This window comes from Oncorhynchus clarkii, chromosome 33 (genome assembly GCF_045791955.1).
Source record: "Oncorhynchus clarkii lewisi isolate Uvic-CL-2024 chromosome 33, UVic_Ocla_1.0, whole genome shotgun sequence".
NCBI classification, from domain to species: domain Eukaryota; kingdom Metazoa; phylum Chordata; class Actinopteri; order Salmoniformes; family Salmonidae; genus Oncorhynchus; species Oncorhynchus clarkii.
The window spans coordinates 33,175,386-33,319,564 of record NC_092179.1 but is presented as its reverse complement, the minus strand read 5'-3'; the positions used below and the strand labels follow the sequence as shown (position 1 = coordinate 33,319,564).

The following is a 144,179-nucleotide window of genomic DNA, read 5'->3' as shown; positions in this document are numbered from 1 at the left end:
CAGCCCTAGTGAGACAGTCCATCAGGTCCCATCAGGGACACAGCCCTAGTGAGACAGTCCATCTGGGACACAGCCCTAGTGAGACAGTCCATCAGGTCCCATCAGGGACACAGCTCTAGTGAGACAGTCCATCAGGTCCCATTAGGGACACAGCCCTAGTGAGACAGTCCATCAGGGACACAGCCCTAGTGAGACAGTCCATCAGGTCCCATCAGGGACACAGCCCTAGTGAGACAGTCCATCAGGTCCCATCAGGGACACAGCTCTAGTGAGACAGTCCATCAGGTCCCATCAGGGACACCGCTCTAGTGAGACAGTCCATCAGGTCCCATCAGGGACACAGCTCTAGTGAGACAGTCCATCAGGTCCCATCAGGGACACAGCTCTAGTGAGACAGTCCATCAGGTCCCATCAGGGACACAGCCCTAGTGAGACAGTCCATCTGGGACACAGCCCTAGTGAGACAGTCCATCAGGTCCCATCAGGGACACAGCTCTAGTGAGACAGTCCATCAGGTCCCATTAGGGACACAGCCCTAGTGAGACAGTCCATCAGGGACACAGCCCTAGTGAGACAGTCCATCAGGTCCCATCAGGGACACAGCCCTAGTGAGACAGTCCATCAGGTCCCATCAGGGACACAGCTCTAGTGAGACAGTCCATCAGGTCCCATCAGGGACACCGCTCTAGTGAGACAGTCCATCAGGTCCCATCAGGGACACAGCTCTAGTGAGACAGTCCATCAGGTCCCATCAGGGACACAGCTCTAGTGAGACAGTCCATCAGGTCCCATCAGGGACACAGCCCTAGTGAGACAGTCCATCAGGGACACAGCCCTAGTTACAGTCCATCGGGGACACAGCCCTAGTGAGACAGTCCATCAGGTCCCATCAGGGACACAGCCCTAGTGAGACAGTCCATCAGGGACACAGCCCTAGTGAGACAGTCCATCAGGGACACAGCTCTAGTGAGACAGTCCATCAGGTCCCATCAGGGACACAGCTCTAGTGAGACAGTCCATCAGGTCCCATCAGGGACACAGCTCTAGTGAGACAGTCCATCAGGTCCCATCAGGGACACAGCCCTAGTGAGACAGTCCATCAGGGACACAGCCCTAGTTACAGTCCATCTGGGACACAGCCCTAGTGAGACAGTCCATCAGGTCCCATCAGGGACACAGCCCTAGTGAGACAGTCCATCAGGTCCCATCAGGGACACAGCCCTAGTGAGACAGTCCATCAGGGACACAGCCCTAGTGAGACAGTTCATTAAGTGCCATAGATGTTCATTCTGTCAGAATCAAACAGACAGAACCAAACACAAAGACATGTCCAGACCCATCCTAATATGTGTTGGCATCCTCCCTCTAGTCTAGAGAGACCTGGGAAAGCCCCTGTGGAGACAGAAGGGAAAGCCCCTGTGGAGACAGAAGGGTTAGCACGCTAGCTTAGACTGATATGGCTGAGCAGACAACCATAACCCTCTGTGACATGAACAGTTGGTGAAATGTCTCAAAATGGCGAGTTAGTGAGACAACAGACAGTGAACAACAGTACTATATTAGACTTCCTGTTAGGCCAACATGTCAACAACTAAAACAACACTACACTTCTGCTCTCGCATCCACGCAGGTGAGAGACTGCCAAGATGCTTGGTGGAGAGACTGCCAAGATGCTTGGTGGAGAGACTGCCAAGATGTCCCCCGCAGTTACAGTCCCCCCCCAGTTACAGTCCCCACCCTCCCCTCAGTAACAGTGCCCCCCGCACTCGTTACCGTTCCCCCCACCCCTCAGTTACGTTCCAACCATTCCCCCACCCCCCAGTTACAGTCCCCCCCTCCCTCAGTGCTGCCCATAGATACAGTTGAAGTCGGAAGTTTACATACACTTAGTTTGGAGTCATTAAAACTCGTTTTTCAACCACTCCACATATTTCTTGTTAACAAACTATAGTTTTGGCAAGTGGGTTAGGACATCTACTTTGTGCATGACACAAGTCATTTTTCCAACAATTGTTTAAAGACAGATTATTTCACTTATAATTCACTGTATCACAATTCCAGTGGGTCAGAAGTTTACACACACTAAGTTGACTGTGCCTTTAAACAGCTTGGAAAATTCTCTGACCAGCCCTGTACCTTGTCTGCCACGGTAGATGTTAGTGTGTTAGCCCTGTACCTTGTCTGCCACGGTAGATGTTAGTGTGTTAGCCCTGTACCTTGTGTCTGCCACGGTAGATGTTAGTGTGTTAGCCCTGTACCTTGTGTCTGCCACGGTAGATGTTAGCCCTGTACCTTGTGTCTGCCACGGTAGATGTTTGTTTGTTAGCCCTGTACCTTGTGTCTGCCACGGTAGATGTTAGCCCTGTACCTTGTGTCTGCCACGGTAGATGTTAGTGTTAGCCCTGTACCTTGTGTCTGCCACGGTAGATGTTAGCCCTGTACCTTGTGTCTGCCACGGTAGATGTTAGCCCTGTACCTTGTGTCTGCCACGGTAGATGTTAGTGTGTTAGCCCTGTACCTTGTCTGCCATGGTAGATGTTAGTGTGTTAGCCCTGTACCTTGTGTCTGCCACGGTAGATGTTAGCCCTGTACCTTGTGTCTGCCACGGTAGATGTTAGTGTTAGCCCTGTACCTTGTCTGCCACAGTAGATGTTAGTGTTAGCCCTGTACCTTGTCTGCCACGGTAGATGTTAGTGTGTTAGCCCTGTACCTTGTGTCTGCCACGGTAGATGTTAGCCCTGTACCTTGTGTCTGCCACGGTAGATGTTAGCCCTGTACCTTGTGTCTGCCACGGTAGATGTTAGTGTGTTAGCCCTGTACCTTGTCTGCCATGGTAGATGTTAGTGTGTTAGCCCTGTACCTTGTGTCTGCCACGGTAGATGTTAGCCCTGTACCTTGTGTCTGCCACGGTAGATGTTAGTGTTAGCCCTGTACCTTGTCTGCCACAGTAGATGTTAGTGTTAGCCCTGTACCTTGTCTGCCACGGTAGATGTTAGTGTGTTAGCCCTGTACCTTGTGTCTGCCACGGTAGATGTTAGCCCTGTACCTTGTGTCTGCCACGGTAGATGTTAGTGTTAGCCCTGTACCTTGTCTGCCATGGTAGATGTTAGTGTTAGCCCTGTACCTTGTGTCTGCCATGGTAGATGTTAGCCCTGTACCTTGTGTCTGCCACGGTAGATGTTAGCCCTGTACCTTGTGTCTGCCACGGTAGATGTTAGCCCTGTACCTTGTGTCTGCCACGGTAGATGTTAGCCCTGTACCTTGTGTCTGCCACGGTAGATGTTAGCCCTGTACCTTGTGTCTGCCACGGTAGATGTTAGCCCTGTACCTTGTGTCTGCCACGGTAGATGTTAGCCCTGTACCTTGTGTCTGCCACGGTAGATGTTAGCCCTGTACCTTGTGTCTGCCATGGTAGATGTTAGCCCTGTATCTTGTGTCTGCCACGGTAGATGTTAGCCCTGTACCTTGTGTCTGCCATGGTAGATGTTAGCCCTGTACCTTGTGTCTGCCACGGTAGATGTTAGTGTTAGCCCTGTACCTTGTGTCTGCCACGGTAGATGTTAGCCCTGTACCTTGTGTCTGCCACGGTAGATGTTAGCCCTGTACCTTGTGTCTGCCACGGTAGATGTTAGCCCTGTAACTTGTGTCTGCCATGGTAGATGTTAGCCCTGTACCTTGTGTCTGCCACGGTAGATGTTAGCCCTGTACCTTGTGTCTGCCACGGTAGATGTTAGCCCTGTACCTTGTGTCTGCCACGGTAGATGTTAGCCCTGTACCTTGTGTCTGCCACGGTAGATGTTAGCCCTGTACCTTGTGTCTGCCACGGTAGATGTTAGTGTTAGCACTGTACCTTGTCTGCCACAGTAGATGTTAGTGTTAGCCCTGTACCTTGTCTGCCACGGTAGATGTTAGTGTGTAAGCCCTGTACCTTGTGTCTGCCATGGTAGATGTTAGCCCTGTACCTTGTGTCTGCCACGGTAGATGTTAGCCCTGTACCTTGTGTCTGCCACGGTAGATGTTAGCCCTGTACCTTGTGTCTGCCATGGTAGATGTTAGTGTTAGCCCTGTACCTTGTGTCTGCCATGGTAGATGTTAGTGTTAGCCCTGTACCTTGTGTCTGCCATGGTAGATGTTAGTGTTAGCCCTGTACCTTGTCTGCCACGGTAGATGTTAGCCCTGTACCTTGTGTCTGCCACGGTAGATGTTAGCCCTGTACCTTGTGTCTGCCATGGTAGATGTTAGCCCTGTACCTTGTGTCTGCCACGGTAGATGTTAGCCCTGTACCTTGTGTCTGCCACGGTAGATGTTAGCCCTGTACCTTGTGTCTGCCACGGTAGATGTTAGTGTTAGCCCTGTACCTTGTGTCTGCCACGGTAGATGTTAGCCCTGTACCTTGTGTCTGCCACAGTAGATGTTAGCCCTGTACCTTGTGTCTGCCACGGTAGATGTTAGTGTTAGCCCTGTACCTTGTGTCTGCCACGGTAGATGTTAGTGTTAGCCCTGTACCTTGTGTCTGCCACAGTAGATGTTAGCCCTGTACCTTGTGTCTGCCACGGTAGATGTTAGCCCTGTACCTTGTGTCTGCCACGGTAGATGTTAGTGTTAGCCCTGTACCTTGTGTCTGCCACAGTAGATGTTAGTGTTAGCCCTGTACCTTGTCTGCCACGGTAGATGTTAGCCCTGTACCTTGTGTCTGCCACGGTAGATGTTAGCCCTGTACCTTGTGTCTGCCACGGTAGATGTTAGCCCTGTACCTTGTGTCTGCGACGGTAGATGTTAGCCCTGTACCTTGTGTCTGCCACGGTAGATGTTAGCCCTGTACCTTGTGTCGGCCACGGTAGATGTTAGTGTTAGCCCTGTACCTTGTGTCTGCCACGGTAGATGTTAGTGTGTTAGCCCTGTACCTTGTGTCTGCCATGGTAGATGTTAGCCCTGTACCTTGTGTCTGCCACGGTAGATGTTAGCCCTGTACCATGTGTCTGCCACGGTAGATGTTAGTGTGTTAGCCCTGTACCTTGTCTGCCATGGTAGATGTTAGTGTGTTAGCCCTGTACCTTGTGTCTGCCACGGTAGATGTTAGCCCTGTACCTTGTGTCTGCCACGGTAGATGTTAGTGTTAGCCCTGTACCTTGTCTGCCACGGTAGATGTTAGTGTTAGCCCTGTACCTTGTCTGCCACGGTAGATGTTAGTGTGTTAGCCCTGTACCTTGTGTCTGCCACGGTAGATGTTAGCCCTGTACCTTGTGTCTGCCACGGTAGATGTTAGTGTTAGCCCTGTACCTTGTCTGCCATGGTAGATGTTAGTGTTAGCCCTGTACCTTGTGTCTGCCATGGTAGATGTTAGCCCTGTACCTTGTGTCTGCCACGGTAGATGTTAGTGTTAGCCCTGTACCTTGTGTCTGCCACGGTAGATGTTAGCCCTGTACCTTGTGTCTGCCACGGTAGATGTTAGCCCTGTACCTTGTGTCTGCCACGGTAGATGTTAGCCCTGTACCTTGTGTCTGCCACGGTAGATGTTAGCCCTGTACCTTGTGTCTGCCACGGTAGATGTTAGCCCTTTACCTTGTGTCTGCCACGGTAGATGTTAGCCCTTTACCTTGTGTCTGCCACGGTAGATGTTAGCCCTGTACCTTGTGTCTGCCACGGTAGATGTTAGCCCTGTACCTTGTGTCTGCCACGGTAGATGTTAGCCCTGTACCTTGTGTCTGCCATGGTAGATGTTAGCCCTGTATCTTGTGTCTGCCACGGTAGATGTTAGCCCTGTACCTTGTGTCTGCCACGGTAGATGTTAGCCCTGTACCTTGTGTCTGCCACGGTAGATGTTAGCCCTGTAACTTGTGTCTGCCATGGTAGATGTTAGCCCTGTACCTTGTGTCTGCCACGGTAGATGTTAGCCCTGTACCTTGTGTCTGCCACGGTAGATGTTAGCCCTGTACCTTGTGTCTGCCACGGTAGATGTTAGCCCTGTACCTTGTGTCTGCCACGATAGATGTTAGCCCTGTACCTTGTGTCTGCCACGGTAGATGTTAGTGTTAGCCCTGTACCTTGTCTGCCACAGTAGATGTTAGTGTTAGCCCTGTACCTTGTCTGCCACGGTAGATGTTAGTGTGTTAGCCCTGTACCTTGTGTCTGCCATGGTAGATGTTAGCCCTGTACCTTGTGTCTGCCACGGTAGATGTTAGCCCTGTACCTTGTGTCTGCCACGGTAGATGTTAGCCCTGTACCTTGTGTCTGCCATGGTAGATGTTAGTGTTAGCCCTGTACCTTGTGTCTTCCATGGTAGATGTTAGTGTTAGCCCTGTACCTTGTGTCTGCCATGGTAGATGTTAGTGTTAGCCCTGTACCTTGTCTGCCACGGTAGATGTTAGCCCTGTACCTTGTGTCTGCACGGTAGATGTTAGCCCTGTACCTTGTGTCTGCACGGTAGATGTTAGCCCTGTACCTTGTGTCTGCCACGGTAGATGTTAGCCCTGTACCTTGTGTCTGCCACGGTAGATGTTAGTGTTAGCCCTGTACCTTGTGTCTGCCACGGTAGATGTTAGCCCTGTACCTTGTGTCTGCCACGGTAGATGTTAGTGTTAGCCCTGTACCTTGTGTCTGCCACGGTAGATGTTAGTGTTAGCCCTGTACCTTGTGTCTGCCACGGTAGATGTTAGCCCTGTACCTTGTGTCTGCCACGGTAGATGTTAGCCCTGTACCTTGTGTCTGCCACGGTAGATGTTAGTGTTAGCCCTGTACCTTGTGTCTGCCATGGTAGATGTTAGCCCTGTACCTTGTGTCTGCCACGGTAGATGTTAGTGTTAGCCCTGTACCTTGTGTCTGCCACGGTAGATGTTAGCCCTGTACCTTGTGTCTGCCACGGTAGATGTTAGCCCTGTACCTTGTGTCTGCCACGGTAGATGTTAGCCCTGTACCTTGTGTCTGCCACGGTAGATGTTAGCCCTGTACCTTGTGTCTGCCACGGTAGATGTTAGCCCTGTACCTTGTGTCGGCCACGGTAGATGTTAGTGTTAGCCCTGTACCTTGTGTCTGCCACGGTAGATGTTAGTGTTAGCCCTGTACCTTGTGTCTGCCACAGTAGATGTTAGCCCTGTACCTTGTGTCTGCCACGGTAGATGTTAGCCCTGTACCTTGTGTCTGCCACGGTAGATGTTAGCCCTGTACCTTGTGTCTGCCACGGTAGATGTTAGCCCTGTACCTTGTGTCTGCCACGGTAGATGTTAGCCCTGTACCTTGTGTCTGCCACGGTAGATGTTAGCCCTGTACCTTGTGTCTGCCACGGTAGATGTTAGCCCTGTACCTTGTGTTTGCCACGGTAGATGTTAGCCCTGTACCTTGTGTCTGCCACGGTAGATGTTAGTGTTAGCCCTGTACCTTGTGTCTGCCACAGTAGATGTTAGCCCTGTACCTTGTGTCTGCCATGGTAGAAGTTAGCCCTGTACCTTGTGTCTGCCACGGTAGATGTTAGCCCTGTACCTTGTGTCTGCCACGGTAGATGTTAGCCCTGTACCTTGTGTCTGCCACGGTAGATGTTAGCCCTGTACCTTGTGTCTGCCACGGTAGATGTTAGCCCTGTACCTTGTGTCTGCCACGGTAGATGTTAGCCCTGTACCTTGTGTCTGCCACGGTAGATGTTAGCCCTGTACCCTGTGTCTGCCACGGTAGATGTTTGTGTTAGCCCTGTACCTTGTGTCTGCCACGGTAGATGTTAGTGTTAGCCCTGTACCTTGTGTCTGCCACAGTAGATGTTAGCCCTGTACCTTGTGTCTGCCACAGTAGATGTTAGCCCTGTACCTTGTGTCTGCCACGGTAGATGTTAGTGTTAGCCCTGTACCTTGTGTCTGCCACGGTAGACGTTAGCCCTGTACCTTGTGTCTGCCACGGTAGATGTTAGCCCTGTACCTTGTGTCTGCCACGGTAGATGTTAGCCCTGTACCTTGTGTCTGCCACAGTAGATGTTAGTGTTAGCCCTGTACCTTGTGTCTGCCACGGTAGATGTTAGCCCTGTACCTTGTGTCTGCCACGGTAGATGTTAGCCCTGTACCTTGTGTCTGCCACGGTAGATGTTAGTGTTAGCCCTGTACCTTGTGTCTGCCACGGTAGATGTTAGTGTTAGCCCTGTACCTTGTGTCTGCCACGGTAGATGTTAGCCCTGTACCTTGTGTCTGCCACGGTAGATGTTAGCCCTGTACCTTGTGTCTGCCACGGTAGATGTTAGCCCTGTACCTTGTGTCTGCCACGGTAGATGTTAGTGTTAGCCCTGTACCTTGTGTCTGCCACGGTAGATGTTAGTGTTAGCCCTGTACCTTGTGTCTGCCACAGTAGATGTTAGCCCTGTACCTTGTGTCTGCCACAGTAGATGTTAGCCCTGTACCTTGTGTCTGCCACGGTAGATGTTAGTGTTAGCCCTGTACCTTGTGTCTGCCACGGTAGACGTTAGCCCTGTACCTTGTGTCTGCCACGGTAGATGTTAGCCCTGTACCTTGTGTCTGCCACGGTAGATGTTAGCCCTGTACCTTGTGTCTGCCACAGTAGATGTTAGTGTTAGCCCTGTACCTTGTGTCTGCCACGGTAGATGTTAGTGTTAGCCCTGTACCTTGTGTCTGCCACGGTAGATGTTAGTGTTAGCCCTGTACCTTGTGTCTGCCACAGTAGATGTAAGCCCTGTACCTTGTGTCTGCCACGGTAGATGTTAGTGTTAGCCCTGTACCTTGTGTCTGCCACGGTAGATGTTAGTGTTAGCCCTGTACCTTGTGTCTGCCACGGTAGATGTTAGCCCTGTACCTTGTGTCTGCCACGGTAGATGTTAGTGTTAGCCCTGTACCTTGTGTCTGCCACGGTAGATGTTAGTGTTAGCCCTGTACCTTGTGTCTGCCACGGTAGATGTTAGCCCTGTACCTTGTGTCTGCCACGGTAGATGTTAGTGTTAGCCCTGTACCTTGTGTCTGCCACGGTAGATGTTAGCCCTGTACCTTGTGTCTGCCACGGTAGATGTTAGCCCTGTACCTTGTGTCTGCCACGGTAGATGTTAGCCCTGTACCTTGTGTCTGCCACGGTAGATGTTAGCCCTGTACCTTGTGTCTGCCACGGTAGATGTTAGCCCTGTACCTTGTGTCTGCCACGGTAGATGTTAGTGTTAGCCCTGTACCTTGTGTCTGCCACGGTAGATGTTAGCCCTGTACCTTGTGTCTGCCACGGTAGATGTTAGCCCTGTACCTTGTGTCTGCCATGGTAGATGTTAGTGTGTTAGCCCTGTACCTTGTGTCTGCCACAGTAGATGTTAGCCCTGTACCTTGTGTCTGCCACAGTAGATGTTAGCCCTGTACCTTGTGTCTGCCACGGTAGATGTTAGTGTTAGCCCTGTAACTTGTGTCTGCCACGGTAGATGTTAGTGTTAGCCCTGTACCTTGTGTCTGCCACGGTAGATGTTAGTGTTAGCCCTGTACCTTGTGTCTGCCACGGTAGATGTTAGTGTTAGCCCTGTACCTTGTGTCTGCCACGGTAGATGTTAGCCCTGTACCTTGTGTCTGCCACGGTAGATGTTAGTGTTAGCCCTGTACCTTGTGTCTGCCACGGTAGATGTTAGTGTTAGCCCTGTACCTTGTGTCTGCCACGGTAGATGTTAGCCCTGTAACTTGTGTCTGCCACGGTAGATGTTAGCGTGTTAGCCCTGTACCTTGTGTCTGCCACGGTAGACGTTAGCTGTAGCTCCCTGGCCCAGCAGGTCTGAGATGAGCCACAGGTAGTTGGCTGTGCTCTGCATGATGATGGCTTCAGGTTCACCTGTAGTGGAGAACAAACCAACCAACACATTCAGACAGCACACTAAGGGGAATGACATATTGAACAACTAGCTCTGGTCCAGGGTGTTAGTGAGGCTTCTTCCTGAAGGCTCAACGTTAGCAAGCTGCACTAACGCCAAGGACCAGAGCTAACAGTGGTCCTGGGTCACTCATACAGTAGATAAAGAGAGCAACATTCGGTTATAGCTGAAACAGTAACTGTCAATTAGTATCATGACTGTTGTAGCTATGGTCATATTAACACGCATTCTGTGTACTTCAAATATCAATAATTTCTGGTAAATATTGAATAGATATTTCACTAGCTAGGTTTCCAATCCAAATTGTTGGCAGATTTTAAAGTGCTGAAATTCTGAATTCTGCATAAAGAAAATACAGTGCCTTGCGAAAGTATTCGGCCCCCTTGAACTTTGCGACCTTTTGCCACATTTCAGGCTTCAAACATAAAGATATAAAACTGTATTTTTTTGTGAAGAATCAACAACAAGTGGGACACAATCATGAAGTGGAACGACATTTATTGGATATTTCAAACTTTTTTAACAAATCATAAACTGAAAAATTGGGCGTGCAAAATTATTCAGTCCGTTTACTTTCAGTGCAGCAAACTCTCTCCAGAAGTTCAGTGAGGTTCTCTGAATGATCCAATGTTGACCTAAATGACTAATGATGATAAATACAATCCACCTGTGTGTAATCAAGTCTCCGTATAAATGCACCTGCACTGTGATAGTCTCAGAGGTCCGTTAAAAGCGCAGAGAGCATCATGAAGAACAAGGAACACACCAGGCAGGTCCGAGATACTGTTGTGAAGAAGTTTAAAGCCGGATTTGGATACAAAAAGATTTCCCAAGCTTTAAACATCCCAAGGAGCACTGTGCAAGCGATAATATTGAAATGGAAGGAGTATCAGACCACTGCAAATCTACCAAGACCTGGCCGTCCCTCTAAACTTTCAGCTCATACAAGGAGAAGACGGATCAGAGATGCAGCCAAGAGGCCCATGATCACTCTGGATGAACTGCAGAGATCTGTGTATGTGCACTAGGGCCAGAGGTCCCAGATATGTGCACTAGGGCCAGAGGTCCCAGATATGTGCATTTTCCCACCAAACTGTCGTGTTGCTGATAAATAAATCAACTGTAGTTGCAGGTTCAGGAACGGCTAAAGAGCATTTACCTGGAGTTCACTCTGCAAACCGCACTACTGGCTGATTTTAAAAGTCATGGTCAATCAATCAATAATACTCTTAGCAACAAACAACAACAAAAACTTTAATTTATCATCTGTAGAAGTTTACTGCAGTTAGGGGAGGGGTGGGTAGGGTTTGGTGTTCTAGGCCAAAACTTCCTGTTTCCATCACAGCTGTCGTGCTAAAAATACCGACTTTTACTGGCATAAAAACTGTCGATGCGTTTAGTAAAATCCACTTCCTGACTCAGCAGTGTCACAGCCAATAGGAGGCCTCGCTGATCCACTGAGAAGTTAGAGAAAAATCAAACCCACCGCATTAAATCTAGACTAGAGGGATAATCCATTATACTGTATTAGCTGGATCTCAAGCAGTGTAAATGTGTGTGAAACTGACGTACCGGCGCCGATCACTTTATTACACCGTGACGCCATGGGAAACCCCCCTCCGGCCCAACGCGTTCACAATGACGACAAAATATAGACAGCTCTCTATCCATGACAATGTCCTAGCTACATGTCAAAGTCTAACGTTTTAGTAATGGTCAGAAACGTCATTTGACTATGACAAAATGCTGTAGTAACATATCTAGGTAGCTAAAGTTGTGTGACCTAACTACGCATCAGGATATTCACCCAAGCAATGGCTCATGTTACCTTTTAATAATGTCTTCTTAACTAGCTAACTGCACCAAATAACGCCGAACGAGGAGGAACATGTATTTAGATAAACGTTTTATTCTTGTCTAGTCAGTCGGTCTGATTCACAGTGAAAAACAACAACAAAGATGACAGTTCCCACCTCCACAAAACGATATACACCGACATTACACAAGTACAACTGGGAAGGTCGACACCGGGGAAGGACGACACCGTGTGCAGTTAAAAAACGTTGTAGTCATACAATATAACTTTATATTTTTACATTTTGTCAGGTAAAAATCACAAGTATAATTAGGTTGTGTTTATTTCCTTACCTCCGGAAAAACCAGAATCCTTTCACTTCTGGATCACGTGATGAGAATAACCCAATCAGAAAGCAGTATGGAAAAGGGGGTGTGGTTCCTCTTTACCGTACTTCCTGGAAAAAAAGAGACTATAAATATATAGAAAGCTATAAGAAAGCTACCGAGTGTCGTTTTGATTTCAGGTGCATCGGCCCAGTTGTCTTTTCATAGAGCCTGGATGGGGAAAACGAAAGCACCGACACCGAGTTTATAAAAACACAGAGGCGCAACATCTTAAGACTTCCGGGAACGCTTTCGAAGCAGATCAGAACGGAGTTTGAGAAGTGAGCAATTATTCTTTAGATGTACGTTTTCTCGAAATCTAAAGGCACAACCAGCCAATGTCTTTAGTAGTTGAACATTTTACTACTCCAACCTCGTGAAAATAAACGGATACCTTTTTAAAATGCTCGTCAAAAACAACTTTAAATCGAAGGAGCGCCTTATTAGAGATGACGGTTGGCACATGCGCAGTTCGGCGCGAGTTGAGTTAGCCCCGAAAACGTATTAATGCGCATGAGTTTAGCTATCCGACGTCGCCTACAAGCGTGAGCTGGGATTTCTATCTTCATACTGTACTGTCTTTGGCAACAGTCACGCTCAATAATCATATGGATTTATCCTATATTAGTTCATGGTTGTGGTGAATTAGAGCGGGACAGCACGGTACCTGTTAAAGATAACCCCCCCCCAGGGAAATGTTCGTTGCTGCTCTGTGCATACATAACGCACTGGAAGATAGACAAAAGGACATATACAGACAATACAGTAGAAAAGTGCAATTCATGAGCATTCAATGATTCATCTGCACATAAAATTCTAATAGTCACATGTGCCGAATACAGTGAAATGCTTACTTACAATGCAGTTAAAAAAATATGAAATAAGAAATAAAAGTAACAACTAGTTAAAGAGCAGCAGTAAAATATCAATAGCGAAAGGTGGCGCAGTGGTCTAAGGATTCTGGGTTCGAGTCCAGGCTCTGTCTCAGTGGTCTAAGGCTGTGCCACCAGAGATTCTGGGTTTGAGTCCAGGCTCTGTCTCAGTGGTCTAAGGCTGTGCCACCAGAGATTCTGGGTTTGAGTCCAGGCTCTGTCTCAGTGGTCCAAGGCTGTGCCACCAGAGATTCTGGGTTTGAGTCCAGGCTCTGTCTCAGTGGTCTAAGGCTGTGCCACCAGAGATTCTGGGTTTCAGTCCAGGCTCTGTCTCAGTGGTCTAAGGCTGTGCCACCAGAGATTCTGGGTTCGAGTCCAGGCTCTGTCGCAGCCGGCCGCGACCGGGAGGCCCATGGGGCAACGCACAATTGGCCCAGCGTCGTCCGGCTGAGCCTCTCCATGTAAGGACCCTATCACAAACATAACAGGGCTGAGCCCCTCCATGGAAGGACCCTATCACAAACATAACAGGGCTGAGCCCCTCCATGGAAGGACCCTATCACAAACATAACAGGGCCTCCATGGAAGGACCCTATCACTAACATAACAGGGCTGAGCCCCTCCATGGAAGGACCCTATCACTAACATAACAGGGCTGAGCCCCTCCATGGAAGGACCCTATCACTAACATAACAGGGCTGAGCCCCTCAATGGAAGGACCCTATCACTAACATAACAGGGCCTCCATGGAAGGACCTTATCACTAACATAACAGGGCTGAGCCCCTCCATGGAAGGACCCTATCACTAACATAACAGGGCCGAGCCCCTCCATGGAAGGACCCTATCACTAACATAACAGGACTGAGCCCCTCCATGGAAGGACCCTATCACTAACATAACAGGGCTGAGCCCCTCCATGGAAGGACCCCATCACTAACATAACAGGGCTGAGCCCCTCCATGGAAGGACCCTATCACTAACATAACAGGGCTGAGCCCCTCCATGGAAGGACCCTATCACTAACATAACAGGGCTGAGCCCCTCCATGGAAGGACCCTATCACTAACATAACAGGGCTGAGCCCCTCCATGGAAGGACCCTATCACTAACATAACAGGGCTGAGCCCCTCCATGGAAGGACCCTATCACTAACATAACAGGGCTAAGCCCCTCCATGGAAGGACCCTATCACTAACATAACAGGGCTGAGCCCCTCCATGGAAGGACCCTATCACTAACATAACAGGGCTGAGCCCCTCCATGGAAGGACCTTATCACTAACATAACAGGGCTGAGCCCCTCCATGGAAGGACCCTATCACTAACATAACAGGGCTGAGCCCCTCCATGGAAGGACCCTATCACTAACATAACAGGGCCGAGCCCCTCCATGGAAGGACCCTATCACTAACATAACAGGACTGAGCCCCTCCATGGAAGGACCCTATCACTAACATAACAGGGCTGAGCCCCTCCATGGAAGGACCCTATCACTAACATAACAGGGCTGAGCCCCTCCATGGAAGGACCCTATCACTAACATAACAGGGCTGAGCCCCTCCATGGAAGGACCCTATCACTAACATAACAGGGCTGAGCCCCTCCATGGAAGGACCCTATCACTAACATAACAGGACTGAGCCCCTCCATGGAAGGACCCTATCACTAACATAACAGGACTGAGCCCCTCCATGGAAGGACCTTATCACTAACAGGGCTGAGCCCCTCCATGGAAGGACCCTATCACTAACATAACAGGGCTGAGCCCCTCCATGGGAAAGAGATCACCCTCTCATATTACAGAGTTCTGCCTTTATAGGATTCTGTCTTTGCATAACGTATAGAGTCCCCTCCCTCTATATGAAAATAGCTTCCCTTGACCTGTCCATTATTTTCTTCTCATCTCAGAGCTCGTTCACATCCACTAACGTTCATATCTGCTTTTGGTTGGGTTGTAACGATGGTAGAACCCTTTTCACATCCTAAACATAATTGCATGCTTATGTTTCACGTGTTAGTCATCAGTTATCTTGCTTCCATCTTTCTTCCTGTATCCTGCTAACCATAGTACGTCCAGCTGTCATAGATGTACGTATGGTCTTGGTTAATGTGCTCTTTCAAAAATAGAGCATAGTCTGGGTGTCAAAAGACCTGGGTGTCATCTTCTCTTCATGTCCTTGCTACTTCAGCCTGGCAACTAGACCTTTTTAATGCTCAGCTCTCCTTAATGGTTCGCTCCAACAACCCTCACCACCTGGGGACGGCCCGTCAGGAAGTCCAGGATCCAGTTGCAGAGGGAGGCGTTTAATCCCAGGGTCCTTAGCTTATTGATGAGCTTTGAGGGCACTATGGTGTCGAATGCTGAGCTGTAGTCAATGAATAGCATAGGTGGTCTTTGGCACAGGCACTATGGTGGTCTGCTTAATACACGTTGGTATTACAGACTCGGACAGGGAGAGGTTGAAAATGTCAGTGAAGACACTTGCCAGTTGGTCAGCGCATGTTCGCAGTACACGTCCTGGTAATCCGTCTGGCCCTGCGCCCTTTTGAATGTTGACCTGTTTAAAGGTTGTGATCACACAGTCGTCCGGAACAGCTGGTGCTCTCATACATGTTTCAGTGTTATTTACCTCGAAGCGAGCATAGAAGTAGTTTAGCTCGTCTGGTAGGCTTGTGTCACTGGGCAGCTCTCGGCTGTACTTCCCATTGTAGTCTATAATGGTTTGCAAGCCCTGCCACATCCGATTAGCATCGGAGCTGGTGTAGGACGATTTGATCTTGACACTTTGCCTGTTTGATAGTTCGTCGGAGGGCATTGCGGATTATCTTATAAGCTTCCGGGTGAGAGTCCTTCTCCTTGAAATCGGCAGCTCTAGCCTTTAGCTCAGTGCGGATGTTGCCTGTAACCAATATCTTCTGGTTGGGGTATGTACCTATGGTCACTGTGGGGACGACATAATCAATGCACTTATTGATGAAGCCAATGATGTACTCCTCAATGCCATCGGAGGAATCCCTGAACATATTCCAGTCTGTGCTAGCAAAACAGTCCTGTAGTTTAGTATCTGCTTCACTTTCTTATTGACCGAGTCACTGGTGCTTCCTGCTTTAGTTTTTGCTTGTAAGCAGGAATCAGGAGGATATAATTATGGTCAGATTTATCAAATGGAGGGCGAGGGAGAGCTTTGTACGCGTCTCTGTGTCTGGAGTAAAGGTGGTCTAGAGTTTTTCCCCTTCTGGTTGCACATTTTACATGCTGATACAAATTTGGTAAAACGGATTTAAGTTTCCCTGCATTAAAGTCCCCGGCCACTAGGAGCGCCGCCTCTGGATGAGCGTCTTCCTGTTTTCTTATGGTGGAATACAGCTCATTGAGTGTGCCAGCATCGGTCTGTGGTGGTGTGTCAACAGCTATGAAAAATAGTGTGGTCTACAGCTTTTCATGAGATACTCTACCTCGGGCAAGCAAAACCTCGAGACTTCCTGAGATATCGTGCACCAGCTGTTGTTTACATATATGCATAGTCCGCCCCCCCCTCGTCTTACCAGACGCCGCTGTTCTTAAATCAGCAGGATATCAACTACAATGTTAGCTGGAGGCCAGAACACTGGTCCTCCTGGTAGTTTAACTACAATGTTAGCTGGAGGCCAGAACACTGGTCCTTCTGGTAGTTTAACTACAGTGTTAGCTGAAGGCCAGAACACTGGTCCTCCTGGTGCCCACTGGTACTCCTGGTAGTTTAACTACAATGTTAGCTGGAGGCCAGAACACTGGTCCTCCTGGTAGTTTAACTACAATGTTAGCTGGAGGCCAGAACACTGGTCCTCCTGGTAGTTTAACTACAGTGTTAGCTGGAGGCCAGAACACTGGTCCTCCTGGTAGTTTAACTACAGTGTTAGCTGGAGGTCAGAACACTGGTCCTCCTGGTAGTTTAACTACAATGTTAGCTGTAGTCCAGAACACTGGTCCTCCTGGTAGTTTAACTACAGTGTTAGCTGGAGGTCAGAACACTGGTCCTCCTGGTAGTTTAACTACAGTGTTAGCTGGAGGTCAGAACACTGGTCCTCCTGGTAGTTTAACTACAATGTTAGCTGTAGTCCAGAACACTGGTCCTCCTGGTAGTTTAACTACAGTGTTAGCTGAAGGCCAGAACACTGGTCCTCCTGGTAGTTTAACTACAGTGTTAGCTGTAGTCCAGAACACTGGTCCTCCTGGTAGTTTAACTACAATGTTAGCTGGAGGTCAGAACACTGGTCCTCCTGGTAGTTTAACCACAGTGTTAGCTGAAGGCCAGAACACTGGTCCTCCTGGTAGTTTAACTACAGTGTTAGCTGAAGGCCAGAACACTGGTCCTCCTGGTAGTTTAACTACAGTGTTAGCTGAAGGCCAGAACACTGGTCCTCCTGGTAGTTTAACTACAGTGTTAGCTGTAGTCCAGAACACTGGTCCTCCTGGTAGTTTAACTACAATGTTAGCTGGAGGTCAGAACACTGGTCCTCCTGGTAGTTTAACTACAGTGTTAGCTGAAGGCCAGAACACTGGTCCTCCTGGTAGTTTAACTACAGTGTTAGCTGAAGGCCAGAACACTGGTCCTCCTGGTAGTTTAACTACAGTGTTAGCTGAAGGCCAGAACACTGGTCCTCCTGGTAGTTTAACTACAGTGTTAGCTGTAGTCCAGAACACTGGTCCTCCTGGTAGTTTAACTACAGTGTTAGCTGAAGGCCAGAACACTGGTCCTCCTGGTAGTTTAACTACAGTGTTAGCTGGAGGTCAGAACACTGGTCCTCCTGGTAGTTTAACTACAATGTTAGCTGGAGGTCAGAACACTGGTCCTCCTGGTAGTTTAACTACAGTGTTAGCTGAAGGCCAGAACACTGGTCCTCCTGGTAGTTTAACTACAGTGTTAGCTGTAGTCCAGAACACTGGTGGTTTTAAACATTGAGGAGCCTTACTGCCATTGGGACAAAGGATCATTTGGCCCCATTTCTTTTGTTCCCTGATACCCTGTAGCTCAAACTCCTGGTTAAAGAGGATGTCTGGGGTCCATCAGCTCATGTGGGCTTTTGTTAAGCCTCTTATATCATCAAAAACATCCAGCCCTGTCTGCTTGGCCCCGAGCACCTTACTATGCTGAACACATTTCTCTGGAAAACATTAGCATTTAGTGGGAGGGTTAGAGGCTACACCAACCTGTAGGTTATTTTGTGGGAGGCTTCACCAACCTGTAGGTTATATAGTGGGAGGGTTAGAGGCTTCACCAACCTGTAGGTTATATAGTGGGAGGGTTAGAGGCTACACCAACCTGTAGGTTATATAGTGGGAGGGTTAGAGGCTTCACCAACCTGTAGGTTATATAGTGGGAGGGTTAGAGGCTTCACCAACCTGTAGGTTATATAGTGGGTGGGTTAGAGGCTACACCAACCTGTAGGTTATATAGTGGGAGGGTTAGATGCTTCACCAACCTGTAGGTTATATAGTGGGAGGGTTAGAGGCTACACCAACCTGTAGGTTATATAGTGGGAGGGTTAGAGGCTACACCAACCTGTAGGTTATATAGTGGGAGGGTTAGAGGCTTCACCAACCTGTAGGTTATATAGTGGGAGGGTTAGAGGCTTCACCAACTTGTAGGATATATAGTGGGAGGGTTAGAGGCTACACCAACCTGTAGGTTATATAGTGGGAGGCTTCACCAACCTGTAGGTTATATAGTGGGAGGGTTAGAGGCTACACAAACCTGTAGGTTATATAGTGGGAGGGTTAGAGGCTTCACCAACCTGTAGGTTATATAGTGGGAGGGTTAGAGGCTACACCAACCTGTAGGTTATATAGTGGGAGGGTTAGAGGCTTCACCAACCTGTAGGTTATATAGTGGGAGGGTTAGAGGCTACACCAACCTGTAGGTTATATAGTGGGAGGGTTAGAGGCTTCACCAACCTGTAGGTTATATAGTGGGAGGGTTAGAGGCTTCACCAACCTGTAGGTTATATAGTGGGGGGGTTAGAGGCTACACAAACCTGTAGGTTATATAGTGGGAGGGTTAGAGGCTTCACCAACCTGTAGGTTATATAGTGGGAGGGTTAGAGGCTACACCAACCTGTAGGTTATATAGTGGGAGGGTTAGAGGCTTCATCAACCTGTAGGTTATATAGTGGGAGGGTTAGAGGCTTCACCAACCTGTAGGTTATATAGTGGGAGGGTTAGAGGCTTCACCAACCTGTAGGTTATATAGTGGAAGGGTTAGAGGCTTCACCAACCTGTAGGTTATATAGTGGGGGGGTTAGAGGCTACACCAACCTGTAGGTTATATAGTGGGAGGGTTAGAGGCTTCACCAACCTGTAGGCTATATAGTGGGAGGGTTAGAGGCTACACCAACCTGTAGGTTATATAGTGGGAGGGTTAGAGGCTTCATCAACCTGTAGGTTATATAGTGGGAGGGTTAGAGGCTTCACCAACCTGTAGGTTATATAGTGGGAGGGTTAGAGGCTTCACCAACCTGTAGGTTATATAGTGGGAGGGTTAGAGGCTTCACCAACCTGTAGGTTATATAGTGGAAGGGTTAGAGGCTACACCAACCTGTAGGTTATATAGTGGGAGGCTACACCAACCTGTAGGTTATATAGTGGGAGGGTTAGAGGCTACACCAACCTGTAGGTTATATAGTGGGAGGGTTAGAGGCTACACCAACCTGTAGGTTATATAGTGGGAGGGTTAGAGGCTACACCAACCTGTAGGTTATATAGTGGGAGGGTTAGAGGCTACACCAACCTGTAGGTTATATAGTGGAAGGCTTCACCAACCTGTAGGTTATTTAGTGGGAGGGTTAGAGGCTACAACAACCTGTAGGTTATATAGTGGGAGGGTGTGGTGTTGCCAAGGCAACACAAGGTCTTTAGTTCCCAGTCCCAACCTGTAGGTTATATAGTGGGAGGGTGTGGTGTTACCAAGGCAACACAATGTCTTTAGTTCCCAGTCCCAACCTGTAGGTTATATAGTGGGAGGGTGTGGTGTTGCCAAGGCAACACAATGTATTTAGTTCCCAGTCCCAACCTGTAGGTTATATAGTGGGAGGGTGTGGTGTTGCCAAGGCAACACAATGTCTTTAGTTCCCAGTCCCAACCTGTAGGTTATATAGTGGGAGGGTGTGGTGTTGCCAAGGCAACACAAGGTCTTTAGTTCCCAGTCCCAATCTACGGCTGCAGCCTCTAAAATGACAAGTTCAATCAAAGCTGTTGTGTGGCAGAACGAGGCCTTGCGCAGTTAGGCTGTGTGCACACAACAAATCTGGTCTGATTGTGTTCATGTTGGATTATCAGCTGTTCACCTGAGATTATCAGCGGTTTACCTGAGATTATCAGATGTTCACCTGAGATTATCAGATGTTCACCTGAGATTATCAGCGGTTTACCTGAGATTATCAGATGTTCACCTGAGATTATCAGATGTTCACCTGAGATTATCAGCGGTTTACCTGAGATTATCAGATGTTTACCTGAGATTATCAGATGTTTACCTGAGATTATCAGCGGTTTACCTGAGATTATCAGCTGTTTACTGTTAGAGAAACCAGTAACATCTCCTCTGAAGTAGGATCCATTTGATCAGTGGGTTATCCTCGGATTTAACCCTGAACTAGAGTGGGTTCAAAACTGGAGCCATTCCATAGTGGCACTGTACATGTGACAGTTATGACTGCAAATGCTTCAGCAATAATACAATACATTGTCTTTACCTTTCATCCAGTAGAGAGGGGGGAGAGAGAAAGAGGGAGGTAAAGAGAGGAGGTAGAGAGAGGGAGAGAGAAGGAGTTGAGAGGAAAGGAGGTAGAGAGAGAGAGGGAAGGAGGTAGAGAGAGAGAGAGGGAAGGAGGTAGAGAGAGAGAGGGAAGGAGTTAGAGAGAGCGGTAGAGAGAGAGGTAGAGAGAGGGAGAGAGAAGGAAGGAGGTAGAGAGAGAGGGAAGGAGTTAGAGAGAGAGCAATAGAGAGAGAGGTAGAGAGAGGGAGAGAGAAGGAGTTGAGAGGGAAGGAGGTAGAGAGAGAGAGAGCGGTAGAGAGAGAGGGGAAGGAGTTAGAGAGAGAGCGGTAGAGAGAGAGAGCGGTAGAGAGAGAGAGCGGTAGAGAGAGAGCGGTAGAGAGAGAGCGGTAGAGAGAGAGCGGTAGAGAGAGAGCGAGGTAGAGAGAGAGCGAGGTAGCGAGGTAGAGAGAGAGAGAGGTAGAGAGGTAGAGAGAGCGGGAGGTAGAGAGAGAGAGAGGTAGAGAGAGAGAGAGGTAGAGAGAGGGAGGTAGAGAGAGGGAGGTAGATAGAGGGAGGTAGATAGAGGGAGGTAGATAGAGGGAGGTAGAGAGAGAGCGAGGTAGAGAGAGAGGGAGGTAGAGAGAGAGCGGTAAAGAGAGTGGTAGAGAGAGAGTGGTAGAGAGAGAGCGGTAGAGAGAGCGGTAGAGAGAGAGCGGTAGAGAGAGAGCGGTAGAGAGAGAGCGGTAGAGAGAGAGAGAGAGAGGGCGGTAGAGAGGTAGAGAGAGAGAGAGAGAGAGAGAGGGTGGTAGAGAGGTAGAGAGAGAGAGAGGGCGGTAGAGAGAGAGAGAGAGGGCGGTAGAGAGGTAGAGAGAGAGAGAGAGAGAGAGAGAGAGGGCGGTAGAGAGAGAGAGAGAGAGAGAGGGCGGTAGAGAGGTAGAGAGAGAGAGAGAGAGGGCGGTATAGAGAGGTAGAGAGAGAGAGAGAGAGAGAGAGAGGGCGGTAGAGAGGTAGAGAGAGAGAGAGAGAGGGCGGTAGAGAGAGAGAGAGAGAGAGAGAGAGAGGGCGGTAGAGAGAGAGAGAGGGCGGTAGAGAGGTAGAGAGAGAGAGAGAGAGAGAGGGCGGTAGAGAGAGAGAGAGAGAGAGAGAGGGCGGTAGAGAGGTAGAGAGAGAGAGAGAGAGAGAGAGGCGGTAGAGAGGTAGAGAGAGAGAGAGAGGGCGGTAGAGAGGTAGAGAGAGAGAGAGGGTGGTAGAGAGGTAGAGAGAGAGAGAGAGAGAGGGCGGTAGAGAGAGAGAGAGAGAGAGAGAGAGAGCGGTAGAGAGGTAGAGAGAGAGAGAGAGAGAGAGAGAGAGAGGGCGGTAGAGAGGTAGAGAGAGAGAGAGAGAGAGAGGGCGGTAGAGAGGTAGAGAGAGAGAGAGAGGGCGGTAGAGAGGTAGAGAGAGAGAGAGAGAGGGCGGTAGAGAGGTAGAGAGAGAGAGAGAGAGAGAGAGGGCGGTAGAGAGAGCGAGAGAGAGAGAGGGCGGTAGAGAGGTAGAGAGAGAGAGAGAGAGAGAGAGAGGGCGGTAGAGAGAGAGAGAGGGCGGTAGAGAGGTAGAGAGAGAGAGAGAGAGAGAGGGCGGTAGAGAGGTAGAGAGAGAGAGAGGGCGGTAGAGAGGTAGAGAGAGAGAGAGAGAGAGAGAGGGGCGGTAGAGAGGTAGAGAGAGAGAGAGAGAGGGCGGTAGAGAGGTAGAGAGAGAGAGAGAGAGAGAGAGGGCGGTAGAGAGGTAGAGAGAGAGAGAGAGAGGGCGGTAGAGAGGTAGAGAGAGAGAGAGAGAGGGCGGTAGAGAGGTAGAGAGAGAGAGAGAGAGGGCGGTAGAGAGGTAGAGAGAGAGAGAGAGAGAGGGCGGTAGAGAGGTAGAGAGAGAGAGAGAGAGAGAGGGCGGTAGAGAGGTAGAGAGAGAGAGAGAGAGGGCGGTAGAGAGGTAGAGAGAGAATGGCCAAAGATTAGAGGGAATGGTTGAGTGGACAGATGGACAGAACAAAATGTGAATGGACAACGTTCAAGATGAAAGTTCATTCATTTTATTTAAAAAACAAAACAAAACTCCACATTTAATTTTGTTCCAACAGCTTCTTGTAGTATTGAATGGGCTGTACACATCCATTACACCCTGGTTTACATGGAAAGCAAATCAACGGAGAAGAAGTAGAGTTGAGTGGAAATGAAAATAATCATTCTGACTAACCAAATGTTGGTTGAGCTGTATACGTCCTTGCAAAGCACCATGGGCATCAAAATGGATGAATGATAAAATGTTCAAACTGCCAATAAACCTCTGCTGTGTTCCTCATCTTTATGCTCCAGAAACATGGAGACAAAAAGGGCCCCAAATGGCACCCTATAGGGCCCCAAATGGCACCCTATTCCCTGTATCCTGCACTCCTTTAGGGCCCTGGTCAAATGTAGTGGGCTATATAGGGAATAGGGTGCTATAGGGCCCTGGTCAAATGTAGTGGACTATATAAGGAATAGGGCCCTGGGAATAGGGAGCTATAGGGCCCTGGTCAACAGTAGTGCTCTATATGGGGAATAGGGCCCTGGGAATAGGGTGCTATAGGGCCCTGGTCAACAGTAGTGCTCTATATGGGGAATAGGGTGCCATTTGGGACAGCATCGATAACAACAAGCATCTAACGTCAGAACAGCAACTTGTTTTAACCTTCTAACCAACACAAGTGTTAAATCAAGCTACTCCACTTCCCTTCTCTCACCAACAGTCGTCCACTCAACAGACATTTTGGAAAAGCAGCTACCATCAGAGACTGATGCTGGTAGACCAGAAGACCTCTGTTATCAATGTAAAGTCCCAGGACAGGCCGAACCAGACATCTCTACCATCAGAGACCGATGCTGGTAGACCAGAAGACCTCTGTTATCAATGTAAAGTCCCAGGACAGGCCGACCCAGACATCTCTACCATCAGAGACCGATGCTGGTAGACCAGAAGACCTCTGTTATCAATGTAAAGTCCCAGGACAGGCCGACCCAGACATCTCTACCATCAGAGACCGATGCTGGTAGACCAGAAGACCTCTTATCAATGTAAAGTCCCAGGACAGGCCGACCCAGACATCTCTACCATCAGAGACCGATGCTGGTAGACCAGAGACCAGAAGACCTCTGTTATCAATGTAAAGTCCCAGGACAGGCCGACCCAGACATCTCTACCATCAGAGACCGATGCTGGTAGACCAGAAGACCTCTGTTATCAATGTAAAGTCCCAGGACAGGCCGACCCAGACATCTCTACTATCAGAGACCGATGCTGGTAGACCAGAAGACCTCTGTTATCAATGTAAAGTCCCAGGACAGGCCGACCCAGACATCTCTACTATCAGAGACCGATGCTGGTAGACCAGAAGATCTCTGTTATCAATGTAAAGTCCCAGGACAGGCCGACCCAGACATCTCTACCATCAGAGACCGATGCTGGTAGACCAGAAGACCTCTGTTATCAATGTAAAGTCCCAGGACAGGCCGACCCAGACATCTCTACCATCAGAGACCGATGCTGGTAGACCAGAAGACCTCTGTTATCAATGTAAAGTCCCAGGACAGGCCGACCCAGACATCTCTACTATCAGAGACCGATGCTGGTAGACCAGAAGACCTCTGTTATCAATGTAAAGTCCCAGGACAGGCCGACCCAGACATCTCTACTATCAGAGACCGATGCTGGTAGACCAGAAGACCTCTGTTATCAATGTAAAGTCCCAGGACAGGCCGACCCAGACATCTCTACCATCAGAGACCGATGCTGGTAGACCAGAAGACCTCTGTTATCAATGTAAAGTCCCAGGACAGGCCGACCCAGACATCTCTACTATCAGAGACCGATGCTGGTAGACCAGAAGACCTCTGTTATCAATGTAAAGTCCCAGGACAGGCCTCTGACATCATATCCTCCCTCTCTACAACCACCATGTGTACATCATGAACCTCTCAGAACTGCAGCACCAACCTTACTCACTACGTCGCTCGTTCAAACGTCCAGACCACACAAACACATTCCTCCTCCTATCCATCTGAGCAGTGAAGTACGATCAGAACTGTAAAGTGCACTTAGAGAATGACCACATTTCCAACAATGCTGGTTGTATCTAAAAACAGACAGGGGACAGACAGGAGACTCTCAGCTAGAGACAGACCGGGGCAGGGGACAGACAGAAGACTGTCTCAGCTAGAGACAGACAGGAACAGGGGCTCAGCAAGGATTGGACTTAGTGTGTCTGGGTCTGGACAGAAGACGGCCATTTTGATCAAGATACATAGCTGTAACAGTAGTAGCAGAGAAGAACGAGAGAACCAGGACCCAGCAATGTCCTTCCAGTCTATATTGAAAGTTGGCCTGCCCATTGGACAACAGAAAGACAAAGATGGACGTTTTGAGGTATGTGTGAATGTTCTGAAGACGGACGTTTTGAGGTATGTGTGAATGTTCTGAGAGGATGACAGCTTTATCTCGTCCTCAGTTTCAGTCTGAAATGTCCCACAGCCCTGATTGGATAAACAGGGAGAGAAAAAACCAACCCAGTTTAAACAAGGATCCCTTTTCCCCCAACAGTCTTTCAGTTTGAGACGGGACAGAGACAGACAGGACAGAGACAGACAGGACAGAGACAGACAGGACAGAGACAGACAGGACAGAGACAGACAGGACAGGACAGAGACAGAGACGGGACAGAGACGGGACAGGACATTACGAAAGGATTGTTGATATTGTCTATGATTGTCGCCATGCGTTTGGACTGTCCGACACATCGTAGAAAAATAAAATGAGGCATATATTGAAAGACGGAATGACAAAGTACTGCAAGAATTCAATGAATAGATAGATATACAATGTTTTTCTTTATAGCTTATAAATACGGTAATATACACTATGTGGTACAAAAATATTAAAACACTTTGCAAAAAAAACAACTAAATGATTCGAAGAACTGATCAGGTACAATAACTAGTCCTCTGTGGAGAAGTTTCCCTCGGGGGGGGGGAGATGGAGGAGAAGTTTCCCTCGGGGGGGAGATGGAGGAGAAGTTTCCCTCGGGGGGGAGATGGAGGAGAAGTTTCCCTCGGGGGGGAGATGGAGGAGAAGTTTCCCTCGGGGGGGAGATGGAGGAGAAGTTTCCCTCGGGGGGGAGATGGAGGAGAAGTTTCCCTCGGGGGGGAGATGGAGGAGAAGTTTCCCTCGGGGGGGAGGGGGGGGATGGAGAAGTTTCCCTCGGGGGGGGGGATGGAGGAGAAGTTTCCCTCGGGGGGGAGATGGAGGAGAAGTTTCCCTCGGGGGGGAGATGGAGGAGAAGTTTCCCTCGGGGGGGGGGAGATGGAGGAGAAGTTTCCCTCGGGGGGGGGGAGATGGAGGAGAAGTTTCCCTCGGGGGGGAGATGGAGGAGAAGTTTCCCTCGGGGGGGGGGGGGGGGGGTGGAGGAGAAGTTTCCCTCGGGGGGAGATGGAGGAGAAGTTTCCCTCGGGGGGAGATGGAGGAGAAGTTTCCCTCGGGGGGGAGATGGAGGAGAAGTTTCCCTCGGGGGGGAGATGGAGGAGAAGTTTCCCTCGGGGGGGGGAGATGGAGGAGAAGTTTCCCTCGGGGGGGGGAGATGGAGGAGAAGTTTCCCTCGGGGGGAGATGGAGGAGAAGTTTCCCTCGGGGGGAGATGGAGGAGAAGTTTCCCTCGGGGGGGTTGAGATGGAGGAGAAGTTTCCCTCGGGGGGGTTGAGATGGAGGAGAAGTTTCCCTCGGGGGGGAGATGGAGGAGAAGTTTCCCTCGGGGGGGAGATGGAGAAGTTTCCCTCTGGGGGGGGATGGAGGAGAAGTTTCCCTCGGGGGGGAGATGGAGGAGAAGTTTCCCTCGGGGGGGAGATGGAGGAGAAGTTTCCCTCGGGGGGGGAGATGGAGGAGAAGTTTCCCTCAGGGGGGAGATGGAGGAGAAGTTTCCCTCGGGGGGAGATGGAGAAGTTTCCCTTGGGTGGAAGATAGAGGCAGAGAGAATACAGGTGAAACAGAGGTAGACCTCAGAAGGTAGGCTACAGCGTAAGATAGATGACCCCCCCTCAGTAACAGATGTGTTCTGGGTCTGTCCCATCCAGACAGGATACATGACCCCCCCCCCCCCCCCCCCCCCTCAGTACCAGATGTGTTCTGGGTCTGTCCCATCCAGACAGGATACATGACCCCCCCTCCTTCAGTAACAGATGTGTTCTGGGTCTGTCACATCCAGACAGGATACATGACCCCCCCCCCCCCAGATGTGTTCTCAGTAACAGATGTGTTCTGGGTCTGTCCCATCCAGACAGGATACATGACCCCTCCCCCCTCAGTAACAGATGTGTTCTGGGTCTGTCTCATCCAGACAGGATAGATGACCCCCCCTCAGTAACAGATGTGTTCTGGGTCTGTCCCCTCCCCCCTCAGTAACAGATGTGTTCTGGGTCTGTCTCATCCAGACAGGATAGATGACCCCCCCTCAGTAACAGATGTGTTCTGGGTCTCTTATCCAGACAGGATACATGACCCCCCCCCCCCCTCCCCTCAGTACCAGATGTGTTCTGGGTCTGTCCCATCCAGACAGGATAGATAACCCCCTCAGTACCAGATGTGTTCTGGGTCTGTCCCATCCAGACAGGATAGATAACCCCCTCAGTACCAGATGTGTTCTGGGTCTGTCCCCTCCCCCCTCAGTAACAGATGTGTTCTGGATCTGTCTCATCCAGACAGGATAGATGACCCCCCCTCAGTAACAGATGTGTTCTGGGTCTCTTATCCAGACAGGATACATGACCCCCCCCCCCCCCCCCCCCCTTCTCCCCTCAGTACCAGATGTGTTCTGGGTCTGTCCCATCCAGACAGGATAGATAACCCCCTCAGTACCAGATGTGTTCTGGGTCTGTCCCATCCAGACAGGATAGATAACCCCCTCAGTACCAGATGTGTTCTGGGTAAAGATAATCTTCAGTTGCAGTCTGGCATTTAAAACAAAAACATACAGAAAAATATAAAATAACCTCAAATGACAGAACATAGATTTTGGTTGAATATTGTGCAGTAATAACCTCATCAGATGTGAGAATCTGTTTCCCCATCACACAACAGACCTTCTGACCTTCTGTGAACCCTGACCTCCACCTCTGTACCCCACCCCTTCCTGGACCTATGGGTCGGGTCAGGAGTGTTGTGGTAGTGACGAGGGGCCCCGGGTCGGGTCAGGAGTGTTGTGGTAGTGACGAGGGGCCCTGGGTCGGGTCAGGAGTGTTGTGGTAGTGACGAGGGGCCCTGGGTCGGGTCAGGAGTGTTGTGGTAGTGACGAGGGGCCCTGGGTCGGGTCAGGAGTGTTGTGGTAGTGACGAGGGGCCCTGGGTCGGGTCAGAGGTTCTTTATGTACCCTGTTAGATGAATAAGGAGCTTGTATAATATGTAGTACCTAGTTGAAGCAATACAAGCGGACAGGAAGTCCTGGGAAACCAGGAAACCATTAGAAAGGAGCTCAAATCAAAATTTCTGTTACTATGGAAACCAGCTGACTGGTTACTATGGGGATCACTGATCCACTACAAAATGGCTGCCCAGGCTGCAGAGTGCCGTGGTGCAGTAGCTGTCTGTCACCTCCAGGGAGCGTCATCCTGCCTCACCACTCCCTCCATCCATTGTTCCGGGCGTTGTCACGGTGTTATTTGGCGTCAGATAGTTCCATCTACGTGTTTTAAATGTTCTTCCAGCCTCGTAAAAACAAACTGTTTGTATCTTCTGGATTTAAGGCAACTTATCATGTTTGTGATGGTTTTAATAAAACGTTTTCTTAAAAAATTAAAAATAAATGTACAAATGTTTGAATACAAACCTCTACGGCGTATCCAGTAAACGCTGTATAGAAAATATATAGATATGCTTTTTTCTATTTTTAAAATGTACAAATGTTCCCGGAGCTCTTTCTTCCACCCCGAGCTTCCCGTTTCTCTGTTCATATGTTCTGTACATCCCTCAGCAGCCTCCTCTCCTCCCCCTCTTTTTAGAAACACAATATCAACAGTTGTTATGTACAGCGAGGGGTTTCAGGAGGAGTCTGTGCAGGGTGATGGGGGCGGGGGGTAGAGGTGGTGAGAGTAGGAGCGCTCCGTATAGGGGGAGGGGGGGCAGCTCTCACAGTTCTCCTCCGCTGACAGGTACTGGCTGCGGGGGGTGGGGGGTGGGGGGAAGGGTTCCGAGTCGTAGTTCAGGTCGCTGGTGTAACCTTTGGCGACGCCGGAGTTGGAGGTGGGCGGGGCGCGGCGTCCGGGGGTGTAGTCGCTGTCGCAGACGTCCGTGGAGCAGGGGGTTGTGGGAGGGGCGAAGTGACTGTAGGTGTAGGGACGGTAACTGGGGACAGGAAGGAGAGCAGATACATTAATTAGCCTGACAGAAGAAGAGATCAGTCTCCAGACACAAGTTACCAACCTGTTGGACAGTTACATGACTGACTGTTTGAAGAAGAGATCAGTCTCCAGACACAAGTTAATATTACCATAATATCACTATTATAATATTAACATAATATTAACATAATATCACTACTATAATATTAACATTATATCACTATTATAATATTAACATAATGTCATTACTATAATATTAACATTATATCACTATTATAATATTAACATAATATCACTACTATAATATTAACATTATATCACTATTATAATATTAACATAATGTCATTACTATAATATTAACATTATATTACTACTATAATATTAACATAATATCATTACTATAATATTAACATTATATCACTATTATAATATCATTACTATAATATTAACATAATATCATTACTATAATATTAACATTATATCACTATTATAATATTAAAATAATGTCATTACTATAATATTAACATTATATTACTACTATAATATTAACATAATATCATTACTATAATATTAACATAATATCATTACTATAATATTAACATTATATCACTATTATAATATTAACATAATGTCATTACTATAATATTAACATTATATTACTACTATAATATTAACATAATATCATTACTATAATATTAACATAATATCATTACTATAATATTAACATAATATCACTACTATAATATCATTACTATAATATTAACATAATATCATTACTATAATATTAACATAATATCACTACTATAATATTAACATAATGTCATTACTATAATATTAACATTATATCATTACTATAATATTAACATAATATCACTACTATAATATCATTACTATAATATTAACATAATATCATTACTATAATATTAACATAATATCACTACTATAATATTAACATTATATCACTATTATAATATTAACATAATGTCATTACTATAATATTAACATTATATCATTACTATAATATTAACATAATATCACTACTATAATATCATTACTATAATATTAACATAATATCATTACTATAATATTAACATAATATCACTACTATAATATTAACATTATATCACTATTATAATATTAACATAATATCATTACTATAATATTAACATTATATCACTACTATAATATTAACATAATATCACTACTATAATATTAACATTATATTACTACTATAATATTAACATTATATCATTACTATACTATTAAACATTATATCACTACTATAATATTAACATTATATTACTACTATAATATTAACATTATATTACTACTATAATATTAAACATTATATCATTACTATAATATTAACATAATATCATTACTATAATATCATTACTATAATATTAACATAATATCACTATTATAATATTAACATAATATCACTATTATAATATTAACATAATATCACTACTATAATATTAACATTATATCACTATTATAATATTAACATTATATCACTATTATAATATTAACATTATATCACTATTATAATATTAACATTATATCACTATTATAATATTAACATAATATCACTATTATAATATTAACATAATATCACTACTATAATATTAACATAATATCACTATTATAATATTAACATAATATTACTACTATAATATTAACATAATATCACTACTATAATATTAACATAATATCACTATTATAATATTAACATAATATTACTACTATAATATTAACATTATATCATTACTATAATATTAACATTATATCACTACTATAATATTAACATAATATCACTACTATAATATTAACATAATATTACTACTATAATATTAAACATTATATTACTACTATAATATCATTACTATAATATTAACATTATATTACTACTATAATATTAACATAATATTACTACTATAATATTAACATTATATTACTACCATAACATTATATTACTACCATAACATTATATTACTACCATAACATTATATTACTATAATATTAACATTATATTACTACCATAATATTAAACATTATATTACTACCATAATATTAAACATTATATTACTACTATAATATTAACATTATATTACTATTATAATATTAACATTATATTACTACCATAACATTATATTACTACCATAACATTATATTACTACCATAACATTATATTACTATAATATTAACATTATATTACTACTATAATATTAACATTATATTACTACCATAACATTATATTACTACTATAATATTAACATTATATTACTACCATAACATTATATTACTATAATATTAACATTATATTACTACCATAATATTAAACATTATATTACTACCATAATATTAAACATTATATTACTACTATAATATTAACATTATATTACTACTTTAATATTAACATTATATTACTACCATAACATTATATTACTACCATAACATTATATTACTACCATAACATTATATTACTACTATAATATTAAACATTATATTACTACTATAATATTAACATTATATTACTGCTATAATATTAACATTATAGTACTACCATAACATTATATTACTACCATAACATTATATTACTACTATAATATTAACATTATATTACTACTATAATATTAACATTATATTACTACCATAACATTATATTACTACCATAACATTATATTACTACCATAACATTATATTACTACTATAATATTAAACATTATATTACTACTATAATATTAACATTATATTACTACCATAACATTATATTACTACCATAACATTATATTACTACCATAACATTATATTACTACCATAATATTAAACATTATATTACTACTATAATATTATATTACTACCATAACATTATATTACTACCATAATATTAAACATTATATTACTACTATAATATTAACATTATATTACTACTATAATATTAACATTATATTACTACTATAATATTAGCATAATATCACTATAATATTAGCATAATATCACTAATATTAGCATAATATCACTATAATATTAGCATAATTTTACAATAATATTAACATAATATTACCATTATATTACTACTATAATATTACCATTATATCACTATTATAATACTACCATTATATTACTACTATAATATTAACATAATATCATTACTATAATATTAACATAATATTACTACTATAATATAACATTATATTACTACTATAATATTAACATAATATTACTACTATAATATAACATTATATCACCACTATAATATTACCATTATATTACCACTATAATATTAACATTATATTACTATAATGAGAGACAACCGTGGCAGGGAGAGACAACCGTGGCGGGGAGAGACAACCGTGGCGGGGAGAGACAACCGTGGCGGGGAGAGACAACCGTGGCGGGGAGAGACAACCGTGGCGGGGAGAGACAACCGTGGCGGGGAGAGACAACCGTGGCGGGGAGAGACAACCGTGGCGGGGAGAGACAACCGTGGCGGGGAGAGACAACCGTGGCGGGGAGAGACAACCGTGGCGGGGAGAGACAACCGTGGCGGGGAGAGACAACCGTGGCGGGGAGAGACAACCGTGGCGGGGAGAGACAACCGTGGCGGGGAGAGACAACCGTGGCGGGGAGAGACAACCGTGGCGGGGAGAGACAACCGTGGCGGGGAGAGACAACCGTGGCGGGGAGAGACAACCGTGGCGGGGAGAGACAACCGTGGCAGGGAGAGACAACCGTGGCAGGGAGAGACAACCGTGGCAGGGAGAGACAACCGTGGCGAGGAGCAGAGGGTTACCTGTATGAACGGTGCGTTGACGGGCTGTTGGAGGAGTAGCCAAACTCCATGGTGTACTGAGACCTGACGGTCGCAGGAGATGGAGGAGGGTTCAGGATCTGGAGAGGAGACAGAGGAGAGAAAGAAGAGAAGAGGAGACGGAGGAGAGGAGAGGAGAGAAGGAGAGAAAAGAGGAGAGGAGAGAAGAGGAAAGAGGAGAGAAAGAAGAGAAGAGGAGACGGAGGAGAGGGAGGAGAGAAGAGGAGAGGAGAGGAGAGAAAGGAGAGAGAGGGAGGAGAGAGAGGGAGGAGAGAGGAGATGGAGGGAGGAGAGAGAGGGGAGAAGAGGAGAGGAAGGAGAGAAGAGGAGAGAGAGAGGGAGAAGAGAGGGAGGAGAAAGAGAGGGAGAAGAGAGGGAGGAGATGGAGGGAGGAGAGAGGGAGGAGATGGAGAGAGGAGAGAGGAGAGAGGAGAGAGAGAAGAGGAGAGAAGAGAGAAGAGGAGAGAAGAGAGAAGAGGAGAGAAGAGAGAAGAGGAGAGAAGAGGAGAGAAGAGGAGAGAAGAGGAGAGAAGAGAAGAGGAGAGAGGGAGGAGAGAGGGAGGAGAGAGGGAGGAGAGGGAGGAGAGAGGGAGGAGAGAGGGAGGAGAGAGGGAGGAGAGATGGAGGAGAGATGGAGGAGAGAAGATGAGAAGGAGGAGAGAAGAGGAGAAGGAGGAGAGAAGAGGAGAAGGAGGAGAGAAGAGGAGAAAGAGGGACATGGAGATAGAAGTTCAAAATCAAATCGTTATTCATCACATGCGCCAAATAGAACAGGTGTAACATTTACAGTGAGATGTTGACTTATGAACTATTTCCCACAACGCAGTTAAAATGTTACTAAATAAATAAAGGAAATAGAGTCAATGAGCAGGGGTACCAGTACCAGGTCAACGTGCAGGGGTACCAGTACCGAGTCAACGGGCAGGGGTACCAGTACAGAGTCAACGGGCAGGGGTACCAGTACAGAGTCAACGCGTAGGGGTACCAGTACAGAGTCAACGTGTAGGGGTACCAGGTAGTTGAGGTAATATGTACATGTAGGTAGATGTAAAGTGACTAGACAATCAGGATAGATAATGAACAGTAACAGCAGTGCGTTGTGCTGAACGCTCCCCTAATGAGGTAACATAACTGAACTAGTCGTGCTGAACGCGCCCCTAATGAGGTAACATAACTGAACTAGTCGTGCTGAATGCGCCCCTAATGAGGTAACATAACTGAACTAGTCGTGCTGAATGCGCCCCTAATGAGGTAACATAACTGAACTAGTCGTGCTGAACGCACCCCTAATGAGGTAACATAACTGAACTAGTTGTGCTGAACGCGCCCCTAATGAGGTAACATAACTGAACCTGTCGTGCTGAACGCGCCCCTAATGAGGTAACATAACTGAACTAGTCGTGCTGAACGCTCCCCTAATGAGGTAACATAACTGAACTAGTCGTGCTGAATGCGCCCCTAATGAGGTAACATAACTGAACTAGTCGTGCTGAACGCACCCCTAATGAGGTAACATAACGGAACTAGTTGTGCTGAACGCGCACCTAATGAGGTAACATAACTGAACTAGTTGTGCTGAACGCGCCCCTAATAAGGTAACATAACTGAACTAGTCGTGCTGAACGCGCCCCTAATGAGGTAACATAACTGAACTAGTCGTGCTGAACGCGCCCCTAATGAGGTAACATAACTGAACTAGTCGTGCTGACCGCGCCCCTAATGAGGTAACATAACTGAACTAGTCGTGCTGACCGCACCCCTAATGAGGTAACATAACTGAACTAGTCGTGCTGAACCCACCCCTAATGAGGTAACATAACTGAACTAGTTGTGCTGAACGCGCCCCTAATGAGGTAACATAACTGAACTAGTTGTGCTGAACCCGACCCTAATGAGGTAACATAACTGAACTAGTTGTGCTGACCGCGCCCCTAATGAGGTAACATAACTGAACTAGTCGTGCTGAACGCGCCCCTAATGAGGTAACATTGCTGAACGCGCCCCTAATGAGGTAACATAACTGAACTAGTTGTGCTAACCGCGCCCCTAATGAGGTAACATAACTGAACTAGTCGTGCTGAACGCGCCCCTAATGAGGTAACATAACTGAACTAGTCGTGCTGACCGCGCCCCTAATGAGGTAACATAACTGAACTAGTCGTGCTGACCGCGCCCCTAATGAGGTAACATAACTGAACTAGTCGTGCTGAACCCGCCCTAATGAGGTAACATAACTGAACTAGTTGTGCTGAACGCGCCCCTAATGAGGTAACATACCTGAACTAGTCGTGCTGAACGCGCCCCTAATGAGGTAACATAACTGAACTAGTCGTGCTGAACGCGCCCCTAATGAGGTAACATAACTGAACTAGGTTGAGCCTAAACAAATGGTTAACGGTCCGGTTCGCCAGGAGTCTAGTTTCAGAACTGCCCTTATTATGAGTCATATCTTTTGAACGGTACGGGCCAGAACCTGGCTATGAAACGCAGTAGGCTAAGTGGGAGGGTTGAGGGGCCCTGTGGGAGGATTGAGTGGGAGGGTTGAGGGGACCTGGCTATGAAACACAGTAGGCTAGGTGGGAGGGTTGAGGGGACCTGGCTATGAAACGCAGTAGGCTAAGTGGGAGGTTTGAGGGAACCCTGGCTATGAAATGCAGTAGGCTAGGTGGGAGGGTTGAGGGGCCTGGCTATGAAACGCAGTAGGCTAGGTGGGAGGGTTGAGGGGACCTGGCTATGAAATGCAGTAGGCTAGGTGGGAGGGCTGAGGGGACCTGGCTATGAAACGCAGTAGGCTAGGTGGCAGGGCTGAGGGGACCTGGCTATGAAACGCAGTAGGCTAGGTGGGAGGTTTGAGGGGACCTGGCTATGAAATGCAGTAGGCAAGGTGGGAGGGTTGAGGGGAAGTGGCTATGAAACGCAGTAGGCTAGGTGGCAGAGCTGAGGGGACCTGGCTATGAAACGCAGTAGGCTAGGTGGCAAGGCTGAGGGGACCTGGCTATGAAACGCAGTAGGCTAGGTGGGAGGGTTGAGGGGACCTGGCTATGAAACGCAGTAGGCTAGGTGGGAGGGTTGAGTGAGACTACAAATTGAAAGACGGCCTACTTTTCCAGACTCAAGGGACAGAAGAACATACCTGGACTGTTTAACTATTCAACTCAATACTGCTATAGTTTCTCATTAGAACATACCTGTTATTCAACCCAATGCTGATATAGTTTCTCATTAAAACATACCTGTTATTCAACTCAATGCTGATATAGTTTCTCATTAGAACATACCTGTTATTCAACCCAATGCTGATATAGTTTCTCATTAGAACATACCTGTTATTCAACTCAATGCTGATATAGTTTCTCATTAGAACATACCTGTTATTCAACTCAATGCTGATATAGTTTCTCATTAAAACATACCTGTTGTTTAACTATTCAACCCAATGCTGCTATAGTTTCTCATTTGGTAATGCAGGTTGTGTTGGTTAACCAGGAAAAGGGAAGCTAACTAGATTACTGGTGGGGACTGGTTCGGGGAAGCAGGGGAGGCGCCTGGCGATATGCATTTAGTCAGTCCATCTTTTCCTGGTCCACTCAGTCAGTTATAGTCTTGTCAATTGCCACAGAAAAATACAAATTTGACGGGAATTTGAGTCACTACTCTTTTGTTGACGAAATTAACACTGGTTTAAAGTGTGAGTCTGTATTTTTTAATTTAACCTTTATTTATCTAGGCAAGTCCGTTAAGAACAAATTATTATTTACAATGACGGCCAAGCCCAGACGGCGATGTGGGCCAATTGTGCCCCGTCCTATGGGACTCCCAATCACGGCCGGTTGTGAAACAGCCAGGATTCAAACCAGGGTCTGTAGTAACGCTGTAAGGTGTGTGTGTCTGTAAGAGGTGTGTGTGTGTGTGTCGTACCGGGGGGAAGTACGTGCCCTTGGTGGAGGAGGAGCTTGAGGAGGAGGCTCCAGTTACGTGGGCGCGGTCGTAAGGGGGGCCACTGGACCCGCCCATGATGCTCAACGAACCAATCACAGACTTCCCCCTGGACATACCTGAAGACAAGACAAAGTAGCAGGAGTCAACAAGACAAAGTAGCAGGAGTCAACAAGACAAAGTAGCAGGAGTCAACAAGACAAAGTAGCAGGAGTCAACAAGACAAAGTAGCAGGAGTCAACAAGACAAAGTAGCAGGAGTCAACAAGACAAAGTAGCAGGAGTCAACAACACAAAGTAGCAGGAGTCAATAACAACAAAGTAGCAGGAGTCAATAACAACAAAGTAGCAGGAGTCAATAACAACAAAGTAGCAGGAGTCAACAAGACAAAGTAGAAGGAGTCAATAACAACAAAGTAGCAGGAGTCAACAACACAAAGTAGCAGGAGTCAACAAGACAAAGTAGAAGGAGTCAATAACAACAAAGTAGCAGGAGTCAACAAGACAAAGTAGCAGGAGTCAATAACAACAAAGTAGCAGGAGTCAACAACACAAAGTATCAGGAGTCAACAAGACAAAGTAGAAGGAGTCAATAACACAAAGTAGCAGGAGTCAACAAGACAAAGTAGAAGGAGTCAATAACACAAAGTAGCAGGAGTCAATAACAAGACAATCAAGTATTTCTCATATAACACTAACAGTAAACAGGTTTGGACTGACGTCATGAGGTTTGGACTGGGGGTTATGAGGTTTGGACTGACGTCATGAGGTTTGGACTGGGGGTTATGAGGTTTGGACTGACGTCATGAGGTTTGGACTGACGTCATGAGGTTTGGACTGGGGTCATGAGGTTTGGACTGGGGGTTATGAGGTTTGGACTGGGGGTTATGAGGTTTGGACTGACGTCATGAGGTTTGGACTGACGTTGTGAGGTTTGGACTGGGGGTTATGAGGTTTGGACTGGGGGTTATGAGGTTTGGACTGGGGGTTATGAGGTTTGGACTGACGTCATGAGGTTTGGACTGACGTCATGAGGTTTGGACTGGGGGTTATGAGGTTTGGACTGGGGGTTATGAGGTTTGGACTGGGGGTTATGAGGTTTGGACTGGGGTGTCTCATCAAATTGTATTGGTCACATGCAGATTGTAGCTATAGATGGTGATATCTCTCTAGGAGCTGATCCATCTGTCTGTGTGGTGTGGCGAGCGGTCCTACCTGGCAGAGACCCGGACAGAGAGGCAGGGTGAGGTACATAACCCAGAGAAACAGAAGGGCCGTGGACCACCAAGTCATTGGTTACCGTCTCCCTGTCATCCTTCATCTGGGGACAGAGCACGCGCTGGCACACCAAGTAGATGGCGCCCACCACAAACAGCGCCATGACAACCCCCACAATGGAGCCGATGGTGTTGGTGGGCTGGGAGGACGGCTCTTCAGTCGGGTCTGGGGGGGGGGCAGAGGAGGTGCTTACTAGAAGGACATTATTCCATGTTTAGTTGAGAGATCCAGCAGGTGAAATACTACCTTTTAGGCAGGTAGTTGGAACACATTCTTCACCCCATCATGTAGACACACTATAGATAAACTGGTCTAGGATCAGATCTGTCATGTAGACACACTATAGATAAACTGGTCTAGGATCAGATCTGTCATGAGGACACACTATAGATAAACTGGTCTAGGATCAGATCTGTCATAAGGACACACTATAGAAAAACCTCCCTCTTCCTCATGAGAGAAACTGTCCTAGGATCAGATCTGTCATGTAGACACACTATAGAAAAACCTCCCTCTTCCTCATGAGAGAAACTGTCCTAGGATCAGATCTGTCATGTAGACGCACTATAGAAAACACTCCCTCGTGAGATAAACTGTCCTAGGATCAGATCTATAATTGAATAGACTTACAGCAGCCCATCTCGTCCGAGTTGTCAGAGCAGTCTGTTGAGTGGTCACACTTCTGATGTTTCCCCACACACTGACCGCTAGAACAGCTGAAGTGGTCCGGAGAGCAACGCACTAGAGAGGGTTAAACCACGCTAAATTAAACCAGGTTTAAACCAGGTTCAACCAGGTTCAGCAGTAATCTACATTAGACTGGAGAGGGTTAAACCACGGTAAATTAAACCAGGTTTAAACCAGGTTAAACCAGGTTCAGCAGTAATCTACATTAGACTGGAGAGGGTTAAACCACGGTAAATTAAACCAGGTTTAAACCAGGTTAAACCAGGTTCAGCAGTAATCTACATTAGACTGGAGAGGGTTAAACCACGGTAAATTAAACCAGGTTAAACCAGGTTCAGCAGTAATCTACATTAGACTGGAGAGGGTTAAACCACGGTAACAACAAATTAAACCACGGTAACAACAAATTAAACCAGGTTAAACCAGGTTCAGCAGTAATCTACATTAGACTGGAGAGGGTTAAACCACGGTAACAACAAATTAAACCACGGTAACAACAAATTAAACCAGGTTAAACCAGGTTCAGCAGTAATCTACATTAGACTGGAGAGGGTTAAACCACGGTAACAACAAATTAAACCACGGTAACAACAAATTAAACCAGGTTAAACCAGGTTCAGCAGTAATCTACATTAGACTGGAGAGGAGAGGGTTAAACCCGGTTCAATAACACACACGTGTGTGAGATGTGTCTCTCCCTCTCTGTGTGTGTTCCTGTCTTACCTTCACATTTGTTCTCGTCTGAACGATCCTGACAGTTGACCTCTCCGTTGCAGCGGAGGCTGAGGTCAACACACTGTCTGGAGTCACACTGAAACTCTGAATCTGAACAGACAGGACAGTCTCCCTCGTCGCTGCTGTCATCACACTCTGGGTAGCCGTCACACCGCCACGCGTGGGGAATACAGTCCACCTCCCCGGATACACAGGAGAACTGTTCTGGAGAACAGGTGGGGGGTTCTGGGGGAGGAGAGGAGAGACAGGTTACAACTGTTCTGGGGGAGGAGAGGAGAGACAGGTTACAACTGTTCTGGGGGAGGAGAGGAGAGACAGGTTACAACTGTTCTGGGGGAGGAGAGGAGAGACAGGTTACAACTGTTCTGGGGGAGGAGAGGAGAGACAGGTTACAACTGTTCTGGGGGAGGAGAGGAGAGACAGGTTACAACTGTTCTGGGGGAGGAGAGACAGGTTACAACTGTTCTGGGGGAGGAGAGACAGGTTACAACTGTTCTGGGGGAGGAGAGGAGAGACAGGTTACAACTGTTCTGGGGGAGGAGAGACAGGTTACAACTGTTCTGGGGGAGGAGAGGAGAGACAGGTTACAACTGTTCTGGGGGAGGAGAGGAGAGACAGGTTACAACTGTTCTGGGGGAGGAGAGGAGAGACAGGTTACAACTGTTCTGGGGGAGGAGAGACAGGTTACAACTGTTCTGGGGGAGGAGAGACAGGTTACAACTGTTCTGGGGGAGGAGAGACAGGTTACAACTGTTCTGGGGGAGGAGAGACAGGTTACAACTGTTCTGGGGGAGGAGAGACAGGTTACAACTGTTCTGGGGGAGGAGAGACAGGTTACAACTGTTCTGGGGGAGGAGAGACAGGTTACAACTGTTCTGGGGGAGGAGAGACAGTCTAATGTGAACACAGTTGTAACCTAACACACAATGCTCTACGTGTTACGGTAGGGATATCATTTCATGTCAGTCCATCTTCATAGTTCACTATCAAGTGTAAAGCTGTGACCAGCAGCACAGGGTCAGAGGTCAGGGGTTCTACCTCCACAGGAGAGTTCATTCTGCAGCAGGACCAGATGAACAGGACAGGAGCAGCGTGTGGTTCCGTCTCCCTTGACGATACAGATGTGAGAACAGCCTCCGTTGTCCCAGGTACAAGGGTGCTTACCTGAAGGAGAGGAGTGAGGTCAGAGTTCAGGAACAACATGGAGAAAGTTGATCTCTGAGACCAGAGGTGTCAACAGTCCTATACTAGTACTGGGCCTGTTTCCACAAACCATCTTAAGTCTAAGTTCATCATTCGAACGTTAGGATCACCGTTAAATCTCAACTGAATTATTGTTGCACTTCACAACGCTTGTGGTCTAACGCCTGCCTCGGTCAGACCACTCGTAGGTCTAATCTAACGCCTGCCTCGGTCAGACCACTCGCAGGTCTAATCTAACGCCTGCCTCGGTCAGACCACTCGCAGGTCTAATCTAACGCCTGCCTCGGTCAGACCACTCGCAGGTCTAATCTAACGCCTGCCTCGGTCAGACCACTCGCAGGTCTAATCTAACGCCTGCCTCGGTCAGACCACTCGCAAATCTAATCTAACGCCTGCCTCGGTCAGACCACTCGCAGGTCTAACGCCTGTCTCGGTCAAACCACTCGCAGGTCTAACGCCTGTCTCGGTCAAACCACTCGCAGGTCTAACGCCTGCCTCGGTCAGACCACTCGCAGGTCTAACGCCTGCCTCGGTCAGACCACTCGCAGGTCTAACGCCTGCCTCGGTCAGACCACTCGCAGGTCTAACGCCTGCCTCGGTCAGACCACTCGCAGGTCTAACGCCTGCCTCGGTCAGACCACTCGCAGGTCTAACGCCTGCCTCGGTCAGACCACTCGCAGGTCTAACGCCTGCCTCGGTCAGACCACTCGCAGGTCTAACGCCTGCCTCGGTCAGACCACTCGCAGGTCTAACGCCTGCCTCGGTCAGACCACTCGCAGGTCTAACGCCTGCCTCGGTCAGACCACTCGCAGGTCTAACGCCTGCCTCGGTCAGACCACTCGCAGGTCTAACGCCTGCCTCGGTCAGACCACTCGCAGGTCTAACGCCTGCCTCGGTCAGACCACTCGCAGGTCTAACGCCTGCCTCGGTCAGACCACTCGCAGGTCTAACGCCTGCCTCGGTCAGACCACTCGCAGGTCTAACGCCTGCCTCGGTCAGACCACTCGCAGGTCTAACGCCTGCCTCGGTCAGACCACTCGCAGGTCTAACGCCTGCCTCGGTCAGACCACTCGCAGGTCTAACGCCTGCCTCGGTCAGACCACTCGCAGGTCTAACGCCTGCCTCGGTCAGACCACTCGCAGGTCTAACATCTGCCTCAGTCAGACCACTCGCAGGTCTAACACCTGCCTCAGTCAGACCACTCGTAGAACAGCTAAGAGCATTGTTAGATGCTTTCCCTCTCCTGCATCACTTTAAACACAGAAGATCTCTGCTGAACATAGAACCACACGGTTTATCCGTCTCTCTGTGACCGCCGATAACTTCAGAACAAACGAAGTTGACAAGGTTTCTGCCATTAATGCAAACAAGCGAAGTATAAAAAGATGCTTCAAATTCAAATCGAGAGGACTGTATAAAATAAAACAGTAGGCTATAGGCCTATTTAAATCACATTTAAATTAATATTTAAATCATATTTAAATGAATGTCATGTTCAATTCAGTTCTATTTTTCTACTTGTCGGCTGCTGTCTGTGATTGGTCAATATATTTCATGATGTGTAGCCTAACGTGATGAATGATGTGCCAAATCAGTGATTTAATGCATTATTAGAGGGTAAGAATTAGAATAATCCGCCTCAATGTGTGAAGCCATAGATGGTAATATCTCTGATCCATCATCAGTATTGTAGCCATAGATGGTAATATCTCTGATCCATCATCAGTATTGAAGCCATAGATGGTAATATCTCGGATCCATCAGTATTGTAGCCATAGATGGTAATATCTCTGATCCATCAGTATTGTAGCCATAGATGGTAATATATCTGATCCATCATCAGTATTGTAGCCATAGATGGTAATATCTCTGATCCATCATCAGTATTGTAGCCATAGATGGTAATATCTCTGATCCATCATCAGTATTGTAGCCATAGATGGTAATATCTCTGATCCATCAGTATTGTAGCCATAGATGGTAATATATCTGATCCATCATCAGTATTTTAGCCATAGATGGTAATATATCTGATCCATCATCAGTATTGTAGCCATAGATGGTAATATCTCTGATCCATCAGTATTGTAGCCATAGATGGTAATATCTCTGATCCATCATCAGTATTGTAGCCATAGATAGTAATATCTCTGATCCATCATCAGTATTGTAGCCAGATGGTAATATCTCTGATCCAATCAGTATTGTAGCCATAGATGGTAATATCTCGGATCCATCAGTATTGTAGCCATAGATGGTCATATCTCTGATCCATCATCAGTATTTTAGCCATAGATGGTAATATATCTGATCCATCAGTATTGTAGCCATAGATGGTAATATCTCTGATCCATCAGTATTGAAGCCATAGATGGTAATATCTCTGATCCATCAGTATTGAAGCCATAGATGGTAATATCTCTAGGAGCTGATCCATCAGTATTGAAGCCATAGATGGTAATATCTCTGATCCATCAGTATTGAAGCCATAGATGGTAATATCTCTAGGAGCTGATCCATCAGTATTGAAGCCATAGATGGTAATATCTCTAGGAGCTGATCCATCAGTATTGAAGCCATAGATGGTAATATCTCTAGGAGCTGATCCATCAGTATTGAAGCCATAGATGGTAATATCTCTAGGAGCTGATCCATCATCAGTATTGTGGAATAATGATAATGTAGAACGCTGATCTGAGAGCGACACTCCCTTTCGTTTGACCCCAACAGTATTGACATTTCCTCCAACGACAGCACTTTCTGCGTGGCGTTTTGGGAAACGCATGTTACATCGTCGGGCGTTGTAAAGAAAGATTACATTTGGTCATTTTGCAAACGCTCTGATCCAAAACGACGTACACTAATGAGTGCATATATTTTCATACTTTTTAATGGTACCGATTCCCCTGGTGGGAACGGAGCTCCCAACCTATGGCTTCGCCAGCACCATGCTATACCAACAGGCACGTGATGCATCGTTAAAACACTCCTTAGTTTCATGGCCACGGGGAAACCAGGACTTCTATGAGCAGGTCTTAATGGACCACAGAATGACAGTGGAACAATACCCTTCTATATCACCTCATTTATATTTGGACAATTCAAACAAGGTTATTATTCTAGGTCAAGGTACTGTACTCATGTCTAGCTGCTGAGTAGAGGGGTCAGAGGTCAGAATACTATCTGTACTTATGTCTAGCTGCTGAGTAGAGAGGTCAGGGGTTAGAGGTCAGAATACAATCTGTACTTTCATGTCTAGCTGCTGAGTAGAGGGGTCAAAGGTCAGAATACTTACTGTACTCATGTCTAGCTGCTAAGTAGAGGGGTCAGGGGTCAGAATACTATCTGTACTCTCATGTCTAGCTGCTGAGTAGAGGGTCAGGGGTTAGAGGTCAGAATACTATCTGTACTCTCATGTCTAGCTGCTAAGTAGAGGGGTCAGGGGTCAGAATACTATCTGTACTCTCATGTCTAGCTGCTGAGTAGAGGGGTCAGGGGTTAGAGGTCAGAATACTATCTGTACTCTCATGTCTAGCTGCTGAGTAGAGGGGTCAGGGGTTAGAGGTCAGAATACGATCTGTACTCTCATGTCTAGCTGCTGAGTAGAGGGGTCAGAGGTCAGAATACTTACTGTACTCGCTCATGTCGAGGTCGTAGACAGCGTGAATGTCGCTGAGAGAGGCAATGCGAGCCTGGATCTTGGTCCTTCCCTCCCTGGTCGTCTTGTCGATGCGTTCGATCATCTGCTGCTGACGGTCGATCCAGTACAGGTGGTTACCAAACACCGTCAGACCAACCGGCTGGAGGATGTTGGAGTCCTCAATCACAATCCGATTGGCTCCTGGAGGAGGGGGGAGAGGCAAAACAAGGAAGAAGGTAAAAGGGTCAGGAAGTGAAGGAACGGAGCAGTGATTGGCTATGACCTCGGCCAGGCAGATCGGTGATTGGCTATGACCTCGGCCAGGCAGATCGGTGATTGGCTATGACCTCGGCCAGGCAGATCAGTGATTGGCTATGACCTCGGCCAGGCAGATCAGTGATTGGCTATGACCTCGGCCAGGCAGATCAGTGATTGGCTATGACCTCGGCCAGGCAGATCAGTGATTGGCTATGACCTCGGCCAGGCAGATCAGTGATTGGCTATGACCTCGGCCAGGCAGATCAGTGATTGGCTATGACCTCGGCCAGGCAGATCAGTGATTGGCTATGACCTCGGCCAGGCAGATCAGTGATTGGCTATGACCTCGGCCAGGCAGATCAGTGATTGGCTGACATGAGGTTGGTAGGCACCTGATAGGTCACTGCTCTCGATGCGTCGGAGGTCTGAGTCGACCCAGAACAGCTTGCCGACCTCATTGTCTATGGCCAGGGCAACAGGCTTCCCCAGGCCACTGAAGAACAACACCTCTCTCTCTGTCCCGTCGAGCGCTGCTCGTTCTATCTTAGGACTGCGCTCCTGCAGGTTGGTAAAGTACATGTACCTGGAGAGAGAGGGAGACTATATTAACAGACATTACGGCTGTGGACACCTGGAGAGGTACATCACAGTATGTCTTATGGTGCACCTACCCAACATTTTCCCAGGAACAGTCCTAACCCACATTTTCCCAGGAACAGTCCTAACCCACATTTTCCCAGGAACAGTCCTACCCCACATTTTCCCAGGAACGGTCCTACCCCACATTTTCCCAGGAACGGTCCTACCCCACATTTTCCCAGGAACAGTCCTTCCCCACATTTTCCAGGATGTCGTTATCAACACGAGGTGAAGGGTACAGTAAATGTAAAATGGCCATCAAATCAACAGTGTGATGTTCGGATTCAGTCTCGTGAACTGTCGTGTCCTCGTCTTTGGTCTAATCATTTGTGCCATATTCTCCAAACTGTTTCATTTCTACCAAACGGTTATTATACTTTTCACATTTCTTCTGGATGAATCATTTAGCCCCGTCGTACAGGCCAAGTAAAACACGACAAGGGCCCCCTCTGGGACAGGAGTCTGTCTGTGACCCCACAAAACAGAGGAAGAGAGACATCACAGAGCGTTTCCTCAACTACTAACCCTCGCTCTGGGTTGACCACGATGGCTCTGGGTCTGTCGTGTTCTCCTCTCAGCACCACTCCCACCCGGCTGCCGTCTGTCCTCGTCACGTTAATGACATTAGTGACCTCGCTGGTCCAGTAGATGAAGCGGCTGTAGATGTCGATGCTCAGGTCAAACGGCTGGAGGCCCAGGTTAGGACCGCCCACTTGGCTCCACACCACCGTCATACTCTGATAGGATAGGAGGAACAGACCGTCAGTCAAATCATACTCTGATAGGAGGAACAGACCGTCAGTCAAATCATACTCTGATAGGAGGAACAGGCAGTCAGTCAAATCATACTATGATAGGATAGGAGGAACAGACCGTCAGTCAAATCATACTATGATAGGATAGGAGGAACAGGCCGTCAGTCAAATCATACTCTGATAGGAGGAACAGACCGTCAGTCAAATCATACTATGATAGGATAGGAGGAACAGACCGTCAGTCAAATCATACTCTGATAGGAGGAACAGACCGTCAGTCAAATCATACTCTGATAGGAGGAACAGGCAGTCAGTCAAATCATACTATGATAGGATAGGAGGAACAGGCCGTCAGTCAAATCATACTATGATAGGATAGGAGGAACAGGCCGTCAGTCAAATCATACTCTGATAGGATAGGAGGAACAGGCCGTCAGTCAAATCATACTATGATAGGATAGGAGGAACAGGCCGTCAGTCAAATCATACTCTGATAGGATAGGAGGAACAGGCCGTCAGTCAAATCATACTCTGATAGGATAGGAGGAACAGGCCGTCAGTCAAATCATACTATGATAGGATAGGAGGAACAGGCCGTCAGTCAAATCATACTCTGATAGGATAGGAGGAACAGGCCGTCAGTCAAATCATACTCTGATAGGATAGGAGGAACAGGCCGTCAGTCAAATCATACTCTGATAGGATAGGAGGAACAGGCCGTCAGTCAAATCATACTATGATAGGATAGGAGGAACAGGCCGTCAGTCAAATCATACTCTGATAGGATAGGAGGAACAGGCCGTCAGTCAAATCATACTATGATAGGATAGGAGGAACAGGCCGTCAGTCAAATCATACTCTGATAGGATAGGAGGAACAGGCCGTAGGTCAAATCATACTATGATAGGATAGGAGGAACAGGCCGTCAGTCAAATCATACTATGATAGGATAGGAGGAACAGGCCGTCAGTCAAATCATACTCTGATAGGATAGGAGGAACAGGCAGTCAGTAAAATCATACTCTGATAGGATAGGAGGAACAGGCAGTCAGTAAAATCATACTCTGATCGGATAGGAGGAACAGGCCGTCAGTCAAATCATACTCTGATAGGATAGGAGGAACAGGCAGTCAGTAAAATCATACTCTGATAGGAGGAACAGGCAGTCAGTCAAATCATACTCTGATAGGATAGGAGGAACAGGCCGTCAGTCAAATCATACTCTGATAGGATAGGAGGAACAGGCCGTCAGTCAAATCATACTCTGATAGGAGGAACAGGCAGTCAGTCAAATCATACTATGATAGGATAGGAGGAACAGGCCGTCAGTCAAATCATACTCTGATAGGAGGAACAGGCCGTCAGTCAAATCATACTCTGATAGGATAGGAGGAACAGGCCGTCAGTCAAATCATACTCTGATAGGATAGGAGGAACAGGCCGTCAGTCAAATCATACTCTGATAGGATAGGAGGAACAGGCCGTCAGTCAAATCATACTCTGATAGGATAGGAGGAACAGGCCGTCAGTCAAATCATACTATGATAGGATAGGAGGAACAGGCCGTCAGTCAAATCATCCTCTGATAGGATAGGAGGAACAGGCCGTCAGTCAAATCATACTCTGATAGGATAGGAGGAACAGGCCGTCAGTCAAATCATACTCTGATAGGATAGGAGGAACAGGCCGTCAGTCAGATGATGTTGACCTGGTAAACCCGTAACACACCGTAACACAGTGATCTACGCCCCGATGTGGTTTATGGAGGCAGGGTCTGGATCAGTGGACCTACCATGTTCCCGTTCTCCTGCGCTCTGCGGATTGCGTTCTGTTTGGAGTCGATCCAGTACAGCTGTTTATCCAGGGGGTCGTAGTCTATAGCCCTGACATTCCTCAGACTGTGGATGGGAAGGATGATGTCAGGAGACTGATGCTCATCCATCACCATCCGGTTAATGGCTGACTTCTGACTGAACAAGAGGAACGACGTAGGGGCTGGAGGAGGAGAGGGGGAAGAGACCATTTACAACAATTACTTTGGATGAGAAATGAATGGAGAGAGAGAGAGACAGAGGAACGACGTAGGGGCTGGAGGAGGAGAGGGGGAAGAGACCATTACAACAATTACTTTGGATGAGAAATTAATGGAGAGAGAGAGAGACAGAGGAACGACGTAGGGGCTGGAGGAGGAGAGGGGGTAGAGACCATTACAACAATTACTTTGGATGAGAAATGAATGGAGAGAGAGAGAGACAGAGGAACGACGTAGGGGCTGGAGGAGGAGAGGGGGAAGAGACCATTACAACAATTACTTTGGATGAGAAATGAATGGAGAGAGAGACAGAGAGAGGAGAGATATGAAGAGGGAAAGAGACCGAGACAGACAGAGAGAGAATCAAGCATGTGATGTCTGAATAATGATCACAGTGGGTGGCCCAGTGGGTTCTCTATCCCCTGGTCAGCATAGCTGTGGGGGCATCTCTCCCCTGGTCAGCATAGCTGTGGGGGCATCTCTCCCCTGGTCAGCATAGCTGTGGGGGCATCTACAGTATATGACCAGCTGTATGTCAACACCCCTTCAAATTAGTGGATTCGGCTGTTTCAGCCACAGCTTTGCTGACAGGTGTATAAAATTGAGCATACAGCCATACAATCTCCATAGACAAACATTGTCAGTAGAATGACCCCTACTGAAGAGCTCAATGACTTTCATAGGATGTCATCTTTCCAACAAGTCAGTTTGTCAAATATCTGCTCTGCTAGAGCTGCCCCTGGTCAACTGTCAACTGCTGTTATTGTGAAGTGGAAAACGTCTAGGAGCAACAACGGCTCAGCCGGGAAGTGGTAGACCACACAAGCTCACAGAAACCGCTGAGTGCAGCAAGTAAAAACACTCCGTTCTCGGTTGCAACGCTCACCACCGAGTTCCAAACTGCCCCTGTTGCAACGCTCACCACCGAGTTCCAAACTGCCTCGGTTGCAACGCTCAACACCGAGTTCCAAACTGCCTCGGTTGCAACGCTCACCACCGAGTTCCAAACTGCCTCTGGAAGAAACATCAGCACAAAAACTGTTCATCGGGAGCTTCATGAAATGGGTTTCCGTGGCCGAGCAGCCCCACACAAGCCTTCAGATCAACATGGACAATGCCAAGCGTCGGCTGAAGTGGTGTAAAGCTCTGGGCAGTGGAAACACTTTGTCTGGAGTGATGAATCACGCTTCACCATCTGACAGTCTGACGGACTAATCTGGGTTAGGAGGATGCCAGGGGAACACTACCTGCCCCAATTCATAGTGCCAACTGTAAAGTTTGGTGGAGGAGGAATAATGGCCTGTGGCTGTTTTTCTTGGCTATGCTGTGGGAGCTACAGCCCAGTTACAGACCTAGTACCGTGTGTGTGTGTGTGTGTGTGTGTGTGTGTGTGTGTGTGTGTGTGTGTGTGTGTGTGTGTGTGTGTGTGCGTCTCTCACCACTGCAGGTCTTGTTGTCATTGTTGAGGGAGAAGTGGGCGGGGCATCCGCAGACGAAGCTGCTGATTGGTACAGCCAGACAGAGGTGTGAGCATTGCCCATTGGTGGAGGCGCAGGCGTTCCATCCCCCCTGGCGTGACGAGTGGAAGACCAAGATGTCCATCACGTAGTCCAGGTGACCCTGGATGACCGTACGGTTCTGGCCCGATGTCTTATTGGCCCGTTCGATGCTGCGCTGAGACCAGTCCGTCCAATAGATGTAGTCCTGGTACTGGGTCAGACCGAAGGGGTGGGGGAGGTCGTCGGCTATAACCTCACGCTCCAGACCTGGGGGAGCAGAGGAGGAAGAGTTAGACCTGGAGGAGACAGGAGGAGAGGAGAGAGAGGGAACAGTTAGACCTGGAGGAGACAGGAGGAGGAGAGGAGAGAGAGGGAAGAGTTAGACCTGGAGGAGACAGGAGGAGAGGAGAGAGAGGGAATAGTTAGATCTGGAGGAGACAGGAGGAGGAGAGGAGAGGGAACAGTTAGACCCGGGGGAGACAGGAGGAGGAGAGGAGAGAGAGGGAACAGTTAGACCTGGAGGAGACAGGAGGAGGAGAGGAGAGAGAGGGAAGCGTTAGACCTGGAGGAGACAGGAGGAGAGGAGAGAGAGGGAACAGTTAGACCTGGAGGAGACAGGAGGAGGAGAGGAGAGAGAGGGAAGCGTTAGACCTGGAGGAGACAGGAGGAGGAGAGGAGAGAGAGGGAATAGTTAGACCTGGAGGAGACAGGAGGAGGAGAGGAGAGAGAGGGAACAGTTAGACCTGGAGGAGACAGGAGGAGGAGAGGAGAGAGAGGGAAGCGTTAGACCTGGAGGAGACAGGAGGAGAGGAGAGAGAGGGAAGAGTTAGACCTGGAGGAGACAGGAGGAGAGGAGAGAGAGGGAATAGTTAGACCTGGAGGAGACAGGAGGAGAGGAGAGAGAGGGAATAGTTAGACCTGGAGGAGACAGGAGGAGGAGAGGAGAGAGAGGGAACAGTTAGACCTGGAGGAGACAGGAGGAGGAGAGGAGAGAGAGGGAATAGTTAGACCTGGAGGAGACAGGAGGAGAGGAGAGAGAGGGAATAGTTAGACCTGGAGGAGACAGGAGGAGAGGAGAGAGAGGGAATAGTTAGACCTGGAGGAGACAGGAGGAGGAGAGAGGAGGGAACAGTTAGACCTGGAGGAGACAGGAGGAGGAGAGGAGAGAGAGGGAACAGTTAGACCTGGAGGAGACAGGAGGAGGAGAGGAGAGAGAGGGAACAGTTAGACCTGTGTCTGTCTGTCTGTCTGTCTGTCTGTCTGTGATAACTCACCCAGCATGTTGGAGGACTCTATGAGTGTCGTGTCCAGGTCAGTCCAGTACAGTCGCCTCTCGGCATAGTCGATGGTCAGCCCGTTGGCTCGGCCCACATTGGGCACCAGAGTGATCCGACCCGTCCCGTCCATCGCTGAGCGGTCAATCTTGGGCTTCCCACCCCACTCTGTCCAGTACATAAACCTAGAAAAATACATTACTGTTAGATACATTAGAACAGAGAGCTAAAACCCAGATTAGACTGAATCTCAGACAGAACACCGTTATCCAGTCAGAGGGCTAAAACCCAGATTAGACTGAATCTCAGACAGAACACCGTTATCCAGAGGGCTAAAACCCAGATTAGACTGAATCTCAGACAGAACACCGTTATCCAGAGGGCTAAAACCCAGATTAGACTGAATCTCATACAGAACACCGTTATCCAGTCAGAGAGCTAAAACCCAGATTAGACTGATTCTCAGACAGAACACCGTTATCCAGTCAGAGGGCTAAAACCCAGATTAGACTGATTCTCAGACAGAACACCGTTATCCAGTCAGAGGGCTAAAACCCAGATTAGACTGAATCTCAGACAGAACACCGTTATCCAGTCAGAGGGCTAAAACCCAGATTAGACTGAATCTCAGACAGAACACCGTTATCCAGTCAGAGGGCTAAAACCCAGATTAGACTGAATCTCAGACAGAACACCGTTATCCAGTCAGAGGGCTAAAACCCAGATTAGACTGAATCTCATACAGAACACCGTTATCCAGTCAGAGAGCTAAAACCCAGATTAGACTGAATCTCAGACAGAACACTGTTATCCAGTCAGAGGGCTAAAACCCAGATTAGACTGAATCTCAGACAGAACACCGTTATCCAGTCAGAGAGCTAAAACCCAGATTAGACTGAATCTCAGACAGAACACCGTTATCCAGTCAGAGAGCTAAAACCCAGATTAGACTGAATCTCAGACAGAACACCGTTATCCAGTCAGAGAGCTAAAACCCAGATTAGACTGAATCTCAGACAGAACACCGTTATCCAGTCAGAGGGCTAAAACCCAGATTAGACTGAATCTCAGACAGAACACCGTTATCCAGTCAGAGAGCTAAAACCCAGATTAGACTGAATCTCAGACAGAACACCGTTATCCAGTCAGAGGGCTAAAACCCAGATTAGACTGAATCTCAGACAGAACACCGTTATCCAGTCAGAGAGCTAAAACCCAGATTAGACTGAATCTCAGACAGAACACCGTTATCCAGTCAGAGGGCTAAAACCCAGATTAGACTGAATCTCAGACAGAACACCGTTATCCAGTCAGAGAGCTAAAACCCAGATTAGACTGAATCTCAGACAGAACACCGTTATCCAGTCAGAGAGCTAAAACCCAGATTAGACTGAATCTCAGACAGAACACCGTTATCCAGTCAGAGAGCTAAAACCCAGATTAGACTGAATCTCATACAGAACACCGTTATCCAGTCAGAGAGCTAAAACCCAGATTAGACTGAATCTCAGACAGAACACCATTATCCAGTCAGAGAGCTAAAACCCAGATTAGACTGAATCTCAGACAGAACACCGTTATCCAGTCAGAGGGCTAAAACCCAGATTAGACTGAATCTCAGACAGAACACCGTTATCCAGTCAGAGGGCTAAAACCCAGATTAGACTGAATCTCAGACAGAACACTGTTATCCAGTCAGAGAGCTAAAACCCAGATTAGACTGAATCTCATACAGAACACCGTTATCCAGTCAGAGGGCTAAAACCCAGATTAGACTGATTCTCAGACAGAACACCGTTATCCAGTCAGAGAGCTAAAACCCAGATTAGACTGATTCTCAGACAGAACACCATTATCCAGTCAGAGGGCTAAAACCCAGATTAGACTGAATCTCAGACAGAACACCGTTATCCAGTCAGAGAGCTAAAACCCAGATTAGACTGAATCTCAGACAGAACACCGTTATCCAGCTCTACTGCCCCGGTTGGAAGCCTCAATCGAGTGGGCATCCTATGCCAACTTGGTCCCCCTTGGCATAGGATTCTTCCCGTGAATCTTTAGCGCGTTACCTAGCAACTATATAGGTCGCATTTTCTTCACTCTAAAACGTGGTCAGATTAAGTAAACATTCATCAAGAAATCTGTTTTTAACGTTTTGCAGAGGTCTTAGTCCTTTCATTATGTACACAGAAACGTGTCCATCACTAGCTAGCTGTTAGCCTGACCCAGTTCTGTCCCAGTCATTACACTAGCTAGCTGTTAGCCTGACCCAGTCATTACATTAGCTAGCTGTTAGCCTGACCCAGTCATTACATTAGCTAGCTGTTAACCTGAACCAGTCATTACACTAGCTAGCTGTTAGCCTGACCCAGTCATTATATTAGCTAGCTGTTAGCCTGACCCAGTCATTACATTAGCTAGCTGTTAGCCTGAACCAGTCATTACATTAGCTAGCTGTTAGCCTGAACCAGTCATTACAATAGCTTGCTAGCTAGCTGTTAGCCTGAACCAGTCATTACATTAACTAGCTGTTAGCCTGAACCAGTCATTACATTAGCTTGCTAGCTAGCTGTAAGCCTGAACCAGTCATTACATTAGCTAGCTGTTAGCCTGAACCAGTCATTACATTAACTAGCTGTTAGCCTGAACCAGTCATTACAATAGCTTGCTAGCTAGCTGTTAGCCTGAACCAGTCATTACATTAGCTAGCTGTTAGCCTGAACCAGTCATTACAATAGCTTGCTAGCTAGCTGTTAGCCTGAACCAGTCATTACATTAGCTAGCTGTTAGCCTGAACCAGTCATTACATTAGCTTGCTAGCTAGCTGTAAGCCTGAACCAGTCATTACATTAGCTAGCTGTTAGCCTGAACCAGTCATTACATTAACTAGCTGTTAGCCTGAACCAGTCATTACAATAGCTTGCTAGCTAGCTGTTAGCCTGAACCAGTCATTACATTAGCTAGCTGTTAGCCTGAACCAGTCATTACAATAGCTTGCTAGCTAGCTGTTAGCCTGAACCAGTCATTACATTAGCTAGCTGTTAGCCTGAACCAGTCATTACATTAGCTTGCTAGCTAGCTGTAAGCCTGAACCAGTCTTCATATTCCCATTACATTAGCTTGCTAGCTAGCTGTCAGTCTGAAGCAGGGCGAGTCAGCGCCTACCCCTCAGCAGGGCGAGTCAGCGCCTACCCCTCAGCAGGGCGAGTCAGCGCCTACCCCTCAGCAGGGCGAGTCAGCGCCTACCCCTCAGCAGGGCGAGTCAGCGCCTACCCCTCAGCAGGGCGAGTCAGCGCCTACCCCTCAGCAGGGCGAGTCAACGCCTACCCCTCAGCAGGGCGAGTCAGCGCCTACCCCTCAGCAGGGCGAGTCAGCGCCTACCCCTCAGCAGGGCGAGTCAGCACCTACCCCTCAGCAGGGCGAGTCAGCACCTACCCCTCAGCAGGGCGAGTCAGCACCTACCCCTCAGCAGGGTGAGTCAGCACCTACCCCTCAGCAGGGTGAGTCAGCGCCTACCCCTCAGCAGGGTGAGTCAGCGCCTACCCCTCAGCAGGGCGAGTCACTACTTACCCCTCAGCAGGGTGAGTCAGTACCTACCCCTCAGCAGGGTGAGTCAGTACCTACCCCTCAGCAGGGTGAGTCAGTACCTACCCCTCAGCAGGGTGAGTCAGTACCTACCCCTCAGCAGGGTGAGTCAGTACCTACCCCTCAGCAGGGTGAGTCAGTACCTACCCCTCAGCAGGGTGAGTCAGTACCTACCCCTCAGCAGGGTGAGTCAGTACCTACCCCTCAGCAGGGTGAGTCAGTACCTACCCCTCAGCAGGGTGAGTCAGTACCTACCCCTCAGCAGGGTGAGTCAGTACCTACCCCTCAGCAGGGTCCAGTGCCAGGGCTCGAGGGCTGTCCAGATCCTTCCAGACTAGGACCTGTCTGTGCTGTCCATCCAGCTTGGCCACCTCGATACGATTGGTCCCCGTGTCGGCCCAGTACAGATTCTTCCCCAACCAGTCCACCGCCATGCCTTCTGGGTAGTCCAGGCCAAACTCCACCACGTGTTCTAGAGCGCTGCCGTTCATAAACGCACGACTGATTGTCTGGAGAGGGAGAGGAGAGCGAGGGAGGGCGAGGGAGAGCGAGGGAGAGCGAGGGAGAGCGAGGGAGAGCAGAGAGGGAGAGGAGAGAGGGAGAGGAGAGAGGGAGAGGAGAGAGGGAGAGGAGAGAGGGAGAGGAGAGGAGAGAGGGAGAGCAGAGAGGGAGAGCAGAGAGGGAGAGCAGAGAGGGAGAGAGGGAGAGGAGAGGAGAGGAGAGAGGAGATAGGGAGAGGAGAGAGGGAGAGGGGAGAGGAGAGAGAAAGGGGTTACTATTGGGCTGAAGGTAATCTGGGCTTTATCAGCCTGCTTCGTCAAACTGATGGCTCCGAGCCAGAGAGAGACACCTCCCTCCTTACCTTCAATGTGATATCTGTCCAGTAGATACGGTTGTCGGTGATGTCGAAGTCCAGTGCAGACGCCTCTTTAACCCCGGTCAGCGGGATGGCCACGTTGTTGTTGTTTGTTTCCAAGGAGATGCGTCTGATGTCTGTGTGTCGGGAGAAGAGGAGGAAGGCTTCTGGTACGATGCAGGTGGACAGGTCAGCTATCAGCTCTAGACCAATGGGACAGGCACACTGGACGCCCACCGGCTTATACAGGCATAGGTGGCTACACCCACCATTAGCCTCCGCACACAGGTTGGTACCTGGGAGAGGAGGCAGTAGGAAGAGAGAGAGGAGAAGAGGGGGAGGCAGTAGGAGGAGAAGAGGGGGTGAGAGTAGGAGGAGAGTAGGAGGAGAGGGGGAGAGAGGAGGAGGAGAGGGGGAGAGAGGAGAAGAGGGGGAGGCAGTAGAAGGAGAGGGGAGGATAAAAAGTTTATTCTCTGTCTGTGTTAATCACCATCTCAGGGGCAGAAGAGATGAGCAGGAGAATCCGACAGTCTGAATGTACCGTCTGAAGCTTTAGCTGAGGTGAACTGATGAAATATCCCTGTTTAGTTAAGTCTACCACCGACAGTCTGAAACATTAGCTGAGGTGAACTGATGAAATATCCCTGTTTAGTTAAGTCTACCACCGACAGTCTGAAACATTAGCTGAGGTGAACTGATGAAATATCCCTGTTTAGTTAAGTCTACCACCGACAGTCTGAAACATTAGCTGAGGTGAACTGATGAAATATCCCTGTTTAGTTAAGTCTACCACCGACAGTCTGAAACATTAGCTGAAGTGAACTGATGAAATATCCCTGTTTAGTTAAGTCTACCACCGACAGTCTGAAACATTAGCTGAGGTGAACTGATGAAATATCCCTGTTTAGTTAAGTCTACCACCGACAGTCTGAAACATTAGCTGAGGTGAACTGATGAAATATCCCTGTTTAGTTAAGTCTACCACCGACAGTCTGAAACATTAGCTGAGGTGAACTGATGAAATATCCCTGTTTAGTTAAGTCTACCACCGACAGTCTGAAACATTAGCTGAAGTGAACTGATGAAATATCCCTGTTTAGTTAAGTCTACCACCGACAGTCTGAAACATTAGCTGAGGTGAACTGATGAAATATCCCTGTTTAGTTAAGTCTACCACCGACAGTCTGAAACATTAGCTGAGGTGAACTGATGAAATATCCCTGTTTAGTTAAGTCTACCACCGACAGTCTGAAACATTAGCTGAGGTGAACTGATGAAATATCCCTGTTTAGTTAAGTCTACCACCGACAGTCTGAAACATTAGCTGAGGTGAACTGATGAAATATCCCTGTTTAGTTAAGTCTACCACCGACAGTCTGAAACATTAGCTGAGGTGAACTGATGAAATATCCCTGTTTAGTTAAGTCTACCACCTACAGTCTACCGCCGACCAAAACTAACTGCAAAATGCAGCCATCAAGTTTGTAGAGTCACAAGCTGGATGGAATCAGTCTGCTATGAATATGGGACCAGAAACCTGACGTTTAACTACTAATAAACACTATGGATGAATCTGTCTTAATACCTATGACGTCTTCACATGTGTGTGGACATAGTGCCTTCATTTCCAAACAATAAAAAGGTATGAAACAGAATGCTGAAGCACAGAGACTGAAACTGTGGCTTCCCTGTCCAAATACACAGAGTGGAGAACAGAGACTGAAACTGTGGCTTCCCTGTCCAAATACACAGAGTGGAGAACAGAGACTGAAACTGTGGCTTCCCTGCCCAAATACACAGAGTGGAGAACAGAGCCTGAAACTGTGGCTTCCCTGTCCAAATACACAGAGTGGAGAACAGAGACTGAAACTGTGGCTTTCCTGTCCAAATACACAGAGTGGAGAACAGAGACTAAAACTGTGGCTTCCCTGTCCAAATACACAGAGTGGAGAACAGAGACTAAAACTGTGGCTTCCCTGTCCAGATACACAGAGTGGAGAACAGAGACTGAAACTGTGGCTTCCCTGTCCAAATACACAGAGTGGAGAACAGAGACTGAAACTGTGGCTTCCCTGTCCAAATACACAGAGTGGAGTTTAGGTAGCACTGAGCACCGTGATGTCAGGGGGTCAGGCTGTGTTACCTACCGAAGGTCTGGTGTACATATGTAGCTTTGAGCCCAGTGAGGTCAGGGGTCAGGGGTCAGGTTCAGGCGGTGTTACCTACCGAAGGTCTGGTAAACATATGTAGCTTTGAGCCCAGTGAGGTCAGGGGTCAGGTTCAGGCTGTGTAACCTACCGAAGGTCTGGTTTACATATGTAGCTTTGAGCCCCGTGGGGTCAGGGGTCAGGTTCAGGCTGTGTTACCTACCGAAGGTCTGGTGTACATATGTAGCTTTGAGCCCCGTGAGGTCAGAGGTCAGGTTCAGGCTGTGCTACCTACCGAAGGTCTGGTGTACATATGTAGCTTTGAGCCCCATCAGGTCAGGGGTCAGGGGTCAGGTTGTGCTACCTACCGAAGGTCTGGTGTACATATGTAGCTTTGAGCCCCATCAGGTCAGGGGTCAGGTTCAGGCTGTGTTACCTACCGAAGGTCTGGTGTACATATGTAGCTTTGAGCCCGGTGATGTCAGGGTTCAGGCTGTGCTACCTACCGAAGGTCTGGTGTACATATGTAGCTTTGAGCCCCGTGAGGTCAGGGTTCAGGCTGTGCTACCTACCGAAGGTCTGGTGTACATATGTAGCTTTGAGCCCCATCAGGTCAGGGGTCAGGGGTCAGGTTGTGCTACCTACCGAAGGTCTGGTGTACATATGTAGCTTTGAGCCCCATCAGGTCAGGGGTCAGGGGTCAGGTTCAGGCTGTGTTACCTACCGAAGGTCTGGTGTACATATGTAGCTTTGAGCCCGGTGATGTCAGGGTTCAGGCTGTGCTACCTACCGAAGGTCTGGTGTACATATGTAGCTTTGAGCCCGGTGATGTCAGGGTTCAGGCTGTGCTACCTACCGAAGGTCTGGTGTACATATGTAGCTTTGAGCCCCATCAGGTCTGGTAGCTGGTCTATGATGAACTCTCTCTCCGTGGTGTGTTTGTGAACCCTCTCAATGCTGCGTCTCTGCCAGTCTGTCCAGTACACATAGTCCCCCAGCAGAGTGAAGCCAAAGATGTGAGGTAGCTTATCTTCTACCAGGATCCTCCTGCCTGAACCGTCCATACACATCACCTGGGGGAGAGGAGACAGAGAATCAGAGGATAAACCAGTGAACAGCTTGAAGACCAAACCAATAAGTTCAGGTAGGAGCTCAGAGACCCGCCCGGGCCTCCCTCCTACTGAAGTGACCCCCCGGGCCTCCCTCCTACTGAAGTGACCCCCGGGGCCTCCCTCCTACTGAAGTGACCCCCGGGGCCTCCCTCCTACTGAAGTGACCCGCCCGGGCCTCCCTCCTACTGAAGTGACCCCACCGGGCCTCCCTCCTACTGAAGTGACCCCACCGGGCCTCCCTCCTACTGAAGTGACCCGCCCGGGCCTCCCTCCTACTGAAGAGACCCCCCCCAACAACAGAAGAAAATTGAAAATTCACTATTCTCTACACAACGCCTGTTCCAGTAGCATGACTCAAGCAGACAGACTGACAGAGCATTTCTCTGTTCGACAAGGGCCCATCAGCAGGCATCCTGACAGAGCATTTCTCTGTTTGACAAGGGACCATCAGCAGGCATCCTGACGGTTCCACCAACAGGACCGTGAATTCAGCTTACTGTCCAGTCACCAGATCTCAATCTAACTGAGCATCTGTGGGATGAGATGGAACGAGCTCGTCGGAATAGAGATCCACTTCCAATTTCACACAACGGTGGGAAGCATTGGAGTTCAACATGGGCCAGCGTCCCTATGGAACCCTTTCTCATTGAGGCTGTGGAGGATCAGATGTTAGGAAGGTGTTCCTGATGTGTTGTACACTCCGTTTCCTTTCTCAGTGAGGTGGCCTAATGATTTAGAATGGGAATCATATTGGTCCCCACAAGGATAGTAAAACAAACGTGTGTGTCCACAGTGGGGTGTGTTTCACATTCTGGGGCTATTCTAAAAGAGGGGAACCCGCAGCTGGCGTGGGAGGCAGCAAATCGGAAGCAGATGTGGCTCTGGCCCGCAAAAACCTTGTTCTAGATCAAAACCTCGTTCTGGAGCAGACCCGGAACCCAGGCTGCCACCACCAACCAACCCAGCAGACCCAGAACCCAGGCTACCACCACCACCAACCAACCCAGCAGACCCAGAACCCAGGCTACCACCACCACCAACCAACCCAGCACACCCAGAACCCAGGCTACCACCACCAACCAACCCAGCAGACCCAGAACCCAGGCTACCACCACCAACCAACCCAGCAGACCCAGAACCCAGGCTACCACCACCAACCAACCCAGCAGACCCAGAACCCAGGCTACCACCACCAACCAACCCAGCAGACCCAGAACCCAGGCTACCACCACCAACCAACCCAGCAGACCCATAACCCAGGCTACCACCACCACCAACCAACCCAGCAGACCTATAACCCAGGCTACCACCACCACCAACCAACCCAGCAGACCCAGAACCCAGGCTACCACCACCACCAACCAACCCAGCACACCCAGAACCCAGGCTACCACCACCACCAACCAACCCAGCACACCCAGAACCCAGGCTACCACCACCAACCAACCCAGCAGACCTATAACCCAGGCTACCACCACCAACCATCCAACCTAGCACACCCAGAACCCAGGCTACCACCACCAACCAACCCAGCAGACCCAGAACCCAGGCTACCACCACCAACCAACCCAGCAGACCCAGAACCCAGGCTACCACCACCAACCAACCCAGCAGACCCAGAACCCAGGCTACCACCACCAACCAACCCAGCAGACCCAGAACCCAGGCTACCACCACCAACCAACCCAGCAGACCCAGAACCCAGGCTACCACCACCAACCAACCCAGCAGACCCAGAACCCAGGCTACCACCACCAACCAACCCAGCACACCCAGAACCCAGGCTACCACCACCAACCAACCCAGCAGACCCAGAACCCAGGCTACCACCACCAACCAACCCAGCAGACCCAGAACCCAGGCTACCACCACCAACCAACCCAGCACACCCAGAACCCAGGCTACCACCACCAACCAACCCAGCAGACCCAGAACCCAGGCTACCACCACCAACCAACCCAGCAGACCTATAACCCAGGCTACCACCACCACCAACCAACCCAGCACACCCTACCAAACTTTCCCTTGGTGTCCCCCACCCCTCCCCTAGTCTTTCCCACTTGGCCCCACTACGGGTCCAGATTAAAACCAACAAACACTAGCCGATGTGTTGGAACATATTGCACCATGAAGATATGCTGTGTGAGGATGCCAACTGTAGAAAACAAAGGATGTCTTTGAGACTAGTTGTTTCCATATGGAAGTTAGAGCCCCGTGGAGGGAAATGTAAAGAAGTAGGACTCACATCGACCGCTCCCTGCAATACATCTGTACACAACACCACCAGTCACGAAGGCTAATTTCCACGGTGGCTCAGCTGTCAACACCCCGAAAAGTGCAGAAATTTTACGATTGGGTTTCTGAGGTACCCCAACTTTAAATGAGGTAACAGGGGGATCCAGCTGGCCATGATGTAGACTAGTCCTCATAGGAGGACCTCACTGCTGCTTGGGCTCTGTACTGAGGTGCTGCTCCAGCTAGCCAAGATGTAGACTAGACCTCCTAGGAGGACCTCACTGCTGCCTGGGCTCTGGGATGAGGTACTGATCCAGCTGGCCATGATGTAGACTAGACCTCATAGGAGGACCTCACTGCTGCCTGGGCTGAGGTACTGACCCAGCTGGCCATGATGTAGACTAGACCTCAAAGGAGGACCTCACTGCTGCCTGGGCTCTGGACTAAGGTACTGATCCAGCTGGCCGTGATGTAGACTAGTCCTCATAGGAGGACCTCACTGCTGCCTGGGCTCTGGACTGAGGTACTGATCCAGCTGGCCATGATGTAGACTAGTCCTCATAGGAGGACCTCACTGCTGCCTGGGCTCTGGGCTGAGGTACTGATCCAGCTGGCCATGATGTAGACTAGTCCTCATAGGAGGACCTCACTGCTTCCTGGGCTCTGGACTGAAGTACTGATCCAGCTGGCCATGATGTAGACTAGTCCTCATAGGAGGACCTCACTGCTGCCTGGGCTCTGGGCTGAGGTACTGATCCAGCTGGCCATGATGTAGACTAGTCCTCATAGGAGGACCTCACTGCTGCCTGGGCTCTGGGCTGAGGTACTGATCCAGCTGGCCATGATGTAGACTAGTCTTAAATGTTTACAAGAACAATATGTTTTCAAGGAGAAACTCTCATCATGGAGAGTCTGAGTTGCTATGAAGCAACGTTTCTGTGTTACCAACTTGGTAGCAGCTTCTAAGGAGAATCTATGGTGCCACAGCAAACAGGGCTTCAGAACCGGTTCCCCAGAGACAACGATGAGGCAGAACGCGTCCAATGCCCTCCAGAACCGGTCCCCCAGAGACAACGATGAGGCAGAACGCGTCCAATGCCCTCCAGAACCGGTCCCCCAGAGACTACGATGAGCCAGAACGCTTCCAATGCCCTTCAGAACCGGTCCCCCAGAGACAACGATGAGCCAGAACGCTTCCAATGCCCTCCAGAACCGGTCCCCCAGAGACAACGATGAGCCAGAACGCTTCCAATGCCCTTCAGAACCTGTCCACCAGACACACTACGTTGAGCCAGAACGCTTCCAATGCCCTTCAGAACCTGTCCACCAGAGACTACGTTGAGCAGGAACGCGTCCAATGGCCTCCAGAACCGGTCCCCCAGAGACAACGATGAGCCAGAACGCTTCCAATGCCCTTCAGAACCAGTCCACCAGAGACTACGTTGAGCCAGAACGCTTCCAATGCCCTTCAGAACCTGTTCACCAGACACACTACGTTGAGCCAAAACACTTCCAATGCCCTTCAGAACCGGTCCACCAGAGACTACGTTGAGCCAGAACGCTTCCAATGCCCTTCAGAACCGGTCCACCAGAGACTACGTTGAGCCAGAACGCTTCCAATGCCCTTCAGAACCTGTCCACCAGAGACTACGTTGAGCCAGAACGCTTCCAATGGCCTCCAGAACCGGTCCCCCAGAGACAACGTTGAGCCAGAACGCTTCCAATGCCCTTCAGAACCGGTCCCCCAGAGACAACGATGAGCCAGAACGCTTCCAATGCACTTCAGAACCGGTCCCCCAGAGACAACGTTGAGCCAGAACGCTTCCAATGCCCTTCATGACCGGTCTCCCAGAGACAACGTTGAGCCAGAACGCTTCCAATGGCCTCCAGAACCAGTCCACCAGAGACAACGATGAGCCAGAACGCTTCCAATGGCCTCCAGAACCGGTCCCCCAGAGACAACGTTGAGCCAGAACGCTTCCAATGCCCTTCAGAACCGGTCCACCAGAGACTACGTTGAGCCAGAACGCTTCCAATGCCCTTCAGAACCGGTCCCCCAGAGACAACGATGAGCAAGAACGCTTCCAATGCACTTCAGAACCGGTCCCCCAGAGACAACGATGAGCCAGAACGCTTCCAATGCCCTTCAGAACCTGTCCACCAGACACACTACGTTGAGCCAGAACGCTTCCAATGCCCTTCAGAACCTGTCCACCAGAGACTACGTTGAGCAGGAACGCGTCCAATGGCCTCCAGAACCGGTCCCCCAGAGACAACGATGAGCCAGAACGCTTCCAATGCCCTTCAGAACCAGTCCGCCAGAGACTACGTTGAGCCAGAACGCTTCCAATGCCCTTCAGAACCTGTCCACCAGACACACTACGTTGAGCCAAAACACTTCCAATGCCCTTCAGAACCGGTCCACCAGAGACTACGTTGAGCCAGAACGCTTCCAATGCCCTTCAGAACCTGTCCACCAGAGACTACGTTGAGCCAGAACGCTTCCAATGGCCTCCAGAACCGGTCCCCCAGAGACAACGTTGAGCCAGAACGCTTCCAATGCCCTTCAGAACCGGTCCCCCAGAGACAACGTTGAGCCAGAACGCTTCCAATGAACTTCAGAACCGGTCCCCCAGAGACAACGTTGAGCCAGAACGCTTCCAATGCCCTTCAGGACCGGTCCCCCAAAGACAACGTTGAGCCAGAACGCTTCCAATGGCCTCCAGAACCAGGCCACCAGAGACAACGATGAGCCAGAACGCTTCCAATGCCCTTCAGAACCTGTCCACCAGACACACTACGTTGAGCCAAAACACTTCCAATGCCCTTCAGAACCGGTCCACCAGAGACTACGTTGAGCCAGAACGCTTCCAATGCCCTTCAGAACCGGTCCACCAGAGACTACGTTGAGCCAGAACGCTTCCAATGCCCTTCAGAACCGGTCCACCAGACACACTACGTTGAGCCAGAACACTTCCAATGCCCTTCAGAACCGGTCCACCAGACACATTTTGTTGAGCCAGAACACTTCCAATGCCCTTCAGAACCGGTCCACCAGACACACTACGTTGAGCCAGAACACTTCCAATGCCCTTCAGAACCGGTCCACCAATAAGGTAATAACTCCCTGGTCATATGACTTCCCTTCTGAAAAGGAGGGAGTGTGTTGAGATAATGGTCCTGTGATGCTGCTAGGGGAAGTGTGTGTGTCAGGCTGTTCATAGTGGTAGAGGGTCCTGTGATGCTGCTAGGGGAAGTGTGTGTGTCAGGCTGCTCGTAGTGGTAGAGGGTCCTGTGATGCTGCTAGGGGAAGTGTGTGTGTCAGGCTGTTCGTAGTGGTAGAGGGTCCTGTGATGCTGCTAGGGGAAGTGTGTGTGTCAGGCTGCTCGTAGTGGTAGAGGGTCCTGTGATGCTGCTAGGGGAAGTGTGTGTCAGGCTGCTCGTAGTGGTAGAGGGTCCTGTGATGCTGCTAGGGAAAGTGTGTGTGTCAGGCTGTTCATAGTGGTAGAGGGTCCTGTGATGCTGTTAGGGGAAGTGTGTGTGACAGGCTGTTCATAGTGGTAGAGGGTCCTGTGATGCTGCTAGGGGAAGTGTGTGTGTCAGGCTGTTCATAGTGGTAGAGGGTCCTGTGATGCTGCTAGGGGAAGTGTGTGTGTCAGGCTGTTCATAGTGGTAGAGGGTCCTGTGATGCTGCTAGGGAAAGTGTGTGTGTCAGGCTGTTCATAGTGGTAGAGGGTCCTGTGATGCTGTTAGGGGAAGTGTGTGTGACAGGCTGTTCATAGTGGTAGAGGGTCCTGTGATGCTGCTAGGGGAAGTGTGTGTGTCAGGCTGTTCATAGTGGTAGAGGGTCCTGTGATGCTGCTAGGGGAAGTGTGTGTGACAGGCTGTTCATAGTGGTAGAGGGTCCTGTGATGCTGCTAGGGGAAGTGTGTGTGTCAGGCTGTTCATAGTGGTAGAGGGTCCTGTGATGCTGCTAGTGGAAGTGTGTGTCAGGCTGTTCATAGAGGTAGAGGGTCCTGTGATGCTGCTAGGGGAAGTGTGTGTGTCAGGCTGTTCATAGTGGTAGAGGGTCCTGTGATGCTGCTAGGGGAAGTGTGTGTCAGGCTGTTCATAGTGGTAGAGGGTCCTGTGATGCTGCTAGGGGAAGTGTGTGTCAGGCTGCTCATAGTGGTAGAGGGTCCTGTGATGCTGCTAGGGGAAGTGTGTGTCAGGTTGTCGTCGTCCCCCCCTGCAGACAGACAGCTAGCTACCCACCGCTCCGCACAGATGACCCCCCTCCCCCACAACACACCAGCCGATGGAACATGCCAACACAGCTGACCCCCCTCCCCCACAACACAGCAGCTGATGGAACATGCCAACACAGCAGCTGATGGAACATGCCAACACAGCAGCTGATGGAACATGCCAACACAGCTGACCCCCCCTCCCCCACAACACAGCAGCTGATGGAACATGCCAACACAGCAGCTGATGGAACATGCCAACACAGCTGACCCCCCTCCCCCACAACACAGCAGCTGATGGAACATGCCAACACATCAGCTGATGGAACATGCCAACACAGCAGCTGATGGAACATGCCAACACAGCTGACCCCCCTCCCCCACAACACAGCAGCTGATGGAACATGCCAACACAGCAGCTGATGGAACATGCCAACACAGCAGCTGATGGAACATACCAACACAGCAGCTGATGGAACATGCCAACACAGCAGCTGATGGAACATGCCAACACAGCAGCTGATGGAACATACCAACACAGCAGCTGATGGAACATGCCAACACAGCAGCTGATGGAACATGCCAACACAGCTGACCCCCCTCCCCCACAACACATCAGCTGATGGAACATGCCAACACAGCTGACCCCCCTCCCCCACAACACAGCAGCTGATGGAACATGCCAACACAGCAGCTGATGGAACGTGCCAACACAGCAGCTGATGGAACGTGCCAACACAGCAGCTGATGGAACGTGCCAACACAGCAGCTGATGGAACATGCCAACACAGCAGCTGATGGAACGTGCCAACACAGCAGAGGGCTGAACGTGGCGATAGGAAGACATTCTTAAACACTCATCCATCCATCCTATAGAAAGTAGACAAAGTGAAATACCTCTATCTTGTCCGTCTTGGCGTCGCCCCAGTAGATCATCCGGTCTGTGTAGTCCAGCGCCAGACCATTGGGCCAGCCCAGGGAGGTGTTGACCATCACTAGCCTCTCTGTCCCGTCCAGGTCGGCACGCTCAATCTTAGGAACCTCGCCCCAGTCTGTCCAGTACATGTATCTGAAACCACCAGAGAGGGAACAGCATGAGCCTACCAGAGAGAGGGGAGAGAGCCCTACCAGAGAGAGAGGGGAGAGAGCCCTACCAGAGAGAGAGGGGAGAGAGCCCTACCAGAGAGAGGGGAGAGAGCCCTACCAGAGAGAGGGGAGAGAGCCCTACCAGAGAGAGGGGAGAGAGCCCTACCAGAGAGAGCCCTACCAGAGAGAGGGGAGAGAGCCCTACCAGAGAGAGGGGAGAGAGCCCTACCAGAGAGAGGGGAGAGAGCCCTACCAGAGAGAGGGGAGAGAGCCCTACCAGAGAGAGGGGAGAGAGCCCTACCAGAGAGAGGGGAGAGAGCCCTACCAGAGAGAGGGGAGAGAGCCCTACCAGAGAGAGGGGAGAGAGCCCTACCAGAGAGAGGGGAGAGAGCCCTACCAGAGAGAGGGGAGAGAGCCCTACCAGAGAGAGGGGAGAGAGCCCTACCAGAGAGAGGAGAGAGAGCCCTACCAGAGAGAGGGGAGAGAGCCCTACCAGAGAGAGGGGAGAGAGCCCTACCAGAGAGAGGGGAGAGAGCCCTACCAGAGAGAGGGGAGAGAGCCCTACCAGAGAGAGGGGAGAGGGGGAGCCCTACCAGAGAGAGGGGGAGCCCTACCAGAGAGAGGGGAGAGAGCCCTACCAGAGAGAGGAGAGAGAGCCCTACCAGAGAGAGGGGGAGCCCAACCAGAGAGAGGGGAGAGAGCCCTACCAGAGAGAGCCCTACCAGAGAGAGGGGGAGCCCTACCAGAGAGAGGGGAGAGAGCCCTACCAGAGAGAGGGGAGAGAGCCCTACCAGAGAGAGGGGAGAGAGCCCTACCAGAGAGAGGGGAGAGAGCCCTACCAGAGAGAGCGGAGAGAGCCCTACCAGAGAGAGGGGGAGCCCAACCAGAGAGAGGGGAGAGAGCCCTACCAGAGAGAGGGTAGAGAGCCCTACCAGAGAGAGGGGGAGCCCTACCAGAGAGAGGGGAGAGAGCCCTACCAGAGAGAGGAGAGAGAGCCCTACCAGAGAGAGGGGGAGCCCAACCAGAGAGAGGGGAGAGAGCCCTACCAGAGAGAGCCCTACCAGAGAGAGGGGGAGCCCTACCAGAGAGAGGGGAGAGAGCCCTACCAGAGAGAGGGGAGAGAGCCCTACCAGAGAGAGGGGAGAGAGCCCTACCAGAGAGAGGGGAGAGAGCCCTACCAGAGAGAGGGGAGAGAGCCCTACCAGAGAGAGGGGAGAGAGCCCTACCAGAGAGAGCGGAGAGAGCCCTACCAGAGAGAGGGGGAGCCCAACCAGAGAGAGGGGAGAGAGCCCTACCAGAGAGAGGGTAGAGAGCCCTACCAGAGAGAGGGGGAGCCCTACCAGAGAGAGGGGAGAGAGCCCTACCAGAGAGAGGAGAGAGAGCCCAACCAGAGAGAGGGGGAGCCCTACCAGAGAGAGGGGGAGCCCTACCAGAGAGAGGGGAGAGAGCCCTACCAGAGAGAGGGGAGAGAGCCCTACCAGAGAGAGGGGAGAGAGCCCTACCAGAGAGAGGGGAGAGAGCCCTACCAGAGAGAGGGGAGAGAGCCCTACCAGAGAGAGGGGAGAGAGCCCTACCAGAGAGAGGGGAGAGAGCCCTACCAGAGAGAGGGGAGAGAGCCCTACCAGAGAGAGGGGAGAGAGCCCTACCAGAGAGAGGGGAGAGAGCCCTACCAGAGAGAGGGGAGAGAGCCCTACCAGAGAGAGCGGAGAGAGCCCTACCAGAGAGAGGGGGAGCCCAACCAGAGAGAGGGGAGAGAGCCCTACCAGAGAGAGGGTAGAGAGCCCTACCAGAGAGAGGGGGAGCCCAACCAGAGAGAGGGGAGAGAGCCCTACCAGAGAGAGGGGGGAGCCCTACCAGAGAGAGGGGAGAGAGCCCTACCAGAGAGAGGGGGAGAGCCCTACCAGAGAGAGGGGGAGAGCCCTACCAGAGAGGGTAGAGAGCCCTACCAGAGAGAGGGGGAGCCCAACCAGAGAGAGGGGAGAGAGCCCTACCAGAGAGAGGGGGGAGCCCTACCAGAGAGGGGAGAGAACCCTACCAGAGAGAGGGGGGAGCCCTACCAGAGAGGATTACAGCCTAACATGTATGATGCAAAAAGAGAAGAACAGAAATAGAGCGATGCCAGGAGAGATATGAGTCATCAGGTTGGGGTTAATGATGGAGCTCAGGACAGATGTGAGTCATCAGGTTGGGGTTAATGATGGAGCTCAGGACAGATATGAGTCATCAGGTTGGGGTTAATGATGCTAGTACTAGTGCTGAACAACGGACACACTGACAACGATTAGGTCATACCTAAACCAACCAGGCCAGGAGAGTTATATATAGTGTAGTAAAATTACCCACCCAACAACTCAGTTTGTTTTTACCTTTAATTAACTAGGCAAGTCAGTTAAGAACAAATTCTTATTTTCAATGACGGCCTAGGAACAGTGGGTTAACTGCCTTGTTCAGGGGCAGAATGACAGCTCGGGGGTTTGAACTTGCAACCTTCCGGTTACTAGTCCAACGCACTAGGCTACCCTGCCCCCCCACAATGGTTGGCATAGAGACAGCAGTTACCCAGCACGATCCAGTACGATGAGCAGTTACCCAGAGTCATCAGGTTGGGGTTAATGATGCTAGTACTAGTGCTGAACAGCGGACAAACTGACAACGATTAGGTCATACCTAAACCAACCAGGCCAGGAGAGTTATATATAGTGTAGTAAAATTACCCACCCAACAACTCAGTTTGTTTTTACCTTTAATTAACTAGGCAAGTCAAATTCTTATTTTCAATGACGGCCTAGGAACAGAGACTGCCTTGTTCAGGGGCAGAATGACAGATTTGTACCTTGTCAGCTCGGGGGTTTGAACTTGCAACCTTCCGGTTACTAGTCCAACGCTCTAACCACTAGGCTACCCTGCCGCCCCACAATGGTTGGCATAGAGACAGCAGTTACCCAGCGACAGGATCCAGTACGATGGTTCAGGGTTAGTATAGAGACAGCAGTTACCCAGCGACAGGTTCCATTAAGAGCCCTGGTTCAGAGTTAGTATAGAGACAGCAGTTACCCAGCGACAGGATCCATTAAGAGCCCTGGTTCAGGGTTATTATAGAGACAGCAGTTACCCAGCGACAGGATCCATTAAGAGCCCTGGTTCAGGGTTAGTATAGAGACAGCAGTTACCCAGCGACAGGATCCAGTACGATGGTTCAGGGTTAGTATAGAGACAGCAGTTACCCAGCGACAGGTTCCATTAAGAGCCCTGGTTCAGGGTTAGTATAGAGACAGTAGTTACCCAGCGACAGGATCCATTAAGAGCCCTGGTTCAGGGTTAGTATAGAGACAGCAGTTACCCTGCGACAGGATCCAGTACGATGGTTCAGGGTTAGTATAGAGACAGTAGTTACCCAGCGACAGGATCCAGTACGATGGTTCAGGGTTAGTATAGAGACAGCAGTTACCCAGCGACAGGATCCAGTACGATGGTTTAGGGTTAGTATAGAGACAGCAGTTACCCAGCGACAGGATCCAGTACGATGGTTCAGGGTTAGTATAGAGACAGTAGTTACCCAGCGACAGGATCCAGTACGATGGTTCAGGGTTAGTATAGAGACAGCAGTTACCCAGCGACAGGATGCAGTACGATGGTTTAGGGTTAGTATAGAGACAGCAGTTACCCAGCGACAGGATCCAGTACGATGGTTCAGGGTTAGTATAGAGACAGCAGTTACCCAGCGACAGGATCCAGTACGATGGTTCAGGGTTAGTATAGAGACAGCAGTTACCCAACGACAGGATCCATTAAGAGCCCTGGTTCAGGGTTAGTATAGAGACAGTAGTTACCCAGCGACAGGATCCATTAAGAGCCCTGGTTCAGGGTTAGTATAGAGACAGCAGTTACCCAGCGACAGGATCCAGTACGATGGTTCAGGGTTAGTATAGAGACAGCAGTTACCCAGCGACAGGATCCAGTACGATGGTTCAGGGTTAGTATAGAGACAGCAGTTACCCAACGACAGGATCCATTAAGAGCCCTGGTTCAGGGTTAGTATAGAGACAGCAGCTACCCAGCAGCAGGATCCATTAAGAGCCCTGGTTCAGGGTTAGTATAGAGACAGCAGTTACCCAGCGACAGGATCCAGTACGATGGTTTAGGGTTAGTATAGAGACAGCAGTTACCCAGCGACAGGATCCAGTACGATGGTTCAGGGTTAGTATAGAGACAGCAGTTACCCAGCGACAGGTTCCATTAAGAGCACTGGTTCAGGGTTAGTATAGAGACAGCAGTTACCCAGCGACAGGATCCATTAAGAGCCCTGGTTCAGGGTTAGTATAGAGACAGTAGTTACCCAGCGACAGGATCCATTAAGAGCCCTGGTTCAGGGTTAGTATAGAGACAGCAGTTACCCTGCGACAGGATCCAGTACGATGGTTCAGGGTTAGTATAGAGACAGCAGTTACCCAGCGACAGGATCCAGTACGATGGTTCAGGGTTAGTATAGAGACAGCAGTTACCCAGCGACAGGATCCAGTACGATGGTTTAGGGTTAGTAAAGAGACAGCAGTTACCCAGCGACAGGATCCAGTACGATGGTTCAGGGTTAGTATAGAGACAGCAGTTACCCAGCGACAGGATCCAGTACGATGGTTCAGGGTTAGTATAGAGACAGCAGTTACCCAACGACAGGATCCATTAAGAGCCCTGGTTCAGGGTTAGTATAGAGACAGCAGTTACCCAGCGACAGGATCCATTAAGAGCCCTGGTTCAGGGTTAGTATAGAGACAGCAGCTACCCAGCAGCAGGATCCATTAAGAGCCCTGGTTCAGGGTTAGTATAGAGACAGCAGTTACCCAGCGACAGGATCCAGTACGATGGTTCAGGGTTAGTATAGAGACAGCAGTTACCCAGCGACAGGATCCAGTACGATGTTTCAGGGTTAGTATAGAGACAGTAGTTACCCAGCGACAGGATCCAGTACGATGGTTCAGGGTTAGTATAGAGACAGCAGTTACCCAGCGACAGGATCCAGTACGATGGTTTAGGGTTAGTATAGAGACAGCAGTTACCCAGCGACAGGATCCAATACGATGGTTAAGGGTTAGTATAGAGACAGCAGTTACCCAGCGACAGGATCCATTAAGAGCCATGGTTCAGGGGTAGTACAGAGACAGCAGTTACCCAGCGACAGGATCCAGTACGATGGTTCAGGGTTAGTATAGAGACAGCAGTTACCCAGCGACAGGATCCAGTACGATGGTTCAGGGTTAGTATAGAGACAGCAGTTACCCAGCGACAGGTTCCATTAAGAGCCCTGGTTCAGGGTTAGTATAGAGACAGCAGTTACACAGCGACAGGATCCATTAAGAGCCCTGGTTCAGGGTTATTATAGAGACAGTAGTTACCCAGCGACAGGATCCATTAAGAGCCCTGGTTCAGGGTAGTATAGAGACAGCAGTTACCCAGCTACAGGATCCAGTACGATGGTTCAGGGTTAGTATAGAGACAGCAGTTACACAGCGACAGGTTCCATTAAGAGCCCTGGTTCAGGGTTAGTATAGAGACAGTAGTTACCCAGCGACAGGATCCATTAAGAGCCCTGGTTCAGGGTAGTATAGAGACAGCAGTTACCCAGCTACAGGATCCAGTACGATGGTTGAGGGTTAGTATAGAGACAGCAGTTACCCAGCGACAGGATCCATTAAGAGCCCTGGTTCAGGGTTAGTATAGAGACAGCAGTTACCCAGCGACAGGATCCAGTACGATGGCTCGTGGCTCGTCCAGGTCCTCTGATATCAGGATCTTCCTCATGGTTCCGTTGAGGCGTGTCACTTCGATGCGGTCCGTTCCCGTGTCCGTCCAGTACAGGTTCCGGGCGATCCAGTCCACCGCGATGCCGTCAGGATGGTTCACCTAAGAGAGAAGATCAGGTTAGCGTCAGTCTGGAGGCAGCTCTGCAGATAAGTAACTATCTGGCCCAGCTGTTAGTGACCTCTGCTGCTGTTACCAAATGTAGTAACTATCTGGCCCAGCTGTTAGTGACCTCTGCTGCTGTTACCAAATGTAGTAACTATCTGGCCCAGCTGTTAGTGACCTCTGCTGCTGTTACCAAATGAAGTAACTATCTGGCCCAGCTGTTAGTGACCTCTGCTGTTACCAAATGAAGTAACTATCTGGCCCAGCTGTTAGTGACCTCTGCTGCTGTTACCAAATGAAGTAACTATCTGGCCCAGCTGTTAGTGACCTCTGCTGCTGTTACCAAATGAAGTAACTATCTGGCCCAGCTGTTAGTGACCTCTGCTGCTGTTACCAAATGAAGTAACTATCTGGCCCAGCTGTTAGTGACCTCTGCTGCTGTTACCAAATGTAGTAACTATCTGGCCCAGCTGTTAGTGACCTCTGCTGCTGTTACCAAATGTAGTAACTATCTGGCCCAGCTGTTAGTGACCTCTGCTGTTACCAAATGAAGTAAACATCTGGCCCAGCTGTTAGTGACCTCTGCTGTTACCAAATGAAGTAACTATCTGGCCCAGCTGTTAGTGACCTCTGCTGTTACCAAATGAAGTAACTATCTGGCCCAGCTGTTAGTGACCTCTGCTGTTACCAAATGTAGTAACCATCTGGCCCAGCTGTTAGTGACCTCTGCTGTTACCAAATGTAGTAACTATCTGGCCCAGCTGTTAGTGACCTCTGCTGCTGTTACCAAATGTAGTAACTATCTGTCCCAGCTGTTAGTGACCTCTGCTGCTGTTACCAAATGAAGTAACCATCTGGCCCAGCTGTTAGTGACCTGAGGTTAGGATGACTGACCTGTGAGGTGACGATGAACTGAGCGTCAGAGCCGTCCAGGTAGGACCTCCTGATGGCCCTGACGTCGTCGTCGGTCCAATAGATGTGTCCGTCCACCGGGTCATAGTCGATGGCGATGGCGTGGCGGATGTCGTCCGTCGGGAGGATGATGTCGGTGAAGTCGGGCGTATCCAGGGAGATGCGGCGCAGGTCAGTCCGCCGGGCCAGGAGGAGGAGCTGTGTGGGACCTGGAGGGGGAAGAGGAGAGGTGAGGACACGATAACACCACAGGAGGGCTAAGTGGGGACCCGATAACACCACAGGAGGGCTGAGTGGGGCCACGATAACACCACAGGAGGGCTGAGTGGGGCCACGATAACACCACAGGAGGGCTGAGTGGGGCCACGATAACACCACAGGAGGGCTGAGTGGGGCCACGATAACACCACAGGAGGGCTGAGTGGGGCCACGATAACACCACAGGAAGGCTGAGTGGGGACACGATAACACCACAGGAGGGCTGAGTGGGGACACGATAACACCACAGGAGGGCTGAGTGGGGACACGATAACACCACAGGAGGGCTGAGTGGGGACACGATAACACCACAGGAGGGCTGAGTGGGGACACGATAACACCACAGGAGGGCTGAGTGGGGACACGATAACACCACAGGAGGGCTGAGTGGGGACACGATAACACCACAGGAGGGCTGAGTGGGGACACGATAACACCACAGGAGGGCTGAGTGGGGACACGATAACACCACAGGAGGGCTGAGTGGGGACACGATAACACCACAGGAAGGCTGAGTGGGGCCACGATAACACCACAGGAGGGCTGAGTGGGGCCACGATAACACCACAGGAAGGCTGAGTGGGGACACGATAACACCACAGGAGGGCTGAGTGGGGACACGATAAACACCACAGGAGGGCTGAGTGGGCCCACGATAACACCACAGGAGGGCTGAGTGGGGACACGATAACACCACAGGAGGGCTGAGTGGGGACACCACAGGAGAGGTGGAGAGAGAGAGAGAGAAGAGGGTCAGGGAAATACAGGAGAGGTGGAGAGAGAGAGGTCAGGGAAAGGAGAGAGGAAGGTCAGGGAAAGGAGAGAGGAAGGTCAGGGAAAGGAGAGAGGAAGGTCAGGGAAAGGAGAGAGGAAGGCCAGGGAAAGGAGAGAGGAAGGCCAGGGAAAGGAGAGAGGAAGGCCAGGGAAAGGAGAGGGGAAGGCCAGGGAAAGGAGAGGGGAAGGTCAGGGAAAGGAGAGAGAAAGGTCCGGGAAAGGAGAGAGGAAGGTCCTGGAAAGGAGAGAGGAAGGTCAGGGAAATGAGAGAGGAAGGTCAGGGAAATGAGAGAGGAAGGTCCGGGAAAGGAGAGAGGAAGGTCCGGGAAAGGAGAGAGGAAGGTCCGGGAAAGGAGAGAGGAAGGTCCGGGAAAGGAGAGAGGAAGGTCAGGGAAAGGAGAGAGGAAGGTCAGGGAAAGGAGAGAGGAAGGTCAGGGAAAGGAGAGAGGAAGGTAAGGGAAAGGAGAGAGGAAGGTAAGGGAAAGGAGAGAGGAAGGTCAGGGAAAGGAGAGAGGGGAAAGGAGAGAGGAAGGCCAGGGAAAGGAGAGAGGAAGGCCAGGGAAAGGAGAGGGGAAGGTCAGGGAAAGGAGAGAGGAAGGTCAGGGAAAGGAGAGAGAAAGGTCAGGGAAAGGAGAGAGAAAGGTCAGGGAAAGGAGAGAGAAAGGTCCGGGAAAGGAGAGAGGAAGGCCAGGGAAAGGAGAGGGGAAGGTCAGGGAAAGGAGAGAGAAAGTTCAGGGAAAGGAGAGAGGAAGGTCCGGGAAAGGAGAGAGGAAGGTCAGGGAAAGGAGAGAGGAAGGTCAGGGAAAGGAGAGAGGAAGGTCAGGGAAAGGAGAGAGGAAGGCCAGGGAAAGGAGAGGGGAAGGTCAGGGAAAGGAGAGAGGAAGGTCCGGGAAAGGAGAGGGGAAGGTCAGGGAAAGGAGAGAGGAAGGTCAGGGAAAGGAGAGAGAAAGGTCCGGGAAAGGAGAGAGGAAGGCCAGGGAAAGGAGAGGGGAAGGTCAGGGAAAGGAGAGAGAAAGTTCAGGGAAAGGAGAGAGAAAGTTCAGGGAAAGGAGAGAGGAAGGTCCGGGAAAGGAGAGAGGAAGGTCAGGGAAAGGAGAGAGGAAGGTCCGGGAAAGGAGAGAGGAAGGTCCGGGAAAGGAGAGAGAAAGGTCAGGGAAAGGAGAGAGGAAGGTCCGGGAAAGGAGAGAGGAAGGTCAGGGAAAGGAGAGAGGAAGGTCAGGGAAAGGAGAGGGGAAGGTCAGGGAAAGGAGAGGGGAAGTTCAGGGAAAGGAGAGAGAAAGTTCAGGGAAAGGAGAGAGAAAGTTCAGGGAAAGGAGAGAGGAAGGTCAGGGAAAGGAGAGAGGAAGGTCCGGGAAAGGAGAGAGGAAGGTCCGGGAAAGGAGAGAGGAAGGTCCGGGAAAGGAGAGAGGAAGGTCCGGGAAAGGAGAGAGGAAGGTCCGGGAAATGAGAGAGGAAGGTCAGGGAAATGAGAGAGGAAGGTCAGGGAAATGAGAGAGGAAGGTCCGGGAAAGGAGAGAGGAAGGTCCGGGAAAGGAGAGAGGAAGGTCCGGGAAAGGAGAGAGGAAGGTCAGGGAAAGGAGAGAGGAAGGTCAGGGAAAGGAGAGAGGAAGGTCAGGGAAAGGAGAGAGGAAGGTAAGGGAAAGGAGAGAGGAAGGTCAGGGAAAGGAGAGAGGGGAAAGGAGAGAGGAAGGCCAGGGAAAGGAGAGAGGAAGGCCAGGGAAAGGAGAGGGGAAGGTCAGGGAAAGGAGAGAGGAAGGTCAGGGAAAGGAGAGAGGAAGGTCAGGGAAAGGAGAGAGAAAGGTCAGGGAAAGGAGAGAGAAAGGTTCGGGAAAGGAGAGAGGAAGGCCAGGGAAAGGAGAGGGGAAGGTCAGGGAAAGGAGAGAGAAAGTTCAGGGAAAGGAGAGAGGAAGGTCCGGGAAAGGAGAGAGGAAGGTCAGGGAAAGGAGAGAGGAAGGTCAGGGAAAGGAGAGAGGAAGGTCAGGGAAAGGAGAGAGGAAGGCCAGGGAAAGGAGAGGGGAAGGTCAGGGAAAGGAGAGAGGAAGGTCCGGGAAAGGAGAGGGGAAGGTCAGGGAAAGGAGAGAGGAAGGTCAGGGAAAGGAGAGAGAAAGGTCCGGGAAAGGAGAGAGGAAGGCCAGGGAAAGGAGAGGGGAAGGTCAGGGAAAGGAGAGAGAAAGTTCAGGGAAAGGAGAGAGAAAGTTCAGGGAAAGGAGAGAGAAAGTTCAGGGAAAGGAGAGAGGAAGGTCCGGGAAAGGAGAGAGGAAGGTCAGGGAAAGGAGAGAGGAAGGTCCGGGAAAGGAGAGAGGAAGGTCCGGGAAAGGAGAGAGAAAGGTCAGGGAAAGGAGAGAGGAAGGTCCGGGAAAGGAGAGAGGAAGGTCAGGGAAAGGAGAGAGGAAGGCCAGGGAAAGGAGAGGGGAAGGTCAGGGAAAGGAGAGGGGAAGGTCAGGGAAAGGAGAGAGAAAGTTCAGGGAAAGGAGAGAGAAAGTTCAGGGAAAGGAGAGAGAAAGTTCAGGGAAAGGAGAGAGGAAGGTCAGGGAAAGGAGAGAGGAAGGTCCGGGAAAGGAGAGAGGAAGGTCCGGGAAAGGAGAGAGGAAGGTCCGGGAAAGGAGAGAGGAAGGTCCGGGAAAGGAGAGAGAAAGGTCCGGGAAAGGAGAGAGGAAGGTCAGGGAAAGGAGAGAGGAAGGTCAGGGAAAGGAGAGAGGAAGGTCAGGGAAAGGAGAGAGGAAGGTCCGGGAAAGGAGAGAGGAAGGTCCGGGAAAGGAGAGAGGAAGGTCCGGGAAAGGAGAGAGGAAGGTCCGGGAAAGGAGAGAGAAAGGTCCGGGAAAGGAGAGAGGAAGGTCAGGGAAAGGAGAGAGGAAGGTCAGGGAAAGGAGAGAGGAAGGTCAGGGAAAGGAGAGAGGAAGGTCAGGGAAAGGAGAGAGGGGAAGGTCAGGGAAAGGAGAGAGAGGAAGGTCAGGGAAAGGAGAGAGAAATGTCAGGGAAAGGAGAGAGGAAGGTCAGGGAAAGGAGAGAGAAAGGTCAGGGAAAGGAGAGAGAGAAAGGTCAGGGAAAGGAGAGAGAAAGGTCAGGGAAAGGAGAGAGAAAGGTCAGGGAAAGGAGAGAGAAAGGTCAGGGAAAGGAGAGAGAAAGGTCCGGGAAAGGAGAGAGAAAGGTCAGGGAAAGGAGAGAGAAAGGTCAGGGAAAGGAGAGAGGAAGGTCCGGGAAAGGAGAGAGGAAGGTCCGGGAAAGGAGAGAGGAAGGTCCGGGAAAGGAGAGAGGAAAGTCCGGGAAAGGAGAGAGGAAGGTCAGGGAAAGGAGAGAGGAAGGTCAGGGAAAGGAGAGGGGAAGGCCAGGGAAAGGAGAGAGGAAGGTCCGGGAAAGGAGAGGGGAAGGCCAGGGAAAGGAGAGAGGAAGGTCAGGGAAAGGAGAGAGGAAGGTCAGGGAAAGGAGAGAGGAAGGTCAGGGAAAGGAGAGAGGAAGGTCAGTGGTGTAGGGCTCAGAAGGGGGGGCTGTGGTGTAGGGCTCAGGGGGGGCTGTGGTGTAGAGCTCAAAGGGGGGGGGGGGGGGCTGTGGTGTAGGGCTCAGAGGGGGGGGCTATGGTGTAGGGCTCAGAGGGGGGGGGGGGCTGTGGTGTAGGGATCAGAAGTGGGGGGGGGCTGTGGTGTAGGGCTCAGAAGGGGGGGGGCTGTGGTGTAGGGCTCAGAAGGGGGGGGGGGCTGTGGTGTAGGGCTCAGAAGGGGGGGGCTGTGGTGTAGGGCTCAGAAGGAGGGGGGCTGTGGTGTAGGGCTCAGAAGGGGGGGGCTGTGGTGTAGGGCTCAGAAGGGGGGGGGGCTGTGGTGTAGGGCTCAGAAGGGGGGGGGGCTGTGGTGTAGGGCTCAGAAGAGGGGGCTGTGGTGTAGGGCTCAGAAGGGGGGGGCTGTGGTGTAGGGCTCAGAAGGGGGGGGGCTGTGGTGTAGGGCTCAGAAGGGGGGGGGCTGTGGTGTAAGGCTCAGAAGGGGGGGGGTTGTGGTGTAGGGCTCAGAAGGGGGCGGGGCTGTGGTGTAGGGCTCAGAAGGGGGCGGGGCTGTGGTGCAGACCTCAGAAGAGGGGGCTGTGGTGTAGGGCTCAGAAGGGGGGGGGGGGCTGTGGTGTAGGGCTCAGAAGGGGGGGGGGCTGTGGTGTAGGGCTCAGAAGGGGGGGGCTGTGGTGCAGGCCTCAGAAGGGGGGGGGCTGTGGTGTAGGGCTCAGAAGGGGGGGGGGGCTGTGGTGTAGGGCTCAGAAGGGGGGGGGGGCTGTGGTGTAGGGCTCAGAAGAGGGGGCTGTGGTGTAGGGCTCACCGTCTCTGCAGGTCTTGCTGTCCTCTAGCAGCTGGACTCCGGTGGGACAGGCACACTGGTAGTGAGGTGTAATAGGAGACAGGAGACAGAGATGGGAACAGCCTCCGTTGTTCACAGAACATGGTGAAGACACTGTTCAGGAAGGAGACAACATGCTGTCAGAGGACTACAAACACATCACACACCATTATCACTGCTGTCAGAGGACTACAAACACATCACACACCATTATCACTGCTGTCAGAGGACTACAGACACATCACACACCATTATCACTGCTGTCAGAGGACTCCAGACAAACACATCACACACCATTATCACTGCTGTCAGAGGACTACAGACACATCACACACCATTATCACTGCTGTCAGAGGACTACAGACACATCACACACCATTCATTATCACTGCTGTCCCAAATGGCACCCTATTCCTCATTTAATACACTACCAGACATTATCTCTGAAGACGACACTACGTGACCAGACATTATCTCTGAAGACACTACATGACCAGACATTATCTCTGAAGACTACTGTACATGACCAGACATTATCTCTGAAATCTACACTACATGACCAGACATTATCTCTGAAATCTACACTACATGACCAGACATTATCTCTGAAATCTACACTACATGACCAAAAGTATGTGGACACCTGCTCAGCCAACATCTTTTTCCAAAATCATGGGCATTAATATGGGGTTGGTCCCCCCTTTGCTGCTATAACAGCCTCCACTCTTCAGGGAAGGCTTTCCACTAGATGTTGGAACATTGCTGCTATAACAGCCCCCACTCTTCTGGGAAGGCTTTCCACTAGATGTTGGAACATTGTTGTTACTGCGTTCCAATTCATCCCAAAGGTGTTCGATGGGGTTGAGGTCAGGGCTCTATACAGGCCAGTCAAGTTCTTCCAAATGATTTCTGTATGGACTTTGCTTTGTGCACAGGGGGCATTTTCATGCTGAAACAGGAAAGGGCCTCACCCAAACTGTTGCCACAAAGTTGGAAGCACAGAATAGTCTAGAATGTTATTGTATTCTGTAGCATTAAGCTTTCTCTTCACTCGAACTAAGGGGCCCGAACCACAAAAAACAGCCTCAGACCATTATTCCTACTCCACCAAACTTTACAGTTGGCACTATGCATTCTGGCAGGTAGCGTCCTCCTGGCATCCACCAAACCCAGATACATCTGTCAGACTGCCAGATGGTGAAGCGTGATTCATCACTCCAGAGAACGCGTTTCCACTGCTCTAGAGTCCAATGGCGGCGAGCTTTACGGCACTCCAGCCGACGCTTGGCATTGAGCATGGTGATCTAAGGCTGACGTTGCTTCCAGAGGCAGTTTGGACCTCGGTAGTGAGTGTTCTGACTGAGGACAGATGGTTTCTACTTGCTTGGCTCTTCAGTTGACTGTGGCAGGGCACAAACTTAACAGAATTGTTGGAAAGGTGACATCCTATCGCAGTGACACGTTGAAAGTCACTGAGCTCTTCAGTAAGGCCATTCTACAATGTTTGTCTATGGAGATTGCATGGCTGTGTGCTGGATTTTATACACCTGTCAGCATCGGGTGTGGCTGAAATAGCCGAAGCCACTAAATATCGGTGTCCACATACTTTTGTATATATACACACAATATGTTAGCCAGTGATAATATCATTGTGAGGTCCATGTGTCGGTAAGGTCACTGTGAGGTCCATGTGTGGCCGAGGTCACTGTGAGGTCCATGTGTCGCCAAGGTCACTGAGAGTAGAGTAGAGTCCTGGGCCCTGTCTAGACTTGACAGTTCATGCAGCTTTAGTATTCTGATCATGAAGTCCCAATGCGTTATGCATCTGCATTTAACCAACGCTCTAACCACTAGGCTACCCTGAGGCCATGTCCACGGTGTCCGGATTCCCTTTCCCTGAGATATATTCAAATGCCAGTATGCATTCTACACACGGTGGAACAGGCAGAATAACATAACAACTGATGGCAGTAGCTAACTACTAGAGCTAGTTAGCCGGCCAACCTCTGCCGTTCGCCGGCCAACCTCTGCCGTTCGCCGGCCAACCTCTGCCGTTCGCCGGCCAAAAACTCTGCCGTTCGCCGGCCAAAAACTCTGCCGTTCGCCGGCCAAAAACTCTGCCGTTCGCCGGCCAAAAACTCTGCCGTTCGCCGGCCAAAAACTCTGCCGTTAGCCAGCAATGCTAAAGGGATTGCAAAAGGGTTAGCATAACTCATAACTCTAGTCAAAACAAACATGTTCTTCTAAATATTAGCTAGCATTTATGAGGCCAGCGAACACGTTCCTCACACGCTAGGAACGTATTTCCTCCAACGTTATAATGAAAAAGGTGCCTCTCGGTCCAAAACACACATTTTATGGAGATTTGTGGGAGGAGTGCTGATGAGTAGCCCTCCACACGCTTTCAGTAGCCTGATTGGTCCAGACTGAGGAGAAATCCACACACAGTGCATCCCTGACCACCTCCTGAAGTGGTCAGACAGATCTGATCACAAATCAGACCACAAAGCCACTTTGTGATCTTTTGATGTGATCTTTTGAATTCTGATAGCAGAAGTTGCATAGAAGTGTCAAGAGTAGACACGGCCCTGGAGACAGCTGTGCATGCAGGGGAAGGGGGCTGTAACAGCAGGGTCATTGACGTGTAGCAGGTCCCCTCTGCACTGTGACAAATTATCTGAATTAAACCTCAGAGTACAGGGCTTTACTGTCCTAGACCATCACAAATCTTCTGTTATCCTAGACCTAGCTAGCCGATCATAGATCTATTGTCCGAGACCTAGCTAGCCGATCATAGATCTATTGTCCTAGACCTAGCTAGCCGATCATAGATCTATTGTCCTAGACCCAGCTAGCCGATCATAGATCTATTGTCCTAGACCCAGCTAGCCGATCATAGATCTATTGTCCTAGACCCAGCTAGCCGATCATAGATCTATTGTCCTAGACCCAGCTAGCCGATCATAGCTCTATTGACCTAGACCCAGGTAGCCAATCATAGATCTATTGTCCTAGACCCAGATAGCCAATCATAGATATATTGTCCTAGACCCAGCTAGCCGATCATAGATCTATTGTCCTAGACCCAGCTAGCCGATCATAGCTCTATTGACCTAGACCCAGGTAGCCAATCATAGATCTATTGTCCTAGACCCAGATAGCCAATCATAGATCTATTGTCCGAGACCCAGATAGCCGATCATAGATCTATTGTCCTAGACCCAGCTAGCCGATCATAGCTCTATTATCCTAGACCCAGCTAGCCGATCATAGATCTATTGTCCTAGACCCAGCTAGCCGATCATAGCTCTATTGACCTAGACCCAGCTAGCCGATCATAGATCTATTGACCTACACCTAGCCAGCCGAACATAGATCTATTGTCCTAGACCCAGCTAGCCGATCATAGATATATTGACCTAGACCCAGCTAGCCAATCATAGATCTATTGACCTAGACCCAGCTAGCCGATCATAGATCTATTGACCTAGACCTAGCCAGCCGAACATAGATCTATTGTCCTAGACCCAGCTAGCCGATCATAGATCTATTGACCTAGACCCAGCTAGCCAATCATAGATCTATTGACCTAGACCCAGCTAGCCAATCACAGATCTGTTGTCCTAGACCTAGCTAGCCGATCACAGAGGAGGAAGACAGGTGACCGGGCCCTGATCATTCTATATGTTGGATAGGAGCATGTCATTCACAGTGAGTGGGACCAGTGATTTGGCTTTGTGTTCTTACGTAGCGGCTGTCTCTTCTGGCTGTAGACGTGTATATCCATGGGAGAGAAGATGTCCGAGTGGACTTTCTTCCGATCCTCCCCGGTCTCTTTCTGACACGAGTGGATGGAATGGGTGTTCCAGTCGGTCCAGAAGAGAGTCTCCTCGTACAGCGTCAGAGCGAAGGGGTGAGGGAGGTCTCCCTTAACCACCACCTCCCTGGAGACACAGAGACAGACACTAGTTTAGTACTGTGGTAACAGTAGTCCTCCCTGGAGACACAGAGACAGACACTAGTTTAGTACTGTGGTAACAGTAGTCCTCCCTGGAGACACAGAGACAGACACTAGTTTAGTACTGTGGTAACAGTAGTCCTCCCTGGAGACACAGCAGACAGCAGCTGCTACAGCCCGCCCCCTACAGCCCGTCCCCTACAGCCCGCCCCCTACAGCCCGCCCCCTACAGCCCGTCCCCTACAGCCCATCCCCTACCGTGCCTTCAGATCATATTCACACCCCTCAACTAGTTCCACATGTGTTACAAGGTCAGATTAAAATGTAAAATGTAATTTTGTTGTCAACGATCTACACAAGCATAGAATGGAAAGCGGGACCGGAGTCCCAAGTCTAGGACTAAAAAGCTTCTCAACAGTTTTTACCCCCAAGCCATAAGACTCCTGAACAGGTAATCAAATGGTTACCTGGACTGTTTTCATTTCTTCACTTATCTGTTGTTCACCAAATACCTTTATGCACTATTGGTCAGAGCCTGGAAGTAAACATTTCACTGTGAGGTCTACTACACCTGTTGTATTCAGCATTTCACTGTGAGGTCTACTACACCTGTTGTATTCAGCATTTCACTGTGAGGTCTACTACACCTGTTGTATTCAGCATTTCACTGTCAGGTCTACTACACCTGTTGTATTCAGCATTTCACTGTGAGGTCTACTACACCTGTTGTATTCAGCATTTCACTGTAAGGTCTACTACACCTGTTGTATTCATCATTTCACTGAGGTCTACTACACCTGTTGTATTCAGCATTTCACTGTAAGGTCTACTACACCTGTTGTATTCAGCATTTCACTGTGAGGTCTACTACACCTGTTGTATTCAGCATTTCACTGTGAGGTCTACTACACCTGTTGTATTCAGCATTTCACTGTAAGGTCTACTACACCTGTTGTATTCAGCATTTCACTGTAAGGTCTACTATACCTGTTGTATTCAGCATTTCACTGTAAGGTCTACTACACCTGTTGTATTCAGCATTTCACTGTGAGGTCTACTACACCTGTTGTATTCAGCATTTCACTGTGAGGTCTACTACACCTGTTGTATTCAGCATTTCACTGTAAGGTCTACTACACCTGTTGTATTCAGCATTTCACTGTGAGGTCTACTACACCTGTTGTATTCAGTATTTCACTGTAAGGTCTACTACACCTGTTGTATTCAGCATTTCACTGTAAGGTCTACTACACCTGTTGTATTCAGCATTTCACTGTGAGGTCTACTACACCTGTTGTATTCAGCATTTCACTGTGAGGTCTACTACACCTGTTGTATTCAGCATTTCACTGTGAGGTCTACTACACCTGTTGTATTCAGTATTTCACTGTAAGGTCTACTACACCTGTTGTATTCAGCACACGTGACAAATAAACTTTGATTTGAATAAAACATATGTCTTGATTCCATCAGTAGTCACACCCCTGAGTCCATACATGTTAAGAGTCCCCTTGGACAGTGATTACAGCAGTGAGTCATTCTGGGTAATTTTCTAAGTGCTTTGCACACCTGGATTGTACAATATTTGTATATTATATATATTTTTTAACTCTTCAAGTTCTGTCAAGTTGGTTGTTGATCTTTGCGGCCATGTTCAAGTCTCGCCGCAGATTCAAGCAGATTCAAGTCACTTGAACTAATCAGGAACATCTGATTTCATCTGAGCACATCCACTGTATATTTTACCTTTTTTAAATCATTATAAACAAACAATAACATATTCCAAGAAAAGGTTCAACCCTTCCTGGTAAACGCAGTAATACATTGAGACGTCGTCACGTTTTGGATGATAAACAGCTCCAATACACCGATACAGATATGATACAAATAACTAATATTCATATGATGTATTTTCTAGTCAACAAGGCTTGGAATGAATGTCTTTTCAAGCCTGTCTTTTATTATGCTATTATATATATATTTAGAAAGCAGAAGATCTAGTCAACAAGGCTTGAAAAGACAGTATTTTATTATGCTATATTATATATATATTTAGAAAGCAGAAGATCTAGTCAACAAGGCTTGAAAAGACAGTATTTTATTATGCTATATATTATATATATATTTAGAAAGCAGAAGATCTAGTCAACAAGGCTTGAAAAGACAGTATTTTATTATGCTATATTATATATATATTTAGAAAGCAGAAGATCTAGTCAACAAGGCTTGAAAAGACAGTATTTTATTATGCTATATTATATATATATTTAGAAAGCAGAAGATCTAGTCAACAAGGCTTGAAAAGACAGTATTTTATTATGCTATATATTATATATATATTTAGAAAGCAGAAGATCTAGTCAACAAGGCCTGAAAAGACAGTATTTTATTATGCTATATTATATATATATTTAGAAAGCAGAAGATTTTACCTGTAAAAAGACACTTCAGCTTTTAATTTTTAAATAAAAATTTTGTACAAAAAAATGTTTGCAAACTTTATTCCACTGAGGTTATGAGGTAATGTGAGACTAAAAAACACAATTTAATCAATTTTAAATTCAGGCTGTAAGACAACAAAATGTGTAAAAAGGTTCCCCAGGGGTGTGGATCCGTTGTCTCTGAAGACACTCGGTATACGGCAGTAAAAGTAGCCTGGTCATACATCTGAAATATTACTTCCTGCTTTTATTACGCTGGGACCAAAATGAGAGTTTCTGATTGGTTGGTTGATTACTGTACCTCCCAGTGCCGTCCAGATTGGAGCGATGTATGAAGTTGAACTTGGCGTCAGCCCAGTACAGTTTCTCCTGGCTGTAGTCCAGCGTGAGACCGTTGGGCCAGTAGATCTCCTTGTCAATGATCATGGCTCTGCTTGTACCATCCATCCCCGCTCGCTCAATCTTAGGAACCTCGCCCCAGTCCGTCCAGTACATGTACCTGCAGACAGTAAGAGAGGAACATATTGGTAAAGTTACCACCAACTCTAACCCGGAACTCAGTCCGTGTGTCGGTAGTGATTTATAAACAGCTACTACAGCATGTATTAAAGTTGTTCAGGTGTTTTGTCTCATAACTGGTAACGCACAAAGAAACAGGAATCCTAACGTTATAGTGACCAGGCTGCTCAACCAACCCCAGCAGGACCCCAGGCTGCTCAACCAACCCCAGCAGGACCCCAGGCTGCTCAACCAACCCCAGCAGGACCCCAGGCTGCTCAACCAACCCCAGCAGAACCCCAGGCTGCTCAACCAACCCCAGCAGGACCCCAGGCTGCTCAACCAACCCCAGCAGAACCCCAGGCTGCTCAACCAACCCCAGCAGGACCCCAGGCTGCTCAACCAACCCCAGCAGAACCCCAGGCTGCTCAACCAACCCCAGCAGGACCCCAGGCTGCTCAACCAACCCCAGGAGGACCGTAGGCAGCTCAACCAACCCCAGCTGGACCCCGGGCAGCTCAACCGACCCCAGCAGGACAACCAACCCCAGCAGGACCCCAGGCAGCTCAACCAACCCCAGCAGGACCTCAGGCAGCTCAACCAACCCCAGCAGAACCCCAGGCAGAACAACCAACCCCAGTAGGACCCCAGGCAGCTCAACCAACCCCAGGAGGACCGTAGGCAGCTCAACCAACCCCAGCTGGACCCCGGGCAGCTCAACCGACCCCAGCAGGACAACCAACCCCAGCAGGACCCCAGGCAGCTCAACCAACCCCAGCAGGACCTCAGGCAGCTCAACCAACCCCAGCAGAACCCCAGGCAGAACAACCAACCCCAGTAGGACCCCAGGCAGCTCAACCAACCCCAGCAGGACCTCAGGCAGAACCAACCAACCCCAGGCAGAACAACCAACCCCAGTAGGACCCCACCAGGCAGAACAACCAACCCCAGCAGGACCCCAGGCTGAACAACCAACCCCAGCAGGACCCCAGGCTGAACAACCAACCCCCGTAGGACCCCACCAGGCAGAACAACCAACCCCAGTAGGACCCCACCAGGCAGAACAACCAACCCCAGCAGGACCTCAGGCAGAACCAACCAACCCCAGGCAGAACAACCAACCCCAGCAGGACCCCAGGCTGAACAACCAACCCCAGTAGGACCCCAGGCAGCTCAACCAACCCCAGCAGGACCTCAGGCAGAACAGAGGACCTCTCTGTGCAGAATAACCCCTCTAGAGGGAGGACTCAGGGTCCCACCAGAACAACTGGAAGTCTCCATAGGTTCACTCCTCTTATGTGGACAGACGGGTCCTTCCATGGATTTATATCCAATAACGTCTACCTGTGTCGGCCTAGAATTATCCAGACCGACACTGTACTGAAGTGGCTGTCTGAGGCATCCATCTAAAAAACACAGACATGTCACGTCTCAAGTGGCCTATACATAGACTACACACGGATTCTACTGTTGCCAGGTAACCAATGAGCACCAACAACACAGGACGACAGAAGCAAGTCAAACATGGTCACAGAAACGTCAATGTCAGTTTTGGAAATGCTCAACGTGCAAAACCTCTAGACAGAATGTGTTTAGACTACAAACCAACCCGGAGAACATTGGAAATGCTCAACGTGCAAAACCTCTAGACAGGATGTGTTTAGACTACAAACCAACCCGGAGAACATTGGAAATGCTCAACGTGCAAAACCTCTAGACAGAATGCGTTTAGACTACAAACCAACCCGGAGAACATTGAAAATGGGTGTTGAGCGTTGGTACATTCAACAGTTAATTCCACCCTCTGACAGTCAGACCAGAGTGCTCAGATAGCCAGAGCAAATTTACGAAGGCACACAAACGACTAAACCACTAAACTACGCTATGAATGATGGGAATAACCAAGTCAATCTACGTTGGGTAGTTAGGTGGCAAAAGTAAATATACTGGCAAGTTGGATGTATTGGTAGCTAACTAATGTTATAGTAGGTAACTAACATACCGCTCTAACGATATGCTATGTGGATCTTTTCATTATTTTTTACCTTTAACTAGGCAAGTGAGTTGAGAACTAATTCTTATTTTCAACGACGGCCTAGGAACAGTGGGTTAACTGCCTGTTCAGGGGCAGAACGACAGATTTGTACCTTGTCAGCTCGGGGATTTGTACTTGCAACCTTTCAGTTACTCGTCTAATGCTCTAACCACTAGGCTACCCTGCCATCTTAAGGACAGCGTAGTTAACAAATTGTCAGCCAACATAATATGAAAGGTAACTTATTTGAAAAGGCATTAGTTTATTACATTGCTCAACATTTTAACATTTAACATGATTAGTTAAAACAAAGACCTTGAATCCTTCATCGGACTACAGCAGCATATTTATCCTCCATTTTCTTCCAAACTCTAGCTCCAGGCAGCGAGGCCGGGCCGAAACTCTAGCTCCAGGCAGCGAGGCCGGGCCGAAACTCTAGCTCCAGGCAGCGAGGCCGGGCCGAAACTCTAGCTCCAGGCAGCGAGGCCGGGCCGAAACTCTAGCTCCAGGCAGCGAGGCCGGGCCGAAACTCTAGCTCCAGGCAGCGAGGCCGGGCCGAAACTCTAGCTCCAGGCAGCGAGGCTGGGCCGAAACTCTAGCTCCAGGCAGCGAGGCCGGGCCGAAACTCTAGCTCCAGGCAGCGAGGCCGGGCCGAATCTCTAGCTCCAGGCAGCGAGGCCAGGCCGAATCTGTAGCTCCAGGCAGCGAGGCCAGGCCGAATCTGTAGCTCCAGGCAGCGAGGCCAGGCCAAATCTGTAGCTCCAGGCAGCGAGGCCAGGCCGAATCTGTAGCTCCAGGCAGCGAGGCCAGGCCGAATCTGTAGCTCCAGGCAGCGAGGCCAGGCCGAATCTGTAGCTCCAGGCAGCGAGGCCAGGCTGAATCTGTAGCTCCGGGGCCAGGCAGCGAGGCCAGGCTGAATCTGTAGCTCCGGGGCCAGGCAGTGAGGCCAGGCTGAATCTGTAGCTCCGGGCCAGGCAGTGAGGCCAGGCTGAATCTGTAGCTCCGGGGCCAGGCAGTGAGGCCAGGCTGAATCTGTAACTCCAGGCAGCGAGGCCAGGCTGAATCTGTAGATCCAGGCAGCGACGCCAGGCTGAATCTGTAGCCACACTCCTTCCACAGAGTGGATCAAACAGGCGGCACACATGTGAGCCAGACACCCACCAAGACCCATTAACACACACTATAACAACAAGCGCCTGTTGGAATCCAGCTCAGTCTCTTACCCCCCTCATTTTTTACAGGGAAGACGCAGAGCCGAGTCGACACACACAGGGCCAACCCCCCCCCCCCCCAAACACACTGCATGCCAACATGGCTTGGCTGTTACCCTGTGTAAATAGCTGCCAGTAACTTAGAAGATAAAGGACTCCAATACCTCCCTCTGGCAGGCCATGGAGAGAGGAAAGCCGCAAAGAGAGGAGGGGGGGGGGGGGGGGTCATTACGTGTAGTCTGGCCCAGGAGTGTGAAGGTGAACGGAAAGGCTCTGGAGCAACGAACCGCCCTTGCTGTCTCGCCTGGCCGGTTCCCCTCTCCACTGGGATTCTCTGCCTCTAACCCTATTACAGGGGCTGAGTCACTGGCTTACTAGGGCTCTTTCATACCGTCCCTAAGAGGGGTGCGTCACTTGAGTGGGTTGAGTCACTGATGTGATCTTCCTGTCTGGGTTGGCGCCCCCCCTTGGGTTGTGCCGTGGCGGAGATCTTTCTGGGCTATACTCGGCCTTGTCTCAGGATGGTAAGTTGGTGGTTGAAGATATCCCTCTAGTGGTGTGGGGGCTGTGCTTTGTCAAAGTGGGTGGGGTTATATCTATATCCTTCCTGTTTGGCCCTGTCCGGGGGTATCATCGGATGGGGCCACAGTGTCTCCTGACCCCTCCTGTCTCAGCCTCCAGTATTTATGCTGCAGTAGTTTATGTGTCGGGGGGCTAGGGTCAGTTTGTTATATCTGGAGTACTTCTCCTGTCCTATTCGGTGTCCTGTGTGAATCTAAGTGTGTGTTCTCTAATTCTCTCCTTCTCTCTTTCTCTCTCTCGGAGGACCTGAGCCCTAGGACCATGCCCCAGGACTACCTAACATGATGACTCCTTGCTGTCCCCAGTCCACCTGGCTGTGCTGCTGCTCCAGTTTCAACTGTTCTGCCTTATTATTATTCGACCATGCTGGTCATTTATGAACATTTTAACATCTTGGCCATGTTCTGTTATAATCTCCACCCGGCACAGCCAGAAGAGGACTGGCCACCCCTCTCTAGGTTTCTTCCTAGGTTTTGGCCTTTCTAGGGAGTTTTTCCTAGCCACTGTGCTTCTACACCTGCATTGCTTGCTGTTTGGGGTTTTAGGCTGGGTTTCTGTACAGCACTTTGAGATATCAGCTGATGTACGAAGGGCTATATAAATACATTTGATTTGATTTGACTAGGGGCCATTACCCTCAGCTAACGGACGACTAGGGACCATTACCCTCAGCTAACGTACGACTAGGGGCCATTACCCTCAGCTAACGGACGACTAGGGGCCATTACCCTCAGCTATAAGGTGACTAGGGGCCATGTTTTTAATGGGGGGGGGTGATGGGCTACACGTGTTACCTGAGGAGAGAGTAGGCTTCAGCTGAGAGGGGGTGAGGGGTGTATGGGAGCTCAGGCCAGCCCACCAGTATGGTCCAGCATCCACAGTATCAGATTCCTCTTGAAGACTTTGTATGGCTTCACTCTCAGGTTACCCATAGGTTCACCTGGTCAGCCCAGCACAGTAACACTAGTCCCCTCCAGTCTCCACAGCCTCGCCGTGACCCTCCTGGGAGAATCAAACTGCCCTCAGTCACATCCTGAGGGCTTCCAAAGAGACCTGAGCCCAGTAACTAGCCTAAACTAATAGTTCACATTCATTAGACTACTGCTGCCACCCCCACCTATTTAGGTGAAACTGGATCACATGCACCCCCCCCCCCCTCCCCACACACACACACTTGTTTAGGTGGGACTTTGGGCCATGACAGTCATAGCTGCCCTCCCACCCCATGTAAAATATTAAATGAATAAGGTTACGTTTTTTGGGGGGCGGGGCTATGACAGTATATTATAAAATCAGTCTGCCAGTCCTTCTCAGTCTATTTACTACAAATCAGTCTGCCAGTCCTTTTCAGTCTATTTACTACAAATCAGTCTGCCAGTCTTTTTGCCAGTCTATTTACTACAAATCAGTCTGCCAGTCCTTTTGACAGTCTATTTACTACAAATCAGTCTGCCAGTCCTTTTGACAGTCTATTTACTACAAATCAGTCTGCCAGTCCTTTTGACAGTCTATTTACTACAAATCAGTCTGCCAGTCCTTTTGACAGTCTATTTACTACAAATCAGTCTGCCAGTCCTTTTGACAGTCTATTTACTACAAATCAGTCTGCCAGTCCTTTTCAGTCTATTTACTACAAATCAGTCTGCCAGTCTATTTACTACCAATCAGTCTGCCAGTCCTTTTGACAATCTATTTACTACAAATCAGTCTGCCAGTCCTTTTGACAGTCTATTTACTACCAATCAGTCTGCCAGTCTATTTACTACAAATCAGTCTGCCAGTCCTTTTGACAGTCTATTTACTACCAATCAGTCTGCCAGTCTATTTACTACAAATCAGTCTGCCAGTCCTTTTGACAATCTATTTACTACAAATCAGTCTGCCAGTCCTTTTGACAGTCTATTTACTACCAATCAGTCTGCCAGTCTATTTACTACAAATCAGTCTGCCAGTCCTTTTGACAGTCTATTTACTACCAATCAGTCTGCCAGTCCTTTTGACAATCTATTTACTACAAATCAGTCTGCCAGTCCTTTTGACAGTATTTCAATGTGAAGGAGGTTTGAAGTGACAAAAGCATCAGAAAGGTATTGGGAAGACGACTCAGGCTCTCATGTTGTCTGATCTTGTGGGTAGAAAACAAGGACATCAGTGATGTTGTTTCCCCCAGTCTGATTTACTGCCTGGTCTTATCCACTCTGTTCTAATGAGTCCTGTGTGGCCTTGTAGAGTCTTATCTTTCAGTGGTCAGAATATTTTGTAGCTTAAAAACAGATCAAAAGATGGAGCCACACTTGTTGGAAGAAAACAGAAACCAACTGTTTAATAAAACCCTTTAGTTGGGGAAACCCTGGCGTAAAGCAAGGCCAACATCACCGCCCCAACACAGCCCGAACACCGCCCCAAACACAGCCCGGACACCGCCCCAAACACAGTCCGGACAACGGCCCAAACACAGTCCGGACAACGGCCCAAACACGGCCCCAAACACAGCCCCGGACACGGCCCCAAACACAGCCCCGGACACCGCCCCAAACACAGCCCCGGACACCGCCCCAAACACAGCCCCGGACACCGCCCCAAACACAGCCCCGGACACCGCCCCAAACACAGCCCCGGACACCGCCCCAAACACAGCCCCGGACACCGCCCCAAACACAGCCCCGGACACCGCCCCAAACACAGCCCCGGACACCGCCCCAAACACAGCCTGGACACCGCCCCAAACACAGCCTGGACACCGCCCCAAACACAGCCTGGACACCGCCCCAAACACAGCCTGGACACCGCCCCAAACACAGCCTGGACACCGCCCCAAACACAGCCTGGACACCGCCCCAAACACAGCCTGGACACCGCCCCAAACACAGCCTGGACACCGCCCCAAACACAGCCTGGACACCACCCTAAATACTGCCTGGACAACACAGGATGGTCCAGATCCTACCAATATAACACCCTAAATACAGCCTAGACAACACAGGATGGTCCAGATCCTACCAATATAACACCCTAAATACAGCCTGGACAACACAGGATGGTCCAGATCCTACCAAAATAACACCCTAAATACAGGATGGTCCAGATCCTACCAATATAACCCCCTAAATACAGGATGGTCCAGATCCTACCAATATAACACCCTAAATACAGGATGGTCCAGATCCTACCAATATAACACCCTAAATACAGCCTGGACAACACAGGATGGTCCAGATCCTACCAATATAACACCCTAAATACAGGATGGTCCAGATCCTACCAATATAACACCCTAAATACAGGATGGTCCAGATCCTACCAATATAACACCCTAAATACAGCCTGGACAATACAGGATGGTCCAGATCCTACCAATATAACACCCTAAATACAGGATGGTCCAGATCCTACCAATATAACACCCTAAATACAGCCTGTACAACACAGGATGATCCAGATCCTACCAATATAAAATCTACCTTTAAGTACTCTGGAAGATTTGGCCCGCCAAGCGCATTGATGTAGTTGAAGTCGGAAGTTTACATACATTTAAACTCAGTTTCATTTAAATCTTAACAAAAATTCCCCGTCTTTGGTAAGTTAGAATGACCACTTTTATTTTAAGAATGTGAAATGTCATAATAATAGTAGAGAGGAGGAGTTATTTCAGCTTTTATTTCTATCATCACATTCCCAGTGGGTCAGAAGTTTACATATACTAATTGAGTGTTTGGTAGCATTGCCTTTAAATTGTTTAATTTGGGTCAAACGTTTTGTGTAGCCTTCCACAATTAAGTTGGGTGAATTTTGGCCCCATTCCTCCTGACAGAGCTGGTGTAACTGAGTCAGGTTTGTAGGCCTCTTTGCTTGCATACGCTTTTTCAGATCTGCCCACAAATTTTCTATGGGATTGAGGTCAGGGCTTTGTGATGGCCACTCCAATACCTTCACTTTGTTGTCCTTAAGCCATTTTTCCACAACTTTGGACGTATGCTTGGGGTCATTGTCCATTTGGAAGACCCACTTAAGACCAAGCTTTAACTTCCTGACTGATGTCTTGAGATGTTGCTTCAATATATCCACATCATTTTCTTGCCTCACGATGACATCTATTTTGTGAAGTGCACCAGTCCCTCCTGCAGCAAAGCACCCCCACAACATGATGCTGCCACCCCCATGCTTCACAGTTGGGATGGTGTTCTTCGGCTTGCAAGCCTCCCTTTTTCCTCCAAAGCATAACGATGGTCATTATGGCCAAACAGTTCTATTCTTGTTTCATCAGACCAGAGGACATTTCTCCAAAAAGTACGATCTTTGTCCGCATATCCGCAGTGGCTACTTCCTTGCTGAGCGGCTTTTCAGGTTATGTCGATATAGGACTCCTTTTACTGTGGATATAGATATTTTTGTACCTGTTACCTCCAGCATGTTCACAAGGTCTTTTGCTGTTGTTCTGGGATTGATTTGCACATTTCGCACCAAAGTACGTTCATCTCTAGGAGACAGAATGCGTTCCTGAGCGGTATGACGGCTGGGTGGTCCCATGGTGTTTATACTTGCATACTATTGTTTGTACAGATGAACGTGGTACCTTCAGGCGTTTGGAAATTGCTCCCAAGGATGAACCAGACTTGTGGAGGTCTACAATTTTTTAGGCTGATTTCTTTAGATTTTCCCATGATGTCAAGCAAAGAGGCACTGGGTTTGAAGGTAGGCCTTGAAATACATACACAGGTACACCTCCAACTGACTCAAATGATGTCAATTAGCCTATCAGAAGCTTCTAAAGCCATGACATCATTTTCTGGAATTTTCCAAGCTGTTTAAAGGCACAGTCAACAAAGTGAATGTAAACTTCTGACCCACTGGAATTGTGATGTAGTGAATTATAAGTGAAATGATCTGTCCGTAAACTATTTTTGGAAAAATGACTTGCGTCATGCAAAGTAGATGTCCTAACCAACTTGCCAAAACTGTAGTTTGTTAACAAGAAATGTGTGGAGAGGTTGAAAAACAAGTTAACGACTCCAACCTCAGTGTATGTAAACTTCCGACTTCAACTGCAGCTCATGTCAGCTGAACAAAGACAATTTGAGTTTGAGATTTGGCAAGCAGCCAGTTCAAAATGGAAACTATGTGACACACCTAACTGTATGTGACAGAGATGGTGTATGTCCCAGCTGGCTAGCCTAACTACTGAAAGAGACAAACCTATTATATCCACTCACCAGAGAGCACAGACTGGTGAAACGTCAACAACGTGTCAACTGACCAGTACAGAGTAAACAAACAGTGTCAACAGCCGTGTCCACTGACCAGTACAGAGTAAACAAAGTGTCAACAGCCGTGTCTACTGACCAGTACAGAGTAAACAAACAGTGTCAACAGCCGTGTCCACTGACCAGTACAGAGTAAACAAACAGTGTCATCAGAACTCACATCACCATTAACACAGCATCTAGCTGTGGTTCCTGGTCGTTCTACTGTATCAGCCCCCACGTCACCATTAACACAGCATCTAGCTGTGGGTCCTGGTCGTTCTACTGTATCAGCCCTAAAATCACCATTAACACAGCATCTAGCTGTGGGTCCTGGTCGTTCTACCGTATCAGACCTCACGTCACCATTAACACAGCATCTAGCTGTGGGTCCTGGTCGTTCTACTGTATCAGCCCTCACGTCACCATTAACACAGCATCTAGCTGTGGGTCCTGGTCGTTCTACTGGATCAGCCCTCACGTCACCATTAACACAGCATCTAGCTGTGGGTCCTGGTCGTTCTACTGTATCAGCCCTCACGTCACCATTAACACAGCATCTAGCTGTGGGTCCTGGTCGTTCTACTGTATCAGCCCCCACGTCACCATTAACACAGCATCTAGCTGTGGGTCCTGGTCGTTCTACTGTATCAGCCCCCACGTCACCATTAAAACAGCATCTAGCTGTGGGTCCTGGTAGAGGCAGTTCTACTGTATCAGTGGGGTCAGTAAAGAGGCACCACGGTTCTCCCCAAAGAATGTAAGAGTCTCTGAGTCCAAAGGGGGACAGAGCACCACCTTGTAAAATAAAATCCTGCAGACAGACACACTCTCTCATACAGGTCCCTGAACCTCCAACCTGTACTGTCCCCTAACGTTCCAGTATCCTCCAACCTGCACTGTCCCCTAACGTTCCAGTATCCTCCAACCTGTACTGTCCCCTAACGTTCTAGTATCCTCCAGCCTGTCCCCTAACGTTCTAGTATCCTCCAGCCTGTACTGTCCCCTAACGTTCTAGTATCCTCCAGCCTGTACTGTCCCCTAACGTTCTAGTATCCTCCAGCCTGTATTGTCCCCTAACGTTCTAGTATCCTCCAGCCAGTCCCCTAACGTTCTAGTATCCTCCAGCCTGTACTGTCCCCGAACGTTCCAGTATCCTCCAGCCTGTATTGTCCCCTAACGTTCTAGTATCCTCTAGCCTGTCCACTAACATTCTAGTATCCTCCAGCCTGTCCCCTAACGTTCTAGTATCCTCCAGCCTGTACTGTCCCCCAACGTTCCGGTATCCTCCAGCCTGTACTGTCCCCTAACGCTCTGGTATCCTCCAGCCTGTACTGTCCCCTAACGTTCTAGTATCCTCCAGCCTGTCCCCTAACGTTCTAGTATCCTCCAGCCTGTATTGTCCCCTAACGTTCTAGTATCCTCCAGCCTGTATTGTCCCCTAACGTTCTAGTATCCTCCAGCCTGTATTGTCCCCTAACGTTCTAGTATCCTCCAGCCTGTATTGTCCCCTAACGTTCCAGTATCCTCCAGCCTGTACTGTCCCCTAACGTTCTGGTATCCTCCAGCCTGTCCCCTAACGTTCTAGTATCCTCCAGCCTGTCCCCTAACGTTCTAGTATCCTCCAGCCTGTCCCCTAACGTTCTAGTATCCTCCAGCTTGTACTGTCCCCTAACGTTCTAGTATCCTCCAGCCTGTACTGTCCCCTAACGTTCTAGTATCCTCCAGCCTGTACTGTCCCCTAACGTTCTAGTATCCTCCAGCCTGTACTGTCCCCTTGCGTTCTAGTATCCTCCAGCCTGTACTGTCCCCTAACGTTCTAGTATCCTCCAGCCTGTACTGTCCCCTAACGTTCTAGTATCCTCCAGCCTGTACTGTCCTCTAACGTTCTAGTATCCTCCAGCCTGTACTGTCCCCTAACGTTCCAGTATCCTCCAGCCTGCACTGTCCCCTAACGTTCCAGTATCCTCCAACCTGCACTGTCCCCTAACATTCTAGTATCCTCCAGCCTGTCCCCTAACGTTCCAGTATCCTCCAGCCTGTACTGTCCCCTAACATTCTAGTATCCTCCAGCCTGTACTGTCCCCTAACGTTCTAGTATCCTCCAGCCTGTCCCCTAATGTTCTAGTATCCTCCAGCCTGTCCCCTAACGTTCTAGTATCCTCCAGCCTGTCCCCTAACGTTCTAGTATCCTCCAGCCTGTCCCCTAACGTTCTAGTATCCTCCAGCCTGTCCCCTAACGTTCTAGTATCCTCCAGCCTGTTCCCTAACGTTCTAGTATCATCCAGCCTGTCCCCTAATGTTCTAGTATCCTCAAGCCTGTCCCCTAACGTTCTAGTATCCTCCAGCCTGTCCCCTAACGTTCTAGTATCCTCCAGCCTGTCCCCTAACGTTCTAGTATCCTCCAGCCTGTTCCCTAACGTTCTAGTATCCTCCAGCCTGTTCCCTAATGTTCTAGTATCCTCCAGCCTGTTCCCTAACGTTCTAGTATCCTCCAGCCTGTCCCCTAACGTTCTAGTATCCTCCAGATGGACGGATACGAGGGAGAAGCTCTTGGTTTTAGGAACCTTGGTCCCCCCTCCCCCCATTCAAAGCCAGGTCCAGGTAGTTCTACTGAGCACTACTTTACTACAGGTTGTCAGGTACTCACCCTCTTCCCGGGTCCAGAGAGATGGCTCGGGGCTGGTCCAGGTCCTGCCAGAAGAGAACTCTCCGTAACGATCCATCCAGCTCGGCCACCTCTATCCGATTGGTCTCGGAGTCCGTCCAGTACAGCTTCCTGCCTAACCAGTCACAGGCCAGGCCGTCCGGGGACGCCAGCCCCGATACAACCACCGTCTGGGCGGCGGCCGCCGAGCCGGGCCATGATTGGTTGAAGGTGGTGCGTTTGATTGCCTCCTCGCTGACGTCACTCCAGTAGACCAATCCCTGAGCGTATACGTAGTCCACAGCGGCGGCGTCCTCCAGACCGCCCACCACCACCGTGGCGTTGGCCCTGCCGTGAGCCGCATCCACCAGCCGCAGGTCCCGTCGGTTAGCATAGAGCAGGAGGGGTACACCTGGTGGGGGAGGGGGTAGGGTCAGACAGAAATACTATAGAGCAGGAGGGGTCCACCTGGTGGGGGAGGGGGTAGGGTCAGACAGAAATACTATACAGTACGTAGAACAGGAGGGGTACACCTGGTGGGGAGGGGGTAGGGTCAGACAGAGATACTATAGAGCAGGAGGGGTCCACCTGGTGGGGGAGGGGGTAGGGTCAGACAGAAATACTATACAGTACGTAGAACAGGAGGGGTACACCTGGTGGGGAGGGGGTAGGGTCAGACAGAAATACTATACAGTCCTACAACACCCCTACAACCCCCATACAGTCCTACAACACCCCTACTACAATACCCCTACAGTACCCCCCCAGAGCGAAGAGGAACCTGCCAGCCCAATCTGAAAACTGGTGACTACCACCACATGCCAACGTACCCCAACAACCACCACTTGCGAGCGTATCGCTGAAGGCTTTTTCCCAAGTGGCCCCCAGACGGCCAAGTCAGCCGGGGGCCAGACGGCCAAGTCAGCCGGGGGCCAGACGGCCAAGTCAGCCGGGGGCCAAGTCAGCCGGGGGCCAGACGGCCAAGTCAGCCGGGGGCCAGACGGCCAAGTCAGCCGGGGGCCAAGTCAGCCGGGGACCAGAAGGCCAAGTCAGCCGGGGGCCAGACGGCCAAGTCAGCCGGGGGCCAGACAGTCGGGGGCCAGACAGCCGGGGGCCAGACAGCCGGGGGCCAGACGAGTCAGATTCAACAACCACTGTCTGTTTCAACATCAACCAACCAAGGAGAAACGTTTAACTTCATTTGGTTAAGAGCTATTCCTCTCTGTAGGGACCCCCGGTCTCTACAGGGATATAACACTACAAACAGATTGAACAAATTGCTAGAGGCAGCTTGGACTTCAGACTGAAACGTCAAGGTCCAAACTTTAGTTATCCTCCATGTTGTCTTGAGACCAGTGCTTTTCTGATCCAAACACGCCAGTCCTCTCCGATCCAAACACACCCGTGGTTTCTGATACAAACACACCAGTCCTCTCCGATCCAAACACACTCGTGGTTTCTGAGCCAAACACGCCAGTCCTCTCCGATCCAAACACACCCGTGGTTTCTGATCCAAACACACCAGTCCTCTCCGATCCAAACACACCCGTGGTTTCTGATCCAAACACGCCAGTCCACTCCGATCCAAAAACACCCGTGATTTCTGATCCAAACACGCCAGTCCTCTCCGATCCAAAAACACCCGTGGTTTCTGAGAACAGTTGAATGGAAGTTGAACCACTTTTCCTTTCATCCACGTCATCCAATATGGCTGCCAGATGGCGAGAGGGTCTAGCCTACTGTAGCCAGTATTACTGCTCAATACTACTCAGATGTGACTACCACTATCAAAATCACATCGGGAATAGGGGGTCATTTGGGATGCAGCCTACGGGCCCGGGTCCAAGGTAGTGGACTATTATAGGGAATAGGGGGTAATTTGGGATTCAGCCTATGGGTCCAAGGTAGTGGACTATTATAGGGAATAGGGGGTAATTTGGGATTCAGCCTATGGGTCCAAGGTAGTGGACTATTATAGGGAATAGGGGGTAATTTGGGATTCAGCCTATGGGTCCAAGGTAGTGGACTATTATAGGGAATAGGGGGTAATTTGGGATTCAGCCTATGGGTCCAAGGTAGTGGACTATTATAGGGAATAGGGGGTAATTTGGGATTCAGCCTATGGGTCCAAGGTAGTGGACTATTATAGGGAATAGGGGGCCATTTGGGAACCACTGAATTCAATACCACCCAGACTAGACTGAAAACATTCTCATCATAGTATCTGAAGACTAGTTTCAGAGTACACGGTGATAAACCCATTTCCCAATGATAGTCTAGCTATGCCAACTGAATAGGAAGTGCACTAACGTCACTGAACGGCAGTAGCAAACTGAATAGGAAGTGCACTAACGTCACTGAACGGCAGTAGCAAACTGAATAGGAAGTGCACTAACGTCACTGAACGGCAGGTGCAAACTGAATAGGAAGTGCACTAACGTCACTGAACGGCAGTAGCAAACTGAATAGGAAGTGCACTAACGTCACTGAACGGCAGTAGCAAACTGAATCGTCTTCACACCGGTGTGGTAGTTAGACCCGATCTGATTCTACCAAAGCCTTGAATAAACTAAAGTCTACATTTCCATCCTTTTAAATCAAAAAGCAGGGAAAGCCTAGGCAAAGATATGATGGGTGTGACTGCATAGTTCAACACAGTGACCTCACCTGCCTTACCTTACTAGAAAGAGACCTTAGGTTTATGTGAGAATGAGACGCAGTCCAGATTGAATGAGGTGTATGTGAGAATGAAACCTAGTCCAGATTGAATGAGGTGTATGTGAGAATGAAACCTAGTCCAGATTGAATGAGGTGTATGTGAGAATGAGACGCAGTCCAGATTGAATGAGGTGTATGTGAGAATGAAACCTAGTCCAGATTGAATGAGGTGTACGTGAGAATGAAACCTAGTCCAGATTGAATGAGGTGTATGTGAGAATGAAACCTAGTCCAGATTAAACTACCGTTGCAGATCGTGTGAACAAGGAATCCATGATTATTTGAACAGATGTTTACACAGCCACCAAGCAGTGGAAAACTAATATTTAAGAGCAAACAGGCCTTGACGTATTGGTGTATAGCTGGTTAGAGAACTACAATCCACATTAGCCTAATTACTCACAACACTCTGTAGAACGTTGTCCAAAAGGTTATGAACGCCAGGCCAAATGAACGTCCTCTGTTCTAACGTGGTCCAGGCAGCATCCTTTCTTATGTTATAACTAGTTAGCTACTTTTATATCATTCACTTGCAATTAGTTGTTAGTTACCATTTAACAAATGAACGTATGCAACAAATGAGTCTGGTCTGTGGAGGCACCTTTCAATGGGACATATGCAGTCGACATTATTGTTAGCCAGTGTAGCTAGCAGACTTTGCTAGGTATCAGGGTCTCTCTCTGGATGGCTAAGATAGTTCAACTAAATCACAACAGTAACTGTAGAAAATACCTGCCGTGGCTTAAACAGGTGTGGAAATACTACAAACAACTAATAAAAAATATATATATAATTAACTAAAATGTTACAAACCAACAAAACAGTGGGAAAAAGACTAGTTGGTTACAGGAGATATAGGTAGCAAGGAGCTGTGGGGAAAACACTGTGTTGTAGTTAGCTAGTTACAGGAGATACAGGTAACTGTGGGGAAAACCCTGTGTTGTAGTTAGCTAGTTACAGGAGATACAGGTAACTGTGGGGAAAACCCTGTGTTGTAGTTAGCTAGTTACAGGAGATACAGGTAACTGTGGGGAAAACCCTGTGTTGTAGTTAGCTAGTTACAGGAGATACAGGTAGCTGTGGGGAAAACCCTGTGTTGTAGTTAGCTAGTTACAGGAGATACAGGTAGCTGTGGGGAAAACCCTGTGTTGTAGTTAGCTAGTTACAGGAGATACAGGTAGCTGTGGGGAAAACACTGTTGTAGTTAGCTAGTTACAGGAGATACAGGTAGCTGTGGGGAAAACACTGTGTTGTAGTTAGCTAGTTACAGGAGATACAGGTAGCTGTGGGGAAAACACTGTGTTGTAGTTAGCTAGTTACAGGAGATACAGGTAGCTGTGGGGAAAACACTGTTGTAGTTAACTAGTTACAGGAGATACAGGTAGCTGTGGGGAAAACACTGTGTTGTAGTTAGCTAGTTACAGGAGATACAGGTAGCTGTGGGGAAAACACTGTTGTAGTTAACTAGTTACAGGAGATACAGGTAGCTGTGGGGAAAACACTGTGTTGTAGTTAGCTAGTTACAGGAGATACAGGTAGCTGTGGGGAAAACACTGTGTTGTAGTTAGCTAGTTACAGGAGATACAGGTAGCTGTGGGGAAAACACTGTTGTAGTTAACTAGTTACAGGAGATACAGGTAGCTGTGGGGAAAACACTGTTGTAGTTAGCTAGCTACAGGAGATACAGGTAGCTGTGGGGGAAACACTGTGTTGTAGTTAGCCATCCTGCTAACGTTAGCTAGTTACTCCTTGATGATGAGTAAATCACATCCCCTTCACTGGGCCCCACTAATGAGCAAACGAGGCCATTGTAAAGAAAGAGCCCCAAATCTAGACACTAGGATCCCCACCTCTGGAAACCATACACCCCCAACACCACACAAACTTTCCACGAAAGGAAAAATAAATAAAACAAGCAAAAAGATCAAAACTCACCTCTTATTAGCAAAGAAAAACTACACAACAACACAGTCCGTAGCACGGCGCCCATCTTTCTGCCTTGTTCTCACCCCGGCCGCTCCTGTTCAGCGCCTGGTCCGCATCGCTGTGTTTCTATTCCTCCGACGGAACTGTTATATTGGAACAATATTCGGGGTTCTGTTCCTGGCTACAATGTAACTGTGATTATTCTCAGTTCCATTCTACTACGTCGGGGGGGTTGTTTCTGGCTACAATGTAACTGTGATTCTTCTCAGCTCCATTCTACTACGTCGGAGGTTCCAGGCTCGGTGGCGCTGCGATTCATTCTCCTGCCTGAGCGCAACGTCTCCTTCCGCCCCGGGAGCAGAACATGCCAACCCTCCCCCTCCTGTACCTTCTCTCCTTCCCCTCCGTCTCTTTCTCTGCTGCCTATTGTTGGACTTGATTACATGCAGCCTCTCTCGTCCAGCGGATTTCAACACATTCAAAATCGCTACGGTGGCTGATAAAATCACGCAACCGATAGGTCAAGACACTTGTTCCCGGTCGAAGACATTAAACCTGGTCTAATACAACAATTGTTTGAGTGTGAAAGATACACATTCCGAAGGGACTATTTTCTGCCGGAGCACTGGGTGCTTCGGTTTAGAATAACATACCCCTATGACCCTGCCTCGGCTGCTGGCCGGATCTCCTTTCACTCCTCAGAACAGAGGAAGGAGAAGAGAGGGGGGAATGGTATTATCATGTATTATATACTGAACCAAAATAGAAAACGCAACATGTAAGTGTTGGTCCCATGTTTCAGAAGCTGAAATAAAAGATCCACAGACATTTTTTCCATAGAGAATTAAAATGCTTATTTCTCTCAATTTTTGGGCTCAAATTATACATCGCTGTTAGTGAGCATTTCTCCTTTGCCAAGATAATCCATCCACCTGACAGGTGAGGCATATCAAGAAGCTGTTTAAACAGCGTGATCATTACTCAGGCGCACCTTGTCCTGGGGAAAATAAAAAGCCACTAAAATGTAAAGTTTTGTCACACAACACAATGGCCACAGATGTCTCAAGAGGGGAGTGTGCAATTGGCATGCTGACTGCAGGAATGTCCACCAGAGATGTTGCAAGAGAATCGAATGTTCATTTCTCTGCCATAAGCCGCCTCCATTGTCATTTTAGAGAATTTGCCAGCCCAGGACCTCCACATCCGGCTTGTTCACCTGCGAGATCACCTGAGACCAGCCACCCGGACAGCTGATGAACCTGTAGGTTGGCACAAACAAAGAATTTATTCACAAACTGTCAGAAACCGTCTCAGGGAAGCTCATCTGCGTGCTCGTCATCCTCACCAGGGTCTTGACTGAAGAAGTGTGCGCTTCACAGATTAATCCCGGTTTCGACTGTACCGGGCAGATGGCAGACTTATGTCATTGTGTGGGCGAGCCGTTTGCTGACGTCACGAGATCCTGATGCCCTTTGTCGTGCCATTCATCTGCCTCCATCACCTCATGTTTCAGCATGATAATGCACGGCCCCATGTCACAAGGATCTGTACACAATTACTGGAAGCTGAAAATCTCCCAGGTCTTCCATGGCCTGCAGACTCACCAGACATGTCACCCCATTGAGCATGTTTGGGATGCTCCGGATAAACATGTACCACAGCGTGTTCCAGTTCCTGCCAATATCCAGCAACTTTGCGCAGCCATTGAAGAGGAGTGGGACAACATTCCACAATCAACAGCCTGATCAGCTCTATGTGAAGGAGATGTGTCACGCTGCACTGGGGAAGTGGTGGACACACCAGATACTGACTGGTTTACTGATGAAGGAGAGTTGAAGGAGAGTTGAAGGAGATGTGTCGCGCTGCATTGGGGAAGTGGTGGACACACCAGATACTGACTGGTTTTCTGATGAAGGAGAGTTGAAGGAGAGTTGAAGGAGATGTGTCGCGCTGCATTGGGGAAGTGGACACACCAGATACTGATTTCAATCGACTGATTTCCTTCAATGAACTGTAACTCAGTCAAATGTTTTGAAATCGTTGCATGTTGTTTATATTTGTTTTCCTTATTAGGTCTGCAGGGCAATCCTGGATTTGCCTGGGTCTTGTTGCCACAAGACTAAATGTAATTGACTGTTAACTTTGTAAAATCTGACTAAAAGATGTCATTATTGTTAGATAGGTTATGATTGGTTATGGGCATGGATGGGTCCCTGAAGATGACTCTCTTTTGGGACTGGTAGGGGCACTATCTCCTTCAGCAGAGGCAGGCATTCATATAAAAACACATTCTACATCACATTCATATATTCTTCTCATTATTACGGGCCAATTCAAGAGGGAACCTTCTCTGCTCAACATCTGAATTGAAATATTAAGAAAAAGATTTCTGGATAATCATCATCTTGTGTGGAACAGACCATCCAGTCCAATAGAGCTACAGGCCAACTAAAGGATGATCCAGTCCAATAGAGCTACAGGCCAACTAAAGGACCATCCAGTCTAATAGAGCTACAGGCCAACTAAAGGACCATCCAGTCTAATAGAGCTACAGGCCAACTAAAGGACCATCCAGTCCAATAGAGCTACAGGCCAACTAAAGGACGATCCAGTCTAATAGAGCTACAGGCCAACTAAAGGACCATCCAGTCTAATAGAGCTACAGGCCAACTAAAGGACCATCCAGTCTAATAGAGCTACAGGCCAACTAAAGGACCATCCAGTCTAATAGAGCTACAGGCCAACTAAAGGACCATCCAGTCCAATAGAGCTACAGGTCAACTATAGGACCATCCAGTCCAATAGAGCTACAGGCCAACTAAAGGACGATCCAGTCCAATAGAGCTACAGGCCAACTAAAGGACCATCCAGTCTAATAGAGTTACAGGCCAACTAAAGGACCATCCAGTCTAATAGAGCTACAGGCCAACTAAAGGACCATCCAGTCCAATAGAGCTACAGGCCAACTAAAGGACCATCCAGTCCAATAGAGCTACAGGCCAACTAAAGGACGATCCAGGCCAATAGAGCTACAGGCCAACTAAAGGACCATCCAGTCTAATAGAGCTACAGGCCAACTAAAGGACGATCCAGTCTAATAGAGCTACAGGCCAACTAAAGGACCATCCAGTCTAATAGAGCTACAGGCCAACTAAAGGACCATCCAGTCCAATAGAGCTACAGGCCAACTAAAGGACGATCCAGTCTAATAGAGCTACAGGCCAACTAAAGGATGATCCAGTCTAATAGAGCTACAGGCCAACTAAAGGACGATCCAGTCTAATAGAGCTACAGGCCAACTAAAGGACCATCCAGTCTAATAGAGCTACAGGCCAACTAAAGGACCATCCAGTCCAATAGAGCTACAGGCCAACTAAAGGACGATCCAGTCCAATAGAGCTACAGGCCAACTAAAGGACCATCCAGTCTAATAGAGCTACAGGCCAACTAAAGGACCATCCAGTCCAATAGAGCTACAGGCCAACTAAAGGACCATCCAGTCCAATAGAGCTACAGGCCAACTAAAGGACCATCCAGTCTAATAGAGCTACAGGCCAACTAAAGGACCATCCAGTCCAATAGAGCTACAGGCCAACTAAAGGACCATCCAGTCCAATAGAGCTACAGGCCAACTAAAGGACCATCCAGTCTAATAGAGCTACAGGCCAACTATAGGACCATCCAGTCTAATAGAGCTACAGGCCAACTAAAGGACCATCCAGTCCAATAGAGCTACAGGCCAACTAAAGGACCATCCAGTCCAATAGAGCTACAGGCCAACTAAAGGACGATCCAGTCTAATAGAGCTACAGGCCAACTAAAGGACGATCCAGTCCAATAGAGCTACAGGCCAACTAAAGGATGATCCAGTCTAATAGAGCTACAGGCCAACTAAAGGACGATCCAGTCTAATAGAGCTACAGGCCAACTATAGGACCATCCAGTCCAATAGAGCTACAGGCCAACTAAAGGACCATCCAGTCCAATAGAGCTACAGGCCAACTAAAGGACGATCCAGTCTAATAGAGCTACAGGCCAACTAAAGGACGATCCAGTCTAATAGAGCTACAGGCCAACTATAGGACCATCCAGTCTAATAGAGCTACAGGCCAACTAAAGGACCATCCAGTCCAATAGAGCTACAGGCCAACTAAAGGACGATCCAGTCTAATAGAGCTACAGGCCAACTAAAGGACCATCCAGTCCAATAGAGCTACAGGCCAACTAAAGGACGATCCAGTCCAATAGAGCTACAGGCCAACTAAAGGACCATCCAGTCCAATAGAGCTACAGGCCAACTAAAGGACGATCCAGTCCAATAGAGCTACAGGCCAACTAAAGGACGATCCAGTCCAATAGAGCTACAGGCCAACTAAAGGACCATCCAGTCCAATAGAGCTACAGGCCAACTAAAGGACCATCCAGTCCAATAGAGCTACAGGCCAACTAAAGGACCATCCAGTCTAATAGAGCTACAGGCCAACTAAAGGACGATCCAGTCTAATAGAGCTACAGGCCAACTAAAGGACCATCCAGTCTAATAGAGCTACAGGCCAACTAAAGGACCATCCAGTCCAATAGAGCTACAGGCCAACTAAAGGACCATCCAGTCTAATAGAGCTACAGGCCAACTAAAGGACCATCCAGTCCAATAGAGCTACAGGCCAACTAAAGGACCATCCAGTCCAATAGAGCTACAGGCCAACTAAAGGACCATCCAGTCTAATAGAGCTACAGGCCAACTAAAGGACCATCCAGTCTAATAGAGCTACAGGCCAACTAAAGGACGATCCAGTCTAATAGAGCTACAGGCCAACTAAAGGACCATCCAGTCCAATAGAGCTACAGGCCAACTAAAGGACCATCCAGTCTAATAGAGCTACAGGCCAACTAAAGGACCATCCAGTCCAATAGAGCTACAGGCCAACTAAAGGATGATCCAGTCCAATAGAGCTACAGGCCAACTAAAGGACCATCCAGTCCAATAGAGCTACAGGCCAACTATAGGACCATCCAGTCTAATAGAGCTACAGGCCAACTAAAGGACCATCCAGTCCAATAGAGCTACAGGCCAACTATAGGACCATCCAGTCCAATAGAGTTATAGGCTTCACCAACTAGGTGAAAAATCTGCCGATGTGCCCTTGAGTAATGTATTTGACCCTAATTGCCCCTTTTAAGTTTCTCATTCTCTGTGAGAGCTTCCCATGTCTGGAATACACTGCCATCAGACACACATAACTGCACCACATATCACACTTTCACAAAATGCTTGAAGACATGGCTAAAGGTCAATCAGATTTGTGAACATGGTCCCTAGCTGTGTGTTGCCGCTTTCCATGTTGTCTGTTGTCTGTAGCTTGTGAGGTGTGGAAACACTTTGTTGCTTTTATGAATTTTGTCTTGCTGCTTTTTGTTTTATGTTGCTCTGTCTGTATGCTACGTCTTGCTTGTCCTATGTTGCTCTGTCTGTATGCTATGTCTTGCTTGTTCTATGTTGCTCTGTATGCTATGTCTTGCTTGTCCTATGTTGCTCTGTCTGTATGCCATGTCTTGCTTGTCCTATGTTGCTCTGTATGCTACGTCTTGCTTGTCCTATGTTGCTCTGTCTGTATGCCATGTCTTGCTTGTCCTATGTTGCTCTGTATGCTATGTCTTGCTTGTCCTATGTTGCTATGTCTTGCTTGTTCTATGCTGCTATTGTCTATATTGTAATTGTTTTTAATAACCTGCCCAGGGACTGCGGTTGAAAATTAGCCGGCTGGCTAAAACCGGCACTTTTACTGAAACGTTGATTAATGTGCACGGTCCCTGTAAAAATAAAAAATAAACTAAACTAAACTAAACTAAGTTGCTCCGGATAAGAGCGTCTGCTAAATGACTAAAATGGAAATGTAGCAAACGGGACAGGATCATGTGTGTGTGTGTGTGTGTGTGTGTGAGAGACAGAGAGAATACTTTTCATCGTTTATAGAACTGTCAAGACTTCCGAAGTGGGCTCCTCTCCTTGTTCGTTCGAAGTCACCGGCTTTCTAGCCATCGCCGCTCCATTTCTCATATTTCCATTTGTTTTGTCTTGTTCCCTACAAACCTGGTTTTCATTCCCCAACCACACTGCATGTATTTAGTCCTCTGTTCCCCTCCATGTCTTTGTGTGACATTGTTTTTATGTTATGTGGGTATTGTTACGCGCCAGACTTGTTGTCTGTTGTTCCGTGTTTGGGCACATTTATGTACTTTGGTTCTTTCGTTGGCCCGGAATAAAAAAGTGTGCCTGTTCACTACTGTTCTGCTCTCCTGCCCCGGACTTCTCCTCCAGTACAAACCCTTAACAAGAACGAACAACAACTGTTATATTTTGACTGCAAAGCTTTGTGTGCTTCTTTATTTCCAAACCACTTCATCGTGAGATAAAAGTAGATTCAAATACCACCACAAACATTATTCAAAAATCACATTTTTTTATTTTCTTACAAGAATTCAGTTAATAAAACATCTAATCCCAAAGTGATTGGAAAGCAACACTTCACAAAACAAGACCAAAGTACACACCTTACAAATTATCTAAGCAATACCAGTAATAAACAAGGTTATCATTTTGTGCAAAATGATATTAAATTTGGCTCCATGCTCCCGAGTGGTGTGACGTGGTTTAAAGTGACTGCGCTGCATGCCAATAAGAAGTCAGTAGTGGTTTCTAAGATAGCTGTGCCGCCTTGTGGTACATTGTGGTATTACATCAATGCTGCGCCACCCTGTGGTACATCGTAGTATTACATCTAACCTACAAGTGGGCATTTCTCCATTCCACTCAGTCAGTCAGTAATCTCACACATTCCTTCTGTATAAGTGGATACTCACACAGTACACAATACAAATCGACGTATGAAAATAGTGTGCGACCAGTGTCATCTACCTATGAAAACAATCCTACCATTTAAAAAGAAGTGTGTTATATCAAAAAACATAGGATACCATAGTGCATCAGATTGTACAAGATTTGCATCCATCATTGTGTTCGTCCAGAACTCTGCCAGAAGCAAAGGAATTAACCCACAGCATACAGCACGGTGAAAAACACATGTTTAAAGTCAGTCAGACATTTAGATTGGAGTTGGTGATTAGAAACAAGCAGTCCACAGACATCATCATATGGCTGTAGATGGTTAAACATGCAGAAGAGAAAGGCAAGACTTATTGTACCTAACACACTGTGCAGTTGTTCCTCTTTAAAAGGTCTCAGTCAGTTGTTCCTCTTTAAAGGTCTCAGTCAGTTGTTCCTCTTTAAAGGTCTCAGTCAGTTGTTCCTCTTTAAAGGTCTCAGTCAGTTGTTCCTCTTTAAAAGGTCACAGTCAGTTGTTCCTCTTTAAAAGGTCTCAGTCAGTTGTTCCTCTTTAAAGGTCACAGTCAGTTGTTCCTCTTTAAAGGTCTCAGTCAGTTGTTCCTCTTTAACAGGTCTCAGTCAGTTGCTCCTCTTTTAAAGGTCTCAGTCAGTACACTTATCAGTGGTGGCTGGTGCCATCTTGAATCTGAGGAGGGACTCATAGTAATGGCTGGAATGAATAGACAGGCATCAAACACTTCTAGACTTGGTTTCTTCCCAGTGTTTGACTCCGTTCCATCTATTCCATTCCAGCCATTATTATGAGCCGTCCTCCCTTGACCAGCCTCCAATGACTCTCTTGCACATAGGGGAGGCTATCACTTTGTGTTTTCTGTTTGCTTAAAGGGATAGTTCACCCAAATTACACTATAACCTTAAATTCAGAGGGTTCCTGAGTTGTTGGAATAGAGATATTGCTGCTTAAGGTTCTTTATTCCTTAGCCCTCTGATATCTCACTACTGTTCTAGAGCCCTCTGATATCCCTCTACTGTTCTAGAGCCCTCTGATATCTATTTACTGTTCTAGAACCCTCTGATATCTCTCTACAGTTCTAGAGCCCTCTGATATCTCTCTACTGTTCTAGAGCCCCCTGATATCTCTATACTGTTCTATAGCCCTCTGATATCCCTCTACTGTTCTAGAGCCCTCTGATATCCCGCTACTGTTCTAGAGCCCTCTGATATCTCTCCACTGTTCTAGAGTCCTCTGATATCTCTCTACTGTTCTAGAGCCCTCTGATATCTCTCTACTGTTCTAGAGCCCTCTGATATCTCTCTACTGTTCTAGAGTCCTCTGATAGCTCTCTACTGTTCTAGAGCCCTCTGATATTCCTCTACTGTTCTAGAGCCCTCTGATATCCCGCTACTGTTCTAGAGCCCTCTGATATCTCTCTACTGTTCTAGAGCCCCCTGATATCTCTCTACTGTTCTAGAGCCCTCTGATATCTCTCTACTGTTCTAGAGCCCTCTGATATCTCTCTACTGTTCTAGAGCCCTCTGATATTCCTCTACTGTTCTAGAGCCCTCTGATATCCCGCTACTGTTCTAGAGCCCTCTGATATCTCTCTACTGTTCTAGAGCCCTCTGATATCTCTCTACTGTTCTAGAGCCCCCTGATATCTCTCTACTGTTCTAGAGCCCTCTGATATCTCTCTACTGTTATAGAGCCCTCTGATATCTCTCTACTGTTGTAGAATACTAGAAGAGGGGTCTGTTCAACGACACTATTGTTATTGTGTTGTAATGAATGACAGTACATTGATATGCTCTTAAAATTAAACTGAACATGTTTCTTATCTAATAAATATGTGGTTAAAGAAACGATTTAATTAAAACAGAGCAAACTGAAGAGAAACATATTATTTTTGCATGGTGCACCTTTCTTTCCCCGTGTGTCTTGTTTATTATCCCTCTTTGTGAACCTGGACGTGTGTGTGTGTGTGTGTGTGTGTGTGTGTGTGTGTGTGTGTGTGTGTGTGTGTGTGTGTGTGTATGTAAAGGTTCAATCACACCTCGTAGTGTAGGTCGTTAAGCTCCAGCCTGGTGTAGTGTCGCCGGTCGAATGACTCCATGGCCTTACGTCCAACCACAGCCAGGGCCAGAGTCAGGATGGCCAGGCCTACCACCACCACAGCCACCAGGGAGCTCTTCAGAGCCCCCCGCCCTGCCACCTCCTTCCCCCCGCCCTGACCCTCTGTCCCTGGGGAGGCTGGGGCTGCCTGGACCCCCTTGGGCACCAGCACCAGCTCGTTTTCTGGTGTTGTCCTTGGGATCAGGGGCTCAATGGCTGCTGGGCTCTTAGTGGTGGCAGTAGCACCAGTAGAAGTGGTGGTGGAGGTAGCTGGCTCAGTGGCTGGCTGGAGTTTTTCAGTAGTTCTGATGGGGTCTGGGTCTCTGCGGGGTGTAGTTGAGACAGGTAAAGAAGTTGTTGTTGTTGTTGTAGTGGTAGTAGTAGTGGCAGGATGTGGTTTGGGTTTTTTAGACAATTTGTTAGTTTTTTTGGGAGGTTTATTGGGCTTTCTGTTCATAGTGGTTATTGTAGATATTGTTGTAGGAGTATTGTTGTAGGATGTTGCTTGTTGTGTTGTTGTAGTAGTGGTTGGAGTTGGTCGTGGCCAGGATGTTGTTTGTTGTGTTGTTGTAGTAGTGGTTGGAGTTGGTCGTGGCCAGGATGTTGTTTGTTGTGTTGTTGTAGTAGTGGTTGGAGTCGGTCGTGTTATAACAGGCATTGTTACTATCATTAAAGAGGGTTGTTTTGTTGTGGTTGTCAGCTGTGTCGTTGTGGTAGTATGTTGTGTAGTAGTGGTAGAAGTAGTAGTGGGTTGTGGTGTGGTTGTGGTGGTAGGTGTAGTGGTGGTAGTAGTAGTAGTAGTGGGTTGTGGTGTGGTTGTGGTGGTAGGTGTAGTGGTGGTAGTAGTGGGTTGTGGTGTGGTTGTAGTGGTGGTAGTAGTGGGTTGTGGTGTGGTTGTAGTGGTGGTAGTAGTAGTGGGTTGTGGTGTGGTGGTAGGTGTAGTGGTGGTAGTAGTGGGTTGTGGTGTGGTTGTAGTGGTGGTAGTAGTAGTGGGTTGTGGTGTGGTGGTAGGTGTAGTGGTGGTAGTAGTAGTAGTAGTAGTGGGTTGTGGTGTGGTTGTGGTGGTAGGTGTAGTGGTGGTAGTAGTAGTGGGTTGTGGTGTGGTTGTAGTGGTGGTAGTAGTAGTGGGTTGTGGTGTGGTGGTAGGTGTAGTGGTGGTAGTAGTAGGTTGTGGTGTGGTTGTGGTGGTAGGTTTAGTGGTGGTCGTTGTAGTAGTAGTGGGTTGTGGTCTGATGGTAGGTGTTGTAGTAGTAGTAGTAGCAGTAGCAGTAGTTGGTTGGATTGTGGAAGGTGGAGTAGGTATCCCCGTGGTGGTAGTAGTAGTGGGTTGTGGTCTGATGGTAGGTGTTGTAGTAGTAGTAGTAGTAGTAGCAGTAGCAGTAGCAGTAGTTGGTTGGATTGTGGAAGGTGGAGTAGGTATCCCCGTGGTGGGATGAATCAAACCTATGGAAAACATGACATCAGAACATAACTCACGCAGAGATGAAAGACTCTGTGAAACACAAAAACAAGACAAGAGCACACAAACAACTAGTACGTCTGACATGGACCCCTATTCTCTACATAGAGCTGGGGACCAGGGCCCAGACGTTTAGTTGAAGGAAGATGCGTTCACCTTTGAAGATGTCGTATGTGTTGATGCCCTGTTCAGCAGTCAGGAGGGGACAGTCCTGCTCACTCTGGCAGTGGAACAGATGACAGTTGTGGTTGTTGGGAGGCTCAGAGGGCTTGTGAGGGTTGAACACAGCCAGGGTACACTTTATACCTGAGGGGAGAGAGCAATCAGACACGGAGAGTAATACCAAGTATCACGACTAACAATTCTTCTTATGGATAGGGGGCAGTATTCGGAAGTTTGGATGAAGGAGGTGCCCAATGTAAACTGCCTGTTACTCAGGCCCAGAAGCTAGGATATGCATATAATTTGTAGTATTGGATAGGAAACACTCTAAAGTTTCAAAAACTGTTAAAATAATGTCTGTGAATATAACAGAACAGATATAGCTGGCGTAAACCCGAGGAGAATCCATCCGGGAATTGTTTTGGGGGGCTCACCTCACCTCTCATTATAATGGCTGTCTATGGGAATATAAAAATGAATACCTCCCAGGTTGCAGTTCCTAGGGCTTCCACTAGATGTCAACAGTCTTTAGAAAGAGTTTTAGGCTGTTTAAAAAAGAATAAGAGCTAGAATTTGTAGTTTTTCTAAGTGTCTCCCATTTTGGCTGTAGTGTTATGACGCGCGTGGATTAGAGGGCACGCTTGGTTATTTATCTCCGGTAATGAACATACTATTCTCCGTCTTAAATTTGATCCTTTATTTACATATTAGGGTACCTGAGGATTGATTATAAAAGTTGTTTGACTTGTTTGGACGAAGCTTATTGGTAACATTCGGGATTCATTTTGTAAAACATTTTGAACGAGGGGAAACCGGTGGATTATTGAATGAAGCGCGCCAGCTAAACTGACTTTTTTGGTATATAAAGAAGGACTTTATCGAACAAAACGACCATTTGATGTGTAGCTGGGACCCTTGGGATTGCAAACAGAAGAAGATCTTCAAAGGTAAGTGATTTATTTTATCGCTATTTCTGACTTTCGTGATGCCTCTGCTTGGTTGGAAAATGTTTTTAATGCTTTTGTACGCGGGCCGCTTTCGCCGTAAAGCCTTTTTGAAATCTGACAAAGCGACTGGATTAACAAGAAGTTAAGCTTTTAACAGATGTATAACACTTGTATTTTCATGAATGTTTAATACTACAAATGTTGTATTTTGAATATCGCGCTCTGCAATTTCACCGGATGTTGTCGAGGCCGGGCGCTAGCGGTACACCTTTCCCAAAGAGGCTACCAATACCAAGTATCACGACTAACAATCCTTCTGTTTGAAAGTTCCACTGTGTTGTCTCTCCTCTACCAATACCAAGTATCACGACCAACAATCCTTCTGTTTGAAAGTTCCACCGTGCTGTCTCTCCTCTACCAATACCAAGTATCACGACTAACAATCCTTCTGTTTGAAAGTTCCACCGTGTTATCTCTCCTCTACCAATACCAAGTATCACGACTAACAATCCTTCTGCTTGATAGTTCCACCATGTTATCTCTCCTCTACCAATACCAAGTATCACGACTAACAATCCTTCTGCTTGATAGTTCCACCATGTTATCTCTCCTCTACCAATACCAAGTATCACGACCAACAATCCTTCTGTTTGATAGTTCCACCATGTTGTCTCTCCTCTACCAATACCAAGTATCACGACTAACAATCCTTCTGTTTGAAAGTTCCACTGTGTTATTGTTATTGTGTGTTATTGTGTGTGTGTGTTATTGTGTGTTATTGTGTGTTGTTGTGTGTTGTTGTGTGTTATTGTGTGTTATTGTGTGTTATTGTGTGTGTGTGTTATTGTGTGTGTGTGTTATTGTGTGTTATTGTGTGTGTGTGTTATTGTGTGTTGCTGTGTGTTGTTGTGTGTTATTGTGTGTTATTGTGTGTTATTGTGTGTGTTACTGCATGTGTGTTGTTGTGTGTTATTGTGTGTTATTGTGTGTTATTGTGTGTTATTGTGTGTTATTGTGTGTGTGTGTTATTGCGCGTTATTGTGTGTGTGTGTTATTGCGTATTACAGTGTGTTATTGTGTGTGTTATTGTGTGTTATTGTGTGTTTTTGTGTGTTATTGTGTGTGTGTGTCATTGCGTGTGTGTGTGTGTTATTGTGTGTTACTGTGTGTTATTGTGTGTTATTGTGTGTGTGTGTTATTGTGTGTTATTGTGTGTGTGTGTTATTGCGTATTACAGTGTGTTATTGTGTGTGTTATTGTGTGTTATTGTGTGTTATTGTGTGTGTGTGTCATTGCGTGTGTGTGTGTGTTATTGTGTGTTACTGTGTGTTATTGTGTGTTATTGTGTGTTATTGTGTGTTATCGCGTGTTATCGCGTGTTGTCGCGTGTTGTCGCGTGTTGTCGTGTGTTGTCGTGTGTTATTGTGTGTTATTGTGTGTGTTATTGTGTGTTATTGTGTGTGTGTGTTATTGTGTGTTATTGTGTGTTATTGTGTGTTGTTGTGTGTTGTTGTGTGTTGTTGTGTGTTGTTGTGTGTTATTGTGTGTTATTGTGTGTGTGTGTTATTGTGTGTTATTGTGTGTTATTGTGTGTGTGTGTGTTATTGTGTGTGTGTGTTATTGTGTGTGTGTTATTGTGTGAGTGTGTTATTGTGTGTTATTGTGTGTTATTGTGTGTTATTGTGTGAGTGTGTTATTGTGTGTGTGTGTTATTGTGTGTGTGTTATTGTGTGAGTGTGTTATTGTGTGTTATTGTGTGTTATTGTGTGTTATTGTGTGTTATTGTGTGTTATTGCGTGTGTGTGTTATTGTGTGTGTGTTATTGTGTGAGTGTGTTATTGTGTGTTATTGTGTGTTATTGTGTGTTATTGTGTGTTATTGTGTGTTATTGCGTGTTATTGTGTGTGTGTGTTATTGTGTGTTATTGTGTGTTATTGTGTGTGTGTGTTATTGTGTGTTATTGTGTGTGTGTGTTATTGTGTGTTATTGTGTGTGTGTGTTATTGTGTGTTATTGTGTGTTATTGTGTGTGTGTGTTATTGTGTGTGTGTGTTATTGTGTGTTGTTGTGTGTTGTTGTGTGTTGTTGTGTGTTGTTGTGTGTTGTTGTGTGTTATTGTGTGTTATTGTGTGTGTGAGTGTGTTATTGTGTGTTATTGTGTGTGTGTGTTATTGTGTGTTATTGTGTGTGTGTGTTATTGTGTGTTATTGTGTGTTATTGTGTGTTATTGTGTGTTGTTGTGTGTTATTGTGTGTTATTGTGTGTTATTGTGTGTTATTGTGTGTTATTGTGTGTTATTGTGTGTTATTGTGTGTGTGAGTGTGTTATTGTGTGTTATTGTGTGTTATTGTGTGTTATTGTGTGTTATTGTGTGTTATTGTGTGTTATTGTGTGTGTGTGTTATTGTGTGTGTGTGTTATTGCGTGTTATTGTGTGTTGTTGTGTGTGTGTTATTGTGTGTTATTGTGTGTTATTGTGTGTTATTGTGTGTTATTGTGTGTTATTGTGTGTTATTGTGTGTGTTATTGTGTGTGTGTGTTATTGTGTGTTATTGTGTGTTATTGTGTGTTATTGTGTGTGTTATTGTGTGTGTGTGTTATTGTGTGTTATTGTGTGTTATTGTGTGTTATTGTGTGTTATTGTGTGTGTTATTGTGTGTGTGTGTTATTGTGTGTTATTGTGTGTTATTGTGTGTGTTATTGTGTGTTATTGCATGTTGTTTCTCCCCTACCTGGCTTGACGTCCTCTGAGCAGCAGGCCAGAACACAGTCTCTCTCTGATTGGGTGACTCTGGAGTCCATGACGGTGGTCGGTCGGACCAGCGCCTGGCGGACATTCACTATGGCGTTCTGATGCTGTCGGGAGAAACACGTCTCTGCGTCCGATCCCGAGACGGGGCCGGCGGCCGCCAGCATCAACATGGTGGCCAGGAGGAGCGGCGATGACACCCTAGAGGGGAGGATACGGGTCACGGAGGGGAACATGATGATGTCACAGTGACGTCACAGGTCCACGGGGCTCTGGTTGGTTGAACACACGCCACGCCCTCAGGGTCGACGACAGGGGTGGGCAGATTCAGACACTCCTGTAGAGGGTAAAGGGCAGGGGTCAGGGGCCAGACACTCCTGTATAGGGTAGTAGGAAGGAGACAGGGGTCAGAAACTCCTGTAGAGGGCAGGGGACAGGGGTCAGAAACTCCTGTAGAGGGCAGGGGACAGGGGTCAGAACTCCTGTAGAGGGCAGGGGACAGGGGTCAGACACTCCTGTAGTAGGTAGGGGACAGGGGTCAGAAACTCCTGTAGAGGGCAGGGGACAGACACTCCTGTAGTAGGTAGGGGACAGGGGTCAGAAACTCCTGTAGAGGGCAGGGGACAGGGGCCAGACACTCCTGTAGAGGGTAGAGGACAGGGGTCAGACACTCCTGTAGAGGGAAGTAGGTAGGGGACAGGGGTCAGACCCTCCTGTAGAGGGCAGGGGTCAGACACTCCTGTAGAGGGTAGTAGGCAGGGGTCAGGGACCAGACACTCCTGTAGAGGGTAGTAGGTAGGGGACAGGGGTCAGACCCTCCTGTAGAGGGCAGGGGTCAGGGGCCAGACACTCCTGTAGAGGGTAGTAGGTAGGGGACAGGGGTCAGACCCTTGTGTAGAGGGCAGGGGTCAGACACTCCTGTAGAGGGAGTGTCGGCTCCTTGAAAGCTCCATCTCTAGCCTTTAGCCCAGTGCGGATGTTGCCTGTAATCCATGGCTTCTGGTTAGGATATGTACGTACGCACGGTCACTGTAGGGACGATGTCATTGATGCAGTTATTAATGAAGCAGGTGACTGATGTGGTAAACTCCTAAGTGTTATCGGATGAGTCCCAGAACATATTCCAGTCTGTGCGAAACAGTCCTGTAGCTTAGCATCCGCTTCATCGGACCACATGCGTTTCAGCTTGTAAGAAACAGAGAGTTCTGGTCAGATTTTCCAAAGGGAAGGCAAAGGAGAGCTTAGTATGTGTTTCTGTGTGTGGAGTAAAGGTGATTTAGAGTTTTGTTGCCTCAAGTGGCACAGGAGACATACTCGTAAAAAATAAGGTCGGATGCATTTCAGTTTCCCTGCATTAAAATCACTGGCCAAGAAAAAGGCTGCCTCTGAACAGTACATTGTCTTGTTTACTTATGGCCCCGTTCAGCTCTTTGAGTGCAGTCTTAGTGCCAAGTATGGGTTTATGGTGGGGAATAGACAGCTATCAAACGTATAGATGAACTCTCTTGGTAAATAGCGTGGACTACAGCTTATCATTCTATCTTAAAACTTCCTCAACATTAGAGATCGATGGTCAATGGCGGTCTATTTGCTTGTCGACGTAGTCTCGTCAGGATGCCACTTCGCTTGGCCTCTCTTTCGCCACGCCACTTCCTCTTTCAGTCCCGGAGATCAGGGCCTGGTCTGGAGTAAGCAGGAGATCAGGGCCTGGTCTGGAGTAAGCAGGAGATCCAGGGCCTGGTCTGGAGTAAGCAGGAGATCAGGGCCTGGTCTGGAGTAAGCAGGAGATCAGGGCCTGGTCTGGAGTAACCAGGAGATCAGGGCCTGGTCTGGAGTAAGCAGGAGATCAGGGCCTGGTCTGTAGTAAGCAGGAGATCAGGGCCTGGTCTGGAGTAAGCAGGAGATCAGGGCCTGGTCTGGAGTAAGCAGGAGATCTAGGGCCTGGTCTGTAGTAAGCAGGAGATCTAGGGTCTGGTCTGGAGTAAGCAGGAGATCCAGGGCCTGGTCTGGAGTAAGCAGGAGATCTAGGGCCTGGTCTGGAGTAAGCAGGAGATCCAGGGCTGACGACTCGTTGAAGTAGAAACTGGCGACTCGTTGAAGTAGAAACTGGCGACTCGTTGAAGTAGAAACTGGCGACTCGTTGAAGTAGAAACTGGAGACTCGTTGAAGTAGAAACTGGCGACTCGTTGAAGTAGAAACTGGAGACTCGTTGAAGTAGAAACAGGAGACTCGTTGAAGTAGAAACTGGCGACTCGTTGAAGTATAAACTGGCGACTCGTTGAAGTAGAAACTGGCGACTCGTTGAAGTAGAAACTGGAGACTCGTTGAAGTAGAAACAGGCGACTCGTTTAAGTAGAAACTGGTGACTCGTTGAAGTAGAAACTGGCGACTCGTTGAAGTAGAAACTGCCGACTCGTTGAAGTAGAAACTGGCGACTCGTTGAAGTAGAAACTGGCGACTCGTTGAAGTAGAAACTGGCGACTCGTTGAAGTAGAAACAGGCGACTCGTTGAAGTAGAAACTGGAGACTTGTTGAAGTAGAAACTGGAGAGTAGTTGAAGTAGAAACAGGCGACTCGTTGAAGTAGAAACAGGCGACTCGTTGAAGTAGAAACTGGCGACTCGTTGAAGTAGAAACTGGCGACTCGTTGAAGTAGAAACTGGCGACTCGTTGAAGTAGAAACAGGCGACTCGTTGAAGTAAAAACAGGCGACTCGTTGAAGTAGAAACTGGAGACTCGTTGAAGTAGAAACTGGCGACTCGTTGAAGTAGAAACTGGCGACTCGTTGAAGTAGAAACTGGCGACTCGTTGAAGTAGAAACTGGCGACTCGTTGAAGTAGAAACTGGCGACTCGTTGAAGTAGAAACTGGCGACTCGTTGAAGTAGAAACTGGCGACTCGTTGAAGTAGAAACTGGCGACTCGTTGAAGTAGAAACTGGCGACTCGTTGAAGTAGAAACTGGAGACTCGTTGAAGTAGAAACAGGAGACTCGTTGAAGTATAAACTGGCGACTCGTTGAAGTAGAAACTGGCGACTCGTTGAAGTAGAAACTGGCGACTCGTTGAAGTAGAAACTGGAGACTCGTTGAAGTAGAAACAGGCGACTCGTTTAAGTAGAAACTGGCGACTCGTTGAAGTAGAAACTGGCGACTCGTTGAAGTAGAAACTGGCGACTCGTTGAAGTAGAAACTGGCGACTCGTTGAAGTAGAAACTGGCGACTCGTTGAAGTAGAAACTGGCGACTCGTTGAAGTAGAAACAGGAGACTCGTTGAAGTAGAAACTGGAGACTCGTTGAAGTAGAAACTGGAGAGTAGTTGAAGTAGAAACAGGCGACTCGTTGAAGTAGAAACAGGCGACTCGTTGAAGTAGAAACAGGCGACTCGTTGAAGTAGAAACTGGAGACTCGTTGAAGTAGAAACTGGCGACTCGTTGAAGTAGAAACAGGAGACTCGTTGAAGTAGAAACTGGAGAGTCGTTGAAGTAGAAACTGGCGACTCGTTGAAGTAGAAACAGGCGACTCGTTGAAGTAGAAACAGGCGACTCGTTGAAGTAGAAACTGGAGACTCGTTGAAGTAGAAACTGGCGACTCGTTGAAGTAGAAACAGGAGACTCGTTGAAGTAGAAACTGGAGAGTCGTTGAAGTAGAAACTGGCGACTCGTTGAAGTAGAAACTGGCGACTCGTTGAAGTAGAAACAGGAGACTCGTTGAAGTAGAAACTGGAGAGTCGTTGAAGTAGAAACTGGCGACTCGTTGAAGTAGAAACAGGCGACTCGTTGAAGTAAAAACAGGCGACTCGTTGAAGTAGAAACTGGAGACTCGTTGAAGTAGAAACTGGCGACTCGTTGAAGTGGAAACTGGCGACTCGTTGAAGTAGAAACTGGCGACTCGTTGAAGTAGAAACTGGCGACTCGTTGAAGTAGAAACTGGAGACTCGTTGAAGTAGAAACTGGCGACTCGTTGAAGTAGAAACTGGCGACTCGTTGAAGTAGAAACTGGCGACTCGTTGAAGTAGAAACTGGCGACTCGTTGAAGTAGAAACTGGCGACTCGTTGAAGTAGAAACTGGAGACTCGTTGAAGTATAAACTGGCGACTCGTTGAAGTAGAAACTGGAGACCCGTTGAAGTAGAAACAGGCTACTCGAGACTTGTTAACTGAATCCGACACGGTAGTTTTACATGATGAGATACAGAGACAGGAATGGCCTGCATCCCAAATAGCATCCCATTCCCTATTGGCCTTGGTCAAAAGTAGTGCCATTTGGTTTCAGCCTTGGTGAAGAGCCTGCTCTGAAAAGATCCTGGCTGGCAGTGGCTCAATTAGACAGTCTGCCAGCCTTTCACACAGCACTAAACTAATCTCTCTCTCTGCTACCTCTCCCCCCACTCCTCTTCCTCCTCTCTCTCTCTCTCTGCTACCTCTCTCCCCACTCCTCTTCCTCCTCTCTCTCTCTCTCTCTCTCTGCTCCCTCTCCCCCCACTCCTCTTCCTCCTCTCTCTCTCTCTCTGCTACCTCTCCCCCCACTCCTCTTCCTCCTCTCTCTCTCTCTGCTACCTCTCCCCCCACTCCTCTTCCTCCTCTCTCTCTGTCGCTCTCTATTTTATTTGAAGGGTTCAAAGAACACTGTTATCAGGTTGACTAAAGAGTCAAGCCTATTTCTGTGTAAAACCATAAAACGTGTTTTTCTGTACTCCACAACCCCAGTTCTGCCACTAAACCAACCAGACATACTGTACTCCACAACCCCAGTTCTGCCTGCCACTAAACCAACCAGACATACTGTACTCCACAACCCCAGTTCTGCCTGCCACTAAACCAACCAGACATACTGTACTCCACAACCCCAGTTCTGCCACTGAACCAACCAGACATACTGTACTCCACAACCCCAGTTCTGCCACTGAACCAACCAGACATACTGTACTCCACAACCCCAGTTCTGCCACTAAACCAACCAGACATACTGCACTCCACAACCCCAGTTCAGCCTGCCACTAAACCAACCAGACATACTGTACTCCACAACCCCAGTTCTGCCTGCCACTAAACCAACCAGACATACTGTACTCCACAACCCCAGTTCTGCCTGCCACTAAACCAACCAGACATACTGTACTCCACAACCCCAGTTCTGCCACTAAACCAACCAGACATACTGTACTCCACAACCCCAGTTCTGCCTGCCACTAAACCAACCAGACATACTGTACTCCACAACCCCAGTTCTGCCTGCCACTAAACCAACCAGACATACTGTACTCCACAACCCCAGTTCTGCCTGCCACTAAACCAACCAGACATACTGCACTCCACAACCCCAGTTCAGCCTGCCACTAAACCAACCAGACATACTGTACTCCACAACCCCAGTTCTGCCTGCCACTAAACCAACCAGACATACTGTACTCCACAACCCCAGTTCTGCCTGCCACTAAACCAACCAGACATACTGTACTCCACAACCCCAGTTCTGCCTGCCACTAAACCAACCAGACATACTGTACTCCACAACCCCAGTTCTGCCTGCCACTAAACCAACCAGACATACTGTACTCCACAACCCCAGTTCAGCCTGCCACTAAACCAACCAGACATACTGTACTCCACAACCCCAGTTCTGCCTGCCACTAAACCAACCAGACATACTGTACCCCACAACCCCAGTTCTGCCTGCCACTAAACCAACCAGATATACTGTATTCCACAACCCCAGTTCTGCCTGCCACTAAACCAACCAGACATACTGTACTCCACAACCCCAGTTCAGCCTGCCACTAAACCAACCAGACATACTGCACTCCACAACCCCAGTTCAGCCTGCCACTAAACCAACCAGACATACTGTACTCCACAACCCCAGTTCTGCCTGCCACTAAACCAACCAGACATACTGTACTCCACAACCCCAGTTCTGCCTGCCACTAAACCAACCAGACATACTGTACTCCACAACCCCAGTTCTGCCTGCCACTAAACCAACCAGACATACTGTACTCCACAACCCCAGTTCAGCCTGCCACTAAACCAACCAGACATACTGTACTCCACAACCCCAGTTCTGCCTGCCACTAAACCAACCAGACATACTGTACTCCACAACCCCAGTTCTGCCTGCCACTAAACCAACCAGACATACTGTACTCCACAACCCCAGTTCAGCCTGCCACTAAACCAACCAGACATACTGCACTCCACAACCCCAGTTCAGCCTGCCACTAAACCAACCAGACATACTGTACTCCACAACCCCAGTTCTGCCTGCCACTAAACCAACCAGACATACTGTACTCCACAACCCCAGTTCAGCCTGCCACTAAACCAACCAGACATACTGCACTCCACAACCCCAGTTCTGCCTGCCATTAAACCAACCAGACATACTGTACTCCACAACCCCAGTTCTGCCACTAAACCAACCAGACATACTGCACTCCACAACCCCAGTTCTGCCTGCCACTAAACCAACCAGACATACTGCACTCCACAACCCCAGTTCAGCCTGCCACTAAACCAACCAGACATACTGTACTCCACAACCCCAGTTCTGCCACTAAACCAACCAGACATACTGCACTCCACAACCCCAGTTCTGCCTGCCACTAAACCAACCAGACATACTGTACTCCACAACCCCAGTTCTGCCTGCCACTACACCAACCAGACATACTGTACTCCACAACCCCAGTTCTGCCTGCCACTAAACCAACCAGACATACTGTACTCCACAACCCCAGTTCTGCCTGCCACTAAACCAACCAGACATACTGTACTCCACAACCCCAGTTCTGCCTGCCACTAAACCAACCAGACATACTGTACTCCACAACCCCAGTTCTGCCTGCCACTAAACCAACCAGACATACTGTACTCCACAACCCCAGTTCTGCCTGCCACTAAACCAACCAGACATACTGTACTCCACAACCCCAGTTCTGCCTGCCACTAAACCAACCAGACATACTGTACTCCACAACCCCAGTTCTGCCTGCCACTAAACCAACCAGACATACTGTACTCCACAACCCCAGTTCTGCCTGCCACTAAACCAACCAGACATACTGTAGTCCACAACCCCAGTTCTGCCTGCCACTAAACCAACCAGACATACTGTACTCCACAACCCCAGTTCTGCCACTAAACCAACCAGACATACTGCACTCCACAACCCCAGTTCTGCCACTAAACCAAACAGACATACTGCACTCTACAACCCCAGTTCTGCCACTAAACCAACCAGACATACTGTACTCCACAACCCCAGTTCTGCTTGCCACTAAACCAACCAGACATACTGTACTCCACAACCCCAGTTCTGCCTGCCACTAAACCAACCAGACATACTGCACTCTACAACCCCAGTTCTGCAACTAAACCAACCAGACATACTGTACTCCACAACCCCAGTTCTGCCACTAAACCAACCAGACATACTGTACTCCACAACCCCAGTTCTGCTTGCCACTAAACCAACCAGACATACTGTACTCCACAACCCCAGTTCTGCCTGCCACTAAACCAACCAGACATACTGCACTCTACAACCCCAGTTCTGCCACTAAACCAACCAGACATACTGTACTCCACAACCCCAGTTCTGCTTGCCACTAAACCAACCAGACATACTGTACTCCACAACCCCAGTTCTGCCACTAAACCAAACAGACATACTGCACTCCACAACCCCAGTTCTGCCACTAAACCAACCAGACATACTGTACTCCACAACCCCAGTTCTGCCTGCCACTAAACCAACCAGACATACTGTAGTCCACAACCCCAGTTCTGCCTGCCACTAAACCAACCAGACATACTGCACTCCACAACCCCAGTTCTGCCACTAAACCAACCAGACATACTGCACTCCACAACCCCAGTTCAGCCTGCCACTAAACCAACCAGACATACTGCACTCCACAACCCCAGTTCTGCCACTAAACCAACCAGACATACTGTACTCCACAACCCCAGTTCTGCCTGCCACTAAACCAACCAGACATACTGTACTCCACAACCCCAGTTCTGCCTGCCACTAAACCAACCAGACATACTGTACTCCACAACCCCAGTTCTGCCTGCCACTAAACCAACCAGACATACTGCACTCCACAACCCCAGTTCAGCCTGCCACTAAACCAACCAGACATACTGTACTCCACAACCCCAGTTCTGCCTGCCACTAAACCAACCAGACATACTGTACCCCACAACCCCAGTTCTGCCTGCCACTAAACCAACCAGATATACTGTATTCCACAACCCCAGTTCTGCCTGCCACTAAACCAACCAGACATACTGTACTCCACAACCCCAGTTCAGCCTGCCACTAAACCAACCAGACATACTGCACTCCACAACCCCAGTTCAGCCTGCCACTAAACCAACCAGACATACTGTACTCCACAACCCCAGTTCTGCCTGCCACTAAACCAACCAGACATACTGTACTCCACAACCCCAGTTCTGCCTGCCACTAAACCAACCAGACATACTGTACTCCACAACCCCAGTTCTGCCTGCCACTAAACCAACCAGACATACTGTACTCCACAACCCCAGTTCAGCCTGCCACTAAACCAACCAGACATACTGTACTCCACAACCCCAGTTCTGCCTGCCACTAAACCAACCAGACATACTGTACTCCACAACCCCAGTTCTGCCTGCCACTAAACCAACCAGACATACTGTACTCCACAACCCCAGTTCAGCCTGCCACTAAACCAACCAGACATACTGCACTCCACAACCCCAGTTCAGCCTGCCACTAAACCAACCAGACATACTGTACTCCACAACCCCAGTTCTGCCTGCCACTAAACCAACCAGACATACTGTACTCCACAACCCCAGTTCAGCCTGCCACTAAACCAACCAGACATACTGCACTCCACAACCCCAGTTCTGCCTGCCACTAAACCAACCAGACATACTGCACTCCACAACCCCAGTTCTGCCTGCCACTAAACCAACCAGACATACTGTAGTCCACAACCCCAGTTCAGCCTGCCACTAAACCAACCAGACATACTGTAGTCCACAACCCCAGTTCAGCCTGCCATTAAACCAACCAGACATACTGTACTCCACAACCCCAGTTCAGCCTGCCATTAAACCAACCAGACATACTGTACTCCACAACCCCAGTTCTGCCACTAAACCAACCAGACATACTGTACTCCACAACCCCAGTTCTGCCACTAAACCAACCAGACATACTGCACTCCACAACCCCAGTTCAGCCTGCCACTAAACCAACCAGACATACTGTACTCCACAACCCCAGTTCTGCCACTAAACCAACCAGACATACTGCACTCCACAACCCCAGTTCTGCCTGCCACTAAACCAACCAGACATACTGTACTCCACAACCCCAGTTCTGCCTGCCACTACACCAACCAGACATACTGTACTCCACAACCCCAGTTCTGCCTGCCACTAAACCAACCAGACATACTGTACTCCACAACCCCAGTTCTGCCTGCCACTAAACCAACCAGACATACTGTACTCCACAACCCCAGTTCTGCCTGCCACTAAACCAACCAGACATACTGTACTCCACAACCCCAGTTCTGCCTGCCACTAAACCAACCAGACATACTGTACTCCACAACCCCAGTTCTGCCTGCCACTAAACCAACCAGACATACTGTACTCCACAACCCCAGTTCTGCCTGCCACTAAACCAACCAGACATACTGTACTCCACAACCCCAGTTCTGCCTGCCACTAAACCAACCAGACATACTGCACTCCACAACCCCAGTTCTGCCACTAAACCAACCAGACATACTGTACTCCACAACCCCAGTTCTGCCTGCCACTAAACCAACCAGACATACTGCACTCCACAACCCCAGTTCTGCCTGCCACTAAACCAACCAGACATACTGTACTCCACAACCCCAGTTCAGCCTGCCACTAAACCAACCAGACATACTGTACTCCACAACCCCAGTTCAGCCTGCCACTAAACCAACCAGACATACTGTACTCCACAACCCCAGTTCTGCCACTAAACCAACCAGACATACTGTACTCCACAACCCCAGTTCTGCCTGCCACTAAACCAACCAGACATACTGTACTCCACAACCCCAGTTCTGCCACTAAACCAACCAGACATACTGTACTCCACAACCCCAGTTCTGCCTGCCACTAAACCAACCAGACATACTGTACTCCACAACCCCAGTTCTGCCACTAAACCAACCAGACATACTGTACTCCACAACCCCAGTTCTGCTTGCCACTAAACCAACCAGACATACTGCACTCCACAACCCCAGTTCAGCCTGCCACTAAACCAACCAGACATACTGCACTCCACAACCCCAGTTCTGCCTGCCACTAAACCAACCAGACATACTGTACTCCACAACCCCAGTTCTGCCTGCCACTAAACAAACCAGACATACTGTACTCCACAACCCCAGTTCAGCCTGCCACTAAACCAACCAGACATACTGTACTCCACAACCCCAGTTCTGCCTGCCACTAAACCAACCAGACATACTGTACTCCACAACCCCAGTTCTGCCTGCCACTAAACCAACCAGACATACTGCACTCCACAACCCCAGTTCTGCCACTAAACCAACCAGACATACTGTACTCCACAACCCCAGTTCTGCCTGCCACTAAACCAACCAGACATACTGTACTCCACAACCCCAGTTCTGCCTGCCACTAAACCAACCAGACATACTGTACTCCACAACCCCAGTTCAGCCTGCCACTAAACCAACCAGACATACTGTACTCCACAACCCCAGTTCAGCCTGCCACTAAACCAACCAGACATACTGCACTCCACAACCCCAGTTCTGCCACTAAACCAACCAGACATACTGTACTCCACAACCCCAGTTCAGCCTGCCACTAAACCAACCAGACATACTGCACTCCACAACCCCAGTTCTGCCTGCCACTAAACCAACCAGACATACTGTACTCCACAACCCCAGTTCTGCCTGCCACTAAACCAACCAGACATACTGTACTCCACAACCCCAGTTCTGCCTGCCACTAAACCAACCAGACATACTGTACTCCACAACCCCAGTTCTGCCTGCCACTAAACCAACCAGACATACTGTACTCCACAACCCCAGTTCAGCCTGCCATTAAACCAACCAGACATACTGTACTCCACAACCCCAGTTCAGCCTGCCACTAAACCAACCAGACATACTGCACTCCACAACCCCAGTTCTGCCACTAAACCAACCAGACATACTGTACTCCACAACCCCAGTTCTGCCTGCCACTAAACCAACCAGACATACTGTACTCCACAACCCCAGTTCAGCCTGCCACTAAACCAACCAGACATACTGTACTCCACAACCCCAGTTCAGCCACTGAACCAACCAGACATACTGTACTCCACAACCCCAGTTCTGCCTGCCACTAAACCAACCAGACATACTGTACTCCACAACCCCAGTTCAGCCTGCCACTAAACCAACCAGACATACTGTACTCCACAACCCCAGTTCAGCCTGCCACTAAACCAACCAGACATACTGTACTCCACAACCCCAGTTCTGCCTGCCACTAAACTAACCAGACATACTGTACCCCACAACCCCAGTTCAGCCTGCCACTAAACCAACCAGACATACTGTAGTCCACAACCCCAGTTCAGCCTGCCACTAAACCAACCAGACATACTGCACTCCACAACCCCAGTTCTGCCTGCCACTAAACCAACCAGACATACTGCACTCCACAACCCCAGTTCTGCCACTAAACCAACCAGACATACTGTACTCCACAACCCCAGTTCTGCCACTAAACCAACCAGACATACTGCACTCCACAACCCCAGTTCTGCCACTAAACCAACCAGACATACTGTACTCCACAACCCCAGTTCTGCCTGCCACTAAACCAACCAGACATACTGTACTCCACAACCCCAGTTCTGCCTGCCACTAAACCAACCAGACATACTGTACTCCACAACCCCAGTTCTGCCTGCCACTAAACCAACCAGACATACTGTACTCCACAACCCCAGTTCTGCCTGCCACTAAACTAACCAGACATACTGTACTCCACAACCCCAGTTCTGCCTGCCACTAAACCAACCAGACATACTGTACTCCACAACCCCAGTTCTGCTTGCCACTAAACCAACCAGACATACTGCACTCCACAACCCCAGTTCTGCCTGCCACTAAACCAACCAGACATACTGCACTCCACAACCCCAGTTCTGCCTGCCACTAAACCAACCAGACATACTGCACTCCACAACCCCAGTTCTGCCTGCCACTAAACCAACCAGACATACTGTACTCCACAACCCCAGTTCTGCTTGCCACTAAACCAACCAGACATACTGCACTCTACAACCCCAGTTCAGCCTGCCACTAAACCAACCAGACATACTGCACTCCACAACCCCAGTTCTGCCTGCCACTAAACCAACCAGACATACTGCACTCCACAACCCCAGTTCTGCCACTAAACCAACCAGACATACTGCACTCCACAACCCCAGTTCAGCCTGCCACTAAACCAACCAGACATACTGCACTCCACAACCCCAGTTCTGCCACTAAACCAACCAGACATACTGTACTCCACAACCCCAGTTCTGCCTGCCACTAAACCAACCAGACATACTGTACTCCACAACCCCAGTTCTGCCTGCCACTAAACCAACCAGACATACTGTACTCCACAACCCCAGTTCTGCCTGCCACTAAACCAACCAGACATACTGCACTCCACAACCCCAGTTCAGCCTGCCACTAAACCAACCAGACATACTGTACTCCACAACCCCAGTTCTGCCTGCCACTAAACCAACCAGACATACTGTACCCCACAACCCCAGTTCTGCCTGCCACTAAACCAACCAGATATACTGTATTCCACAACCCCAGTTCTGCCTGCCACTAAACCAACCAGACATACTGTACTCCACAACCCCAGTTCAGCCTGCCACTAAACCAACCAGACATACTGCACTCCACAACCCCAGTTCAGCCTGCCACTAAACCAACCAGACATACTGTACTCCACAACCCCAGTTCTGCCTGCCACTAAACCAACCAGACATACTGTACTCCACAACCCCAGTTCTGCCTGCCACTAAACCAACCAGACATACTGTACTCCACAACCCCAGTTCTGCCTGCCACTAAACCAACCAGACATACTGTACTCCACAACCCCAGTTCAGCCTGCCACTAAACCAACCAGACATACTGTACTCCACAACCCCAGTTCTGCCTGCCACTAAACCAACCAGACATACTGTACTCCACAACCCCAGTTCTGCCTGCCACTAAACCAACCAGACATACTGTACTCCACAACCCCAGTTCAGCCTGCCACTAAACCAACCAGACATACTGCACTCCACAACCCCAGTTCAGCCTGCCACTAAACCAACCAGACATACTGTACTCCACAACCCCAGTTCTGCCTGCCACTAAACCAACCAGACATACTGTACTCCACAACCCCAGTTCAGCCTGCCACTAAACCAACCAGACATACTGCACTCCACAACCCCAGTTCTGCCTGCCACTAAACCAACCAGACATACTGCACTCCACAACCCCAGTTCACTCCACAACCCCAGTTCAGCCTGCCACTAAACCAACCAGACATACTGTACTCCACAACCCCAGTTCTGCCTGCCACTAAACCAACCAGACATACTGCACTCCACAACCCCAGTTCTGCCACTAAACCAACCAGACATACTGCACTCCACAACCCCAGTTCTGCCTGCCACTAAACCAACCAGACATACTGCACTCCACAACCCCAGTTCTGCCTGCCACTAAACCAACCAGACATACTGTAGTCCACAACCCCAGTTCAGCCTGCCACTAAACCAACCAGACATACTGTAGTCCACAACCCCAGTTCAGCCTGCCATTAAACCAACCAGACATACTATACTCCACAACCCCAGTTCAGCCTGCCATTAAACCAACCAGACATACTGTACTCCACAACCCCAGTTCTGCCACTAAACCAACCAGACATACTGTACTCCACAACCCCAGTTCTGCCACTAAACCAACCAGACATACTGCACTCCACAACCCCAGTTCAGCCTGCCACTAAACCAACCAGACATACTGTACTCCACAACCCCAGTTCTGCCTGCCACTACACCAACCAGACATACTGTACTCCACAACCCCAGTTCTGCCTGCCACTAAACCAACCAGACATACTGTACTCCACAACCCCAGTTCTGCCTGCCACTAAACCAACCAGACATACTGTACTCCACAACCCCAGTTCTGCCTGCCACTAAACCAACCAGACATACTGTACTCCACAACCCCAGTTCTGCCTGCCACTAAACCAACCAGACATACTGTACTCCACAACCCCAGTTCTGCCTGCCACTAAACCAACCAGACATACTGTACTCCACAACCCCAGTTCTGCCTGCCACTAAACCAACCAGACATACTGTACTCCACAACCCCAGTTCTGCCTGCCACTAAACCAACCAGACATACTGCACTCCACAACCCCAGTTCTGCCACTAAACCAACCAGACATACTGTACTCCACAACCCCAGTTCTGCCTGCCACTAAACCAACCAGACATGTACTCCACAACCCCAGTTCTGCCTGCCACTAAACCAACCAGACATACTGCACTCCACAACCCCAGTTCTGCCTGCCACTAAACCAACCAGACATACTGTACTCCACAACCCCAGTTCAGCCTGCCACTAAACCAACCAGACATACTGTACTCCACAACCCCAGTTCAGCCTGCCACTAAACCAACCAGACATACTGTACTCCACAACCCCAGTTCTGCCACTAAACCAACCAGACATACTGTACTCCACAACCCCAGTTCTGCCTGCCACTAAACCAACCAGACATACTGTACTCCACAACCCCAGTTCTGCCACTAAACCAACCAGACATACTGTACTCCACAACCCCAGTTCTGCCTGCCACTAAACCAACCAGACATACTGTACTCCACAACCCCAGTTCTGCCACTAAACCAACCAGACATACTGTACTCCACAACCCCAGTTCTGCTTGCCACTAAACCAACCAGACATACTGCACTCCACAACCCCAGTTCACTAAACCAACCAGACATACTGCTCCACAACCCCAGTTCAGCCTGCCACTAAACCAACCAGACATACTGCACTCCACAACCCCAGTTCAGCCTGCCACTAAACCAACCAGACATACTGTACTCCACAACCCCAGTTCTGCCTGCCACTAAACAAACCAGACATACTGTACTCCACAACCCCAGTTCAGCCTGCCACTAAACCAACCAGACATACTGTACTCCACAACCCCAGTTCTGCCTGCCACTAAACCAACCAGACATACTGTACTCCACAACCCCAGTTCTGCCTGCCACTAAACCAACCAGACATACTGCACTCCACAACCCCAGTTCTGCCACTAAACCAACCAGACATACTGTACTCCACAACCCCAGTTCTGCCTGCCACTAAACCAACCAGACATACTGTACTCCACAACCCCAGTTCTGCCTGCCACTAAACCAACCAGACATACTGTACTCCACAACCCCAGTTCTGCCTGCCACTAAACCAACCAGACATACTGTACTCCACAACCCCAGTTCAGCCTGCCATTAAACCAACCAGACATACTGTACTCCACAACCCCAGTTCAGCCTGCCACTAAACCAACCAGACATACTGCACTCCACAACCCCAGTTCTGCCACTAAACCAACCAGACATACTGTACTCCACAACCCCAGTTCTGCCTGCCACTAAACCAACCAGACATACTGTACTCCACAACCCCAGTTCAGCCTGCCACTAAACCAACCAGACATACTGTACTCCACAACCCCAGTTCAGCCACTGAACCAACCAGACATACTGTACTCCACAACCCCAGTTCTGCCTGCCACTAAACCAACCAGACATACTGTACTCCACAACCCCAGTTCAGCCTGCCACTAAACCAACCAGACATACTGTACTCCACAACCCCAGTTCAGCCTGCCACTAAACCAACCAGACATACTGTACTCCACAACCCCAGTTCTGCCTGCCACTAAACTAACCAGACATACTGTACCCCACAACCCCAGTTCAGCCTGCCACTAAACCAACCAGACATACTGTAGTCCACAACCCCAGTTCAGCCTGCCACTAAACCAACCAGACATACTGCACTCCACAACCCCAGTTCTGCCTGCCACTAAACCAACCAGACATACTGCACTCCACAACCCCAGTTCTGCCTGCCACTAAACCAACCAGACATACTGTACTCCACAACCCCAGTTCTGCCACTAAACCAACCAGACATACTGTACTCCACAACCCCAGTTCTGCCACTAAACCAACCAGACATACTGCACTCCACAACCCCAGTTCTGCCACTAAACCAACCAGACATACTGTACTCCACAACCCCAGTTCTGCCTGCCACTAAACCAACCAGACATACTGTACTCCACAACCCCAGTTCTGCCTGCCACTAAACCAACCAGACATACTGTACTCCACAACCCCAGTTCTGCCTGCCACTAAACCAACCAGACATACTGTACTCCACAACCCCAGTTCTGCCTGCCACTAAACTAACCAGACATACTGTACTCCACAACCCCAGTTCTGCTTGCCACTAAACCAACCAGACATACTGTACTCCACAACCCCAGTTCTGCCTGCCACTAAACCAACCAGACATACTGTACTCCACAACCCCAGTTCTGCCTGCCACTAAACCAACCAGACATACTGTACTCCACAACCCCAGTTCAGCCTGCCACTAAACCAACCAGACATACTGTACTCCACAACCCCAGTTCTGCTTGCCACTAAACCAACCAGACATACTGCACTCCACAACCCCAGTTCAGCCTGCCACTAAACCAACCAGACATACTGTACTCCACAACCCCAGTTCTGCCACTAAACCAACCAGACATACTGTACTCCACAACCCCAGTTCTGCCTGCCACTAAACTAACCAGACATACTGCACTCCACAACCCCAGTTCTGCCACTAAACCAACCAGACATACTGTACTCCACAACCCCAGTTCTGCCTGCCACTAAACCAACCAGACATACTGTACTCCACAACCCCAGTTCTGCCTGCCACTAAACCAACCAGACATACTGTACTCCACAACCCCAGTTCTGCCTGCCACTAAACCAACCAGACATACTGTACTCCACAACCCCAGTTCTGCCACTAAACCAACCAGACGAATGGTTATGAAATGGATTACACAGCATAAAGACAAACAACGACAAAAACATTAACCAAGAAAAACAAGAATAAATGTATTCTACTTCTCTCCAACAAAGGCCTTGTTAAGTCACTACTAGCTTTATAAAAATAAGAAGAAAGTCATTGTTTTACCACCAAGCCTTTAAGAGGAAACGTGACGGAGAGAACCAAGCTGGAGGTCCATAACTACAAAACACCGTCCCCTAAAAATAGTCCAGCAGACCCCAATCTGTCTACGAGACGACTGAGGGAGCAGACCATGCTTCTGTTGCCTCTGTCATGTTAAGAGTAAGAACAGAACAGAGTTAACAATAAGAACAGAACAGAGTTAACAATAAGAACAGAACAGAGTTAACAATAAGAACAGAACAGAGTTAACAGTAAGAACAGAATGTCCTGTTTATGACCAACAACTAAAACCGAAATCTTCCACCATCCGGTGTGGACCCCTACTGGGGCTCTAATAGGCAGAACTATAGGCCTGTATATCACAATATAACCCTTATACCAACGGGTTGATAGGCCTGTATATCACAATATAACCCTTATACCAACGGGTTGATAGGCCTGTATATCACAATATAACCCCTACTGGGGCTCTAATAGGCAGGACTATAGGCCTGTATATCACAATATAACCCTTATACCAACGGGTTGAAAGGCCTGATTATCACAATATAACCCCTATACCAACGGGTTGATAGGCCTGTATATCACAATATAACCCCTATACCAACGGGTTGATAGGCCTGTATATCACAATATAACCCCTATACCAACGGGTTGATAGGCCTGTATATCACAATATAACCCCTATACCAACGGGTTGATAGGCCTGTATATCACAATATAACCCCTATACCAACGGGTTGATAGGCCTGTATATCACAATATAACCCCTATACCAACGGGTTGATAGGCCTGTATATCACAATATAACCCCTATACCAACGGGTTGATAGGCCTGTATATCACAATATAACCCCTATACCAACGGGTTGATAGGCCGGTATATCACAATATAACCCCTATACCAACGTGTTGATAGGCCTGTATATCACCCCTATACCAACGGGTTGTTGGTACAGTTGAAGTCGAAAGTTTACATACACTTAGATGGGAGTCATTAAAACTCGTTTTTCAAACACTCCACAAGTTTCTTGTTAACAAACTATAGTTTTGGCAAGTTGGTTAGGACATCTACATTGTGCATGACACAAGTCATTTTTCTAACAATTGTTTAACAACAGATTATTTCACTTATAATTCACTGTATTACAATTCCAGTGGGTCAGAAGTTTACATACACTAAGTTGACTGTGCCTTTAAACAGCTTGGAAAATTCCAGAAAATGATGTCATGGCTTTAGAAGCTTCTGATAGGCTAATTGACATCATTTGAGTCAAGTGGAGGTGTACCTGTGGATGTATTTCAAGGCCTACCTTCAAACCCAGTGTCTCCTTACTTGACATCATGGGAAAATCAAAAGAAATCAGCCAAAACCTCAGAAAAAAAAATGTAGACCTCCACAAGTCTGGTTCATCCTTGGGAGCAATTTCCAAACGCCTGAAGGTACCACGTTCATCTGTACAAACAACAGTAGGCAAGTATAAACACCATGGGACCATGCAGCCATCATACCGCTCAGGAAGGAGACGCGTTCTGTCTCCTAGAGATGAACGTACTTTTGTGCGAAAAGTGCAAATCAATCCCAGAACAACAGCAAAGGACCTTGTGAAGATGCTGGAGGAAACAGGTACAAAGTATCTATATCCACAGTAAAATGAGTCCTATATCGATATAACCTGAAAGGCCGCTCAGCAAGGAAGAAGCCACTGCTCCAAAACCACCATAAAAAAGCCAGACTACGGTTTGCAACTGCACATGGGGACAAAGATCGTACTTTTTGGAGAAATGTCCTCTGGTCTGATGAAACAAAAATATAACTATTTGGCCATAATGACCATCATTATGTTTGGAGGAAAAAGGGGAGGCTTGTATGCCGAAGAACACCATCCCAAACGTGAAGCATGGGGGTGGCAGCAGGCTACCCGAAATGTTTGACCCAATTTAAAGGCAATGCTACCAAATACTAATTGAGAGTATGTAAACTTCTGACCCACTGAGAATGTGATGAAAGAAATAAAAGCCTAAATAAATCATTCTCTCTACTATTATTCTGACATTTCACATTCTTAAAATAAAGTGGTGATCCTAACTGACCTAAAACAGGGAATTGTTACTAGGATTAAATGTCAGGAATTGTGAAAAACTGAGTTTAAATGTATTTGGCTAAGGTGTATGTAAACCTCTGACTTCAACTGTATGTACTTGGTGTGTAGCTCATTACTCACCAACAGCCTGGGAGCAGGTCTCCATTAATATGTCTACAGGTCCACAGTTCAGCTTTGTCTCTCCTTCCTTCTCCCACACTCTCAATTCACAGTCCAGATCTCTCTCTTTCTCTTCTCTCAGTCCACGTCTCTCTCACTCTTTCTTCCCTCAGTCCACCTCTCTCTCACTCTCTCTTCCCTCAGTCCACGTCTCTCTCACTCTCTCTTCCCTCAGTCCACGTCTCTCTCACTCTCTCTTCCCTCAGTCCACGTCTCTCTCACTCGTCTCTCAGTCCACGTCTCTCTCTCCTGCTCTCGTCTCTCAGTCCACGTCTCTCCTCCCAGCAGAACTTTGCTCCCTCCTTGTTTCCTGAAGAAGGAACAGTATCAGTCCTCCTGGTGTTATCTCCTCCAGGTCTGCTGCTATCTGATCACTGGGATTACCATGACTACTACAGGATCTGTTAAGGAGGTCTGGGATTACCATGACTACTACAGGATCTGTTAAGGGGGTCTGTGATTACCATGACTACTACAGGAGTTGTTAAGGAGGTCTGGGATTACCATGACTACTACAGGATCTGTTAAGGAGATCTGGGATTACCATGACTACTACAGGATCTGTTAAGGAGGTCTGGGATTACCATGACTACTACAGGATCTGTTAAGGAGGTCTGGGATTACCATGACTACTACAGGATCTGTTAAGGAGGTCTGGGATTACCATGACTACTACAGGATCTGTTAAGGAGGTCTGGGATTACCATGACTACTACAGGATATGTTAAGGAGGTCTGGGATTACCATGACTACTACAGGAGCTTTTAAGGAGGTCTGGGATTACCATGACTACTACAGGATCTGTTAAGGAGGTCTGGGATTACCATGACTACTACAGGATCTGTTAAGGAGGTCTGGGATTACCATGACTACTACAGGATCTGTTAAGGAGGTCTGGGATTACCATGACTACTACAGGATCTGTTAAGGAGGTCTGGGATTACCATGACTACTACAGGATCTGTTAAGGAGGTCTGGGATTACCATGACTACTACAGGATATGTTAAGGAGGTCTGGGATTACCATGACTACTACAGGATCTGTTAAGGAGGTATGGGATTACCATGACTAAAACAGGAGCTGTTATGGAGGTCTGGGAGACATGAGAGAGAAAGAGAGAAAGAGGGAGAGAGAGAGTTTGTGTGTGTTACATAGTTACAACTATTCTGCAGCTAGAGCTGGGTCCTGGTTAGAGCCAGGAGACACCGTACAGCTAGAGCTGGGTCCTGGTTAGAGCCAGGAGACACCGTACAGCTAGAGCTGGGTCCTGGTTAGAGCCAGGAGACACCGTACAGCTAGAGCTGGGTCCTGGTCAGAGCCAGGAGACACCGTACAGCTAGAGCTGGGTCCTGGTCAGAGCCAGGAGACACCGTACAGCTAGAGCTGGGTCCTGGTTAGAGCCAGGAGACACCGTACAGCTAGAGTTGGGTCCTGGTTAGAGCCAGGAGACACCGTACAGCTAGAGCTGGGTCCTGGTTAGAGCCAGGAGACACAGTACAGCTAGAGCTGGGTCCTGGTTAGAGCCAGGAGACACCGTACAGCTAGAGCTGGGTCCTGGTTAGAGCCAGGAGACACCGTACAGCTAGAGCTGGGTCCTGGTTAGAGCCAGGAGACACCGTACAGCTAGAGCTGGGTCCTGGTTAGAGCCAGGAGACACCGTACAGCTAGAGCTGGGTCCTGGTTAGAGCCAGGAGACACCGTACAGCTAGAGCTGGGTCCTGGTTAGAGCCAGGAGACACCGTACAGCTAGAGCTGGGTCCTGGTTAGAGCCAGGAGACACCGTACAGCCAGGAGACACCGTACAGCCAGAGCTGGGTCCTGGTTAGAGCCAGGAGACACCGTACAGCTAGAGCTGGGTCCTGGTTAGAGCCAGGAGACACCGTACAGCTAGAGCTGGGTCCTGGTTAGAGCCAGGAGACACCGTACAGCTAGAGCTGGGTCCTGGTTAGAGCCAGGAGACACCGTACAGCTAGAGCTGGGTCCTGGTCAGAGCCAGGAGACACCGTACAGCTAGAGCTGGGTCCTGGTTAGAGCCAGGAGACACCGTACATTTAGAGCTGGGTCTTGGTTAGAGCTAGGAGATCTGTAATGACACTGTATCCCAAATGATACCCTTGACCCTTTATAGTGCCCTGCTTCTGACCAAAGGCTGGTCAAGGCTGTGTACTATAAAGGGAATAGGGCTCCATTTGGGACCGTCTTATTCACGTTCTGTACGGTCGTCAGAGATGGTGGGGATAAAATCCAGCTGTATGCATAACAATCTCCTTCGCAGGACTGGGTTTCCATACCTTAGTTTTCATGTGGCCAGTTTGTATTGAAACTTCCCTTCAGGGACAATAAAGATGTATCATATTCTGCTCTGGTCGATATACTACGCACACACTGAGGTCAGGATGGGGGCAACGCACAGATACCCATAGACTTACAGTCATTGCGCTAACACTAGTTAGCATTGGCTAGCGAAACTACCTCTAACTTCCTTCATACTGGACATAAAAATCATATCAATTGTAATTCATAATATATTAAACGAAATTGATGACCATCCACAAATGAATACATAGTTTACCATACGAAACGTAACATATCATACTAAATAGAGTTTATCGGATTATTTTTGTAAAGAATAATACGAAATGCACTGAGACCGGGTTGACTTGTGTCAAATCTATTTGTTGCAGTTGAAAGTCACCGTACCTGTCCCTTCCTCCACCACATACATAAATAACGGTCCACGGTTAGATCAGCATCACGCTACCCATCATCAACTGTATCCGAAGTACGACCACCTCGTGATGCAATCTTTATGAAATACGTCTTTTTCATTTGATACACAAAAAAAACATAAGCTTATTATCTGTTGAGATATCATCCCCATCCCAGATACAACACGTAATACCTGAAAACATCCCATCCGTGTTGTAATATACAGGACATCAGCTGTGAGGTTATCCACCTACCTTGTCTGTGTGCTGGTCAAAGTAACCTAATAACTGGTGGTCGGGAAGTAGGCTAAGATTCCTACAAGCGTTTTCTGTTGATTAGACACATACGCAGTTTGTATTGTGGCCCATTCATTTCAACCAAGTAGTAGTTGTCTCTAGATGAGAATAGACGGATGATAACTGGCACACTGTCGGTAACCGATGCTCTTATCGGCTATAGTTCGGTGGTTCAGGAAACATTAACATCCACACCAGACAAGTGTACCATTGAAACGAGGTCCCAGAGGATACATCATCCAGAGAGCCACGTTGAGAACACTGACGCGGAGTGTGTTTCACATTCCCAAGCGGTTTCCAGGCTCTTCCTCGTCTGTCCGAGGAGGAGGAAGAGAGCGCCTTGCCTCCGTCCCTTTAAAACTGCGGCGCAAACCTTCGACAATGTGAAATAACCATCTTCATTCTCAGAAGAGGAAAAACTAAAAATTGTATCCACAACAAACGTCAACAATAAAACGGGACTTCGGATGAGCTCTGGATATGTCTGTGGCCTACAGTAACGTTTGTAGCGGGAGCTATAACGTTTCCGGCAGCGACAGATCCTGGTTTCTCCAGCCTGACCCATTTGATTCTTTGTCCTCAGAGCGACTAGCGGCAGTAAGTGGGAGGAATGTTCTCTGCTCTGCCCCCATACCAGCCAGCAGCACTATCTTTATCACACATTACCTTGGGTTTCACCCAAAATATCAAAATCACAGAAGTAAAATAGCCTATTCGCTGCACACCTCAAATATCTCATATCTCGACTCAGTAACTCGTAGTTACATAGTAAATCAAACATTTTAATTTCACAATTCATAAGGAACGGGTTTATTAATAATTGGGTAAACAAAACAGTCGATGAACCAGCCCAACTCCAAACTTTGAAATTCCTAGAATACACGATATATCTGCATGTCTCCTCGTACGTTTCAGTTATACTGCAAATCTACCATTCCAGTAGAGTCCTATAAACCAGCCTGTGGGGCTGAAGCACCGAGACAGACAGAGACTAAGGTAGAGTCCTATAAACCAGCCTGTGGGGCTGAAGCACTGAGCCAGACAGAGACTAAGGTAGAGTCCTATAAACCAGCCTGTGGGGCTGAAGCACTGAGACAGACAGAGACTAAGGTAGAGTCCTATAAACCAGCCTGTGGGGCTGAAGCACAGAGCCAGACAGAGACTAAGGTAGAGTCCTATAAACCAGCCTGTGGGGCTGAAGCACTGAGACAGACACGAGACTAAGGTAGAGTCCTATAAACCAGCCTGTGGGGCTGAAGCACTGAGCCAGACAGAGACTAAGGTAGAGTCCTATAAACCAGCCTGTGGGGCTGAAGCACTGAGACAGACAGAGACTAAGGGAGAGTCCTATAAACCAGCCTGTGGGGCTGTAGCACTGAGCCAGACAGAGACTAAGGGAGAGTCCTAAATGGCACCCTATTCCCTACATAGTGCACTACTACTACTATATAGTGCACTACTTAGTGCTCTATGCAGGTAATAGGATACCATTTGGGATGTAAAAAGACAGAGCGGTTCAGACTGGGTAGTGATGAACAATCTGTCATAACACCACTCAAATTAACCACTGAAGATACAGGAGCAATGTTTCTACAACTAGATTCTCCTGTGTGTTGCTAGGCCAACCCTTTCCTGTTACATATCCTGTCTGTGTGTTGCTAGGCCAACCCTTTCCTGTTACATATCCTGTCTGTATGTAGGCCAACCCTTCCCTGTTACATATCCTGTCTGTGTGTAGCTAAGCCAACCCTTTCCTGTTACATATCCTGTCTGTGTGGAGCTAAGCCAACCCTTTCCTGTTACATATTCTGTCTGTGTGTTGCTAGGCCAACCCTTTCCTGTTACTTATCCTGTCTGTGTGTTAATAGGCCAACCCTTTCCTGTTACATATCCTGTCTGTGTGTTGCTAGGCCAACCCTTTCCTGTTACATATCCTGTCTGTGTGTAGCTAGGCCAACCCTTTCCTGTTACATATCCTGTCTGTGTGTTGCTAGGCCAACCCTTTCCTGTTACATATCCTGTCTGTGTGTAGCTAGGCCAACCCTTTCCTGTTACATATCCTGTCTGTGTGTTGCTAGGCCAACCCTTTCCTGTTACATATCCTGTCTGTGTGTAGCTAGGCCAACCCTTTCTTGTTACATATCCTGTCTGTGTGTTGCTAGGCCAACCCTTTCCTGTTACTTATCCTGTCTGTGTGTTGCTAGGCCAACCCTTTCCTGTTACATATCCTGTCTGTGTGTTGCTAGGCCAACCCTTTCCTGTTCCATATCCTGTCTGTGTGTAGCTAGGCCAACCCTTTCCTGTTACATATCCTGTCTGTGTGTTGCTAGGCCAACCCTTTCCTGTTACATATCCTGTCTGTGTGTAGCTAGGCCAACCCTTTCCTGTTACATATCCTGTCTGTGTGTTGCTAGGCCAACCCTTTCCTGTTACATATCCTGTCTGTGTGTTGCTAGGCCAACCCTTTCCTGTTACATATCCTGTCTGTATGTAGGCCAACCCTTCCCTGTTACATATCCTGTCTGTGTGTAGCTAAGCCAACCCTTTCCTGTTACATATCCTGTCTGTGTGTAGCTAAGCCAACCCTTTCCTGTTACATATTCTGTCTGTGTGTTGCTAGGCCAACCCTTTCCTGTTACTTATCCTGTCTGTGTGTTGCTAGGCCAACCCTTTCCTGTTACATATCCTGTCTGTGTGTTGCTAGGCCAACCCTTTCCTGTTACATATCCTGTCTGTGTGTAGCTAGGCCAACCCTTTCCTGTTACATATCCTGTCTGTGTGTTGCTAGGCCAACCCTTTCCTGTTACATATCCTGTCTGTGTGTAGCTAGGCCAACCCTTTCCTGTTACATATCCTGTCTGTGTGTTGCTAGGCCAACCCTTTCCTGTTACATATCCTGTCTGTGTGTAGCTAGGCCAACCCTTTCTTGTTACATATCCTGTCTGTGTGTTGCTAGGCCAACCCTTTCCTGTTACTTATCCTGTCTGTGTGTTGCTAGGCCAACCCTTTCCTGTTACATATCCTGTCTGTGTGTTGCTAGGCCAACCCTTTCCTGTTCCATATCCTGTCTGTGTGTAGCTAGGCCAACCCTTTCCTGTTACATATCCTGTCTGTGTGTTGCTAGGCCAACCCTTTCCTGTTACATATCCTGTCTGTGTGTAGCTAGGCCAACCCTTTCCTGTTACATATCCTGTCTGTGTGTTGCTAGGCCAACCCTTTCCTGTTACATATCCTGTCTGTGTGTTGCTAGGCCAACCCTTTCCTGTTACATATCCTGTCTGTGTGTTGCTAGGCCAGCCCTTTCCTGTTACGGTTTACCTACAGGTATGAACAGGTCACCCTGGTTTACCTACAGGTATGAACAGGTCACCCTGGTTTATCTACAGGTATGAAGGGAGACTGCATGTTAACAGGTCACCTTGGTTTACCTACAGGTATGAACAGGTCACCTTGGTTTATCTACAGGTATGAACAGGTCACCTTGGTTTACCTACAGGTATGAAGGGAGACTGCATGTTAACAGGTCACCTTGGTTTACCTACAGGTATGAACAGGTCACCTTGGTTTATCTACAGGTATGAACAGGTCACCTTGGTTTACCTACAGGTATGAACAGGTCACCTTGGTTTACCTACAGGTGTGAACAGGTCACCTTGGTTTATCTACCGGTATGAACAGGTCACCTTGGTTTATCTACCGGTATGAACAGGTCACCTTGGTTTATCTACAGGTATGAACAGGTCACTTTGGTTTATCTACAGGTATGAACAGGTCACCTTGGTTTACCTACAGGTATGAACAGGTCACCTTGGTTTATCTACAGGTCACCTTGGTTTACCTACAGGTATGAACAGGTCACCTTGGTTTATCTACAGGTATGAACAGGTCACCTTGGTTTATCTACAGGTATGAAGGGAGACTGCATGTTAACAGGTCGCATTGGTTTACCTACAGGTATGAACAGGTATGAACAGGTCACCTTGGTTTATCTACAGGTATGAACAGGTCACCTTGGTTTACCTACAGGTCACCTTGGTTTATCTACAGGTATGAAGGGAGACTGCATGTTAACAGGTCACCTAGGTTTATCTACAGGTATGAACAGGTCACCTTGGTTTATCTACAGGTATGAACAGGTCACCTTGGTTTACCTACAGATATGAACAGGTCACCTTGGTTTATCTACAGGTATGAACAGGTCACCTTGGTTTACCTACAGGTATGAACAGGTCACCTTGGTTTACCTACAGGTATGAACAGGTCACATTGGTTTATCTACAGGTATGAACAGGTCACCTTGGTTTACCTACAGATATGAACAGGTCACCTTGGTTTATCTACAGGTATGAACAGGTCACCTTGGTTTACCTACAGGTATGAACAGGTCACCTTGGTTTACCTACAGGTATGAACAGGTCACCTTGGTTTATCTACAGGTATGAACAGGTCACCTTGGTTTTCCTACAGGTATGAACAGGTCACCTTGGTTTTCCTACAGGTATGAACAGGTCACCTTGGTTTACCCACAGGTATGAACAGGTCACCTTGGTTTACCCACAGGTATGAACAGGTCACCTTGGTTTACCCACAGGTATGAACAGGTCACCTTGGTTTACCTACAGGTATGAACAGGTCACCTTGGTTTATCTACAGGTATGAACAGGTCACCTTGGTTTATCTACAGGTATGAACAGGTCACCTTGGTTTACCTACAGGTTACCTTGGTTTATCTACAGGTATGAAGGGAGACTGCATGTTAACAGGTCACCTAGGTTTATCTACAGGTATGAACAGGTCACCTTGGTTTATCTACAGGTATGAACAGGTCACCTTGGTTTACCTACAGATATGAACAGGTCACCTTGGTTTATCTACAGGTATGAACAGGTCACCTTGGTTTACCTACAGGTATGAACAGGTCACCTTGGTTTATCTACAGGTCAACTTGGTTTACCTACAGGTATGAACAGGTCACCTTGGTTTACCTACAGGTATGAACAGGTCACCTTGGTTTACCTACAGGTATGAACAGGTCACCTTGGTTTACCCACAGGTATGAACAGGTCACCTTGGTTTACCCACAGGTATGAACAGGTCACCTTGGTTTACCCACAGGTATGAACAGGTCACCTTGGTTTACCTACAGGTATGAACAGGTCACCTTGGTTTACCCACTGGTATGAACAGGTCACCTTGGTTTACCTACAGGTATGAACAGGTCACCTTGGTTTACCTACAGGTATGAACAGGTCACCTTGGTTTATCTACAGGTATGAAGGGAGACTGCATGTTAACAGGTCACCTTGGTTTACCTACAGGTATGAACAGGTATGAACAGGTCACCTTGGTTTATCTACAGGTATGAACAGGTCACCTTGGTTTACCTACAGGTCACCTTGGTTTATCTACAGGTATGAAGGGAGACTGCATGTTAACAGGTCACCTAGGTTTACCTACAGGTATGAACAGGTCACCTTGGTTTACCTACAGGTATGAACAGGTCACCTTGGTTTATCTACAGGTCAACTTGGTTTACCTACAGGTATGAACAGGTCACCTTGGTTTACCTACAGGTATGAACAGGTCACCTTGGTTTACCTACAGGTATGAACAGGTCACCTTGGTTTACCTACAGGTATGAACAGGTCACCTTGGTTTACCCACAGGTATGAACAGGTCACCTTGGTTTACCCACAGGTATGAACAGGTCACCTTGGTTTACCCACAGGTATGAACAGGTCACCTTGGTTTACCTACAGGTATGAACAGGTCACCTTGGTTTACCCACAGGTATGAACAGGTCACCTTGGTTTACCTACAGGTATGAACAGGTCACCTTGGTTTACCTACAGGTATGA

At 48.4% G+C, this 144,179-nt stretch overlaps 2 protein-coding genes and 1 long non-coding RNA gene across 4 annotated transcripts in view; all 3 read right to left on the bottom strand.

Moving 5' to 3' along the window:
* The window catches only part of LOC139392693 (TANK-binding kinase 1), a 60,272-nt gene extending 48,197 nt beyond the window's left edge, over window positions 1-12,075 (bottom strand). Inside the window, exons 1-2 of one of the 2 annotated variants that reach the window (XM_071140863.1) lie at window positions 11,972-12,075; window positions 9,677-9,783 (exon numbers count right to left, since the gene is read on the bottom strand). In XM_071140863.1, coding sequence (XP_070996964.1) covers window positions 9,677-9,763 — 87 coding nt within the window. In that variant the 5' untranslated portion in view covers window positions 9,764-9,783; window positions 11,972-12,075. Of the gene's footprint in view, window positions 1-9,676; window positions 9,784-11,796; window positions 11,921-11,971 lie in introns of those variants that run through there. The other variant, XM_071140864.1, reaches the window with a different exon arrangement.
* Window positions 12,076-28,409: 16,334 nt separating this feature from the next.
* Window positions 28,410-101,701, bottom strand: LOC139392659 (low density lipoprotein receptor-related protein 6). Its single transcript, XM_071140802.1, has 24 exons — window positions 101,410-101,701; window positions 96,760-97,168; window positions 84,845-85,042; window positions 81,892-82,088; window positions 78,127-78,258; window positions 72,785-73,011; window positions 71,718-71,887; window positions 65,801-65,972; window positions 58,187-58,403; window positions 55,190-55,479; window positions 54,610-54,836; window positions 50,743-50,927; window positions 49,409-49,735; window positions 47,730-47,932; window positions 45,708-45,919; window positions 44,936-45,126; window positions 44,277-44,486; window positions 40,481-40,606; window positions 39,431-39,667; window positions 38,651-38,761; window positions 37,958-38,185; window positions 36,726-36,862; window positions 32,790-32,887; window positions 28,410-28,997 (listed from the first exon to the last, which is right to left on the bottom strand). The coding sequence occupies exons 1-24, from the start codon at window positions 101,462-101,464 to the stop codon at window positions 28,694-28,696; spliced, it is 4,863 nt and encodes a 1,620-aa protein (XP_070996903.1). The 5' UTR covers window positions 101,465-101,701; the 3' UTR covers window positions 28,410-28,693.
* Window positions 101,702-108,874: 7,173 nt separating this feature from the next.
* On the bottom strand, window positions 108,875-138,907 carry LOC139393204 (uncharacterized). Its single transcript, XR_011629752.1, has 4 exons — window positions 138,280-138,907; window positions 115,653-116,006; window positions 111,970-112,119; window positions 108,875-111,797 (listed from the first exon to the last, which is right to left on the bottom strand). It is a non-coding gene; the product is annotated as an uncharacterized lncRNA (long non-coding RNA).
* Between the last annotated feature and the right edge of the window lie 5,272 nt (window positions 138,908-144,179).

Coding starts and splice junctions, on each gene's coding strand:
- LOC139392659 (XM_071140802.1), bottom strand. CDS start 101,464: ATGGGCGCCGTGCTACGGACTGTGTTGTTGTGTAGTTTTTCTTTGCTA. Junction 50,928..54,609: donor GCACTGGACCCTGCTGAGGG/GTAGGTACTGAC, acceptor GTATTTTTCTAG/GTTTATGTACTGGACAGAGT. Junction 38,186..38,650: donor CTCGGACGAGATGGGCTGCT/GTAAGTCTATTC, acceptor CCCCCCCCCCAG/ACCCGACTGAAGAGCCGTCC.